The sequence below is a fragment of the Drosophila erecta genome, unplaced genomic scaffold (assembly GCF_003286155.1).
Source record: "Drosophila erecta strain 14021-0224.00,06,07 unplaced genomic scaffold, DereRS2 tig00000021-arrow-pilon, whole genome shotgun sequence".
In the NCBI taxonomy this organism is placed as follows: Eukaryota; Metazoa; Arthropoda; class Insecta; order Diptera; family Drosophilidae; genus Drosophila; species Drosophila erecta.
In genome coordinates this window covers 23196328-23332852 of record NW_020825198.1, presented here as the reverse complement: position 1 = coordinate 23332852, position 136525 = coordinate 23196328, and the positions used below count along the sequence as shown (strand labels likewise).

The 136525-nt window shown below is 38.6% G+C and overlaps 2 protein-coding genes and 2 long non-coding RNA genes across 7 annotated transcripts in view; 2 read left to right on the top strand and 2 right to left on the bottom strand.

Moving 5' to 3' along the window:
- Window positions 1–27928: 27928 nt before the first annotated feature.
- On the top strand, window positions 27929–104846 carry LOC6544493 (acetylcholine receptor subunit alpha-like). Of its 4 annotated transcripts, none has more exons than XM_026976448.1 (12): window positions 27929–28115; window positions 37793–38092; window positions 43191–43235; window positions 55035–55144; window positions 67594–67774; window positions 93049–93164; window positions 97070–97238; window positions 97308–97444; window positions 97504–97647; window positions 98621–98740; window positions 101369–101615; window positions 104276–104846. In XM_026976448.1, exons 2-12 carry the CDS (start codon window positions 37853–37855, stop codon window positions 104471–104473), a joined length of 1707 nt encoding a protein of 568 aa, XP_026832249.1. In that variant the 5' UTR covers window positions 27929–28115; window positions 37793–37852; the 3' UTR covers window positions 104474–104846. The 4 variants fall into 4 exon arrangements, with proteins under 4 accessions (XP_026832249.1, XP_001973798.3, XP_015012918.1 ...); XM_001973762.3 differs by having other exon boundaries at window positions 27930–28736; XM_015157432.2 differs by lacking the exons at window positions 27929–28115; window positions 37793–38092; window positions 43191–43235; window positions 67594–67774 and having other exon boundaries at window positions 55068–55144.
- Window positions 79524–82456, bottom strand: LOC113563869. Its single transcript, XM_026976450.1, has 2 exons — window positions 82200–82456; window positions 79524–80012 (listed from the first exon to the last, which is right to left on the bottom strand). Exons 1-2 carry the CDS (start codon window positions 82284–82286, stop codon window positions 79761–79763), a joined length of 339 nt encoding a protein of 112 aa, XP_026832251.1. The 5' UTR covers window positions 82287–82456; the 3' UTR covers window positions 79524–79760.
- A 5914-nt stretch (window positions 104847–110760) lies between the features above and the next one.
- On the top strand, window positions 110761–111189 carry LOC113563870. The gene is made up of 3 exons (XR_003407644.1): window positions 110761–110945; window positions 110998–111033; window positions 111100–111189. It is a non-coding gene; the product is annotated as an uncharacterized LOC113563870 (long non-coding RNA).
- Window positions 111190–135053: 23864 nt separating this feature from the next.
- LOC113563916 overlaps window positions 135054–136525 on the bottom strand; it is a 6034-nt gene continuing 4562 nt past the window's right edge. Inside the window, exons 2-3 of the long non-coding RNA XR_003407692.1 lie at window positions 135157–135288; window positions 135054–135092 (exon numbers count right to left, since the gene is read on the bottom strand). This is a non-coding gene — a long non-coding RNA (uncharacterized LOC113563916). The remainder of the gene's footprint in view (window positions 135093–135156; window positions 135289–136525) is intronic.

Here is a 136525-nt window from a genome sequence, read left to right as displayed (position 1 = left end):
GTGAAGGAAAACAGTTCGATACAAGACCGACAAGACAAGAACGGGTCTATTAACGCTAAGATAAGATACGCAGGGAGTTATTAGCAGATTATATAAGCCGTTGACCACGGGAATTACTTTAAGCATAGATTAACAAATATTTATGAATTCGAAAGAATGCTTGATTTGGCAGTGTAAAATAATTAAAAGAAGTTCTTAAAACTGCTGAGCATTTCATAATTGCGAGCTAATTGTTAATCATTACTAGACGGCAATGGTACACCTGCCATTTATTCTTCGAAAATTAACGTTTGGCCACTTGTCTAAATCATAGAATCGCCTATTCCGGTACGTAAGCGGATGACTTTTAATCTGATTTAATTTGATTTGCTAATCGGAATGGTATAATAAATTTAATGTTATATAGTCGATCGTGTTTTCACGGTGGCAGTCGCTAGGAGCACAACATCTTTACAGAGATCCTGTGCAAGAACAGCAGCAAAGGTTTGTTTCCCAGCCATTTTAAAATTTAAACAATGTTCTATTTGTAAGATTTTCAGCTATGATAATCTTTCTTATACGCTATTTTCAAGAAAAAGGTCATCGATTTAAGAGATTTAGAATGCATATATTTATTTTATAAGCGAAATTTGGCTTTGATGCATGGATTTCGAAAACGATTGAATAGCAGAACGCTAAGGCAAACGTGTAAGCGCGTAAGTACAAGAAGGAGAGAGAGCGAGAGAACGCGAGAGAGGAGAGTTTATATGTTCCCCAAGTTTTTCTGCATATGCACGTCGATTACGATCGACAAAAATATAACAGAAATAAAAAAATAATAAAAGATTAGTAATAAAAGGTTTGGTTTTAAGTATTGTGATGTAAAGTGAATAGCAAAATAATATAATTTCTTCAGTTTGGCTCTTTAATTTTCTCTTAAACTGGTTATACCTTTTAGCCAATAATATGATCGCAAAAGAAATGTAATTTGTATGTTACAATTCTTAGGGAGTTATATCTAACATTATAAAAGTACTCTAAAATTCTTGTGTCTTGTAATTGGGGATGCAGTTGGAATGTTAGCTCGGGGGACAACCGATATGTCCTTGTACCTTCAATCCGAAAATGTACTGTTAATCCAAGAAAATAATAGATGGCAACTTTCCAACAATTTATAAAACTAAGCTGCTAGAATTAGCTGTCGGTAACACATTAAAAAAAAAAACAAGAGAAAAAGAAGAGTATCGACCTCCAGATACCCGTGATTCTAGCTACTAGAATCTGCACATTTAAGCGTTTTTAGTTCTTGAGAGCACAGTGCTCATATGGCTATGCAGATATCGTAATCAAGAATATATTTTTATAGGCTGGGAAAAGCTTCCTTCTACCTATTACATACATTTTGTCTAAACATGTGTTTAGACATGATAAGTAGACAAACTATAAATATGTTCTATTTAAGGGCTGCAATAAACATGTCACGGGACAGCATAAGTGGCAACTACCGATAAGTACGATTGCAGTGGTCTATTGCCGAAGTGTCAAGAGATATGAACACGCGGGAGGTGATTAGCGCGGTCATAGGCCACAAACATAGATTTAAGATAAATCTCAGCTGCATTGACCAACGCAGACTGCAGCGTCTGCAGCGAATGAATAAAAGGCGATGCCCTCGCAGTAGCGAGTCAGTTAGATTCAAACACCCGAATTGAACTCATTAAGTGTACGCATTAGTTTATAGTGTGAACATTTTGGTCCTTCGAGAAATTCTGTTGTTTGACCCCACCAGTGGTAAGAAACACAGAAGAAAAAATAAAACAGCGCTTCAAAGTAAAAAGAGCAAGATTATTCGAGTGATTCTGTTGTTTCCCCCACCAGTGGTAAGAAACACAGAATAAAAGACCACGCCATAAAGTACTAGGACTATAAGGTGAAACATTGTGTTCTTGCTTTTCCTTGGCTGATCAATCAGCTGTGAGTCGAGGCACAGCTAGGTCAACTGGCCGACAAATCAAAAAATCCTCCAACGGATCACGCCAAAGAATACAAGCAGAAAGCACAAAAAAGTCACAGTGATTGTTTTCCCAAGATGTTGTCGGAAAGATCTGTGATCCAACGTGATGTACACAATGAAACTGCTTGAAAGCAAGTATGACAGAACTGCCTTTGATCAAGATGAGGCAAACATTCTGCAATCTGATGTTGCCGCACTAGAGATGGTACTTCAGAGGAAGTTGGAACAGTTCAAAAGTTCCAACTACGACGTGCCAGAACTCCCAAAAGTGGACCTTCCAACGTTCAATGGAAATGCGAAGGAATGGCCAACATTTTACGAGCTGTTCTCTGAACTAATAGACAGCATGAAGGATCTCAGCAACACAAGGAAGCTGGGATATTTAAGAGTCTGCTTAAAAGAAGAAGCTCAAATGGTGGTTAGCCATTTGATAACGGGAACAGCAGCTAGCTATGCAGCAGCGTGGGAGCTTCACTTCAACAAATTAATTGAACTGGAGTGCTTGCTGCCCCATGATGAAAAAAATTTAGGGAAGTTTTTGGATACTGCGACCGAGAGCATATTCATCATAAAGCAAAAAGAAAAAAATAGGAAGCTCTGCTGACGTAATTTTAGCAGAAATTCTGCTGCGGAAATTTTCGCCAGAAGCCTTGCAGCTGTATGAACAGCATGTAAAAAAGGCAAGAGCTATACAGTCCTTACAAGATGTACTGGAGTTTATTGAGCAACAATACAACTCAGTAAATGCCATTACCAAAAATACCGCTCAGCTTGCTACAAGAAAAGTGCAAGTTAGATCGTGTGCCTTTTGCTCTAAGGATGGCCACGATATGATAAAGTGTCTCAAATTCAGAGCACAATCAATCGAAAAAAGAAAAGAATTCGTTCAAAAGAACAGCATGTGCTTTAGATGTTTTGGAAAGCATAATTCTATCGACTGCAGAAAGGAAATTACATGCAATCGATGCTCCAAAAGACACAACAGCCTTCTTCATGAAGACACAAAACGCAGTATCAACAGCAATAGCTTTAACCAAGGCCAAGACACACTATTGGCTACAGCTGTTGTTTTAGTGAAAAACCAAGCTGGAGGTTACAACGAGTTGAGGGCGCTTATTGATGGTGGATCCCAGAAGACGCTGATTTCAGAGGAAGCAGAACAAATATTAAGGATTCCCAGAGTAAGGAGTACTATAGAGGTCGAGGGTATCTCCCAGACTACTCAATTATCAAAAAATAGTGTCCACCTGACGATCAAACCAAAAATTCCAAGGAGCTTCAAAACATCAACGGAAGCATTGGTTTTACCAACATGCCATAGAGCCCTTCCCAGCAAAAAATTTGATATTGATATCAACAAAGACTGGAAGGGTTACAGGCTAGCAGATCCACGATTCAACGAGCCAAGCAGAAATGACAGTGATAGGTGTGGATCTATTTCCCCTGATTATGATGGAGAAAATAAAAACCGTGAATGGAATCTTGGGACAAAAAACCAAATTTGGATGGATTGTTTTCGGAAATATAACTCGAGCAGCAAAGCAAAAAATTATAAGTGCCACTACAACAATTAATCTAAAGGACCTGGAACGCCTTTGGGAATTGGAAGATGAAGCCGATGAGACAATTACAGACAATGCAGAATGTGAAAGAAAATTCCAAGAAACAACTGTCATTAACGAAGAAGGCAGATTTGTGGTTTCAATTCCATTCCACAAAGAGGCAAAGCGGGGGGACTCTCGCAAACAGGCAATGGCAAGGCTTATGCAAGTGGAAAAGAAGTTTCAAAGAAACCCAAAGAACTTGGCTGCATACAACGAATTCATGAAAGAATACCTTAAGATGGGACATATGGAATCTGTAAAGACAACGGGTCAAGGTAAATACTATTTACCCCATCAAGCAATCATCAGGCCTGGAAGCGTAACTCTGAAGCTACGAATAGTTTTTAACGCATCCGCAAAGACGACAAATGGACTAAGCCTAAATGACGTTATTATAGCTGGTCCTAAGATTCAAAAGGATATATTCGATATTCTAATTAAATGGCGCAAGTGGCAATATGGTTATGGTAGCTGACATGGAACAAATTTATCGCCAAATTAAGGTTGCTGAGAAAGACCAAGAATACCAATATATCCGATGGAGAGATGATCCAAAATTGCCGATCAGTGAGTTTAAGTTAACAACCGTAACTTATGGCACATTGGCAGCACCTTTCTTAGCAGTCCGATGTCTACGAGAGTGCGCAGATCGCTTTTGCCAAGAGGATATTGTCTTAGCAGAAACAATTAGAGACGACTTTTATATGGATGACCTCATAACTGGTGGATACACAGTCAACGAGTGCTATGAGCTTCAAAGGAAATTGAGACAAGTGATGGAAAAGGCCGGCATGCATCTGCGAAAATGGGTTGCAAATGACAAACGTATTTTAGCCGACATTCAGGACGACGGTGCTACGGAGAAAATCTGCATTGAGGAGAATGAAATGATCAAAACCTTAGGACTTCAAGAAGAAGGATACATTTACGTTTTCGGCAGAAAACCCAATGCTAACACGCATAACAAAGCGGTTAGTGTTATCATAGTTGTCCAGAATTTTCGACCCACTAGGATGGTTGGCACCTGTAACGATTCAAGGCAAATGTTTCATTCAGGAACTGAGGAAGTTACCGATGACTTGGGACGTTGAATTGGAATCCAACTTATCTAACTGGTGAATGGAATATGCTCGTGGATGCTCCAAAGGTATTATGGAGCTACATGGATTCTGCGATGCATCAGAGAAAGCATATGCAGCGGCTGTGTATACAAAAGTAGGCGGCAGAGTTACTTTGCTAGCAGCAAAAAGCAAAGTAAATCCTATAAAAAACAGGAAAACAATTCCAAAGTTGGAATTATGTGCTGCGCATTTATTAACAAAGTTATTAGCGAAGGTGCAGGCTATATGGAGCAACAAGATCACAACGCATGCATGGAGTGATTCGCAAATTACTATTGCTTGGATACAGAACAAGCGCAGCAAAGATAAGTTCGTCAGAACTAGAGTGGAAGAAATCATTAAACTAATTCCCAATGTCAAATGGAATTACGTTAAGTCGGAAGAAAATCCAGCAGACGTGGCTTCATTAGGGATATCACCGCAAGCTCTTAAAATCTGTTAAATTTGGTGGAGAGGGCCGAATTGGCTAGCTACAGGTGCACAACACTGGCCCACTCAAAAGGAATCGGAAATCCGAATATCTGCAAAATCATCTTTTATCTTTTATCACATCTTACGGTGGAGAAATTAAAGCTAGCGAAGATTGCCGTGGTAAAGATACAACAACAGCTGGATTTTGGACAGGAAGTCAGACTACCCAAAAACAAAAGACCATTAGACCCAAAGAGTAAGTTACAGGCGCTAAATCCGTTTTTGGATAGTGATGGCGTACTTCGAGTTGGTGGACGACTACAAAACGCAATGATACCGTATAATGTAAAACATCCAATTATACTGGATAAGTCACATTTGACTTGGTTAATTGCAAAGGATGCTCATAAAGAAACTCTGCATGGCGGAATTAATATTATGAGAACTTATATTCAGAGGGAGTTCTGGGAGTTCTACAAAATTCCTTAAAGAAATATTTAAGGGAATGTATTGTATGCATACGATACAAGCAAGAGATGTCCAGTCAACTGATGGGAAATTTACCAGTTTATCGAGTAACGGCTGCTTACTCGTTTCAAAATACTGGAATCGACTACACCGGACCGTTCCAGATTCGCTGCTCAAAGGGAAGAGGTCAAAAAACGTATAAAGGATACATTTGTGTATTTGTTTGTATGGCAACAAAAGCGATACATCTGGAAGCTGCTAGCGACCTTTCGTCAGACAAATTCCTGGAAATTCCTTCGACGGTTCTTTGCAAGACGAGGCAAGAGTGAGAACCTATACTCAGATAATGGAACAAACTTCGTGGGAGCTTCAAGAGTATTGGACAAAGAATTTGTAGCTGCCATTAAAAACAATAATGAGTTAGCACCTACACTAGAAAAAGAAGGCATCAAGTGGCACTTTATTCCCCAGGGAAGCCCCCACATGGGAGGTTTATGGGAAGCCGGTGTAAAATCAGTGAAGCATCACCTTAAACGAGTTATTGGTGAAAACAGCTTTATATATGAAGAATTTGCATCGCTGCTATGTCAAATCGAATCAGTGCTAAACTCGCGCCCATTAGTCACTGTAACGAGCGAAAACGATGGTGAGGACATATTAACGCCGGGCCATTTTCTGGTGGGAAGACCTCTAATTGGAGCTCCTGAACATTTTGACGAAAGTAAGACTTTCAGCTCTTTGGATAGATGGAAGCTTATTCAACGCATCAGAGGTAATTTTTGGAAGAAATGGAAAGAGGAGTATCTTGTGTCATTGCAACAGCGAACCAAATGGCGCCAAGTAAAGCCAAATCTGAAGGAGGGACAGCTGGTTCTTATAAAACATGAGAACACTCACCCTGCAAGATGGCCAATGGGAAGAATCATTAATACGACTAAAGGACAAGATGATAAAGTCCGGGTAGTCCCGGTTAAAATAAGCGATGGGGAAGTAAAAAGATCGCTAAACAAGATCTGTCAACTTCCTGTTAGCGAAGCAAAACCAGCTGGAGCTGCAACGCCATCTATAACGGAGTCAATGCAGCTACGCAAGGACAAGAAGCTTAGGCAGCGAGTTCAAAATGGCAAAAGGAATGGCACTGGAAGCATAGCTACTGTGCTATGCTGTTTATTGATGTTGCAAGCTACAACTGCGACAGAAAATTCGGAAGAAGTTTCCAAAGAACTTGGGAAAATTTACGACATCGACGCAAAAGCTGCAGTTATGGTGAACAAAATTGGTAAAATTGAAGTCGCTACATCCAGTTGGCAATTATTGTTTTATTATGACATGCAAGCCTATTTTGATGTCATAAAACAATCAGAGGACTTCCTGGAAAAATCCCGCTTGGTTTGCGAAAAAATGGGAGACTTCAAGGACTACTACGTATTTCGGCACGACAATACGGACAAAAATTGACAACATCAAAGAAAAAGACAAAATACTACGGCACCGTACCAACCGAAAGAAAAGGTTTATACTGTTCTTTGGTATCGGAAATGCAAATAGAATACAGGAAAATATGCAAACGATTATAAAAAACGAAAAACATCTAATGAAATATGTTGACAATCAGACCTCGGTCATCAATGCCACAGAAGAATTAGTAAGAGCAACTACGATAGAAGCAAACCGGAATTTGGAAAAACTGACCCAACAAGTCAATATTATTGCAGAAACATCTACGGAGTCAATTAAATTCCTTATGTTATCAAATCAAGTGCGAAACTGGATTGAAGAGGCAGAAAGCCTACAAGCAACAGCGATCTCAATGATAACGGACATTAGTGAAGGAAGAATTCATCCTACACTAATTGCGCCTCACAAAATGCTGGAGGATCTCGAAAAAGTTAAGCCAAAATTAGGACGAAAACAAATGCTACCGGGAGGAAATTCAGTTATACAATTACCACTGATCTATAAACTGATGAAGGCACAAGCTATGTTGAAGGAAGCAAAATTGAAGCAAAATTGCCGATATACAACAATCAGGAAAAGGATCTCTTTGAAGTAATCCCAATACCACTGTGGACAAACGGAACAAAGCTTATTCCGAAATTGAATTCTAAATATTTTGCGTACAGACATAAACGCATATCACCTAATGTCTAAAATGGAAATTAACCAATTAACAAGAGGATTTGACAACATGGCTTTGCGAAAGTAATTGGGCATGGAAAAACGCGCATGATCACTCTTGCGAAATATCTCCATTGAAACCAAGCAAGGCACACTCATGCGAAATGATGGAATTCCAAGGCGATTCGTTCATCAAAGAGATAAGTGGATCCAACCGTTGGCTATTTAGACTGTTTCGGAATACAACAGCTAATATATTATAAGATGCAACGAACAGCATCAAGTTATAAGACTGCCAAATCAAGGCATTATACAACTACTTGCAGGATGCACAGCAATATTAGGGGATACAACAATAATTACTCCTCAAAAAGTAATTTCGACAGCGTCTGAAATGTCTATCTTCCCCAGTTTACGAATTATAGATGACAAGGAGACATGGAACGTGGTCCCGCTGAAGCACTTGATTGTCAACAACACTAATGAACTGCAAAATCTTCAAATGCGCATCAAGACTCTGAAAAATAACAAAGTACACATTGATGACTTGATTTTCCACACAGCAAGCGGACACTCGGCCCTAGCGTTGACAACCATTATCATAATTATAATGGTCATTTATATCCGGAGGCAACACATAAATGAGAGACAACTACTGGCCGTACATTATTTACATTACATTATATTTATTACATAATTGTTGACAAATCTGAAGTACCCTATTGCTCTACGAGTAACGGCTACAAATAGCACCAAAATGTATCGGCAAACAAAAAAGAAGAACTACAGCCGTCAAAGTCAACAAGGAAAAAGATCGCTACATCAAGTGGTTCGGAACAAAGCAAGTCGCCTTGCTACAACACGAATGGTTGTACAACTTAAATGCCCAGCACCTGCTCACTCTAGGCTGGTAATTGTGACCGCTTTTCTAAGCCCAACAGCCCATCTCCTTGCTATCAATTACGCGTGGCAGCGGTAGTACCTGGGGAAGCAAGCATCAACCAAGCGGCAGAGACCACGGACAATTCACTCAAAGTGTAACACGAGATAAATAAAGATCAGCGAAACAAGGAACTGCAAAGTTTTGTTAGTGGTAATCGGGCAATCACGTTTAATATAAATTTGGTGGCACGAACTCACAAAATCTTTTGAGCAGACCAACAAAATCCGTTCGTTATAAGTTTACAACCATGTCCAGAAGTGGATACAAAACGGACTGCGTGGCCTGAGCATCCAGCAGAATGGAGAATAAAAACAAGATAGAATGCTATAGTCGAGTTCCCCGACTATGAGATACCCGTTACTCAGCTAGTGGAAGTGCAAATGAGAAATCTCAAAATTTTCTGGAATATCGGTAGTTATTGGAAAAAAAAAACAAAATTAAAAAAAAACTTAAAAATTTTTGAAAAGTGTGGGCGTGAGAGTTTTGGGCAGTTTGTGGGCGTTGTGGGCGTTTGTGGGCGTTGTGGGCGCTTACAATTTTGGCTTAGCGTTCTGCTGTTCACTCTGCAATAAAGACTCTCTTATCATTCGCTTCCGTAACCTATGCATATGCACATCGATTTTAATTCTCGCTGAACAAACTTAAATAAGCTACAATCATTTACAAATCACATATGAAATCTTCGTTAAAAATATTTGGTGATCTTGACATTATTTATGCTTAAACTATACTTGATCAGTCTCTGATCAGCATTCGTTGCGAGCAGGATCGTTTACTATTCCGATATGAAGGCGAGGGCAAGATTCCCAGGTGAAGCAGGGGGACTGGAGAAGTTGCACTGTCTCAGTTGATGACCAGTCTTGCGGCAATTTATGCAAAGAGCGAGCCTTTTTGCTTTTTTAAATCGATTTGTCAGATTTTTAAAGCTTTGGCAATAATATATACAAAAGAGTACCCAGAAGCATTGCAGAAGACACAGGTCGAAGAGCTGAGACTTCTGTCAGGAAAGGCGGACCTACGCAAATCAGATGTACGATTACTTCGCACCATGGTTCAGAGCTTTCCATGGCGAAATCCATAGTCTCTCGAGTCCTGTATCGCTGATCCATAATTAATGCCATGAATTCCCACGTTGGAATTGAATTCTTGAAGACTAGCTCCTTCAAATGCTCCTCCCATTTCGCCTGACTCGCCGGATCGGAAGAAGTACTTGAACAAGCAATTTTTTACGTTGATCCCATTCCACTTAGAGCGCGGATATGAGCGTTAAAATTATCGTACAGTACAAGAAGCAATGAAATCCTGTACTACCGTTAGCCCCAGAATCGTAGTAATGTGTGCCAAACGATCCTCAGTTCGGGTGGAGATTTCACAGCGCGCCTCGCAAATGCTTCACCACTCAACCTTTGCTGACGGCATTTCTACGTGTGATTGTGGCTATCAGCAGTGTCCATTTTGGCATAGGGCTGACCGCTATTGCAATCCCGAGATTCGCAGAAGGCTATGCTAATTTTTTTTGAATTCTTTTCTATGATTACAACTATCATAGATAGTCAGCCTGACCTTGCAATCAAAAAAGCAAACACCTTGCAACACCATCTACGATCATTTCTGGAGAAACTGCGTTGATACCCATTCCTTTGTTGGACATATCAGGTGACCGGATGATCGGATGATCGTATTATCTTCGTTATGGATTGGGTATAACGGAGCAAATCGCTGGATGCTATCGTCCATGTACTTTCTCAGAAGCTGGATCCGGCGAGTCAGTCTAAATGGGGGAACTTAAATCGCTAAACTAGAATCGCTTGGATGACTGGCAGCGGATCGCTATCTGCAGCAGATTTTTTGGTCCCGATGAAATGAAGATTATTTAACCTTAGTGCAGCAGCGATCTAAGTGGCGTATTCCCAAGTCTGGTCTAGTTGTGGAGGACTTGGTCCTTGTTAAGAAAGAAAACTTGTATTAAGAACACTAACGGGATTGCTGTTAAAAGCCACGGGCTGAGTATGTTGGGTCTCGCAGTCGTCAGCAGTTCTTAAATTCATTTATGGTAAACATGTCAACTTTAGAGACACAATTATGCTCTGAGGCACCTCAGCTGTGCAATAGTATCGTTCCTTTTCTACATATATGTATGTAAATTATATTTAGTCTATGTAATCCCGCGAAGTCCCAGTATCTTGTCACCGGACGTTACGCTGGATGTAATTCCTAGAAGGCACGGGTAGAGTGTCTTCGTGTGTTAGATGTTGTGATGGCGGCAGCGTCTGTTGCCGTCCAGTGGGTTTTACAGATGAACTGCAGTTAATTAGGTATGACGATTACGTTGGGGAGATTACTGCTCCCAATCACTGGCCTTGTGGCTCAGCAATTATATCAAAATAATATCAAAGTCAATTACGGCTTGTGCCGGAGCAATGTTTATTATCTGAGCGTAGGCTTCAAAATCTTTTTCAAAACTAAAACTAAAGTACAATATTCTTCTCCTAGAACCGTTGAAATGTATCACGCCACAAACTCATGGTCGGCAAGCCGACTCAGCATTTTTGTGCAGCGCGGCGCGGCACTCCAAATAGGAAGTGTTCGCTTACCGCTGCTGGCGGTAAACTTCTTTTATGAAGTTTAGGTTGGCGTTGCTCATACGATGTAGGAAGGGTATGCTTGGTACGGGATCATGACCAACGATGTTCAGTAGCGGCGATCTCACGATACCGGGCTGTTTGTTTAAAGTCCTTCGCAGGTTTATAAACTCGGTGCCGTTGATGGTTGCAGATCGCTCGAACGTCACCAGATGTGTGCCCGTGGTGGACACCTCTGCTCCATCATCAGTTCTGATGCGGGCCATTGCTTCATTGATAATTACAATGCCATCATCCACAGTTGTTATGGTGTTCAGGTGACTGGGTTGAGTATGGCAATGAGCAGTGTTTCCCGCGTGGAGTGAGCGCGCACAAGTTTCCTTTAGAGAGCGCTCACAGAAGGTGTTGTGCGTTGTTTCAATACAGCCGGTGACCGCAAATGTGTCATCTTCGCATTCTGCCAGTGTGTCTTCTTCGAGGCGTAGTATTACTTGTTGGTGGGATACAGGGTAGATGGCAACCTTCTTACACCTGAATTTAACTCTTGGGTAGGCTATTAGTATATGTATGATATTATCGGACTGTAGGATTTTAATTTTAGAGGCTTCTAACAGACTGACTATTGGGATATCTTGTTCGAAGAAAGAATTTAGATCGGCATGATCGAGAATTGTTGGGTTTGCAATATTAGATCTGGCTAGAGTAATTGTGAGAATTAGATTTTGAATTTCAGAGCTTAATATCCTATTTTTTGCTAACAACGCTTCAAATAAGTGTGGTGTGTCAACCAAATCTCTCTTTTGAGCTTTAATGATTTTATTTATAGTGTCAGTTAGTTTGTTTATTTGTTTCTGTGTCTTTGAGTTTATTGCTATTTGCCTGTAGTTTGATTCTACAAGTTGGGCCACTGTAATCTTAATTTTTAGTAAATCATCGGCATCAGGTGTGCCTGCAACTACCTTAAGGGCTGATCCCAGGAAATCTAAGCTTCTTGCAAACCTATGGTGCACTTTAAGTACGGACAACAGTGTTTTTAAGTGATCAGTGTCGACGTCTAACAATTTGCGCATATGCGACTGGGGAAAGGAATCAGACAATTTTTCCGTCTCGTCAATCATGGCCATGTACTCTGAAAGGTTGCTCGAGTGTCTGAAACAGTCTCTTTGTTCGAACACCCATACCTCCCCGTCTATAATCGGTATGTACTTGGCGTGCGAAAAGTCGGTAATCCTCGCATTGACCGTTGTTAAGATGGTGAGTAACAAGATGATGAGCCTGAAATTTATATATGATAGGACTGTTTATTTTGCTTAACTACTTCTAATTGGAAGGGAGCCTACCTAAGGTTGTCCTTATGGACCACCCTCCCCTTAATGAGAACAGATGTTCCCAGATCTGCCTTCAATTTTTTGCTCTGAGCACAGCGGAGTCAGCTTGTTGCCTAACCTTTTGTTGTTTTTTTGGTACACTTCCTCACCAACTTCGAAGGTACGGTTCTGCCTAGAGGTATTGAATCTTTTCATGTTCTCTTGTTGGGCTTTAATCAACCTACCTCTGATGTCTACGCGATGTTCGTTGGACCCTGCATGGACAATTTCAATGGGTTTCTCGCGGGTAACAGAATGTAAGGTCTTGTTATACTCTACTGTTGCCCTAAGTATGAGTTCCATTGTGTCACTAATTTTTTTGTCCAACTTTAAGCATCTGGCGATTTCTGCCAAGGTGCTATGGAAACGTTCAACCTGACCATTTGAAGAACTGTGAAGCGGAGGTGCGTTCACAATGTCAATGCCATAGTTGTTCCTGAGCATAAACGTGATAGTCTCAGAATTAAAAGCGGCTTCATTGTCGCAATAAATCGTTCTGATGTTTGGAAAAATGTTTATTAGTTGTAGTAGAGGGCCTGTAATGTCAACTATCGTTCTTGATAGTATTGGTTGCACTATTGCAAATTTTGAAAATTTGTCAACGCAAGTTAAAAATTGTTTTTTATCGGTCGAAAATATGTCGATATGTAACATTTCGCCGGTGTAGCTAGGGACCGGTGTTTCCCCTAGCTCTTGTCTTTTAGGATGCCTGTCGTATTTGGCTTTGGTGCAAACTCTGCAGTTTGCAGCCACTTCCTTGGATAGGCTGCCCATTTTTGGGAAGTAGTAATCGCGAAGGATTTGTTTTACATTTTCTTGTGCTGCCCTGTGCGCACGGTTGTGTTCAGCTGTTATTATCTCTAGCTGTTCGTTTCTGTCAGTTATGTCCTGGACAAAGTTTTTGCAGTAGCGGAATTGGGTATCCGGGAAAAGCAAAATTAGGTCGTGCTGAAAACTAGCTAATGTTGGAAGGTCGCAGTGTATAGCGTTCACGACCCCTGGGTTTACTATCTCTTTGAGTATTTTGATGTTGCTGTTTTTATCAGTGAATGTTATTAAATGTCGCATTTTGTTCCGGAATAGCACTAAGTTCCGTTTTTGTGGGAAGTGTGCTTCTTCCAGAACAATTTTGTTTCTGAAGCAATTTAGAGGCTTGTCAGTGGCCTCGACCGTGTAGGTCAGTGATAATTCACTGTGGACGGTTGCAGCGTCCGATTGGGGTTCATCGTGCAGAGCGTTGAGGCTTTGCCTCGAAAGGGCATCATCAATTTTCTTTGCCTGGCTTGTAGAAGACTTTGGCATTGTGTTGATCAACATATGCTTTCCATCTTTTTATTTTTGCGTTCGTGTCTTTGTCGGCAACCGCAAACGTTAGCGGTTGATGGTCCGTGAAAATGTTAATTTCTCTTGAACCGTACAAAAAGTTTTGCAATTTGCCTAGAGCCCATACAATAGCCAAAAGCTCTCTTTCGTTGGTGGCGTAGTTGAGCTCTGCCTGCTTTAGTGTGCGTGAAATCATTGTGATCGGTCTACCGTTTTGGGATAGAACTGCGCCAATGCCGCTAGCAGATGCATCTGTGGTCAGATCGAATGGTTTTTTGAAGTCTGGGTACATGAGCACGACATCTTCTGATGCCAAAATGTTACGCACACGTTCAAATGCATCGCGTTGAGTTTCATTAAACTCAACGGAAATTTTTTTTGACATGTGTTTGCTTACTGAGCCGTTTTCCCCTTTTAGTATGTCTGTTATTGGTCGCGCTATGGCGGCGAAGTCCTTAATAAAAACCCTATAATAGCTTGCTAAGCCTAGAAATGATCTGACACTGTAGACATTTTTTGGTTCGGGGTATTCTTGAATAGCTCTGACTTTTTGAGGGTCGGATTTTGCTCCGTCCTTGCTAACTATGAAACCTAAGTATTCTACGCTCTCTTTAAAAAACGTAGTTTTTTCTTGGCTAACCCTCATGTTGGCATCGATCAGGCATTTCAACACAGTATCAATGTGCTGAACATGATCTTTCTCATTTTCTGAAAAAATTATGACGTCATCAACGTAGACGTAACATATTTTCCCAATCTGTTCTCGTAACACATCATCAAGTGCTCTTTGGAAAATGCTGCTTGCATTCTTCAGGCCGAACGGTAGGCGACAGAATTCATATTTACCGCCGTTCACCGAAAATGACGTCTTCTCGCGGTCGTGTTCCGCAAGGTAAATTTGATGGTACCCTGATTTTAAATCAAGGGTAGCGAAAAATTTAGCTTTCCCAAGGTTCGCTAGAATCATGGGGATGCTGGGCATTGTGTACCGGTCGGGAATGGTTTGTTCGTTCAGTTTCCTGAAATCGATGACCAATCTCTTATTTGGGTTACCAAATTCGTCCGTACCTTTTTTATCAACAACCCAAGTCGGGCTGTTGTAAGGTGACCTCGAAGGCCTGATAATGCCGTCCTTTAGCAAATGTTTGACTTCGTTGTTTACAAAGTCTGTGACACCCATAAGGTGTGGGTAGGCTCTAGAGTACACCGGCTCGTTGTCTACTGTGCGAATTGTGGCAGTGACAGCGGTGTTGAAAGGAAGGGCCTCATTAGCTGTAGAAAAAGCTTTTTTCCTCTTTAGGATCATGTTCCTGAACTCCTTTTTGATGGAGTTGGGAACGACAATGTCATTGACATCAGTGAAATTAACATCAGAACAGTTGTGATACTGTATCTTTTCCGATATGCCCTGATATTCTAGACAGTTCTCAGCTAGGTTTAACTTTACTCCGGCTTGTGTTAACAAGTCGAAGCCAATGATGGCGTCAAAAGAGCTTAGGGTGTCTAGTAAAAAAAATGGTGAAGTGTGCCGAAAAATGTTCATTAGGCACTTTTGTTTAATCTCAGTAGAGCCATGTATTGAGCTTGGCGACTGGCATTATGATTTTTAGCTCCTTTACGGGCTTGACGTAATTTTTTGCCGCGCCTGTATCGATAAGCATTTTTAATGTTCTCTCAGCCAACCGTCGTTCAATGAACGGTAACCGGGAGCGTCCTCTAAAAAATGTATCGAGTTTTCACTTGGGGTGTATTCATTATCGCTTTCGATTTCTTCTACTGCAGCCTTTGCTGCCTTTTCATAATCTGCCTTGAGCTCTTTGGAATCTGCTTGGACTACATGGTTTAGACGCTGACGTCTAGGTCCTGTCCAGCGTTCTGACGAATTTCTTCGTTTTGGGGCATTCGAATCATTTGCTTGGTTTTTGTTGTATTCAGTGGGATGTCTAAACTTTGAAGACGTGTCTACTTCCATTGGTTGCGGGGCCTGCGCCTGGTTCTCTTTGTGACCTTGTTCTTGGGTGTTGCCCTATTTGGCGTTTAACAAAGTGGGGGTTCCTTTCTTGGTTGTGGTCCTCTTTATTAAATTTTCCTGCTTTGCCGTAGGTACGGCCCTTGCTATTTTCAGCTATTTGGGCCCGCTCTTCTATAGCTTTAGCATAAGAGCTTGCAAATATGCTCCTCTCAATGCTTGCTTCCGCCTCTCTGGCTAGGGCCAGAGCAGATGGCAAGTCTTTAGGCTGTGCTGGGAAAACTACTGCCCTGAGTGACTTTTTTAGCCCCGAGATGAAAGCGTGTAGGGCATCGGCTCTAACCTCAGCGTTGAGCAAGTCTGCGCCCTCCTGCTCATGCGACATTACAATTTTGTTGGTCACTAAGGTGAGTTTCTTTTCAACCTCATCATAGTACTGCATGAGCGACATGTCGCCTTGTCTGACCATGTCTAAGCTCTGTCTTAGTAAGCGTAAGGAAGTCTTGTCCGAGTATGTGCAATCTAACCTTGCCAATATGGCGTCAAAGTTCAGCACAGTGTTATGGGACACGAGCAGTGCTCCAGCTGCGCCTCGAATTTTGTTTCGTATTATGGCAACAGCCTGGTAGTGGGCACTGCTGCCGTTATGTGGTTTGAATAGTTCATAAGCATAGATGGCTGCTTGCCTCCATGCTACGTATTCATCCTGTGTACCCGTGAATTCCGGTACAGATTTGATTATGTCCAGTGGAATGTCGCACTGGACACCGGCTATGACAGTTATTTTCTCATACGTTATAATTTGCGGTGCTTCCACCCGTAGGCTCTGTACCTGGGAAGCTAGTGAGTTTATTTGTGCCTGCAATGCTGATTGCTGTTGGGTCAATGCCTGTTTGACGGCATCCTTAATAAGCCGTTGAACCAAAGTAGGGTCCATGGTGTTATCTATCGGGTCAACTTCTAACGACTGGTCTGTTCTGGGGTTGTATAATTCTGCTTCCCAACTGTCCTCGCTGTCGTACTCTTGTTTTATTACCCTCCAGCTCATTGGCTATTGATTGACACTACACGAATATTTGTTTGCCGATAAAAAACAATCGGCAGCCTTGTGGGCTATAAGGTTGCTCTTGTGCAAGATATAAGGTGTATTTAAGCAAATGATATTAGGTTTTCCTATTTGTGTTAGACCGCACCTATTAAAAGGTAAGGTGTCTTACGGTCAGCACTAAAATTCTTTCTAATTGAAAGTATGCAATATAATATTTTTAAATTTTTTGATAAAAGTATGCAGCAGAAAAATTTTTTGGTGCAAAAAGTATGCAATATAATATTTTTAAATGTTTGGCAAAAGTATGCAGCAAAGATTTTTTGGTGTAAAAAGTATGCACTTGAAAATTAATTTTACGTTAATTAAATGCTGTGTGGCAAATTATGTCTGTCACAAAATACTTCTGAATTATGCCGAAAATTCGATTTTCGAACTTACATGTTATAACAGTGAGTTCTATTGTCGTTGGGCGCCAATTATATTTAGTCTATGTAATCCCGCGAAGTCCCAGTATCTTGTCACCGGACGTTACGCTGGATGTAATTCCTAGAAGGCACGGGTAGAGTGTCTTCGTGTGTTAGATGTTGTGATGGCGGCAGCGTCTGTTGCCGTCCAGTGGGTTTTACAGATGAACTGCAGTTAATTAGGTATGACGATTACGTTGGGGAGATTACTGCTCCCAATCACTGGCCTTGTGGCTCAGCAATTATATCAAAATAATATCAAAGTCAATTACGGCTTGTGCCGGAGCAATGTTTATTATCTGAGCGTAGGCTTCAAGATCTTTTTCAAAACTAAAACTAAAGTACAATATTCTTCTCCTAGAACCGTTGAAATGTATCACGCCACAAACTCATGGTCGGCAAGCCGACTCAGCATTTTTGTGCAGCGCGGCGCGGCACTCCAAATAGGAAGTGTTCGCTTACCGCTGCTGGCCGTTCTTTGCGTAGAGCATTGAACTCAAACTGGCGCATCAGCATTTTCGCGCAAGCTACTTAGTTGCTAGGGCAGAATTGTATTTTACTTAACTTAGCTGTTAACTTGTACATAGAAGCTGAGCGATCAGCAAAGCTCTTTTCTCCCGCTCTCTCTCTCTCTCTCTCTCTCTCCTCTCTCTCTCTCTTTTGCTCTTACGCGTTTTGGCTTAGCGTTCTGCTGCTCGCCTGAGCATCAATTTTAGCTAATAAAAATAATATTAGCTCGACACACCTCCGCACAAAAGCCGTTTTGGAAGGGGAAGGCGTACAGATAAAATTCCTCTTGTTTATATGTAAATAAGGTAATAATAAAAAACAATTCAAATCAAACAATAAATACTTTATTTCGACTTTAAATGTTCATTGATTTATTTTGTAATACAATTTTTTGCAGCTCTATCATACACACCCTGCCACCAGAATATCCTAGGTCTCATTCTAACAGACGGACCCGTTGTCGAGGACGACGGAGGATCGACGACGCGCAGTAGACGGCGAGGACCGTAGGAGTCCATATCGAGTGGTCTGGTAATAAAGCTTAACTTAACCCTAAAACCCTGCCTTCTTCTTCTTGATCGAGCAATCACACAAATCAAAAATTTGATGGGATGAACAATCAAACACTCTGAGCTAGCCGTTGCAACTCGTAGGGAGTCGAACGTGAAGGAAAACAGTTCGTTACAAGACCTGAACGGGTCTATAAACGCTAAGATAAGATACGCAGGGAGTTATTAGCAGATTATATAAGCCGTTGACCACGGGAATTACTTTAAGCATAGATTAACAAATATTTATGAATTCGAAAGAATGCTTGATTTGGCAGTCTAAAATAATTAAAAGGAGTTCTTAAAACTGCTGAGCATTTCATAATTGCGAGCTAATTGTTAATCATTACTAGACGGCAATGGTACACCTGCCATTTATTCTTCGAAAATTAACGTTTGGCCACTTGTCTAAATCATAGAATCGCCTATTCCGGTACGTAAGCGGATGACTTTTAATCTGATTTAATTTGATTTGCTAATCGGAATGGTATAATAAATTTAATGTAATATAGTCGATCATGTTTTCACGGTGGCAGTCGCTAGGAGCACAACATCTTTACAGAGATCCTGTGCAAGAACAGCAGCAAAGGTTTGTTTCCCAGCCATTTTAAAATTTAAACAATGTTCTATTTGTAAGATATGCACTTGGTATTTATTAAGTAGGAGTTACCAAATTTTCAGCTATGATAATCTTTCTTTATTTTATTTATTATCTCTATTTTCAAGAAAAAGGTCATCGATTTAAGAGATTTAGAACGCATATATTTATTTTATAAGCGAAATTTGGCTTTGATGCATGGATTTCGAAAACGATTGAATAGCAGAACGCTAAGGCAAACGTGTAAGCGCGTAAGTACAAGAAGGAGAGAGAGCGAGAGAACGCGAGAGAGGAGAGTTTAGATGTTCCCCAAGTTTTTCTGCATATGCACGTCGATTACGATCGACAAAAATATAACAGAAATAAAAAAATAATAAAAGATTAGTAATAAAAGGTTTGGTTTTAAGTATTGTGATGTAAAGTGAATAGCCAAATAATATAATTTTTTCAGTTTGGCTCTTAAATTTTCTCTTAAACTGGTTACACCTTTTAGCCAATAATATGATCACAAAAGAAATGTAATTTGTATGTTACAGTTCTTAGGGAGTTATATCTAACATTACAAAAGTACTCTAAAATTCTTGTGTCTTGTAATTGGGGATGCAGTTGGAATGTTAGCTCGGGTGACAACCGATATGTCCTTGTACCTTCAATCCGAAAATGTACTGTTAATCCAAGAAAATAATAGATGGCAACTTTCCAACAATTCATAAAACTAAGCTGCTAGAATTAGCTGTGGTTAACACATTAAAAAAAAACAAGAGAAAAAGATGAGTATCGACCTCCAGATACCCGTGATTCTAGCTACTAGAATCTGCACATTTAAGCGTTTTTAGTTCTTGAGAGCACAGTGCTCCATATGGCAATGCAGATATCGTAATCAAGAATATATTTTTATAGGCTGGGAAAAGCTTCCTTCTACCTATTACATACATTTTAACGAATCCAGCATACCCCTTTAGTCTACGAGTATCGGATATAATAACACTAAGAATACTAGATGCCTTCTGTAGAAACGGAGAGACAGTCCGACAGACAGTTCTTCTGAAACAGTTCCTTTTATTACATAATTGTTGACACATCTGAAGTACCCTATTGCTCTACGAGTAACGGCTACAAATAGCACCAAAATGTATCGGCAAACAAAAAAGAAGAACTACAGCCGTCAAAGTCAACAAGGAAAAAGATCGCTACATCAAGTGATTCGGAACAAAGCAAGTCGCCTTGCTACAACACGAATGGTTGTACAACTTAAATGCCCAGCACCTGCTCACTCTAGGCTGGTAATTGTGACCGCTTTTCTAAGCCCAACAGCCCATCTCCTCGCTATCAATTACGCGTGGCAGCGGTAGTACCTGGGGAAGCAAGCATCAACCAAGCGGCAGAGACCACGGACAATTCACTCAAAGTGTAACACGAGATAAATAAAGATCAGCGAAACAAGGAACTGCAAAGTTTTGTTAGTGGTAATCGGGCAATCACGTTTAATATAAATTTGGTGGCACGAACTCACAAAATCTTTTGAGCAGACCAACAAAATCCGTTCGTTATAAGTTTACAACCATGTCCAGAAGTGGATTCAAAACGGACTGCGTGGCCTGAGCATCCAGCAGAATGGAGAATAAAAATTTTCTAGAATATCGGTAGGTATTGGAAAAAAATAATAAAATTAAAAAAAAAACTTAAAACTTTTTGAAAAGTGTGGGCGTGAGAGTTTTGGGCAGTTTGTGGGCGTTAGAGTAGGAGTGGCTAAAAAATTTGTTTGGCAAATCTATAGAAATTTACAAGATATATTAAAAAATGAAAAAATATCACATTTTACAAAAGTGTGGGCGTGACAGCTTTTGGCGGTTTGTTGGCGTTGGAGTGGGCGTGGCAAAAAGTTTTTTTTGGCTAGTTTATAGACATTTACAAAATATATAAAAAAGTGAAAAATTATCACATTTTTCAAAAGTGTGGGCGTGACAGTTCTGGGCGGTTTTGTGGACGTGGCTACATTTGGAAACAAACTATGTTTCTGAAAGCTGCATGCTTAAACTTAACATTCTAGCTTTTGTAGTTCCTGAGATCGAGGCGTTCATACGGACAGACGGACGGACGGACGGACAGACGGACATGGCCAGATCGACTCGGCTATTTCAGGATCAAGAATATATATACTTTATATGGTCGTTACATACTTTTGAACGAATCTAGTATACCCTTTTACTCTACGAATAACGGGTATAACAAGGTAGAATGTTATAATCGAATTCCCCGTTTATCAGATACCTGTTACTTAGTTAGTGGAAGTGCAAAAGAAAAACTTCAACATTTTCTGGAATATAGGTAGAAATTATGGAAAAAATAATAAAATGAAAATATATTAAAAATTTTTTAGAAGTGCGGGTGTAAGAGTTTTATACGTTTTGTCGACGTTAGAGTAAGTGTGTCAAAAAGTTGTTTGGCTAATCTATAGAAGTTCTTGTAAATTTAAAATTTTAATATTAAAAATTAAAAAAATGTCACATTTTACAAATGTGTGGGCGTGACAGTTTTGGGCGGCTTGTGGGCGTTGGAGTGCGCTTGGCAAAAAGTTTTTGGAAAACTTATAGAAATTTACAATATACATGTAATATATGCAAAAATGAGAAGGTATTTTTTAAAAGTGTGGTAATTTTTGGCAAATCCAGGACGACGAGAGAGATAGAAACAAGGCCATCCAGCAAGCCCGTCCAGGTCCGTGTGCATTAGCTATGGCACTTTAGCTGTGCAATAATATCGTTCGTCATCTATGTAAATATGTAGAGAAACTGCGGGAGCATATAAGCTCGCCTTTCTCGCTCAATCTCTCTCACTTACACTCGCGCTTACACTTTTGGCTTAACGTTCTGCTGTTCACTCTGCAATAAAGTCTCTCTTATCATTCGCTTCCGTAACCTATGCATATGCACATCGATTTTAACTCTCGCTGAACAAACTTAAATAAGCAACAATCATTTACAAATCACATATGAAATCTTCGTTAAAAATATTTGGTGATCTTGACATTATTTATGCTTAAATATACCTGATCAGTCTCTGATCGTTGCGAGCAGGAGCGTTTACTATTCCGATATGACTCTTCATTCGTGTTCTGATTGAAATGTCGAAGTTACTGCCACCCAAACTCGAGCCTTCAAAGCGTTGTTCGTCGCATTGTCGTCGCACTTTTCATACGAAAAGGCTCTAAAATTACTCATTAACAAGCGAAATCTACTCTGACAGGGTGATAGCTGTGTAGTGAGTAATGATTCCCACACCAAGATTAATTAGATGATTGATTAAATACAACAAAAAGTCTTTATTTAAAGTTGATTTCTAAAATTGAAATCCCCTCCCTGAGCCGTCTATAGCATGAACCATGAACCATGAGAAAACTTTAAAGAAAAGTTAAAGAAAAAGTTAACCCAATTGCAACAACAAGCCACTGTGCCAGCCCATGTTCGATCATGAGATCCATGAGGTGGTTCATAAGCGGCATAACAATAATAAAAGGTATATTATTGGGTGTGGCTAATCTGATGATTTACCTAGCAAGCGGTGTTTGCATGTTGGTCTAAATGTGTGTTCCTACCAGTGTTTAAATTTGTCGCTAATTAGCTGCAAATTTAGCTGAAAATTACTCCATTAAAAATACATGGATACTTTAAAGTTTATCAAAGTTTATATCGAGCAGCATTATCCAGATGTCTTCAATGGGTTAGAGTGATTCAATTCATCCATAGAAGAACTTCTGATTTGATGGTTGTTCACCTCTACTCCCATCAAGGCGGCACCAAAAAACCCCAAGTAACCGGCGTCACTAGCTTTGACGTTACCTTCGGCCTTCTTTTGAATCAAAGGTCTCTTCTTTTCGCATTACCGCTCCATTTCCAACAAGAATTTCAACGATCACCAAATCAAGTTACTTGAGTTAATTTATACCAGTTCTTAACCCTTCAATTGCGCTCGCCGAATTTACTAGTACCTGCTTTGATGTACATCAGCAGTATTATGAACATCTTATATGCGCAGGTCCGCCTTTCTGTCCACAAATTTTTACCCTTTGACTAATTTATTAATATATTATGTAAGTCTTTTAAAACCGTGACCACGGAAAATCAACCCTAAGAATGGTCATTAGTTGAAACGTGTCCTGATATAATATTATAAATTTAACAGCTCGCCTCATACTCGCTTAGTCATGCCGTAGGTTTTAGGAGTTCGGATTGCACTCAATGCCCATTAGACATTAGAGATAAAACTCCTTGAGAATTATTATTTTATTATGCCAGACAAATGAAGGCATATGTTTATATACCTGGCTCGGCCTGAAGATATTTTTAGTGCATTTTATGTAGAGTTTCTACACGGCGTTTAACACGGTGTTTAAGCTGGATACTGTTTCGTATTGCACGAAGCCTGGTCCCCACCTATGTAACTGTTAGGTGAATGCATTGCATCAGTTATATAGTTGACGAGGTGTCATTTTGTTCATTTGTTCATCAGTAAGTAAAATGCAGCAGACTTCCGCAGCATTGTTCAGGAAAGAAGTGGTGCTCAAATCTGCCAGTGTTGAAAGGCGTTTATGAAGATGACAATGAATCTTTATTGAAGTTGGACGACGGAGGCGGTTTGTAAACGTATTAGACACCCTGGGTTGACTGTCAATGCTGCATTCAATGCGAAGCTCTTCTATGTGGATTGACATTAAGTCATTATAGGCCAAAGAAATAGTGCAGCCATCTAGTTAATTATCCTCTCTGGATGGATTTCATCGAGCTGGAGAACTCTTCGTTGGATTTCATTGGCCGTCAGCCAATAATCTTAGCAAAGGTTCATTCACTTACTATGGCCATTATCACTCATGAACATGAATGCCCTCGGACTAGAAAAAAATGACACTAACCAAGTTAGTCATTTGAAGTCACAGGCCTAGACTTCTGTAGACCATTTCGTACAAGCATGAGGAGTGTCTTACCACTCCTGTAAATAGCTACTTTTGCGTTTTTATTTGATTTGCAATAATCTTATTTTAAAAGAAATACTTTTGATTTCAATGCAAACGGTCGTGTTTTTTTGCGCTCCGAATTTATGTCAAAACCGGCGTTAGTTTTTAATAAATTCTTCAATAATTTTTTTTTTTGTATTTATAACTATTAAAACTCCAAAACACCAATAAAGAATGAGCAGCCGAAAATGACTTGTTGTTGGCTGCCTAATATGAACGCCCCGCAGCTTCCGGTCAGTTGAATCAACAGGACTCCACTTCAGAATAACAATCTTCATTGCCAAAAGTCCCCTTGGTGATTCCACTAAAGAAACAAATTTTCTCATCTGATGTATTGTAAAAACAAAAGCCGATAACATAAAAGTGGAAAAATTGTACTGTCCCTATAGAGCTATTCCCAAACATTTGCTATGGTGTTTTTCGACCGGATAGTAAAAAAATTCGATCAAAAATAAGAAAAAAGGGAACATGGGAATTAAAGTTCCCTTACGTGGCCAGACCTATGCCCCATCTTCCTCCTTTTCGAATTCCTTAAAAAACTAACATCCAGCCTCACTATATCTTAACAAAATGCAAGAGGATTACACAGCAAGCTAATTAAATTGTATCCTGATAGCCTTTCCCATTCATCCCATATCATTTACAGACACTTAAAGTTTAAAGAGACTTGGAAAGAGATACTAAACTATAAAGTTTTCCCAGGTATGTACACAATACACAATCGTCCTTCAATCGTCGTCAGAGGAGATAAAAGGGAGATAGAGTATAGAGATAGAGTAAAACTGTCATTCTCTCATTGCTCCGCTTATATTACGTGCTTTTACATTCCGCCGTCTTCTGAATTCCAAGAATATTTGAATCATTTGTCGTCTATCAAAACCGTATCAAATAAGCTGTCCGATACGGACCAACTGGAAGTTCTAAGTGATTTTAATATACCTTGCACAAATGGAAAATGTAATATCCGTCTCCTTATAGCACAACATGACGGTTTACTTAACATATCGTTGTCGCAAGTTAATCATATTCGTAATTCTATTGGTCGATTACTGGACCTATGCTTTGTAACACATCCTAAAAGTGTGTTTCCAACTTTTGAGGTGACAATTGACACTGTATTAATGGAAAAATTAAAAGGTTAACTTAACTTCACAAGGCATAGTCCCCAGAAGCATTGCAGAAGGCACAACTAGGGAACTACGCAAATCAGACATTCTATTACTTTCCACCTGATTGCCTGGCGCATAGCTTGGCATGGCGAAATCCATAGTCTCCAGAGTCCTGTATCGCTGCTCCATAATTATTCCATGAATTCCCACGTTGGAATTGAATTCTTGAAGACTAGCTCCTCCAAATGCTCCCTCCATTTGGTCTGACTCGCCGGATCCAGCTGTGAAGAAGTACTTAGACGATGATGCATCCAGAGATTTGTTCTGTTGAGCCCATTCTATTTAGAATGAGTATGGGTGTTAAATGAATTCGTTAGCTCACGAAGCATTGAAACAGAACCACTCTACACTACCCCTAGCCGCAGAATTTCATTAATCAGTGCCTGAAAAACCAAACGACTATTAGCAATATTTTATCCATTTTTGTAATAAATAAATTTAACAAACTTTATCCAGATTTCTTTCTTATTTATTGTATCTTCTCCTAACTAAGAGACTAACAAGAATTTATCAAATGTTATGCTATATTAATTTACAATCTATAAATAATTGTATTTCTATTAATTTTCCAGGAATTTAATCTGGAAGTGACTCGGCAGTAATTAGACTTCGAGCAATCCTTTTAGGGATACCAAAACCAATGAAGTCTGGAAGCTATACTTGGCATCCGAAATTTATAGTGACCGCATTGTTTCCAATGCAGTGTCCCTCATACATGATCGTGGATGTTGTAGCTTTTCTATGCTTGTGACGTCAGGATGACTATCTATGATTGTAGTAAACATAGCCCCAGAACAAAGGACATAAGAATTACAAGAATGTATAAATGGCAGCCGTTTTATTATTTGTGTTTTCAATTTATATCGGTATGCAAACATTTTTTTTTGCAACGCCCAAAACGGCCACAAACCGCTTAAAGCTACCACGCCCACACTTGTGAAGAATGTGTTATCATTTTTTTTGTTATTTTTTTTTTTTTAATTTTGTAAAAATCATGTTGCACTCCGGCTAGCTGAATAAGGGGTATTGAACACGCGCTTGTATACGCAGGCTTTCGAATGGTATTCTTTTCTAATAATGTTCTTAACAAGCATCAGCGTCTTTTCCTAATATAGAGGAAAACTCTTATTCCCCTTCGGGATCCGCAATGCGGGCCGGGTGTATTTTAGTTGTTCTTTTTAGCATTTTTTGTGGTTTCACCATCAAATTCTGTTCAATTGCTTGGTTTCAAAGCCACCAGTTCCGTTATTACTCTTGCTTCTGGAGTCCTCATCGAGGTGCCACCGTTTGTGCCGCTATCGTGTCCACGTCCCCGCTGTAATTTTTGTCGTCGCTGTCTCCACCAAAAAAATCTCCATCCAGCATTGAGAGTTTTACCTAAGGAATTCACTTATATTGCCCATATCATCTCTTCATCAAACATTTTGAGGAATTCCAAATTCCTCACAATTTGCGGTCCCGACTTTTCTTCCTCGTCAATTCTTGCTGACACCCTTTTTACATCCGTCTATTTGGACCTCAAACCAGCGATGCCAGAACTCTACATTGGTATCTGTGGCGGCCGACTTTAGCACCGCCAACCACTGCATTAATATTGTTTATATTCAATAACAACTTCTGATTATGTGGACAATAAGAATAGGTATTTTTGTTTTAATATGTTGTCTTTTATTTTTCAATGATGCAATGCATATTCCTACTGACTAACTTCATTACGAATCTTAAAACAAAAGATATCCGATACGCACTGCTGCCCTGGAGCAAGTGTTATTAATAGCCTTAAGGAGACCAATGAATTAGCAAATGACGGGACCAATCGGACTCAAATTGGCTTAAATACCCAGAATCTTTATCAGAACCAATTACGGAGCCCACCCGGGCAGATTCTCATGTTTGGCCGTCAAATCATTTTTATCCGAAATACTGGAGGACACGCTCGGGTAAGAACACGCTTTATTCTCGACCATTGACAGGCGGCTTCACAAACTGATGCACAAGTGCCAAGCCGTTTTCTGCGAGGAGCAAGCAGAGGAATGGCAGCAAAGGATTACAGTAACTATGGAAAAGGTTTTCGTATTGCAGCCCAGACTGCGGATAGTTTTATAACTCTATGGCTGTGGAGATATCAACCACGCCTCCAACAACGAGCTTAATGACACGGCCCTTCTAACAATTCGAAGAAGTGGACCTCAAATAAGCCAAGCTACACTGCAAGATGAAGAAGAGGTTCTAGTCTATTGCGTGGGCGTGTTCAAAATGTTTTTGTAATATCGATGGAAATTTGCAAGGCATATAATAAAACGAGAAAAATGAACTTATTTTTCGAAAGTACAAAAATATATTTAAACTAAGAAATATGTTCAAAATGGCGTAATAGTTTTTTTGCAGCTTTCATAATCGAAGAAATTTGAAAAGAATTAGGCAACTATTACTTATAACAGAATTAGTCTTAGAATCAAATGTGTATTAATGTGCATTCATTTTATGTACATGCATTCATTCAAATAATAATATAAATAAATTATATTATATAAACACATTTTTTAAATAACTGAACTGGAATGTAAAGAAATTTTCAATTTGATTGTTTCTTGTTAGCGGTTAAACTAGTTGATGTTTATTTTAACTAAAATAAAAGCTGAATTTGGCATTTAATAACCCTGTAACAGTTCTTATTTACAACATTTCCTTCGCGCATGCGCTAAGATTTAATGACAATTCCCAATTTATATATGTATATAATGTTACTCTGAATGCAGAAATTCAGAACTTCTGAAGTTTTTATAAGTAAAATAAAAGTTCATCCTTAGTTATTTTTTGCCTAATTCTAAAGTAATTCATCTCTTTTTTCATATAAGTTGCCTAAAAGTAAGTGAATAGAGGTCAATTGACAACTGAGTGAAACGCACCCAGATGAGTGTCATAGATACATTTCTTAAATACGCACACCATTTTCATTACTTATTCTAATATTTGTAATGGCTTTGGCAATGCCCTTCTAGGAGTTAAATTTAACGAAACACAAATAAATCAATGTTATGTACTATACACAAAATACCATTGTGTTTACAAAATATTTGGTGGAGGAAAATAAAGTTCCAGAGAGTAGAGAGAAAAAATATTCCATGCCGTGGATGCTTAGGGCTGGAACGGAATGGGGAGGATTCCAAGTTGTTCCTTTATCTAGTTTCAACCGACAATTCATTGGTTTGATAACCACTTCGCGACTTCCATTGCAAAATTTTTCGTTTTAATCATGTAACAATTACACGTTTCTGTGAATAAATAATTAAATTATATCTTCTTTATCCTGTGTATTGTGCAATGCGACCTGTACATCTAAAAATGTAATGCTTACGTGATAAATAAGTGACATGAAAAACATTTGCAAACATTATTGCAATACCATTTTAGCATAGTCCGCTACCTAACTTATTGTGCTATTGAAATACACACAGTGAATTCTCCACATACTATTGGACGCTAAAGGTCTGTATAAATGCAAAGAACAAACATATATTAAAAGGTGTTGACTTATTTTTTATGTAAAAGTGTTCGGTATCCTTGAATAGCGATCCCAAATTAATATACACAAGAATATAAATGGCCCAGATGAATTATTTAATGTAAATCTACTGCCCATTTATTAGCTTTTAAAACCATAAACCGACTGTAAGATTGTTCGGCATACCGACAGCTATTGAAAAATAATATAATGATGGTTTTTTGCGTCTGGAGGGAGTAGTGTAGGCGTGGCCAAAACGTCGCAATATGCTTTTGCAGCTAAATATCGGGGATCAGACATGACTAGATGAGTCGATTGAGTTTCTTATTGTTATTATTAATAGGGTATTGTAATTATTGTTATTATTATTCTAGGGTACACTAGAATCGTTGAAAAGTACTATATGTAACAGAAGAAGGAACCGTTTCCGACCATATAAAGTATATACATATATTCTTGGTCAGAATGAATAGCAGAGTCCATCCGGCATGTACGTCTGCCCGTCCGTGTGAACATCGAAATCTCAATAGTTCAGACTAAGCATGTTTACTCGTGTTGCCGCACGCACTCTAATGCCCGCAAACCACACAAAAGTACCATGCCGTCACTTTTTGAAAATTATTCGCACTTCCACTAACGGGTATCTGACAGTCGGGGAACTCGGCTATGGCTTTCTCTCTTGTTTATTCTTTGCCAATTTAAAAATATATCCAATATATCCATTTATTAGCCTATCATTAAACAAATTCAATGTTTAAATCGGAGGGAAGATATACCCGTTACTCGTAGCTTAAAAGTATACTAGATTCGTTGAACAGCCAGAAGGAAACGTTTCGGACCATATAAAGTATATATATTCTTGATCAGGATCAGCCGAGTCGAACTGCCCATGTCCGTCTGTCCGTATCAACCCCTTGATCTCAGGAACTACAAAAGTTAGAATGAGATTAAGCATGCAGCTTCCAGAGACATAGACATTTGTTTCCAAATGTTGCCACGCCCACACTTTTAAAAATTTTTTTTGATATTTTTTAATTTTTTTATATTGTATTTATATTTTATATTATAATATATTATATGCTTGGAATAGACTGTTGATGCTGGTCTCCAAACGGGTCAAATGGTCGCTAGTGACAAACAATATATTCAATGATCATCCTCATTAATGGTGTCATGACAGAAATTAATTTATTGTTTAGTATCGGGCATGCGCACATTATTTGGTTTCATTTATTTATATGATATATTATAAAATGAAGGTTATAAGTTCGTCCAAATCCCTCAATACCGTAAAATAGGGCGGGCTGCAGAATTGTTTTGGTCACTTGCATTTGTATCCGAGCTGCAATTGAGAAATTAAAAGCTTCAGAAGAAAATTCAAGAAGCCCATACTTTCTTCTTCTGCTTTAGAGATGTGTTGAATTATTATCTAATGAATTATTACCAAATTCTTCATACATGATTGCGCTATTGCCAAGTTTTAAGTTTTGAAGCTAAGTGTTACTGGGTTTTTTGTATATAACGATACACTTGCCTTTTTCAGGGTTTAGGGTTTTAATGAATTATCAATTACCCAGTTAATATTTATAGAATAATTGCTATTAAGTTAATACAATGAGGTATTCTTACACACACTAATATAATCATTAAACTGAAATAGAGGTTTTAAGTATGGAACTACACAAGCATGGCACACATCACACAGGTGCAGAACATTTGGTAAGCTACTAACATAAATAGAAAAAAAAATGTGCCTAAAACAGGTTCTTGGGGGATAAAACCCGATGGTTTTTACTATGCATTGAATTGCTATCCAGATAGGATTTAATTTGAGCTGTCAGAATGTTTTTAGAATTGTTTTTCACTGAAAACGAAGAAATCACTGAACTCAGTTTGATATTTCGGAAAAAGATTGAAAGGTTAAGTACTAATCGCCGTGTTCATGATGTGTGTTGTATTGGGGAGAGTCATTTAATATATTTAGGGCTGATACCTTCCAGACCTTCAGCGTTTGACAAACTAAGGCGAACTAAGGTCTCCCTGCTCGTGTAAGGTTACGAGCTTTAAAATCTATAAATAGTATGAGCATAAATAATAAATATGAAAGTCTGTATGTGTGCTTTAGGAAGATTTACAAGTTGAAATCATTTTTGATCTATGAAGGAAGAACACTACGGGTTTAAAGAAAAAGAAAAACCCGTGCGTCCAAAGACCTTTTATGATTGAGTAAGCCATGTAAAAACTAAATTAACTCGACTTCTTCAAATGACATTTTTTTTTAATTTTTTCACAATTTAGAACACCTAATTATTGTTTTTTTCTTGTGTACAAATTAACAATAGAGTTGGAGTGCTATTTTCCACACCCAGAAGTGCGGACTTCTTAAAAATATAACAATTTAGCTCATTCAACATAATTTTAATTTCATATAAAATATTAACAAGACAAACCTCTATGCTCGATTTTCTTGACTTTTAGATACCTAATACTCAAATAATAGGTTGGAAAATATCTCCCTTCCGCTTTTTTGCTCTTTATTCAATGCCTTATAAAAAGTGTTACAGTGATCGGATTTAGTTCAAATATGCGCCGTTTTGTTCGATAATCTGTTTCCATCTAGACGGCAACTTCATAATACCTCCCTCGTAGAAGCCCCCCTCCTTTTTTGCGAAGAACTCGGGCAGCCACTTTTCACAAGCCTCTTTTGAGTTCAACTTTACACCACCAAGGGCATTCGCCATGGATAGGAACAGGTGGTAATCACTTGGCGCTTTGTCCGGGCTATATGGTGGATGTGATAAAACCTCCCATCCGAGCTCCCGTAGCTTCTGACGAGTCATCAACGAAGTGTGTGGTCTGGCGTTGTCCTGGTGGAACACTACACCCTTCCTGTTGGCCAATTCTGGACGCTTCTGGTCGATCGCCTGCTTCAAGCGGTCCAGTTGTTCGCAGTAGATGGTAGAATTAAGCGTCTGGCCATATGGGAGCAGCTCATAGTGGATGATTCCCTTCCAATCCCACCAAACACACAGCAAAACCTTCCTGGCCGTCAATCCCGGCTTGGCCACTGTTTGGGACGATTCACCGGCCTTCGACCACGACCGTTTTCGATTGATATTGTCGTATGTGATCCATTTTTCGTCGCCAGTCACCATCCGCTTCAAGAATGGGTCGAGTTCGTTCCGTTTCAGTAGCATATCGCAGGCGTTGATTCGGTCCAGAAGGTTTTTTTGCGTCAAATCATGCGTCACCCAAACATCAAGCTTTTTTTTGTATCCAGCCTTCTGCAGATGGTTTAAAATGGTTTGGTGACTAACTCCCATCTCCTGGGCGATGTCACGAGATGCCACATGCCGGTCTAATTCGATGTATTCCATGATTTGATCGGTATTTGTCGTCACAGGTCTTCCGCCGGCTGGCTTATCCATGGTGTCGGTTTCACCGGCTCTGAATCGTCGAAACCATTCCTCCGCGGTTCGAAGTGATAGAGTACCATCCCCCAAAACACCATTAATCTCACGGAACGTTTCTCTGGCGGATTTGCCTTTAACGAAGGAAAACTTTAAAATAGCGCGAATTTCGGCGTTTGTGAACTCCATGTTTACACGTCTATAACTGTTGAACGCAATATACAAACTAATCATGCATAGCGTCATTTTGTAGGTTATGTCAAGACCTTTCAAATTATGTATAGTATTGCCAGATACGAGCTCTGTAGCGCTTTGTACATAGCCGCGAAATTCAAAAGACAAAAAGGCGGAAGGGAGATATTTGCCAAACTAATAGTTGAAGTGCAAACGAGAAATTTCAAGAATTTTATAGATAGAAATTGACAAAACACTAGAAATAATGAAAAAAAACTACAAAAATTGCAGTTTTGTGAGGTTTGTGGCCGTTATAGTGAACGTGGCCAAAATGTTTTTGGTGTATCCATAGAAACTCGTCAGACAAATAATAAAATTGTTGGCATAACTATAAAAATTAACAAGATAAAGAAGAGAGAATGATATAGTCTAGTTCCTCGACTATCAGAGACCCGTTATATAACTAGTAGGAGTGCAAACTAGAAATTTCTGAAATATCGGTGAAAATTGGGGAAAAAAATAATAAAATGAAAAAATATTTTAAAAAAATTTTAAAAGCGTGTTCGTGACAGTTTTTGGCGGTTTATGGGCGTAGCAAATTTTTGTACAATATGTAAATTTTAAAAAGATTTTTTAAAAGTGTGGGCGTAGCAGTTTTGCGCTGCGTGTATGACTTTGGAATCTGCGTGCCCAATCTCAACTTTCTGGCTTTTGTAGTTCCTGAGACCTCGACGTTCATACGGTCGGACAGACGGACATGACCAGAACGACTCGGCTATTCACCTGGATCAAGCATAATATATATAGTATACTTTATATAGTCGGAAACGATTCCTTCTACCTGTTACATACTTTTCAACAAATCTGGTATGCCCTTCTACTCTACGAGTAAAACAAGAGAGAACACTATAGTCGAGTTACCGGACTATCAGATACCCGTTACTAAGCTAGTAGAGAAATTTCAACATTTTCTGGAATATCTTTAGAAATTAATGTTTTAAAAAGTGTGGGCGTGACAGTTTTGGGAGTTAGAGTGGGCGTGGCAACACTTTTTAGGCAAATCGATATAAGGACGAATAAAAATATGGAAAAATATCAATCAAAATTTGAAAAGTGTGGGCATGGCCGTTAAAAGCTACGGTAGGACAAGGTTCCTAAGCTTATATCTCCGCCTGAAAGACGGTACACCAGTAAATAATTAATTTATAAGTTCAATTAATCCCCGATTTGTCTTAGAAGTTCGGTCAACTTTTTTTTTCTTAATTTGTTTTTTTATCTGATTTACCCAGTCTCCGTTTTTCAATTTGGGAGTAGTCCTCCTTTCGAAAATCATGTCACCAGTCACAAGGATTAAGTTGCCTCACGAGCCAATAGCGAAATACTCGTTTTGGATGGATCATACCTGGAAGACCGCAAAAATGGAAGGAATGACTTGGTTTGGAGACAGAGCCTCTCAGCCGATTCTGCGAATCCGAAACGTTTTCGAATTGCTCTAGAGCAACAAAAAAAAAGATCCCTGGCGAAAAATATTAAAACAGGAGGTGCTGCTTATTTTTTGTTATGGCGAAATCGAAACCATCACCCACTAAGCTAATTTTATCTATCTTTCCGGAGATAAAAAATAAGCACTAAGCTAATCGGCTCGTCGATATCCAGGATTGGAATTAAGGAACACATTGGCCTCATATGGTCGCTTGACATTACGTTACAATAGCGCTGATCTTCCACAATATATCAATCGTTTTTCAGGACCTTTGTTACTACATGCGGTTCTTTATACGCAGCATCCAATTTATGTTACTCTCACATAGCCGTTGGTACGAAGCTAATGACGTTTAAATCGTTTACTTCGCATTTAATAAAGTTTTATTCATTCTTTCTACTTGCCCGTTAGTTCTGGTTGTCCTAACTGCTGTTTTGATATGCTGAATACCATGCTCCTTTTTAAAATTCTCTAATTACTTTGACGTAAATGCTGTTCCGCGATCTTGGATTATACGACTCAGCTGTTCTTTGGGAACAGGCCTATGTGATCCATATTTATTGTACGGAATGGTAACGTGTCGTATACATGCCTGAAGAGTCTGGCTTGCCTCCTTTTACTTTGTATATACAGTACTCTGGGAACGAAGATATGTACGAATATGTACGATATTATCCGTGCCGTAATGTCCTATGTCATCGTGGCTTGCTTTTGTTTTCCTACAGCTTGATTGCTTGAGGTACAACTAATTTGTTGCCGTTTTGCGTAGAAGTCTGCTTGATTCAATAACGTAGTCTGCTTCTACTTGCTTCCAATGTGAATTCTTCTCCTTAGTTCTGAATACTTCAAATATCTGCGCCAGTATTGGGTCTTGTCTTTGCATCGCATACACCCAATCTTCATAAGTTGTAAAATCGCTAATACATTGTCTGCTACTGTGAGAGATATTTCTCCGCGGGGCAGAGTTGGTTGTCTGATAATGTCATCCACGTATGGTATATCCGCTCCTGGTCGATGTTTACAAGTGAAATCAAAATCTTGTAGCTTGAGGCACCATCTTGCTATTGGTGGTTGTAACTCTGTTGCAATCTGTTACCACCAGAAAATAACGTAGTAAGTATCCCAGTAAGTATATACGGAATCTATCCAGTATTGGTTATATTTCTAACGCATAGCTTGCGTATCTGCTCTCTGCGTCGCTGCATAGCCGGCTATAACAAAATACAATATAATAAAATTCCGTCTTCCTCTCGTTGGAACATAATTCCTGCTATTCCCAGTTTACTCGCATCAGTGTGTACTTCATGATATTTCGTTGGGGCGTACAGGGTCAACACCAGTTTCGATGCTAAGGCTTCTTTTAGTCGTTGAAACGCCTGTTCCTGATCTTCTCCCCATACGAACTTCACATCCTTTTTCAATTATTTGCTCACTGGATAAGCAATCATACTGTACTTCTTGACAAATTTTCTGAAGATTCCTGTAATTCCCAGGAATCTGCGTACTTCTGTTTCATTACATGGCCTTTGATATTTGTTGATGCACTCAGTCTTCTCGTTGCGTGGTTGAATCCCGTTGGCCTTGATAACGTGACCCAAAAAGGTCACCTTCTTTTCCACCAACTCTACAGCATCCAGAAATTCCATTTATATAATTGTCCATCTTAGATGCAATTATGACTTCGTCCACCTAATTGATAATACTCCGTTGGTGTTTCATTTATCTTATGATCTCCGTTATGACTTCTTGGAAACCATAGGTGCGTTCACAAAGGGCAAGACATTAAATACATACAGCCCATCTTGTGTCATAAATGCCGTTAAGTGCAGGCTTTTCTCGTTCATCAGTAACCAGAGGTCATATCCAGCGTCTTGAAGTATATGTTTCCGGAGAGCTTTGCCAATTACTCCTCTACGATTGGCATCGGATAGCGCTTTTTTATGGTAACTGCGTTTAGAGCCCGATAGTCCACGCATAGCCACCGTTCTCCGTTCTTTAGCACCAAATTTGCTGATGCTGCATGTGTTGACTTGATTCTTTCAATTATCCCGTAACTCGTCAATTATCGTGTTCATCATCTGTTCGTGTTCGGATCGTGTTCAAGATGGCATTCGTAGAGGATAGCATTTTAACAGATTGTTCACCTGTTCCTGGTGGTCGGGGTCAATGTCAGTATTAACATTAAACCCGGCCCACTCCACTGCCGTCAGCGTTGATCCTGATTCCTCGCCAACCAGCATTTCCTGATAGTGGCAGATGATATCTCTGCCCTCCAGGATATATTATGATAGGACTTCGTTTGGTACCACATGAATATGTGTGAACAGTCTAAATGTGCCACAGACAATCTCTGATAAGATGCACTCCTTCGATTCGACCATAAATCGTCCAAAGCTTTGCAGACGTTTGATCCTTGGTTGCCGTATTGCTCCATCTGGCACTGTTGCTTCTTTAATGCGTGTGTTATCGCTGCCCGTGTCGATAAACGCTTCAAACTTTTGACCGCAATCAGAACTGTTTTCATTATTGGCGGATACTCCTTATGTTTTGACTCATGCACTGGAGCAACCGTTGATGATGTTTTCATCTTGCAATCGTTTTCATTATCCCCAATCCTAGAACATTTGGAACACCGTTCTTTCCGCTGTGGCTCTGGTCATTTTGCCGCAAAGTGCCCAAAATGATTTCAGTTATAACATTAAATTGCTTTCATCTTTATATAATATAAGCATCATTGTTTTGCTTTTCATTAATCTTTGCGGCGTTGTATTGTTGTTGATGCATACCTTGTGCATATCTCAGATTTTCCAAGGACTTTAGCAACTGTGGACAAGGGCGTATGTTTATTGCTAACAATGCTTTCGTGAGTTCTTATGAATTAAGCCCGTTGATATTATATATGATTTTATCGATGGCTCATCAATACTTGCACGCCGTCCGATAGATAAAATCGCCTAAAAGTATTCGATTAGTGACTCGTTATTGCGTCGCTTGCGTCGCATCAATTCTCTGTACACATCGGCGGTATTCACTACACTTGGAAAATCGAGTGGGAATGCCGATTTGAATTGATCTCATGATCGATGTACCTGCTGTGAATCCAGCCATGTTTTCGCAACTCCCCGCATCTTATGTTGCACTGCAAACAGCGTCACTTGTCCACGTATATATTGTTTGTAGTTGCTCTACCTTTGACCTTGACCTTGAGCTTCTAGCTGTGGCGATAAACGCACACTTTCCATTTGCGACTCGTTTGGTGTGTGTGTGTGTCTCGATCCATCCAGCGTCTCGCCTGTTGCCCGTACGTTGACGAGTCCACAGTCCCTTGCCCTTGACCTTGTTGGTGCGTGCACGCCGTTTGGACCATCGTTCCCAAGGTTGCCACCATCTCCTTTATATCGTTGATTTGAGCTTGCATTCTTATGTTTGCGTTTTGTTCCAATATTTTGTAGTCGTCAGTATTAATTTCATCATTTCCTAGTTTCGTTATCAATTCGTTGATCTTTGCCGTTTTGTTTCCCTAATCTTTAGGTCTTTTAACTTTAGACGCATTTTTCTGAGAACTTTTGCTTGTGCACGTCTGCACTCGTTGGCGTTTCTCTCGTCGTTCTCTTCTTCTTTGCGATCAACCGTTAAAATTTCTCGCCGTTTGTGAATCTGCTTCAGTTTCTCTTCTTTTTATTTTCCTCTCCGACGTGTTGCTATTTCGATTATACAACATAAAGTTTTAAAAATTTTAGTGGCAAATTTTTAAAACTTTGTTGTATAATTTTATTTTGTTTCTGTCAATTTCTATCGATATAGCCAACAAACACCACAAAATTAAAATAACAATTAATGTAACCGACAACAGGTTGCGCTAGTGAGCAAAAATAAATAAATAAAATAAATTAATGTTTTCTGATTAAGACTTCGTTTCTCTGCAATAAAACTGATTATTAGATTAATTAATTTGGCTCATTTCTGTTTTCAGGACTCCATAAATAAATAATACGTCATTCAACAAAATTTTAAAGTTGAAGACGACAGCGCAATGAAGTTTTTATTCGAAATATTAAGACTATTTATTAGAAAGTCGTCTTCGGGCGGAACTCTCAGAGCTTGGATACTTTCAGCTCTCATGGTACATGGAGCAGTAGCTGGAAACCCCGACGCAAAACGGTTATATGATGACCTTTTAAGCAACTATAATAAATTAGTTAGACCTGTTGTTAATACGACAGATGTTCTAAAAGTGTGCATTAAATTAAAACTTTCACAGCTTATAGATGTGGTAAGTAAATAATAGTGTTTTATAACACTACCATATAGCACTAACCATATAAGAACAGTTTTAAATAGAGTCGGACTCCTGAATTAAAATTTAGTGAGTTTCCCAATGCATTAAAATTTTTTTTTATAAACTGCCTCTAACTATAATAAACCTTATTATTTATAATATTGGAGCCGATACGACGGGTACATATAATTATTTACTTTAATTAATTAAAATTATGAGAACGAGAATGATATGAACGAGAAATAAAAACATTTTCTGGAATATCGATAGAAACTGGGAAAAAAATTTGTATAAAAAATTAATAAAAACAATTTTAAATATGTATTTTAAAACAATTTTAAAAGTGTAGGCGTGGCTGTTTTGACAGGCTTGTGAGCGTGGCAAACAGATGGAAATTTACAAGATACATATATAAAAAAAATGACAAGATATCCTAACATTTTTTAAAAGTGTGGGCAGCTTTGGGCGGATTGTGGGCGGATCGATAGAACTTTAAAAGTCTAATAAAAAAATAAAAAAATTTGTGGGCGGTTTGTGTGCGTTAGAATGCAACTAGCTTCTATAGTTCCTGAGATCTCGTACGGAAGGACAGAAGGACAGTTCGACTCATCTATTGATCCTGATCAAGAATATATATACTTTATATGGTCGGAAACGCTTCCTTCTGCCTGTTACATACTTTTTAAGGAATCTAGTATATCCTTTTACTCTACCAGTAACGGATATAAAAAGGATATATGCGAAAATCGGAAGATGTCAGAAGGACAAAGCTATTTGAGGCGTCTTTACAGTGGGTGCTCGACTCAAATAAACCCAAATAAAACCATCTTCGAGATGATTTCAAATGATAAAAAAATATTTCACATTGCAGATCAGAACACGACAAAATTAAATGGTATCGGCGAAGTGAATATTGAAGTAAGAGGAAAGCAGAAAAACAACGAAATAACTTTTGTCCTTTTGTACAAAATTAAGGCCAAAAAAATTACAAAATTACAGTGGCCTTACTTACAATAGTGGGATGATAGGCAACGTCAACACCCACAGTTACCTTGGAGTCTACCTGGATCGAAAACTCATTTGGAGGGCCTATATCCAAACAGTAAAGACAAAGTACCTCTAAAAGCTACAATAGTTGGACCTGCTCCTGCGGTCAAGAAAACTTCAGTTCCCCACAGCTTATGGGGAACTGGGCTCCTAACTGTTCAAACCCGTCTGGCTCGGCGTGCGTCCGGTCTTCCTTGGTACGTCTCCAATCACGCTATCCTATGGGATCTCCGGAGAACTCTGATTGGTGATCAGATCAACCTTCACAGCAGCCGATACGCAGACAAGCTGGCAACTCACCCACACTCATTGGCGAGTGGTCTCGCCAGTCCTCTTTCCCTCCGACGTAATCTAGTTAAGGCTTCTTTTACCATACTCTAATATTCCATCTTCTTCGTTCGGTAATGTTCAGAAGAAATAGATTTATAATATATAAAAAAATAATTGACAGAGGAGGATACGAAGCTAATTTTCGCAAACATGAAACATAAAATACTCAAAAAGGTATGGAAACTTGTTGTCGGGTTTTGCAGCTGCCAACAAAATCTTAAATTCATTAATCGTAAAAATTCCAGCTTTGGAGACACAATTAAACTCTATGGCACCTCAGCTGTGTAGCTATAAATTTTGCAGAGAGAATGCGGGAGCATTCTTTTTCTCGCCTCTTTTTCGCTCACTGTCTCTTGTACAGGCCCTTTTGGCTTAGCTTTCTATTGTTTGCTCTGTAATTAAGCCGCTAATTTCCTTCGCTTCAATTTATGAATCAATTTAAATTATCGTTTTATTAAACTTAAATAAACTACATTCTTTCGACAATCTCTAAATGTAAATCGTCGTCTTATTATTAAAACAAGAAACAATGCTCTAGTCGAGCTCCCCGACTATCAGATACCCGTTACTCAGCTGGTGGAAGTGCGATCGAGAAATTTCAGCATTTTCTGGAATATTGGTATAAATTAGGAAAAAAAGAATAAAATGAAAAGAACTTAACATTTTTAAAAAGTGTCGGTGAGGCAGCTTTGGGCGGTTTGGAGGTGTCGGAGTGGGCGTGGCAAATCTATAGAAATTTACAAGAAATCTTAAAAATTAAAAAAATTTCACAACCTTTTTTTAAAAGTGTGGGCGTAAAAGTTTTGTGCGGTTTGTGGCCATTAGAGTGGGCGTGGCAAAAAGGTTTTTGGCAAATCGATAGATTTACAAAACTAACAAAAAAAGGAAAAATTATCAAAATATTTTTCAAAGTGTGGGCGTGGCAGATACTCGTTGTAGTGGAATTGCGAACAAAAAATGTGTGGAATATTGGTAGAAAATGGGGAGTCGAGTTCATCCACTATCACATACGCATGCGTTACAGTGGCAGTTGTTTGCCAAACATTTGTTTGCCAAATTGATAGAAATTATTAAGACAAACAAAAAAGGGAAAATAATTAAAATATGTCTCAAAATGTGGGCGTGGCAGTTTTGAGCGGTTCGTGGCCGTTAGAGAGGGATTGGCAACAAATTTACGCTTGCGTCTTGCGTCTATATCTCTGCTTAGTCTCAACATTCTACCTTTTATAGTTCCTGGGATCGAGGCGATTATATGGACAGACGGACGAACATGGCCAGATCGACTCGGCCTTTGATCGTGATCAATAATATATAAACTTTGTATGGTCGGAAACGTTTCCTTCTGGCCGGGTATAAAAATAGGTAATTTAAAGGCTTATTATCTTAACTCTTGTACTACGTATATAAATGCGGCAAAACTTCAAGTTTGTAAGATTAGTGAGAAGCCGAATGAAATAGATCTGTGGCTTAACTTCTCTCAAAACTGTGGTATGTCTATACAGGAAAAAAGATGCTGCTCAGGGACAATGGGACGGACACATCTCACACCGATAGAGGATTTCTTGGAGGCCATTCCCCTGTAGCTAGACTCAGTACAGCACTCTTCAAATGGACGTTGTTACCTACAACGTTGCCTACCTGAACGGTGACCTTGAATAAAAAGTATTCATGGACTCCCAGACGATTTCAGCAAGTTCACGGAAAAAGTAAGGTCCAGTACCCCAATTGGATCAAGGCAGCAAGCACCCTCTGCCAAATTAATTAGAGCTGCAAGTACTCGAAGGAAATCTTTGAAAAATATTAAGAATACGGTTTGTTAAAAAAAGGCTTTATATGGACTCCTCCAATGAGGATTACGTTGGTACTGCTAGCTCAAAGAAAATTTAAAGGAAATAGATCTTCATCCGACCAATCAATACCGGTGACGAAGAGGAAAACTTTAGCTTGTTACGATCTACGTTGATGATTTGTTATAAGCATCAAATAATCCACAATATCTATGAGAATCAAAGAAGAGTTCCAAAACATCTCAAATTAAGGACTTTAGACCAGCGAAGACGAGCCTGAGCATCTCATTCATTCAAAATGTCCAAACACATTGTGTTTTCATGACTCAAAATAAGTACGTCGGCGCAATTCTAAGGAAATATACACCTGCAAGCAGGCAGGTACACCGATCGAGTATAAGGTATTATAAATGCGACCACCTAAACCAAACGAACGCGGTCTTTAATGTTTCTTGTAGACTCAACACGACCAGACATTGCATATGCCGTGAATTTCTTGAATCAGTTAAATTCCAATTACACCGTTCGGCACTGGTAGATGCAGACTGAGGCTTAAATTGATTGAATTTTCGCCCATGCACTGGATGAGCCTTTATAAAAAACAGCGGACAGTTACTTTGGTGGTGTATTTAATAATGCCAGATGCAGTTAAGGTGGCGTGTTTCTTACAGCTCTATTCATACTACCTCTGAACTGTAACATAGGTGTCTTCTGATTTTAAAGTGAGCGGTCGTTTTGGTTTTTTCGACCTAATGATCTCCTTTTCGCGCTAATGGCCTAAAGAAATTAAAGGAATCTCCAAAGCAAGAAACCCGTTGGTGGTAGGCTAAGACGTAATCTTGTAAATTTCTATAAGTTTGCCAAAAAACTTATTGCCATGCCCACCCAAACGCCCACAAACTGCTCAAAACTGTCATGGCTACACTTTTGAAAAATTATATATTTTTTAATTTTTTTTATATATCTTGAAAATTTCTATAAATTTCCCAAAAAAAAACTTTTTGCCACGCCCACAAGCCGCCCAAAACTGTCACGCCCACAATTTTGAAAAATATGTTATTTTTTCACTTTTTTATGTAAATATCTTGTAAATTTCTATAGATTTGTCAAAATACTTTTTGCCACGCCCAGTCTTACGGCCACAAATCGCACACAACTGTCACGCCTACTTTTAAAAAATTTTTAAGTTTTTTTTCATTTTATTATTTTTTTCCCAATTTCTGCCGATATTCCAGAAAATTTTGAAATTTTTCGTTAGCACTTCCACTAGCTGACTATAGCATTCTTAGCATTAAAACTAATTTTTTGTTAAAACCTCGAAAGTAACTTCTACCACATTTGTACATGGTGGAAGAACTAAAAAATTTTGAAATTAGTGGATTCGTATACTCGTACAGTAAAAGGGTATTACCAGATTTGTTGAAAAGTATGTAACAGGCAGAAGTAAACGTTTCCGAACCCATAAAGTGTATATATTCTTGATCACGATCGATAGCCGAGTCGATCTGGCCATGTGCGTCTGTCCGTATGAACGCCTCGATCTCAGGAACTACAAAAGCTAGAATGTTTAGATTAAGCATGCAGCTTCCAGAGACATCGACGCAGTATAAGTATGTTTCCAAAATGCTGCCACGCCAAACCGCACAAAGCTCTCATGCCCACACTTTTAAGAAATTTTAAAGTTTTTTTTATTTTATTATTTTTTTCCCAATTTATATATATTCCAGAAAATTTTGAAATGTTTCGTTTGCAACTCCACTAGCTCATTAACGGGTGTCTAATAGTCGGGGAACTCGACTATAACATTCTATCTTGTTAACGAGTAACCTTACCTCGAAGACGCTTTAGAAATCTCGATTATTATACATATTAAGTTAGAAGTATATCATTTCTTTACATTAATGCTTACCCGTTTACATTTTTTATAGAACCTAAAAAATCAAATTATGACCACAAATCTTTGGGTTGAGCAGGTAAGTAATTACATTTTTGTAAAATGTTTCACAACAATGTTTTTACAATTTATATTCTCATATTTTCGTGTTTAAAAATATAGTCAAAATAAGTCGTCTTTGTGATATCTATGTGAATACTGAACTAACCAACCATGAATTAATTATTTCAAACATATATACAGCATTTCATCTTATTGCGTAATTCGAAATCATTAGGAATTCTACTCTTACACCCCGCTTTGATAACAAATAAAGCAAGTGCAAACCAGTTGTTATGACAAGCTCACCTGTGGTTAAGTATCCTACTAAAAGGACAGTATCACAAAAGAAATTTTGATGATGAACTCGAATAAGCTGATAGCTAAAAGTTAAAGTGAATCAACAAACAAAGAAATCTAATTGCTTGATATTTTTTTCTTTGAAAACAAAAAAAAAACATTAAGGAACTGTGAATATATTTTTTAAAGTTTAAATGTTACAAAGGTTTTAAAAAATGTACTAAATCTTGTTCAGTTTAAATATTTTCCCTCTAAGCGCGGAAGAAGATAATAAAGATAAAGGTAATATTTATTTGCCCACCTGTTAAAACAAGAGATTTTTCTTGAGAATAAATAAGAACTCGGATGGCCTAGTTTAATAGTATAACTTGTTTAATGTTAATTTATGGTTATTTGTCCTCACTTCGAACTTCTTGTGGCGCTGCAACTTCAATACAATCATTTTTTATCTCTTCTATCCTATCTACTTCTATCTCTCCCACTCCCTTCGTTCGTAAGAGTTGGCAGCATCATTATAACAGGTGCTATCTTTAAATTTTAACAAAACTATACTTACTGCGTTTTGACCCAACATACCGGCCCCCTTGAAAGTGTGCGTATATTGGATACCCGCACGATGTTGTCCGATCCTGCGATGGTGCTGACTATGCGATCAAGAAACTACCATTGTGGCGGACGATTATCCTCGTGAACGATGACTATGTCGTTGACAAATTTAAAAATACAGGTTAAGGAAGGCTTGGTCTTCCTCGTGAATGTTCGTGAAGGCTTGTTCTTCCTCGTGAATGCTCGTGAAAGCTTCACCTTCCTCGTGATAGATGACCATGTCGTTGACAGCTAGATTTGATGCAGTCTTCGTCCAGGTTGTGCGCACTTTTGACCTCGTTTATATACTCGTGGCTCCAGCTACTCCAGGTGAAATGCTTTATGACGTTTCTATTCTTCCATCGATCCAACTTATCCATATTGTCGTCTATTGGTAGAAGTTCTGGTAGTGCTCGAAGTGGGAACGACCCCAAGTGCTCGAAGTGAGAACGACCCCCCGAAGTGCTAGGTGTGGGAACGACCGGGTGATCATAGCGAAGTTAACAGGAAAAGGCTGATTTTCTTTTCTCCTGCTGCATAGTTTCCATGTCAATGTCAATGTTGTCTCGGCTATCCTTTGGCCAATGTTGCTGATCTACTCAGGTCCCTCGAACCATATCGATTGTTCCAACTTGGCGATGGTGCGATGGTAGGGATATATCTCCCGTGAATTCAAGCAATTCGATTGCAGACAAAAGTTGATAAGGTGGCCGAGTTTTGGCGATTCCAATGTAGAACAAATTAAGAATCGCACATAACTACGAGTTTGGCTCCCAGTCTGCGAAGATTCTAATTCTAATGATTTAGCTATACCTTTGCCCATCTGGTCCGAGTGTGCTAGCGTAGTGTGCTGAGTGTGCTGATGGAGGCATCACAGAAGCCGTGTATCAGAAAAGTGCGTATCGCCGGGTGGAGACAATATCGCACCATAATTAAGAGGTTGGCTCCCTGTCTGCGAAGATTCTTATGATTGTTTGATAGTGTGATAAAAATGTGTTTTACAAAGTTCTAATTTTGGCGGAGGCAGCTTCTTGGTGGGAGCAACTCTGATCCGAGTGTGCTAGCGTGGATGCAGCATCCACACGCTCTGATGGAGGCATCACAGAAGCCGTGTATCTGAAAAGTGCGTATCGCCGGTTGGAGACAATATCGTGGTATTGCTACAGACTCCAACGACGTATGAGACGCAAGCAGGAGCATCCAAACTGTATGAAGATGACCTTTTGGTACTGACTCGTCCCAGTGTAGTTTCAGTAGCCACAGCTCCTGTAGAACGAATTTGTAATGATGCTGGGAGTAACTCATCCCAACGGAGAGAACTGAGAAAACATGAATGTCTCCCGTACTTGTTCCCATTTTAGGTCACGCGTGCTAGTCACCATTTGGTCGTCCAACTGCAAATGTTTGATTTTAGCGTCATCGACAAGCTTACAGTGATTTGAATGCCATTTTGCGAGTTCCAATTGGCCATCCTGTAGAATCGTTGTAACTTCCCTTTTGATTTGATGTACCTCCTCTACCGTAACCGCTCCACCCAGGAAGTCATCCAAGATGTTTAGCAAGATGCGTCGAAAACCGCTCTAAGCTTCGTTGATGTTTTGTTCGGCTTGAGCATGCAGTGGTTTGGTAATAATCATAGGTTGGTCTTCTCCTATCGATGTCGACTGAGGCTCCGTGAGCGTTAGGTTCATCTTTAAAAGGTAATCGTACTTCCAATTTGATTTGCGTCGTACCGATTTTAAATAGAACTCCTCACAGATTCTCTGCTCCGAGGTAAGTGTATTTCGGGAATCTCTATATGATCGATTCGAAATAGCCATTCCATTTTTCCTCAATTTCTTTTAGTACGATAGATGAGTACTGGGATGTGCTCGACATCGACCAGACACTATCCATCCAAGTAGCGTTTCCTAATTTAACTTGGCCGACTACAAATCGATGCGGCGAGACTTGTTGAAGGTTTCGTCGGAAAGAATGTAGTGCTGCGGAAGATTCCACGAGGAAATGTCAATTTCCGATTCTGGGTGATAGGCGAAGGTGATGTCACGCCAAAATCAAGAAGTACATATCTCGAATTCATTGTGTCTCAACTTAATATTGGTGGTTGCAGGGTATTTAATTTATGTTTGTGTCTCACCAATGCTACGAATTTGTAGGTTGAGCTTCCTTCGTGGCAGTCGAATACCTTGGGCGAACTCCTCGGATATGAAATTCACTTGAGAACATGAATCCAACAGTGCTCTTTCTATTTTGTAGCTTCCAGATACATCCTTGACCTTCGTCAGAATGACACAATCGGAACGAGGTTCCGTGTGAGTTTGTTTGACTGCGTTTAAAACTTGTACAGACTCCGCTTGAAGTTGTGACAAGAGAGTTGGGACCGATCCAGATGAAGGTCGATGAAGCAGCGAGTGATGCGCTAACGCACAGGACGGCATCTCTGCGTCGACAAGATGACCCTCGCTAAGACAATTAATATATATAGCCCGCTAGATTAATTAGCTCTGGGCATCTAAAAATCCAACGAACGCAACGAGTTCGTAACTGCTGGCCAGCCATTTGACTAGCCGGCAGTTAGCAATGCGGAAAACGACGATATGTTGTCCAAGAGAATGAGAGTTGGGTTGTCAAATAATTATATTTGACAAAAGCGCTGCCTTAAGCGATCCAGAGCTTTCGTTTCTAACCGTTTCTAAGGCGGGTCTTCAAGTTTAACAACTTGTTGAACTTCTCGATCATAGACATTGATGGCTGATAGCCAGCGACTTTATAAAACGACGTGATGAAGTTCTGGTAGTCGAAGTACTTGCCGTCAAATGTCGACGACGATAAGCGCAGAAGCTTGATTGCAGAGGTGTGGCCAAAATTAAGCGTGGATTCATTAATGCCTGTGCTGCTTATACACGTATGTACAGTGGATAAATAACTCCTCTATTTTGAAAAGAGCATTGCGCTGCATCCATCTGGTCTATGGTTTCCTGAGTAGATAAAACAACTTTAAAATATGATTCCAAAATAAACAAACGGCAGGATTGTTCCAAAGGAGATAAATTTAAACCAGGTTCCACCGAATAGCTCATACGCGCAAGGCTTTTTCGAGCACTCGTTCGGTCAGCATTAAGTTTCTCCAGCAAAGACATATTGCAGATGCTTTATTTATTTTTGAATTGGCAATGCCTTGCTTCACAAGGTGTGTAAGTGTTATTAATTAATGCAGTAATGCATTAATTTAATGCAGTGGAAAGTTTTTGCACGGCAAGCTAGGGTGCTACCAAGTTACGGCAAAACGAGGTTATGTAAATTATTGTTAGATGTGTTTCGTATATTTTTATTTGTATACAATTATAATAGAATTTGTGCGGATTTGTATGTTTGTGCGTGGCGATGACCGACGCTTTTGATCTCCAAATATCGACTACCTATTACAGAATAGATCTCTTATCTTTACCCTACGTTCCTCAGCAAAGCTTAGCTCTTCTCTCAAAAGCTCCGATGCGCTTGCATTAAGCTAAGGGCATAAGCAATATGTAAATGACTCCAGTTAACTCCTCCTCTACTAGGATGAAGGCTGTCCTCAGTCTTTTCCAATTATACGGTTGATAATGAACGGGAATCCTGGCGATCCGTGCTTTGTTTGACGTTGGCCTTGGTGGTCTTGTAGTGTCGTTACAATGCGCACATTGGATAGAGTAGTTGGTGTCGGAGAGCTCAATGTATTTTGGTGATTGAGTTGTCGATTTGTTCTCTCAGGTTGCCGCAATCGGATATGTCGTTTATGCCAATAGGATTTAAGAGCTTTCTTTAACGCTTTGTTTAAATTATTATAGAATACAAAAGATATGCACTGCAAGTACGTTGATAGTTAACTATAGTGGTAATATAAAATAGTGTACAACGCTCGTTGATTAAATTTGTTTTTTATTATGATATAGGAATGGGGTGAAGAAAGCCATTAATAACACTAATGGGTTTTTGTTTTTTATTCTGAGTTATTCTTCTGTAAGCTGTGCTTTTTTTTGTAATGTCTATTGCTGTTTTGCTGCTTAATTTTTGAGTCGAAAGGTTCCTGTTACGTGGATTTAAAGTTTTTGAAATCATAAGAGACGGTCGTTCAAGATTTACTTTTAGGCTGTACCTAAGGAGTTCACGATTTTTTATATTGTACTGAAAGTTTGTGGTATTTGTCTAACTTTAACAAATGTTTAGGTGAGTAAACTCTTGGCAAATTGACACTACTAAAGAATAAATGACGGACTTAGACAAAGAAAATAATAATCCTAACGTAAATTATCTTTATGTACTACCCTCCCCTTTATTAAGACACTTGTCCCAATGTCTGCTTCAATTTTTTCTTCTTTGTAGCGTGGGGTAAGTTTATTTCCGATCCGTTTGTTTTGCTTTACAAAGAAAGTTACCCCGACCTGAAAAGTTCTGTCACATCTTGATTTATTAATTCTTCTTAATTGTATTCCCTGTGCTCTGTCAATTTTCTCTGAGATTTCCTCTGCAAATCCTGAGGGCATTGCATGAATAATGTCGATCGGCTTTTTATTAGTGACTAAATGTACTGTTCTGTTGTATTCCACGGTTGCTTGACGTATGAGATTTAACGTATCAACTATGCCTTTTTCTAGTTTTAGGCATCGTGCTATTTCTAACAGTGTGCTGTGGGAACCTTTCCACCTGTCCGTTTGAGGTACTATGATGGGGTGGTGAATTTTGACCTGATTTACTCAGAGTTTATACATGGTTCATTGTCACAAAATATTGTTTTTGAGTTTGGATAGAGGTTCATTAATTGCATTATTGCAGGTTCTATGTTGACTATCATTCTGGAACCTATGGGTTGTACGACTGCAAATTTTGAGAATTTATCTATACAGGTCAGGAAATAACTCCCGTCCGTAGAGAAAATATCAATATGCAATGTCTCGCCGATTTGTGAAGGGATAGGTGTTCTCCCTAGGATTTGTTTTTGCGGATGACGTACGTATTTGGCTTTTTGACAAACCAAGCAGTTACCTATTATACTGACTGCCAGCTGTGACGTTTTTGGGAAAAAATAATCTTGTAGAATATGTTTAACAATTTCCTGCGCTGCCCTGTGCGCTCTGCTGTGTTCAATGGCTACTATTTCTTTTTGTTCCTCTTTGTTATAAACGTCGATCACCAACTTTTTTGTATGTGAGTCTGTTCTGGATGAATGCCAGTATGGGCAATTCGCAGTATATTGCATTCACCATATCCTGTTTCACTACGTCGCGAATTCTGCCTACTAACGATTCCCTATTTACGAATTGTATCACGTGCCTTGACTTGTTACCAAATATAATAAAGGTGCGAGTATTATCCTCTGTGCCTTCTTCTATTATTATTTGATTTCTAAAGCAGTTGACCGGTTTGTCGACTGTTTCAATTGCGTATGAAAGCGATATTTCGCTATGTATCGTTGCCATATCTGACTGGAGGTGTCTTTCTAAAGCGTGGATGGCCTGTCTGGATAGTGCATCTGCGACATGGTTCTCCTTCCCTGGCTTATACAAAATTTTTGGTTTGTGCTCATCTATAAATGCCTTCCACCTTTTAATTTTAGCAATTGTGTTTTTATCTGACACGGCAAACGTTAATGGTTGGTGGTCTGTGTAAATATTCAGATTTTTAGCGCCATACACATAGTCCTTTAATGTTTTTAAAGCCCATACAATGGCTAGAAGCTCTCGTTCATTTGTTGCGAAACCAAGCTCTCTACCTGTTAAGGATCTAGATATCATCGTAATAGGCTTGCAGTTTTGTGATAAAACCGCGCCCAGGACAAGAGCTGAAGCGTCCGTAGTCAAATCAAAAGGCTTTGTGTAGTCTGGGTAGGGTAGCATTACATTTTCGGACACTAAGATATTCTTAAGTTTCTCAAAATGCAGAGCGTTGCTTATCATCTAAAATAATGGGTATCTTTTTAGAACGAGTGGCGGAGACTTTTCCGTTTTCTGCTTTGAGAATGTCATTCAAAGGTCGAGCTATTGAAGCAAAGTCCTTTATAAAGCAGCGGTAATAGCTTGCTAACCCTAAAAAGGATCTAACGTTGAACAAATTAGTGGGTTCTTCATAGTTAAGGATTGCCTCTACTTTTTTAGGATTTGTTGTGATGCCGTCTTTGGATACAATGAATCCCAAATATTCGACACTTTCCTTAAAGAAGTTCGATTTCTCCTTGGACACCCTCATGTTAGCTTCAAGTAGTCTATCTAGTACCCAACAAATATGATTCAGATGGTCCTCAAGTCGCTCAGAAAAAATAATAACGTCATCAACGTAAACAAAAAAAGACTTTCCTATTTGAGGCCTGAGTACGTCATCTATGGCACGTTGAAACATACTGGGTGCGTTTTTGAGGCCAAAGGGAAGTCTACAAAACTCGTATTTTCCATGTGCAACTGAGAAAGCGGTTTTCTCCCTATCATTTTCTGCAAGTAAGATTTGATGAAAGCCTGACTTTAGATCTAATGTTGTAAAAAATCTGGCTTTTCTCAAATTTGATAGGATGAATACAACATTTGGCACCGGGTATTTGTCGTCCACTGTCATTGAGTTTAGCTTCCGAAAGTCTATAACCATCCTCTTTTTGTTATTTCCCTTTTCATCTGTACCCTTTTTGTCGACAACCCAAACCGGATTGTTGTAGGGTGAGCGCGAAGGTCGAATAATTCCGTCTTTTAACAACGCCTTCGTTTCTTTATTTACAAAGTCTGCTACGCCCATGGGATATGGATGAAGTCTTGAGTATACTGGTTGGTCGTCTTCCGTACGTATGGTTGCAATAATATTGGTATTAAATGGCAGCGTCTCTTCTGGGTCTGCAAAGACACCCAATCGGTGTTTTAGCATTATGTGGAATTTTTCGGCTATCTGGTTTGGTACTACGATGTCTTTTATATCAGAGAAATTAACACTATTACATTTTACAAACTTAATTGTTTCGACTGAGTTTCCGATTTTTAATATTATATTTTTCAAGTCCAAAGTTGCATTTAGCAGTGTTAGCGTGTCAAATCCTAATATGGCGTCAAAGCTTGAGAGGTACGGTAGAATGAAGAAGGGAATAGTCTTGTTGAAAAGTTCAACAATGCATCTATGTTTTACCGTGTTGCAACTATGAAGAGACTTAACTGTAAATTCTTTTTGTACCGGCGTTATGTACTTAAGTTCTGTGAGTTGAAGAGCCGGGGTCGATTAAGATTTGACATGGTTTGACTCAACCTCCTGTGCTAGAGCAAGGGCTGTTGGTAAGTCCTTGGCTCCTTTGGCAAACAGGATATCGCTCAATGACTTCTTTGTGCCTGTTATAAATACACGTAACGCGTCAGCCCTATACTTTTCATTGAGTGACATCGCCAAGGGTTTATCGCACGACATTATAGTCTTATTTGTAAGCAGAGTCAATTTTTTCTCGACCTCATCATAAAATTCGGTGAGTGTCATATCACCCTGTCTCAACGTAGACAACTCTTGTTCGATTAGGTAGATGGGCCTTTTGTCAGCGTATGTAAAGTCAAGGCGATTGATTAGTGCCTTAAAATTCAACGGTGTGCTGAACGAAGCTAGCACGTTGTTTGCAGAGTTTTTAATTTTATTTCGGATAATACCAAGGGCTTGATAATATTTTGAACTACCCTCGTATGTTTCATAACCCTTAAAAGCGACATGAGCCGCTTTTCTCCACGACACATATTATGTATCACTTTCGCCCTCAAAGTCTGGCAGCGACTTTATTAAGTCTAGAGATTCATTACACACTACACCTGGTATGATTTCAGCATCTGTGTAAGTTTCAACTTTTGGGGTGTTCACTGTAAATTTTGCTATGCGCTCATTAATCGCTTGTAACTCTTTGTCAAATAATTCTTTTTGACTTGCAAGCGCGCCAGCAACGGCACTTTCTACTATTGCTTTCAGTTGATTCGCTGATAACTCCATTTCACTTGTTTTCTTTTCTGTTTTCGCGTTTCTTTTGCTTGCGGTATCTAATTGGCTAGTCTCTTTTAATATTCTATTCCAACTTGATATTAAGTCGTCTATCTCTTTATCACTGACACTCATCAATGTGTTATTTATAACCTTCAATAACCTTCACGTGTGTATGAACATTTTTATTTTATTTTTTAATAATTAAACAAGGGGCGTTGTACTTACAACTTGAGTGATGATTTAAAATAGTGCTTTTTATATTTTAATCGCTGTTTGAGTAGGTCTCCTTTTGATATCGTGCGTTTGAGATTTAGTTGTCTCCCTTTGACATCGTAGGTTTTAGATTTAGTTGTCTTCTTTGATATCGTGGGTTTTAGATTTAGTTGGGCGCCAATTATTGTTAGATGTGTTTCGTATATTTTTATTTGTATACAATTATAATATAATTTATGCGATCTGCACTTAATGAGGCGAATTTGTATGTTTGTGCGTGGCGATGACCGACGCTTTTGATCTCCAAATATCGACTACCTATTACAGAATAGATCTCTTATCTTTACCCTACGTTCCTCAGCAAAGCTTAGCTCTTGAGACGCTTGAATAAAGCCGGTAGATGCGAAGGTCTGCCACAAGCTGTGTGTAAATGCGCGACCGGCATTCGGCAAACGCGATGCGCGAAATGTGGCACGGAAAAGGTCTTAAATCAAAAAATTAGCTAAAAAAAAGAGACAATTTCATATTGGGAACTCCCCGACTAGCAGATACCCATTAATCAGCTAGGAAGTGCGAACGAGAAATTTCAACGTTATCTGGAATGTCGGTAGAAATTGGGGAAAAAATATATTGGAAAATCAAGTTAAGCATTTTTTAAGTGTAGGCGTGACAATTTTGAGCGGTTTGTGGGCATTAGAGTTGGCGTGGCAATCAGATTTAATGACAATTCAATAGAAATTTACAAGACTAATAATAAATGAGAAAATATCAAAAAAAAAATTTTAAGTGTAGGCGTGGCAGTTTTTTGCGGATTGTGGGCGTTAGATTGCTAGTGGCAATAAGATTTAAACTTGCGGTCCGTCTATGTCCCTTCTGCATGCCTAATCTCAACGGTCTAGCTTTTATAGTTCCTAGGATCTCGACGTTGCCAGATGGCCAGATCGACTCGTCTATTGATCCTGATCAAGAATACCTGTTACGTACTTTTTAACGAATCTAATATACCAATTTACTCTACGAGTAACGGAACATACGTGATGTCTTATTCTGATATAGCTTTTGGCTTTGATCAACATTTTTAAGGTTTGAAACATTAACTTAAAATAAGGGAAAGGTACCATTAACAAATAAATTTCATAAAAATCTTTTACAGAAGGTTTAGTTCGGTTGGGGATACTCCCAATATCACTCCTACATTACAGTTTAAATGAAATATATTAGTTTGGCAAATATCTCCCTTCCGCCTTTTTGTCTGTTGAATTTCGCGGCTATGTACAAAGCGCTACAGAGCTCATATCTGACAATACTATACATAATTTGAAAGGTCTTGACATAACCTACAAAACGACGCTATGCATGATTAGTTTGGATATTGCGTTCAACAGTTATAGACGTGTAAACATGGAGTTCACTAACGCCGAAATTCGCGCTATTTTAAAGTTTTCCTTGGTTAAAGGCAAATCCGCTAGAGAAACGTTCCGTGAGATTAATGGTGTTTTGGGGGATGGTACTCTATCACTTCGAACCGCGGAGGAATGGTTTCGACGATTCAGAGCCGGTGAAAACGACACCATGGATAAGCCAGCCGGCGGAAGACCTGTGACGACAAATACCGATCAAATCATGGAATACATCGAGTTAGACCGGCATGTGGCATCTCGTGACATCGCCCAGGAGATGGGAGTTAGTCACAAACCATTTTAAACCATCTGCAGAAGGCGGGATACAAAAAAAAGCTTGATGTTTGGGTGCCGCATGATTTGACGCAAAAAAACCTTCTGGACCGAATCAACGCCTGCGATATGCTGCTGAAACGGAACGAACTCGACCCATTCTTGAAGCGGATGGTGACTGGCGACGAAGAAAAGATCACATACGACAATATCAAGCGAAAACGGTCGTGGTCGAAGGCCGGTGAATCGTCCCAAACAGTGGCCAAGCCGGGATTGACGGCCAGGGAGGTTTTGCTGTGTGTTTGGTGGGACTGGAAGGGAATCATCCCCTATGAGCTGCTCCCATATGGCCAGACGCCTAATTCTACCATCTACTGCGAACAACTGGACCGCATGAAGCAGGCGATCGACCAGAAGCGTCCAGAATTGGCCAACAGGAAGGGTGTAGTGTTCCACGAAGACAACGCCAGACCACACACTTCGTTGATGACTCGTCAGAACCCGGACATAGCGCCAAATGATTACCACCTGTTCCTGTCCATGGCGAATGCCCTTGGTGGTGTAAAGTTTAACTCAAAAGAGGCTTGTGAAAAGTGGCTGTCCGAGTTCTTCGCAAATAAGGAGGGGGGCTTCTACGAGGGAGGTATTATGAAGTTGCCGTCTAGATGGAAACAGATTATCGAACAAAACGGCGCATATTTGAACTAAATCCGATCACTGTAACACTTTTTATAAAGCATTGAATAAAGAGCAAAAAAGCGGAAGGGAGATATTTGCCAACCTATTATTATAGTAATTTTTGTTATTTTATATAATGATTACGATATCTCGTTGAAAACAAAATGAAAAAGATTGATTATCAAACAAAAAAAAAATAGCCTCTAGGCTGCTATCTTTGTTATGGTGACCACACTTGCAAAATCAGAAATATATATACCTAATAGGGTCGTGTATACGCTTTCTTCTATCTGTTATACCATCTAACAAGTCTCGTATACCCTTTCAAATTTTTTTATTTTTATCAAAAATAATTTTAAATTATTCACTTCCTTATTTAGTTGAGACCGAGAATTAATAGACATGCATTCTAATTTTCTTTTTGACAGTCATGGTATGATTACAAACTTCGATGGGAACCAAAAGAATATGGTGGAGTTCATATGCTGCATGTTCCTTCAGACCATATATGGAGACCGGATATTGTTCTTTATAATAAGTAAGTAAACAGAAGCCCTTTTTTAAATTAGTATGTCTTTAATAAGTCTTATTACGTCTTAAGTTGATCAGGCTCTATACCCCATATAAGATTCATAATATTTAATAGTTTATTTCTAATATTGAACTGAATACTTCTAGATTTTAAGATTGTTTTTACTGACCGTTATTCTATAATTTTTAGAGAATATATTTGAACAGAAAAAGAATTATACATCTATTGTTAAATGATTAAAATATATTTAAAAAGTATTGTATTTCTTAGATTAAAGAATATAACACAAATAGCGAATAACCGCCACGATCTTGTAAGGTAAAAAACTTTTCAAGACAAATTTACAAATTTATGGCTAAACACTTCCACAATCTAGTAAAAGTCAAATAGTCCTTTCACTATGGTCCGCCAGACGCAGGACACAAATTCAATTACGATCTTTATATGTTATTAAATGCAATTCAAATACATTTTAGAATAAATTATTTGGCATGATTAGGGAGATTTTTCTATATTTAATATATTTATTTAGGCTAAGTTTCATTTCACCTCTTTAATTTGTAAAAAAAATTATTAATAAAAATTTTTTTTAGGTTACCCCCATAATTTTTAGAAAATAATTTTCTGAATTGAACAATTGTTTGCTTTGTCTTATGCCAAGTATATTTTTTGACGGATAATTATTTTAAAGCTACCTACACAGAGAAATTATTTGCTTTTTGGCAACAGTCGAATTAGAAATTGTAATAAGTATACTTGATACGCTAAAAGTATAAGTGTACAAAATTTTATATTCTTCATCAGGATCACTAGCCGAAACGATCTGACCATGCCCGTCTACCCGTGTGAACACTGTGGTCTTGGGGACCACAATAGCTAGAAAATTAGGATTAAAATTCAGCTTGAAGATAGTATAAACGTAGACGATTTGCACGTTGGTTTCAGAAGTTTTTCATGACCTCTCTCACTCTAACAAAAAGCCCAATACTGCCACGCCGTCTCTTTTAAAAAATGTTTTGAAGTTTTTATACCCGTTAACTGTAGAGTATCACGGTTTTCTATGTAAAAGTATGTAACAAGCAGAAAGAAGCGTCTCCGACCATATAAAGTATATATTCTTGATCATGATCAATAGCCGAGTCGATCTGGTCATGTATGAACGTCGAGATCTCAGGTACTAGAAAGGCTAGAAAGCTGAGATTAGGCATGCAGATTCCAGAGACATAAACATAAAAAGCGCAAGCTTGTTTCCAAATGTTGCCACGCTCACAAATCGCCCAAAACTGTCACGCCCACACTTTTAATAATGTGATATTTTTCCATTTTTATATATATTTTGTAAATTTCTATAGTTTCTATTTGCTACGCCCACTCTAACGCCCACAAACCGCCTATACAGTGACGCCCACTTTTAAAAAATTGTTTATTTATATATAGCATTCTCTTTTATTTTTCTAGCTCTATGAAATGAAATAAAATTCATGCATGAGATCAAGAGACAAAAAAATTATTTTCTAACATCGGAGTATTGTAATATCTAAAATTAAGGACGATTTTCTATTTAAAAAAAAAAAAGTGCTGAAAATTTAAGGCAACGCACCCTAAAATCAAGGGCACGCACCAGTAAGACAACGCGCCATGAAAACTTTTTCTTTCCCAATTTAAGTTCGATTTTATAAAAATTACGGGCGACTCTTTCATTGGCACTTAAAATCAAGTCCATAATTTGATCCTCTTCTTTTCTAAATCGACGGCTAAATTGCCTTAAAACTAAGGACATTGGACAAATACAAATCGCGAATTTTTCTTAGTGCATTAATCGTTGTGACGACAAGTAAATTACAACCGACATGGAGGATCTCTTGAAAGAAATGGGATCAGGAGTCAGGATTATTAGCCGAGTCGATCTGGTCTGTCCGTCCGTCCGTCTGTCCGTATGAACGCCTCGATCTCAGGAACTACAAAAGCTAGAAGATTAGATTAAGCATGCATGAGAAAAAACGTTTTGCCACGCCCACTCCTACGCCCACAAACCGCCCAATACTGTCACGCCAACACTTTTAAAAAATGTTGTGATATTTTTTCACTTTTTTAATATCTTGTAAATGTCTATAGGTTTGCCAGAAAACTTTGCCACACCCACTCTAACGCCCACAAACCGCATAAAACTCTCACGCCTACACTTTTAAAAAATTTTTAAGTTTTTTTCATTTTAATATTTTTTTCTCGTTTGCTGAGTAACGGGTATCTGACTATACATTTTATCTTGTCTTAATTTCTTTTCACCTTCGAAAAGAGACGGGGCATGTCAACAAAAAAATATAAAACAATATTTATTAAAAACTAGCATAAAATGTAATATATTGCGATGTGTGAAGGAAGAAAGAAAGTTAATAAATTCAGAGAACTAGTTTTTTAAGAGATGAAAAAGATTTTAAAGATTTAATCGATGCCCCGGATAGCAAAAGTACTAAACATCTAAAATACAAGTAAGCCGACTATTTATGTTGAATACTTTAAAGACAATGAATACCATCCGTGGCGAAGCATAGGAAACGAATAAATGCTGATTAAACATAAATTTAATAATATTACAGCTGCCCATGCAAGTCATGAAGCAGCGATTACAAATTTTGTGAATGTCAACTTTTACTAATGATCCTAATGATCCAAATGACATTTAACAGCAAACTCAACCATTTTATAAAAAATAATATATATATTATGTGTTTCCCTGGGTTGTCCCATGCCGCAGTCCGATGGGAAGGGGTGATGACGTAGTGCCGAAGTGGTCGGCTCCGCGGAGATCTTCCATCCTGGTGGTGCGCAAACGTTTTGGGTTCTGAATAAGTTTAGTGTATGTTGGGAGAACTTTCTCCGTTACTGTCTGCCTTTAAGGCTAGACAACCAATATAAAAAGTACAGCCTTCGCTGGAGTAGGTTCCTCAAGCAAGTTCTCTTAATTATAATTGAAATCAAACTGAAACTTATTCTACTTTACTCACGCTAATCGCGGACGGCAAGCCGACCGCTCGTCTGGCAAAAACAGCATTTCTCCCCATACTGGGAAAATCAATGGAAACCAGGCACGGCCCCTAAAGGCGTTTATGCTGAATCTGCATATAAAAATACTAGGGGAACAACCCCAGACAGGAACTCTACTTAGGTTTACTCATTAGTAGTTAACATAGTGTTAAGTTATGTACCGAGATACCCTTTATCCTATTTATCAATAACGTCAGTCCAAATCAATACGGCATACAACACACAACCACTTAGACATAAATCTTGTTGATGCTTTCTATCGACGGTATACTAGTTAAACATTCCACAATTTTAAACTTTTAAGCAAAGGGTCCAGCCTGTGAGCCCATTCGTCAGCATAAAAGTTTTGTCCATCACAAATTAATTAAAGAGAAGGTGCAGCCTGCAAACACAATCATCAGAACACAATTGTGGCCAATCAAACTCTTCTAATCAAACTGCTCATGTCGCTGTCACTCTAAAAGCCTTGCTTATAAGAATAATGCAAATTTGTAAAATCAGTTTTACATTGGAGTTCTAACCATAACCCTTTTACTATATCCTGAAGAAAAAACGTTATTATTGCACCCGGTAGGGTACAAGTAATACCTTTGCGAGAAACTACCTAAGAAAGATGAACAAATCACCAAAAAAATTTAAAAACTGTTGTTAACTAACTACGTTACAAAAATCACATATGAGGATTTCTATTGGCTAATATCCAAGACGTATCCATTAATCATTTCTTTCAGTAATTACTTATTTCTTATTTGACTCTCTTTAGTTAACGAATTAGTCTACAATTACCTTACAACATCAGAAGCAGAATCAAATATACCACTCTGGTAGGAACTGAGACTAAATATAAAAACAGCAAGTAGAATGTAGTAAGCTAAGTTTAGGCAATAATCCATTAAATTTCGGAAAACTACTAGTCAAAACATTTTCCCGTCCTAATAGACAATGCAGTAATAACAACAGAAATCATAGAACGTATCAAAACAAGCAAGGACAGGTTAGCCCGAGCCTCAGAGTACTAGTATTTACCAAATACGTGCCCGATCTAAGATCATATCAGCAACATAATCCGAGCTAATGGATACAATCGAAAACACCCCAGTATTTATATAAGTATTAGTATTACAAATATATTTTTATCTAAACAAACTTTTTTATAAAATCTTTTTTAAATCAACATGACATTCTTATGGGAAGAAAAATTCTAAAAGATGCTTTAGTCCAAATTGATTTTATAAAAAACTATAAAATTATTATACCAGTAACTCGTAGAGTAATGTCCGTCTGTGCGTTTGAACGCCTTGATCTCAGGAACTAAGAAAAGCAAGAATATTAAGATTAAGCAGAGACATAAACAAAATTGCAACTTTATTTCCAAATTTTCCTACGCCCACTCTAGCCCCCACAAACACAGCAGCAATTAAAATTAAAAGTAATAATAACTTATGCCCTCTGTCTTATTGACATAGGCTCAAGCATAGATTTAATAAACTAATCATTTTATAATAACCAATCAAAATGAAATATATTTAAAAATTCAAGCAATTGGAGAATAATCTTAACATTGAATAAATACATACATATGTCTGATATGTCTGTTGCCAGAAGTTCTAGGATGGATTGTTATTATTATTTATTGGTTTTTTTTTTTTATGGATTAATTCTTGAAGTCTAGTGTATGTTAGTTGAGGGTGAAGGCGGGATCATTATTAGGCTCTCTCTTGCTCTTTTCGAATTCGTCCCGCCTTCACCAACCTTCGTTAAGCTCTAAGTATGATTATATGGAAGTATAAGTCAAGAAATTTTAAATCGTCAAGCGTACACGCATTCCTTTCGTCGCCGCCGAAAAATTTCATTATTTTGCCACCAAAGTTTTTTTTAATAAACTAATTATGAATTGCAATATCTTTATGTTTATATTGGTATAAGTATTACAAAAATATTTTTATCTTAACAAACATTTTTAATAAAATCTTTTTTGAACTAACATGACATTCTTATAGGAAGAAAAAATCTAAAAGAAGTTTTAGTCTAAATAGATTTTATAAAAAAACTATAAAATTATTCATTATTAAATTATTATAAAGTCCCTCTAGGAAATATAACTGAAAAATGTAATCAAATCTTTTTGAACAAAGAAATAATTTATGTTTTGCAAACTACAGTAGAATAGGGTAATGCGACTTTCAAGGGGCCGACGATTTTACGTCTCCGTACGAGTTTCCGTCGCAATAACCAAATTCTACTGTATATAAGCCGACAATAATATTAGAGGCCATTATTTAAATAACGAAGACAAATTTGAACCATGTAGCTATGGAAATACCCATATCTATAACAAATTAAAGAAATTATAAAACAAGGTATTCTCAAAAAATTAAAATTTCCATATAGTACCGTCCGAGGTTGAGTAAACACACATTCGCTCCGCTTTCTTGCGCGAGTAAGCGGACTACCTCCGCCTGTCACTCGACTGGCTCACGAAGCTCGAGGAAGTAGCGTCACGAAGACGGTGACATCAGATCTGTACAAGTATGCACATACGACTCGACTCATCCCAGTCTAACTTGTTGAACCAAAGTTTCTCCACTAGGATTTTTCCTCTGATTACGACAGGACCTAACAAGGGGCTTAAGCAGATTTGATGTCACCTATAATATTTTCCGTTGTGTCGCTCTTAAAGCCATGTGAGTTGTTAGGCAACCACTATATTCTTACCGAATATTTTGTGGACTTTGAATCCTGAATAAATATGGATTTGACTATGCTCTCAGTTGCCGTGATTTTGAAAACTACTTTGTCAGTGGGCAGTTCCGTTTGCTGCGGTTTGTTGTGAGTTGAAATTAAAATCCGCTTTATTTACCATTACTAAGCGACACATTTTCTTAACATCGGTTGTCTTAACTACAAATGGAAGCGGAATAGAATGGAGCGAAAAATCATCTTGAATAGTTTATCCATCCATATGTCATTTAGGAGATATAATATTTCGTTTTATAAGAGAGTTGAAACACGAAGGATAACTGGTTAGACGTGGTAGGCCTAGGAGCAGATTGATGGGCATGACATTATGTGGAGTTAAAGAAATGATATTATCTATAGAAGAGACATGGAACCTTCCCCCCTTTCGGGACGTAACGGGACGTAACGTACTACCATTATTAGCGACATCACAACTGTTTGCACTTTCATCTTGAATTGGACACGCCAATACCAAGAAAGTCTCTATTCGGATGGAAGCAGTAAGCCTCGTTTATAAAATTAGTTTAGGGAAACGTAGTCTAAAAGTGTTCGGTCGAATACATACATCCGCTGTTTGTTCGGATACTAACAATTTACGTAGCTATATAGATAGCCCTGTCCGAAGTGGTGAAAACACTAAACTATTATCAGAAAGCGTGTACCTATGCATTAAAACGTGATGCGTGCGTCCACAAGCCCGACATTTTGTACTCTTTCATTTATATACAACGCCCTTAAATAGGGCGTGTATGTAGGGCCCATGATACATAAGAGAGCAGATTTGACAAATTCGCATCTTTGACAAAAGACCATCTTTGTAGATCTTCACTAGAAGATGGGGGTTGAAGAGCACTAATACGAGCTTCGATATGTTGCTTACTTAATTTAATTTAGTATAATTTATCTTGCTTAGGCTTCGATGAGTCCACTGTGGATAAATGCTGACATCGACGAATTAAAATTTCTTCAAAATTAGACTAGCGGCAAAGTTCTATATTCGAGCTGTTTCTTCCATTTTTGACTGGCTCTGTTCACGACGAAATAATTTTGCATTGCATTGCACAAGCAGCCGTAAATCAATGACACAATCTATTCTAATTATTGCTATATTTTTTGAATAGCTAACAAAGTATAAATAAAAATAAGGCTTTCGTTATCAAACCCCTTTTTAAGGCTAGACATAGCTTTTAAAAAATTCCTCTCTGTAATTTGATAAGTTAAGCCAAAGTGAAGCCGAAGAGACTAGAAATTAAAGTGGGATTTGAACTAGGCGGCAAACTCTTTCTTCGCAGCAAACTCGAAGTGGTTTAAGCTATATGGAAACTCATATTCAGATCGCCATTTAAAATGCCAAGTGCTCGATACTTGGTAGACCGCCGATGCTTGTGCAAGAAGTAGAGTAGTAGAGTAATTGTGAATGGTTCCCAGAGAAATGAACAAGTAAGGAGAACAAGTACTTAAAAAAGGGCTTGGTAAGCCGGAATAAATACACTTTATGTTTGAACGTATCCTAATAAAATATTGTATGCTATATTAATAAATTCCTACATTAGAATACTCAATTCGAAAACTCGAATGTTTTCGTCTTTATGAACGAGAAATTCGAAAAGAGTGATAAAATTTTTAAATATGATAAGGCCAATGTCTGAAGAAGAACACGATGATGATTTTTGTAATCGCTTTCTGAGATGAAGGCCGAGAAAAGTAACATTAGCCCTGGTCACTCTCAAAAGATCTTCCAATTCTTCTCTAAATTCATCGACATCATCAAGTCTGTTCTTGGGTTTCCAAATCTGTTCTTACATTTCCAATGTCTTTTAATTCCTCCTCCTGAATCAAAATCAAAGCCAGACGATCTTGTACAAAAATATTGCAATTTATATATATGTCGGAAAGGTCTGGCAACGCAGAATGACTGGCTATACTAGCTAATCTAAAGACGACGAGGAGAAACTAACGCCGTTAGCCTTTAAAAGACGAGAGAGAACGATTTCGGGAGGAGTACTGAAAAGACGTGCAAGAAAGAGAGGGTTTCACGACAAAGAAGTAGAAGATGTGCCGACAAACGACGCTCTCGATAAAAAGCCTTAAACAATACAGAAATCCAAATCATTGGGGACCAATAAAACAGTAATGTATACACATCAATAAAACGTAGAATAATATAACATACATATTTATATATTATAAAATAAAATTTTAAAACGAAGTGACGATAAGTTTATAATAAATTTTAAATAAGTTAAATCATTTTTTCTTAAATCAAAACAAAAAAATTAAAATTTCTTGAAAAAATTATAAAAATTAAAAATTTTGAACAACGAAAATAATATTTCCATAGAAAGTCCAGGTACACAGTATCAAATATTAGTGGTTGCAAGCGACGTCAAAATCCAGTATATCCCTCCGAATACAGGGTATCGCGTCACGCGTCACAATAACAACGCTGCTGATAACAAGCTAAAACGAAAAAGAATTCGCCGCTGAGACGAGACTGCTGTATATAATATATATTATGTAGGAGCTTATGTAGAGGTATAAAGCGGCTTGGATTAACTTCTTAACAGTTGAAATGTGTTATATTTTTTTTGCGGGATTTTGATACAAGGTGGAAGAAAGTAATTGTAACAATTTGGAATTAAACAAAATGGTTAATTTTTTTTTGGCTCGAGACAATAAAACAATACAATTTACTCGTATAGTAAAAGGGTATACTTGATTCGCTGAAAAGTATGTAACAGGCAGAAGGAAGCGTTTCCGACCATATAAATAATATATATTTTTAATCAGGATTAAAAGCCGAGTCGATCTGGCTAAGTTAGTCTGTCTGTTAGGCATGCAGATTCCAAAGTTTGTTGAATGATGTTGCCATACCCACTCTAACGCCCACAAACCTTTCGATAATTTTTCAAAAATGTTACTCCAAAACTTTTGACAAAATTTTATATATTTTTTTTATTTTGTTTAGCATATGGTCGGGGAACTCGATTATAGCATTCTCTTTGGTTTTGTTCTTGTGTGTTACTGGAAATTTAGAATTAAAAAAAAAAAAAGACCGAAAACTGTAGGTAGCTTAATAATTTATTTATATAATATATAATTTATTGCGAAATTCATGACGTTAAACAACAAAATTGCGCAAATATTACTTGGTAAACATCTATAATCGCCGATAGAGGATAGCTCACAATTTTTGGTAAGCCACCATATTTAGGCCAACTGGAAGAACTAATCTGTAATTCTGTAATTCTGTAAGAACGTGTAGGTACAAATATAATTGAATTGAGTATTGATAGTATTGATCCCAGAGGTCTAGAATATGTCTAAAAAGGTTTAATCCCTCTACTGTATCGTTGTTTCATCGGCTTGACCTAGCCGACTCTTCGTTCACTCTTTGTTAAACGGTTCCTTGGAATTGAGACTTTTAATACTCGCCCAAAGCCAGGAGAAAGAACGCCTCAATAAGGCATTACAAAGTTTAAATCCATCGAATTGAAAGAACTCATCGCATCCATTGTCTTGAGGTACCTTGTTAACATAAACACTCACCTTTCCAAGTTGGTTACTTATTATATGCGTTACTCGTAAAGCAAGATTACGTTGAATTCGTTGAATCGTATGTAACAGGCAGAAGGAAACGTTTCCGATCATATAAAGCTTGAGAAAATAAAGGAGTATTTTAATACCATTTACTCGTAGAGTAAAAGGGTATACTACATTCGTCGAAAAGTATGTAACAGGAAGAAGGAAGCGTTTCCGACCATATAAAGTATATATATTATTAATCAGGATCAATAGCTTAGTCTATCTGGCCATGTCCGTTCGTCCTTCCGTCTGTCCGTATGAACGTCTCGATCGCAGGAACTACAAAAATGTTGAGATTAAGCATACAGCTTATTATATGGGGCGATGGGGCAATGCGATGGTTTTTGGCTCTGCGGTCCACAAAAAGGGGTGGGGGAGGTGGCCTCAAGTTCTTTGGAGCTGTTTTGTGGACTCGTTAACATCGTCATTGCCGTCAGTTGCACCTGCACCTGCACCTGTCTGACGTTGCAGTTTCATCCTGTTTCGTCGTGATTCGTCCTGTGCTGAGGACGCGTCAAAGTGCAAATGAGCTCAGCGATGTCTGCTCTGGCTCCCCTTTCCGCCAATCCTCTGCTGAATATGCCAACAGGACGAAGGAGCTGAGACTCTGGGCAAACACAATAAATGCATTCATGCAATATGCATCAGAGACATAGATGCAGCGCATTTTTGTTTCCAAATGTTGTTACGCCCACTCTAACCTTCACAAACCGCACAAAACTGTCACGGCCACACCTTTAAAAAATAAATGGATATTTTTTTCAATTTTGTATATATTTTGTAAATGTCTATAGATTTGCCAAAAGCTTTTTGTCACGCCCACTCCAACGCCCACAAACCGTCCAAAATTGTGTTCTTTTGTGTTCTTTCTTGTTTTTAAAATAATTGTTTAAGACGTATTTTGTTTATAATTTGTGCTTTTAAGGTAAGTAATACGAATGTTCGAACATTAGATTCAAAGGTTACGTCCAACGCTTGCTGGATTTTAAAGCTAATTGAAATAGTCTAAAACAAATCAGAAAGTTACTTGTGTGGAGTACCGCTGAAGGGTTTTGCACTGTTGAGTCGGCACTGGCAAAATCGGTTTACGGAGCACCTCTGAATAGAATAACTTGAATTTAGAACAAGAAAGAATGCTAAAGTCGAGTTCCCCGACTATCAGATACCCGTTACTGAGGTAGTGGAAGTGCTAACTAGAAATTTCAACACTTTCTGGAATATAGGTAGAAGTTGAGGAAAAAAAAAATAAAATTAAAAAAAACTTAAAATTTTTTTAAAAGTGTGAGCGTAACAGTTTTACGCGGTTTCTGGACGTTAGAGTGGCCTTTATAGTGGGCGTGGCATAAAAACTATACAAAATTTACAAAATATTTTTTCAAAAATGAAAAAATTTCACCGTTTTGGGCGGTTTGTGGCACACATTTAATAATTTACAATATATATAAAAAAATTAAAAAATGTCGACCTTTTTCAAAAGAGTGTGCGTGACAGTTTTATGCGGTTTGTGGGCGTGGCAACATTTTGGAAGCTGCATGCTTAATCTGAACATTTTAGTTTTTGTCGTTCCTGAGATCGAGGTGTTCATACAGACAGACGGACGGAGAGACAGACATGGCCAGATCGACCAGATATACTTTATATGGTCGGAAACGAATCAACGATTCAACGAATCTACTATACCCTCTACGAGTACTCTACGAGTAACGGGCAAAAAAACAAGGTTAGCCAAAGAATTGGGAAAATATTTGAAATCGTTGATTAAGGACATCCCTCACACACGCATAACAACAGCTTTACTTTTTTAGGGCTCAGAGGTCTGCATAAAACCATTCAGCATCGCCCTAGTAAACTAACTAAAGATGATATGGTCAATATAAGATAAATTTTCGCCAACGCTATGGCTATGAGCTAGTAGTTCCTCTTGTGCTAGTCAAAAAGAAACGGCATGTGCGTGGATTACACAAAGTTACACATTACCACTTATTGCTGGATAAATAGTTATAAAGGGAGCGATCAAAAAAAATTTGGAGCAAAAGAGAATTAAAGAACTTGACTTATTAGTGCATACATCTTTCATTGACATCCAGGGTACATTGTGGTGTTATTTGCTAGCAATTTAATTTCGTATTGATATAATATTGATTGATTTACAGAAAGGGAGAGCAACTGGCCCATGCTTGTTTTTGGATCGCAATCTACTACCTGCTGAAAATAATACAAAACAAGACAGGACGATACTATCAGATGCTCAGCTACTGGGAGTGCTAGGAAGATACATATATAAAAACTCGTATATCTTTATAAAATATATATTACAATGAAGGCCGTTTAGGGTGGGGTTTTGATGGTACTGGGTTTCGCGAGGTTTGCACTTCATAAGAAATCTATCTCCTTTTAATAGCTAAATGTGCCAGCCCAGCCAAACCACAGTGGGAACTAGCTAACGCAGTTCTAGAAGTACGTATGCTACAATCTCGATTGTACGGACGAACAGATATGATCGGCTCGGCTAATAATCCTGATCAATATACTTTAGCGTCGAAAACACAACCTTATACTTGTTACATATTTACATAATATATATTTATATATCAGACCCAGTATAATCTTTTACTCTACGAGTAACGTAATATGGCGTTAAAACAATATTTTACAAAGTATTTTTAAAAAGACCTTAAATAATTTGATGTATATTAACGTTCAGTTTGACGAAATGATTGCATTATTACTCTGGCAAAGAGATGTCTACTTCTACATTCTACCTCGGTATGCCCACCTTTAAGTTTAAGCTATAAATTTTGATCTATTACTGATTTGACAATCTGAATTGATCATTTAATGTCCGAAGGCAAGCATCGCTTTAAATAAAATTCGGGATTTTAATAAAACTATAGATAAAATGTAGTGAACTTTGTTTATTATGTGTATTATTGTTGTATTATTTGTACGTATTACTTCTATCCAATTCATTAATTCAAATACTTAAACATATATTTTTAAGAAATTTCCAATTTTTAACAATATTACATCTTTCCAAGCTTTAAAAGTAATGATAATTTGTACCGATACTGAAAAATATCATGTAGTGCTGATGGTAACTTCGAAGTGACTCTTGCAACAAAAGCCACAATTTACTCAGAAGGATTAGTTGAATGGAAACCACCAGCAATATACAAATCATCCTGTGAAATAGATGTAGAATATTTCCCATTTGATGAACAGACCTGTGTTCTAAAATTTGGCAGTTGGACTTATGATGGGTTTAAGGTAGGTCATTTAAAATCTTTTCTAATTTTTGTATAAATCTAACACACAAATTGCTTTCGAAAGTTTCAAATGTTATTTCTATTTTTTCGGTATGTTTAATCATTTTAACAACGAGTGACAAAAGATCTTATTACTTTTAAATTATCTTATATTTTTTTTTTATTATGTGTATAAAAACAAATAATTACTCGTACATTTTCAATAAAGCCCCATAGTAATTGATTTAAATTTGTTTATAAATATAATATACAAGACAATGCATATAACAGAAAAGTACATTTTTATTGACATGATATGGATTTCATTCAGCACAGTCAAAATAGAACCCAGCGAAGTAAAATTTATTTATTAATAAAAATGCTATGGGTAAATTGTAGGACATGCATGTTTATACATATATCCTCTACCTATTACTTTTCTTCATGAAACCGCTTTTGTGAGATTCTACGTACACCTTATATTGCTGCATACTTTAGAAAATAAACCAGGTTTGATAAATAACACAGGAGATACAATATAAATATAGTTAATACAACAGCATTCCTACTTTTCTAATGATAATGGTATTGATTATGATAATGACAAAACGTACTTTACTTGTTTAGCATAATATCATAGTCAAAGTGAGGTTTTCAGAGAAATTGGACCTTATGAGAATTCCTAAAATATTGAGGTTCCCAAACTACAAGTATAATTCAAGGGTCCGTAAAATACCAAAGTAAAATTAGCCCCTAAACATACAAAGGCATTTAAAAATTTTTTTAATTCAGATATATATATCAGTTTTTATTAAAAAAAAAAGGAAAAATAATTTTTACTAATACTTGTGCAAAGTAATTACTTTTACACCCGTTACTTGTGTTAATTTAGCCATGTACATATGTTCGTAAGTCTGTGTGTCCGTCTTATCTTTTTAACGTTAAATATTGGTAACTATTGGAGCTTAAAAGCTGGGATTCTAACGACGTCACTTCAAACTGTCACGCTCACACTCTTGAAAAATATTTAGTGAGATTTTAAAAAATTCTTTGCAATAAGAATTTTTAGAATGGCTATAAAGCTTTTATTTTGTTTTATTCGTATTTACGTATAAAATGCTAAGCAAAAGAAAAAGCTTTAGTCGAGTGCCGGACTAGCAAACACCCATCACTACCCCATGGAGAGTGCGAGAGAGACAGAGATGTGCAAGCAGAAAAAACTATTGCTGCAGCGATTAGAAATCGAATGATTTTAGCATTTAGAGAGAAGACGGCTCTTTTAATTTAAGTGTGAACTATTGCTGGCACGTTTGTTATATATGTTATATAACTCTAGCGTTATTGGCACCTTTTAATTGATTATGCATTTATATGAAGCTCCTGAGGGCTGCATTACAACAAAAGGGTATTTGATAGTCGAGCTACCTAACTATTGTTCATTGTTGTTTCTTTCATCGAGTTGGCTGTTTTCTAGATGATTAATGGCAGGATCCGTTAGAGTGTACATCTTTTCGTTTTTAGACGAAGGATTTGATTTATTCTTTGTAAGAACATGGCGTGCCCGCTTGGGAATTCAACCCTCAGGTTTATGTATCAGTTTTGAGAAATATTCATAAGCGTTTGTCATTTGTTGCACAGAATCCTAAAAGGAAACAAGATAGAATGCTATAGTCGAGTTTCCCGACTATCAGATACCCGTTACTCAGCTAGTGAAAGTGCAAACGAGAAATTTCAACATTTTCTGGATTATCGGTAGAAATTGCCGAAAAAATAATTTAAAGAGTATAAATCTTAAAAATATTGTAAACGTGTGAACATGAGGGTTATGTGCTGTTTGTGGGCGTTAGCGTGGGCGTGGAAACATTTGAAAACAAAACTTGCGCTGCATCTATGTCACTGGAAGCTGCATGCGTAATCTCAACATTCTTGCTTTTGTAGTTCCTGAAATCGAGAGGTTCATACGGACAGACGGACGGACGGACGGATAGACGGACATAACCAGTTCGACTCGGCTTTTGATCCTGATCAAGAATATATTCCTTTTATGGTCGGAAACGTTTCCTTCAGCCTGTTACATACTTTTCAACAAATCGACAACACAAACAAAAAGGGTATACTACCTTTTACTCCACGAGTAACAGGTATAATTAATGGAAATTGCTTAAAAGAGCGCTCCTCAGAATCAGTAAGCAATAAGCACCCCTTATCTAAAAATGGAATTTACCTTAAAAAGGAAGGTAAGAGTTACCGTTGCTTCCATTCTCTCATTTCTAATCAAATTTATTGTTTAACAATTATTACCTGAAATATCTCGTTGATACTTGCAACCCGTAATCTTATGCAGTTTCACGAGCTGAAGAGGTTTCTATACAGTCTGTCAGATGGTTTATTTATGATAGTACAAATATGAGTAATTGTAGCTAGTGATTTCAGGCCCTTTGTATTCCTTATGTGTTGAAGAATATATAATATAGGCAACTATAAGATATTGTGGTCCAATCCGGCCGGTTCCTTGGCTATCAGATACCCGTTACTCAGCTAGTGGAAGTTCGTTTGGAAGGTCATCCTTTTGTTTTTGCCATATGTATAGAAAATAAACAATATGGCAACATAAAAAACAAATTTGAGCTGCGTCTGTCTCTGTAATCTGAAAAAAAGCTTTATGGCGTATCTATAGAAATTTAAAAATAAAATGTCACATTTTTCAAAAGTGTTGACGTGACAGTTTTGGGGGGTGTGGACAGTTCGCATGCTTAGTCTCAACATTCTATCTTTTATAGTTCCTAATAACACGACGTTAATTTGGACGGACATGGATAGATTGATTTGGCTATTGATCATGATCAAGAATACAGGAAGAGTATAGTATAGTATATATAAAAGTTTTAGAGGCTGGTTATAAGTGTCAAATAAATTTACAAAACCTTGTAAAGCAGTTCATGTTGACTTCTTAATACGAAACAGCCCACTAGTATAACGGCGACATGTAATCCTGTCCATCATGATACTAAAAGTCGTTATGTGTTTTTATAAGTATTTTAATCACAGCGAGCTCTTTAAAGTAATATTATTTGTCGACCATTATTTGCTTACAGGCTCGAGCACGAAAACATTCATTGTAGACTTCTTCCAAGAAATCGCAAGGCTCAATTTGAGGATTTATATTTTAGTTTAAATAATCATCGTTGCAAATACTTCTGATTTATTTAATAATTGTTTTATCGTATTATGCTTCCTTTGTATAGGATTTTTAGATTTTCGTACAGTTAGAAAGTTGTACATATAACTTTAACCTTATGGTGAATTAAGGTGGAAAACCTATAAACACGTTTAACCAAATGTTGTATTTATTGCACAAATCTTAATATAATAATTTCAGAATAAGTGGCTAAGCTAAAAAACGAAACTCCGATGGTATGATTACTAAGCTAAGCCCTGCCGGTTGAGTGCTAATTGTATATAGATTCGATGAATAGTATGTCACAGGTAAAAGGAAGCATTTCCGACACTAAAGTGCTAAATTTCTTTATCAGGGTAAAAGGGTATATAGATTCGTTGAAAAGTATGTAACAGGCAAAGGAAACTTTTCCGACACTACATCATATACATATACCATATTCGCCTGTTTCTGGACAACCGAGAAGTGCATCCAAATTTGTTTGACGAAACTGATAGCGTCCGAAGAAACGCACATAAATTTACACGTTCTCTCCGGATAGCAAAAATGAAACCCCTATTGGTCAAAGCGTCTTTTTCGCCACAACCAAAAACCCTACTTATTATAATAAACTCTAATTCCAAGCAAAGAAGACATAGACGAGCTTAAACAAAGAGCCTTAAGAAACCAAACTTTATATTACAAATGAGGATGAACTGCCGACGTAACCAAAACTGATTGTACAATGCAAAAATAATAGCTTTTATGTAGCTACAAGGAAAATAATCGTACGTTCCTAATAGTAAAATCTTGGAATTGATGGCCAGATTTCCCTTTTTGAAAAAAGTTATAACTCATTTCAAGCAAAATCCCATCTTCTTTACGTAGCCAAATATCAATCACATAACACATTCAATATAAAGACCTAAACGCCACATGCTGTTTTTTAACAAATCCAACATCTTCCAACACAGCCAAATTTTCAATATCATCCAGTACCCTTGGAAAAGTAAACCCAGAAACGCAAACGTAGAAGTGTTAAGTATTCTACAACAATACCCTGTATAAAATATATTATGCTATCGCTCTACGCTATCTAGGTATGGTAATAAAAACAAATGGTTATCCAACGAATCCTGCTCACCTACCTAATTAAACCTCATGAGAAATCAAAATCCCATGATTCAACTACTTACAAAGCAGCCTTATAAATAATGTCTTTATGAATTTGTCTTTAAAATTGACAAAGAATTTCTTCTAGCACACAGTTTCTACATCGGCTAGAAATTGATAATAGGATACCTATAGAAAATCTTCCTGCAATCAACCATACTTTGTACATTGACGACTGTTAATTGTATGGCTCTCCAACACGGCACTCTTGCTAAACCATCTCATTGGGTATCTCGTCCATTTTGCTTGTAGACTAAGAAACAGCAAGCTTTGTATATAAAGCTTTTTTGTATAAAAACACTATGATTTAAGGATAAAAATTTTCTATTGTTATATTTTTTGACGGTGCATAACGAAGTGCAATGCCTTATGATCAAAAACAACGAAACTACAACTTCTTATATAAATACATATATTTTTCAATTAATATTCGAAATATTTCTAAGGCATCTATATGAAATCGTCGACAAGTTTCAATAAAATTTTAACCAAAATTGTAGATTGTTTATTTTTATTCGATATAGTACTCCGTTCAGACCCGTTCCGACGTAAGTGCTACATGGAATAAAAAGATAAAAGATTTGGATAAGTTTCATGCAGATAGCTTTAAGACGTAGAAACGGACGGACGAGCACATATGTATATATGGCTATAAGGAATCGCCTGTTGATACTGATTTAGAATTTATATACGTTATATGTTAGATCTATATGTCAGCAAAAAAGCCACTTTACTCTATATTACTTGAATATCAGAAAGCGTTACTAAGCTAAGGAGACGGATTGATTGAAAGTTTGGGCGTGACAGTTCTATACGGTTTGTGGTGTTAGAGAGGACGTGTCATTCATTTGGAACAAGCTTGCAGAAAAAAAGCATCTAGAACCTATATGCTTATATAATTAATATAATTTAATATAAGCTTTTTTGCTCGTGTAGTTCCGAAGCTCTTGACTTATGGTCGGAAACGCTTACATTTAATTTCTGTTAAATACTTTTGAACGAATCTAATAAACCTTACTCTCTAAAAGTAGGCTAAAAAGGCTACCTAAAAGGGCTAAAAGGGCTACCTTGACGAACGGAATAAACAGATGAAGTCACCGATTAGTTGCAGTTTTTATTATAATCATCAATGGCTTAAAAAATTAAATTCTTTCCAATTTAATTATAAGTTTGTTCTCCTTAAAATGAAATGAGTATTAAATTTTAACGTACATGAATGAGCGATGTACGGATGCGAATTTGAGGTAACTTGCAAAGTAGTACTATTTAAGATCCGTTCAAATCGGAGCAGAGACTACGAAAAGGGTACACTAAAGCGATCGAGTTGGAGATCGCTGTCCCTAGAAAGTAGATGCTTAAAATGTACCACAGTTTTGGGAATAACTTAGTGTATCCCCTTCACCGAGGATAACAATAAACTTTTAACAACCCTTAGAAATAAATTTCTGGCATAATGCTTTTATTAAAATGACAATAATTTTTTGAATTTACCTATCCGACAAAATTTGTTTCACAGTGTTTATCAATCCAGAGGACAGGTTATGAACCCTTTGTAAGTGAGAGATACTTAACATTTTCATATGATGTGCAATGTAAGTACGCACTCATACCTGTTTATAGTTACTTGAAATTTAAAACAATTAAAAAAATATTTAAATAGTTAAATATTTTTCAAATTAGATTATATGTATGTAATAAGCTTTTAAATAAGTTATTATTAAAACAATATCATTGTTATGTACTTATAAATACTCTAATATACTGTATAAATATTCTTTAAATACTGTGCGCAGCAATTTATTGGCTTGTCTAATATGGTAATAGGAGTTGTGTTAAAATGTATATTTTTCAGTGCTGATGGTCATTATGAAGTGACACTCATGACAAAAGCAATAGTCTATAATAATGGATTGGTCATATGGCAACCTCCTGCCGTCTATAAATCCTCTTGTTCAATCGATGTTGAATATTTTCCGTATGACGTACAAACCTGCATCTTAAAATTAGGAAGTTGGACCTATGATGGTTTTAAGGTGCTACTCAAACTGTATTTCACTTTAAGACGTTTGAACCTGTTTTTGTTTTACAATTTTTAGTCGTTTTAGGAAATGGATCGCATGATACGTGCTAAAAGTAATAAGAATGATGTTATTTATTGATTTTGTTAAAAAGTAAAAATAATTAATTCCTGCCTGATCACCCATGCATTGTTCCGAAAAATTCCGATGATTATAATCTTTTGAAAAGAAATAACATTTTCTGTTATTGAATTAAAATGTTCCATTTTAGATAATGCATGATTCTTTATTATTAAAATAACAATAGTATCTTACATTTAAGAGCATGGAATCGGCACTCTCATAAAGCACGAGTGAACACTTACTAAAATATTGTTACTACTTACTATAATGCTGTTAAAACGACAGCTATGGAAAATTGCATCAGCACCCTTTTAAGTATTGTAATCTGAATGCTGGACAGAAGTCGAACATACTTGCATGCAGACAATTTAAAATACAACTTTTTTGTGTTTTTATTTTCTTAATTCCAAAGATTATTTGCACAGTCGCATTAAAACTAATGTTATTTTGAAGTTATGAATACAAAAAAAAAAAAAAAATCATTTGGAATTGCATGGCTATTAAAACGGAAACTAACTTACTTAAAATGTATACTACAATTTTATAAGGCTGTAATTGAACGTCTTTTTTTTTTTTTTTTTTCAGAAAAAGGTTTAAGCATGCAATTTTTATTCCTGTTATTTACGTTTAAAAAATATATACAATAAATAAAAAAGTTACAAAAACAAAATTCCTGAGAAAATATGTCTTGCCTGTATTTTTAAAATGTACGAATAGATTATTTTTTTGCTTACCGACCTACTAAAAACTTTACAAATCAGAAACACAATAATATGTATGCTGCTTATTACGGCGGTAACATTTTTTGTAAAGTAACGGTTATTAGATAATTAAAGGAGTCGTCAACTTTAGTGTTCCTTTTTATGGTGTATAATGAAAGTGTCAAAACTTTATAAGCCAAATATTTCTAACGCTTTTGTAAACATTTTTATATAATAGTTCCCATGTCGGAGAAATACTGGATGGTAGCTTACATGCGTAAGCGCATAATACGACCACAAATGCTAAATCCTTTAATATTTGTTTTCCAAAAAAAAAAACCAATTGATATACATTTTAAATATGGAAGTCATAACGATAATTCGTAATTTAAAAAATATAATTTTAATTATAATCTTTATATTTTCAAGAACACCGACTATTTTAATTAAGGGCTCAAACTGAACTCTTTAATGTATTCTGGATTGATTGATGTTCAAGCATCGGTCTAGAGCTTTTCGAATATGGACTTTGGATTTTAGAGTTTAAAGAGCGCTTTGGAGTTACTGACTTTGATTGTCTTGGCATTTCTCTTGGATTCGACTGCATTCGCTGTTAGATTCTTACGATATTGTTTATTGAAATCTAAAACATCTGATTTCGAGTTTGCGGGTCCGAACATTAAGCGTGGGGACGAGACAATTGTGTGAGGGCCTTTGCAAGAAATTTTCAGCTTAGGTAATAGATCTTTAGTCTACAGGTGGCTGACGTGTCTAGAGTTTTCTGTTACATCCTGTGTACGACTTACTGTTTATTCCATCAACCCTGTCTTAAGGATTCATATGACATATGACATATCCCATATAATTTGGAATACAGTGTAGTGCTTTACGTGAGAGTTTATTATCTCTTTTATTTGTAAATGGTCTATTGGTCTAGTCTTATAACATTATGTGTGATATAAATCGTTTGCATAAGATCTGCTAGATTGTTTGAAATTAGGAATTCATCAATTTTAACTGTACAATTTTAAATCCTTGAATAATAACTGTTTCTGGTAGATTCCAGGTAATCAGTATACTCGGTTCTATATAATTGATTTGAAAATTTGTATGGGTTCTAGTGTACTTACACTGAGTCAGCTCCTGTTTGATTAATGCAACTATAAACTTGTTAAATATTACTTTCTCTGTATCCTTATGGTATACTTGATTATTAAAAATATAAAACTTATCAAATATTTGTTGACCATGCAACCATGATTATTTGGGGAAGGAACTACTTGAAATATCGGAGATTTTTGGACTTCGCTTGGAATATGTGAATTAATTAAAATTTCTTTCGTATCTGTTTTAAGCCAAGTTGAAGTTTTTATATTTAACATTTTCTCCGAGTTTACGTGTTTTAATGATTGCGGGTTAAAGATCCCCCGCCTAGTTAATTGCATACCAAATTCGATAGCCCCTATATATTCTGTGAACTGTTGTAAATTAAATATCAAAATCGCGATCTGTTGGATGTTTTTTTTCTCTACTCTTACTCTTGATTACGTCCATAACCATATTTGAGTCATGGGTTTTAACGGAATATTCTGAAAGGTATTAATTTTTTCTTCTAGCTCATCCCTATCGTCTTGATCTAGGGTGCCAAATAAATACTTATATGCCTACGTTTAAAAGACCTCTTTTACTTCGTTTAATCAGCCATTAATTTAATCAAGCCATTAATTTCCCATTTTAGCTTCTCAACCAAATATTTAATTTGGAGCACATTGGGAAAATCGTTTACTTCTTCTAATAGATATTCAAACATTAGCATTGTCCTTGTTATATTTGTACTTCAATAATTATATTCATAGCTTATCGGAATTTCCATTGTTCATGCTTGGCACATACAAATACACATAAGTAATATGGGAAGTATGTGACATCGCATAGCTTTCTTCAGGTGGTCTGGAACTATCGTATTTACTAGTATTAATTTTCTTGTTTTTCAAATTTTGACTCCGTAATGTTTTCTTGAATGGTTTTGCTTTTTACAAGTGGGGTTTGTCTATATTTCGTTTCAATTGCAAAATCATGTCTCTTCTTCTCATTGGGTTTGTGGATTTTGTCAATATTATTTTGTTGGCCATTAATGTCTGGGTTTACTGCATACAAAAGGATATCTGCCGGAGATCTTTTAGTAGTGTTGTGCTTAGATTTGTGATTATAGACATTAAGGATTGTTTCATCTTGTACAGCTTGTACATCTATCTTTTATATTTTTTGTTCATTACCAATGATTCTTGATTTCTCGTTTAGGGTCTTATGGAACCTCTCTATATCGGACACCCCGTTTTTACTTGTAGTGACGGATATGTTCACGCCCTCAGATCTTAACCTATTCTGCAGAGCTATGTACATGAATGCAGAATCTTTATCCGCTTTCATCGCCTGTGGTTTTCCCGTGTCATTAAATATTTTCGTTATAGCCCTCTTTGCCTCTAACCAATCTCTAACAATCTATTTTCGGTACATCTTATGCAATCTGGAAAATCAGAATATCTTCGTCATTAGGGCACAAGTTCTTAGTGCACAAGTATTCCTTAATGAATTCAGCTTTAATTTCTTTGTAAATTATTTTGATATTCAACTTCTGAAAATAATGAAATTGGTTGTATCGCTGTTTCCCAAGTTGTGTATAGAACAAATTAAGTGGTCTTTCAGTTATAGATATGTAATTTAGATTATCTTCGTTCGACTATAGAATGTTGCGTTCGCCCTATCTGCAACTTCACCAAGCATGACTTCTTCAATTTTTGTGCTGAAGGGCACCCGCTACATGATTTTCTTTAATTTAGTAATCAAATTCGTTCAATTTTATATTCTTTAATATTATTACGCCCTACCAAAGGGTTGTGATCACTCAGTATTTCAACGTAATAAATACAATTGGTATCAATTACTGAACCTTTCTTTAGTTTAAGGGTCATAGGCTTTACTACCAAAATGATTTCATTTGCCTTAGGTAATTCGTAATTGCATTAGTTGTATTTGAATTGGGTTTGATTCCATTTTTGGTTACAATGTGTCCCAGGAATTCAGTTTCCTTCTTCATGAACTCACATTTGTATGTTTGTAATTTTAAATTAGCATACCTGAGTTTCCCAAAGACTTTCCTTAGAGACAAAATGTGTTCCTCCAATGAAGTAGAGTGAATTATAATGTCATCCAAGTATACTAAGCAATCTTTGTAAATTTAATCTTTCAAAAGATTGTTCATACATTTCTGAAATGTTGCAGGGGCATTTTTCAGACCAAAGGGCATGAGTGTATATTCGTAGTGTCCATGTTTGGTTGAAAAAGATGTTATCGCAATGGAATTTTTATACATTTGGATTTGGTGAAAACCCTTAGCTAGATCAATCGTTGTAAAGTAATGGCATCGTCCGAGTTTATCCATTATTTCATCCATTCTAGGAATGGGAAATTTATCGTTGACAGTCGTTCACAATCCCATTGAGATTCCTGTAATCCCTTACAAATCTAAACGTTTGCTTCGCAGAGGCGTCTGTCTTCTTGGGGACCAGTCAAATGGGAGAACACTGGGGTACTTCGATTTGCGAATTATACCTTGATGTCATTAATTTGCTTGTTAACCTCCTAATCAACGTTTTGGGGGTATTTATAAGGTTTACGGTAAACTGGATTCTTCATCTTTAAACATTCATCCGTATAACTTTGGTTTAAGGCACTTTGAAGGTGCCGTCTTAACCTTTTGCTGTTTCGGTTCGTATTGCTCCACTGGCGCAGATTCGTACTTTTGTTTTGGGTCAAGGCATTTCGTAGATGCGGTCTTGTCCTTCTTTTCTGCATATCTGAACTTGTAGGTTCTCGAACCAAAAGTTACAGTTTTCTTCTCATAATCAATCTTGGCTTTCGTTTCTTCGAGATATTTTCGACCTATCTGGAAATCATAAGTATCGGAAAATTTATGGACAGAGCGTTTTTGTACAGTCGGACATGTGGGCTTCATCATAATACTTTTTTTTTTAATTTTATTGGCCCTTTTATAGTGTATACTGTCGAATCTTCTTCTTTCTCCAAGCCTGAAAAAGTTCCTTGTATGATGTTGATAGAGGAACCTGTGCCGATCATTCTTATAATAATTATTATGATAGCTTTCTACAACATGGGGACTGATTCGTCTAACTACATTTCTTGTGTGTCTGAGGCAGTCTGATGAAAATTTACGTTCATGCCATTTGCCCACTCTGACTTTCTCGCTGTCTCTTTACCGGTCCATTACCATTCACATTATTTAAGGTTGAAATTGAGGGGATTGTTTTGTTGTTGAAAATTGAGATTGTTTTGTCTACCTTGAGTTAAATCCCTTCTAAAGGTGTAGTAATTTCCCCCCTGATTAACAAGTATAGAACGAGTCGAGTACGAATTTTGCTTAGTCGTAACTTGATTCGGACTTTGGGCTTGCATTATTTGTTACAGGGTAATAATACCACAATTATGATATCTGTTATTAGTAGCTTTGATTATTGCTTTAATTCATATTACCCTTGTTTTTTCGCTTTCGCCCTTCCGATTTATTAAAATACAGGTTTTCGGGATTAGCATCATAGAGACATAACTCCATTAGCTTGTTTTAAAAATAGTATCAATGTCCTTACGCACTAGTGCCATGCATATTCTATCTGGCACTTTTCGATCTATTGTGATTTTTATCGTTCTTCTTAACATTTCTGTACAGTTTGACTTCTCAATAGGATCACTTTCTAATTCAAATTTTTCTATAAGCTTACTAATGCTACCAGGGTATGTTAACTCCTCCAGTTGTCTCACTCACGAATGGTCTGTGGTCCTTGAATGAATGGTCCTTACTGCCAGTGTGGTTTTTATATCCATCCATATTGTTGCTCTCGCTTGGATTGCGACTTCCATTACTGAATCCAAGATCAGACGTCTCACTGCTCCGTATATTACGTGTGCCTGCCGGGCATCTTGGGTGGGGTATAGATTGAGCAGTTGCTCGACCTCGTTGACAAATCCGGACAGCTTGCCAGGTGCGCCGTCGTGGTATTGCAATTCTTTAATCTGAATTAATTAAATATAAAAATCATTAATATATACGCGAAAACAAAAAATTAAAAAAAAAAACCATTTAATAAAACTTGCTTTTTAACATTTCTTAATATTTTCCTTAATCTCTATTACCACCTTTTGATTCGCTTGGCGATATATCCATTTTTTTATTACTATCTTTTTGTGTTTTTGACTTAGGATGCTTTGAGAAAATAAACCTGCAATAAACCTGCAGTCCTTGAATTATCCTGTGTTCCATAAACAAATTATATTGGTCATTTGTCTCTAAAGCAGGGATACCGAGAAATACGGAGTCCTCAAAGTTCGAAAAGTACTGTTTTCTGGTTACCATTTTTTAACGCAAATAGCAGGAGAACGGATTCTCGGCCGCCATTATTCATTATGCATTATCCAAATTCATGAAAATTGTCGTGACCATATTCGTAATTTGCACCCAAATTGTTTAGGTTCTATCACTGTAATTTAATAAACCGAACCTAAGCATCCTTCTGAAGCATTGGACCTACATAGTCGCTAGTGTTAACAAATGGAGGTTTTATCGCCAAATGGACTTTGTGTTAGTACTATAAATCGGCTTACGTAGCCGAAATTGTGTACCAGTTTGATTAAGAATCGATTGATCTAAGTAGATGGATTGGAGATGCATATGTCATTGTATCCAAACACTTTGATTTTACTTCTCTTTAAATGCATTTCTCTGACTGAATCATGAGTCATTTAACTTTACAGAGTATTGATCTTTTATCTGTCCATAACTGGAATAAGATGACGTCACACATGACGTCAAGCTTTCCTAAAAATGGTCTCAGGGATTTCCGATGTTCTATTTTATATTATCTACGAGCCAGACCGAAAAAAAATGAAATTTTGTGTCGTAATTCAGATGTGTAGTAACTTTACTTCACATTAGCGTCCAGAATAATAAAATAATTGAATATATAATTAAAGTGAGCTTATTGACGTTGATAGTTAAAATCACTACTCGCATTGGACATTAAATAAGTTCTGCAGTTTATTTTAAGAAATCAGCTATCAAGTAGTTTACAGAATTGAAAAAAAATAGTTTATTGAATTGATAAACGCAACTAAATTCAGCTGTAATTTAAGTAAGATGGTGGAGATCTTCAGAAGATGTTTACTATCATAACATTGAAGTTATCTTATACAAAACAATATCCGTTGTTATAATTACACATGCTCAATTAGACCTTTCCATAAAATCTATGTTATGTCATTGCTGCCGAGTCCCTGCAGTAAGACCGGGCGACATTTTAATCTTCAATAGCAATAAAGTGATCTTTAAGGCAAAGAGGCGTTTGAGGCCTCCAGCTGCGGCTCTTACGCACTTCTTTTTTTATTTGATCTTATTCACGAAGCCCGAGCTGAGCTTGCACGATCCCTTATACGGGGACCTGGCTGCCTGGGGGGACCTGGCTACTGATTTATTTCACATTTCAGCCTCCTTTGTTGTTAAGACAAAGGAAAAGAAATGGTGTCCTTCTGCTGTTTCTTCACATAGACTCTTCGAGTCCCTTTGCTACCAGCCTGATTGTCTCCCCTCATTTGACCCAGTCGTTCGGAATCTCGACATGACATCTGGATTCTTGTTTCGCTCTGCTCCTCAAGTAGCTTGCCGGACGCGCATCGGGTCCTTTCCGCAAGCTACCAGCGACAAGGTCCTTTACAAATCTTCGCACTTTCGTTCGGCCGTCCTAGCCTTTGCGACCCAGATCACCTCGCCCTCGTTGGATGATACCATCAAAGCAACGGTCATCCTGCCGTCCTAGTCCTCTCTCCCATTACCAGTTACACGTCGGGTAGCCCCACCTTCGTGACATCCTATCGGACCTCCGCAGGTCCCACAGGGGATAGACCCGACTAGACACTACAATGCCAGAGAAGATAGGCATCCCTCTCGGAACTGCTTTTTGCTGAGGATTCGTGCTGCCATGCCGATTCTTTTCTTCTCCGTACTTTATTTCTACGTACTTCTGTCTCTTTATTCTTTATTTATTTGTTTTTGTTGTTACACTGGCTTTCTACACCTACCTAGACTTGTGTTCAGTTTTAAGACAAATGAAAAGAAATGGTGTCCTTCTGTTGTTTTTGCCCACTCCGAGTTGCACTGGCAAGCTCAAAGAGGTTGCGTCCGCCACAGAACACCACACAAGGACTCACCAATCTTTTTCGTTCCACGACAGGCCCTTGTTGCGTCCTCCTGCACCACCCCCATCTCAACAGCCTTATCCTTGTGCACTTCCTCATTGTTCGGCGTCTCAACTTTGTGATCTTCCTCCTTAGGGTCACTTATCGCACTGCACTTATTGCACTGTTCTTGCACTTCTGATCCTGTATGACTGGTCTCACTGACGGGGTCCTTCTAACTACGACTTTTGACGGACTCTATGACTTGTTGGCCTCGTGTACGCCTTCGAACTGCCGTATGTCCTCTACACGATGTCTGACCTGCGCCGTACACCTGCGCCGCGGTGATCCCGAAATTTTCCTTATTGCTCACGTCCGTGCTTCCACTTTGTGCTGGTGCAAGGTCCCCATATACGACCCATAGTACGACCTCTTCGCCCTTGATCTACGAGTCGTAGATTCAGCAGGCACCCTTACTTCACGTTCTGTCCGCTTGGCAGGGGTCCAGGATCCACTATTTCCCATTTTACCTAGATTCCCTTGACTTCTCAAGCAATTCAGCTTCCATCGCTGTTGATAGAGTGGAAGGGAGTTTTAAGAAAAATAACGAATTCCATGGCGATTTCAAAGAATAGGTTCAGCCGTTGAGAAAACAATTAAGAAGCTGTAAACAATGAATGCCAATTCCAACATTTCGAAGAAAGCAAACTGAAAACCAAAACTGAAGATCACTTTACATTGGAATATACAAAAAGCATATTACATTTACTTTATGTGACCTACTCAACATTTACAAAGGCGACCAACAAGTTAAACCCTACTTACCTTGAATCACAAACGACACCGGAACTTTTCTTTACGAAAGCAGCCAGATCATCATTAGGACCTTCAAGTGCCAACTACGTTATATCCTATGGCAGCGCCCTAATATCAGGAAAAACAAATACAGCCAACAACTGAAATCATTCAGCAGTCAACAGGACAGCCATAGAGCAATATTGAAACTAATAAGGTGAACTTTGTGTCATTTATGACAGCCAGATACAGATTCTTACATTGCAGCAGGCCTTCTTTAAGACTATCTCTGTGCAATGCAAACGGTTATTAACGGCATAAGCCTGAAGTAATCCGATTATTGAACGAAAATCACATTGAAGTCAAGATGTTAGCAGAACACCGGCAAATATAAATTTATATAAATATAAATAAATACGGGGTTACAGCACCGAACAGTTAGATGGTAAAGTCTACGGCAGAACCGGTAGTCTTATTAAAAACCGCATCAAACACCAAATTCACCAAAGGCTAGCAAGAAATTATATGTAATCCACATCTATAATACTAATATCAAATAACGGCTACCTTAACATTGCATCTGCTTACTTCCCACTCCGAAGATCAATTCATGGTCTTCTACAATTCGTTTAGAGTTACAACACCAAACAAACACACTGGGGACCCTGCCCTGTGACCCCTAATGGAATGCAACTATGTATATAACGCAATCACCAAAGCATGGTGGTATCTCGGTTTTTAACATTTTTTACAGCTTAGGAATTTAGTTGATATTTCTGTGACAAAAAATATCTCGCGGACTTATTGTCAGACCATTCACCTGTGCTAATAAATCTTCTTCAAAATCCGGATATAATCGGGCTTAAGTACAAAAAGTATTTTAGTTTCCAAAATAAACAAACCCCTCAGCTCAACATGAAGTACCCGTCGCAGCAACCAAAATCTCTACATTAAAAGGGAGATATGCAGACAAACCACGTACAGACAAACGTACAGCATTTTTAAAAATGTTTGTGCATGATAGTTTTGACGTTTATTGAGCATTAAGAATGTGGACAAATATAAAAAAATAAAATATTCGCAAAATAATTGTAAACCAGTTTGATTCAGAAAACGGTATTGTTCCAATTTCGGACTATTTTGGGAAATAAAAGATAACCACACAGGTACAACTCTTACTTCTCTATAAAAATGTTTCGATGTTGCAGAAATAAAAATTAAATGGGTTACATGTGTTAAGTTATAGAACCAAGAAGCTTAATAATAGCATATCCAAATCATCAATTGAATTTTTGCCACTTAGAGCTAGAGAGCTTGGCAAAATTCATAGATACACATATTCGAAAACAGTATATTTGATAAATTATATTTTTTTCCTCCCTTTCTTTTCGGTAATAAATATTGTATTGTACTATAGCCTGCATGATTTTTAACGTTAAGAACAGTAAGAACAATAGTGCTAGAGACACCTGCTTACAGTTTTGTTTGTTTCAATGCATGCTGGTGCTTATAATACACTATTAAATCATACACTGCACAGACATTTTTGACCACAAACACTACATCTATATATTATCAAATTTTTAGTAACCGATATTTTTAATATTAATGCTGAGTAGTAAACTAAAAACAGTCAAAGGGTATACCAGATCTTGACTCGGATCAGTATCCAGTTTGTACCTCGACCACCCAATAAACAGCAAATTGTTAAGAAACGCCTTTTTAGGTATATGTTAAATACTTTTAAGATAGTATAGTTATTTCAATTTGAAAGGCGTAGCAAATAATACTAACATTATCCTTAATATCCTTAGCACACACATTAAAAGTATCAAGGTAAGAAAGCATTAAAATTGTTTAAATATACAATTAATGCTTGATTTATAATTTGTAAAACGTACTAAATCGCTAGCGGCAGCAAAAAAATCTTGGGACCTAGGCAAGATTTCATTACGGGGGCTTGTAAGGCACAGAGAAAATAGTATTTAGTGGTGCGACTACTGAATTTTCCAAATGTAAATTGTCTAGCATTGTCTCAGCATTGTCTAGTACTCGAGTATTGACGGAACCAAGAATGTCATCACATATGGTGTGAATGTTAATAAAAATTCACAATTTCAAACGTTTTTGCGTGGTTGCGATTTCACTCTATAAGACCTTTTTCTGTACATTTCGTGCAGTCAACAAAACTTTTTACACAAAAGGCGATTTCGCGGCAGAAAATTACGCTTAAAATTCCAAGTGTACATCGAAGCAGCTATAACTCTTTGACTGCTCCAACACATAAATTTCACCATTCTACAACTTCATTTGTACTACGAATTATCACAGGAATAATGAAAATTATATCAGGAATGATTTAAAAAAGTATTTATAGTGTATATTACTGTTGATACATTTTTTTAACTAGCAACATGCCACATACAATTTTGTGCGCGAAAGAACTATGCCCTTAGCAGATCAGTAGAGGAAAATAGTGATGGCGGCTAAAATCGCAGATAGCTTCTAAGCATATGATTGATGTGATCGTAAAAATTCATATTATCAAAAGCCCAGCAGAAATTTTTTTAAAAGTACAAGAAGGTTCCCCTACATTTCTACAAAGATTTTGTGTGTTCGTCCCACCAAATTTATATTAAACGTTATCATCCCCGGTTACCAGTAACAACACTTCGACGTTTCTCGTTTCGAAGATCTCGTGTTACACTTTGAGTAATTTGTCCGTTGCGGTATCCTCCTCTGCTTGGGTGATGCTTACCTCCCCAGGTACTACTTCTGCCATGCGTCATTGGTGGCGAACAGATGGGCTTGTGGATTCAGAGAAGCGGCACCGTTCCTAGGCTAGGGTGAATAGGTACTGGGCTCTCAAGACAACCGCCGTGCTAGCCGCAACCTCCTGCCCTTTTCTCAGTCCTGGCACGTCCCGCCCTCAATCTCTCCTCCTCCAAACCGTCTTTCTCAAAACTCCCCAAACTTCTCGCACTGCCGTTACTACGTGCTAATTTATTGCGTAACTGGCAACATGCAGACCTTTCTTCTGCAGTAGACATCTGCATTTGTGCGGAGGCTTAACTCCTCCCAGGAAATTTCTTCCTTTGCGAGTGTCGTCGCTTCAAAACCGACTTTGCTTATATCTTCAACATTCCAGCAAGACGTTCAAATTTAAACAGAATACTAAAACATACACGAGCAAGCGCAGCTCTACAAGCGGGACTCTGTACAGCAGCCTCGAAAGCAGCCTCATTTAAATAAGCATTAATATAATTCAATGAAACATCAATGGTATTTTAAATAATAATAATGAATTGTCCTTACTTCCTAAAAACATCATTAGATCTTTTTTCAAAATACGTAAACTATATAAGGTATCGCGACATTTTTCATACACCTTTCATATTCAACCCTCGTCGTAAATTCTTAAAAGGATCTAGTATTAGCACATCCACTCACTTTTCTACACCTCACCTTCACACCCGTATATATCTCACTAGGGTCGCCACAGCTTGTACACAAAAGCAACTGGTCTATGTCTACACAACTAGCCATAAAGGTCAACACCGATGAGTTCTTAATATACCAAACTGACTTAGCCAATTGCTAAATGAAAAATGGCTGCCTCAACCGGTCACGTTAAAATCATAAAACAAAGAGATTCAAACTACTTTAATTTGGATATGGAAACAGTAATCCAAATGGATCTACCGACCCAAGATCGTGCATAATTATTCGATTCATCTGGAGATGGACCCAAGTCGCGGAATAAGCGAGAAATCAACACCAATCCTTAAATCTTAACCAGTCAAATGACACCTAGCTCACATGTTTCTTAAGCATAAAAGAACATCTAGGGGTCACGAAATTAATATACACAGACATAAACAAAGTATCCCACACAACTAGAATCGTTGTGGTGGATTCCAATAACTTAATCATCTCTGGAGGAGATTACAACATTACAACACCATATTCAAACTCCCATTACTTAAAAAAGAAAAAAATCTCTTAAAATTACTAATTACTAATGAAAACATGAAAAGTACAATAATAACTATAACACTAAATCAGCATAATTATGGAAAACAAAGTCAAGCCCCCAATTTAAGCTCTTCAGACATCATGCCACTAACAATGTTACAATGGAATTTAAACGGTTATTCTAACAACTACGATTAACTCTTTATCCTTATCTCTTTATCCACCTGAAAACTAAATTAATTTCCCTTCTGGAAACCCATATAAATCATACTCAAAAGATCCCTTAAAAAGTTAAGTCTTAGCAGTAGGCAGTGTCGCCATCAAGTACACAAATCTTGCAACTTAAGAAAATCCCCACTGGAAACATTTTCGAAACGATTCCCCTTTATGTCTAATCAAGGAAAAAGTTCAAAATAATCGGAGGATACTTTCCACCAAGCCAACAAGGAGACCTCGAAATAATGCTTCCACCAACAAAGTCATAGGTGTTTTTAATAGCTGGAATACGGTGATCTCCCAACATACTCCGAACAATGGCGAGCCCATTTACCCACATCGACTTATCATTCTGTTTACCTAAACTGTGTTGCAAAAATTAGCGACAAATACCACTTCCCCATTACTATACAGATGTAAACCTCACAAAACTAAAAAATTACACAATTTTAGAACTAGATTGATAACATAATTAGCAAAATACGAAAATTTCCATTGAAGTTTCAGTTACTGCAAACACCGATAAAAAAGCAAATTATTCTGTGGAGTGCCCACAGCCATCTGAGAAGTGTTACAACGTTCCCTAGTGGAACAGGAAATTAAAATTATTAAAAAAGTGTAAAATTTAAGCTTGGTAAAAACTTAACAGAACTATTAACAATGAAAAGCTAATCAACATTAATCGAATAATCGTACAGTACAGTAGGGAAATCAGAAAAGGCTTACATAGTCCAACAACGATCCATTGTATTAAAGATTCCCACCCAAATTCATTTATTACAAATCAGAAGAAAAAGGCAAACCCCTTTTCAAAACATTGGTTATATCCCTACCTAATAGTCATCAATTGGGCTTAAGAAAAAGGGGTGGGGGAGTCATTGGTTAGTGCCCTTTGACAGAATCGGTCATAGGAGACGTGCGCTTCCGGGTTTTTTACAACTGTGGTTGTCGGAAGAGTATTGGTAAGACCTAACGGACGACACATCTGGCGGGCCCACACTATAAAATCATAGGTCTCACTCGAACCGGCGCGGGTTGCGTTGTCAAGGACGCAGGACAACAAATGAAAGACAATATGTAACGAGAATACGAATCACACCTACTCAACACTCAAAATCAACACAACGGCATTCCAAAATATGACCGCTATCAGTAGATTATTTCCTGATAGCATTCAATGACTCAGTGGATATAATCTGGATGTAATCACTTACTCATATGAAGAAATTCCCAATGCAAAATAGTAACAAACCTATGCGAAATAAAAAAAAGAAATAAAGTTATAGGGGCTATCCATTAATTCTAAATAAATTTGGAACTCGCATATATGAAGCCTAAAATTGTAATTGTCGAAATCATTAAAATGTAATAAAATATAAAAAAAAATTATAAAATATATATGAAGCCTAAAATTGTAATTGTCCAAATCATTAAAATGTAATAAAAATATCTGTCAAACTATAAGTAGCACCCTATAACTTCTCCAGCACTCTTGTTCGAATTGTGAAATGTCTTTACTTAGCTAAAATAGAATATGCGTTCCCATAAATGGCAAGGCACCAAAGTCGACTTTGAGGCCAATCCAAAGAATGTAACTCGGCACTACGATCCGCAGTAGGAGCACTTCTTAACACAATTTATACGTGGTGTCAAATATTTTACCATTGAGAAAATGAATTCAATACACGAAAGCCAAACATTAAGGCACAACACACACTTAATTAAAAAGACACTTAAAACCCGAAATCATAGATACGGAACTGACTAAATATAGAATTAAGATCTCCAAGAGAAAGTTTCATAAACAGATTTCAGAAAGTTATACACAATTTGAGCATTAACACCTTTCTATACACAGATGGCTCACAGAAAATAATAGGGTAATAGCTGAGTGGTCCGTGCTAAGAATGGGAGTTCTTTCAGAGTACTCCTCGTTTCACGCAGACGAAGCGACATCCCTCTTAATGCAATTGAAATATTACTAAAATTTTGTATAAATGTATATAAGCTTCAAAAAAATTAGATAATACGAATCACCGGACATAATCTCGCCAATGAGACAGCAGAACATAGATCCCTTATTATTCACATTACCAAATACATACCAAGCAGACATAAATAATTTCTCCAACCAACATCGTACCCATGGCAATTCTGCAATAGCACGGATACATTGAACATATTTTAAACGAAACTGCCTTTAATAGCCTTTGAACTACAAATACCAATTTCAACAACCTGCTCATAAAAGCTTTTCTACCCTTTGTCAAAAAACATTGTGCCCTTTGTATTAAGTTATAATAATTATAGTAATATTAAAAAAAAAGCTTAGTTTTACAAATTAAGCACAGTGTACAATAATTAAATTTATTGTATATTAAGTGTAGAAACATTATATATAAAAACAAGGCTTGAGTCAAAGGCTCCAGCCAGTGCACGGTAAATTAAACATTGCATGTTAGGCCTTTTTTTTATAAAATACATGTTTATCCAAACTTTGTAACTTGTATAGTTTTCAGATATCTTTTTTTTTACGGACAGACAGGCAGCAAACAAACATAGACTCGGCTTGTAAAAAAAGTGGTAAAATGGGAGTCCACGTAGATTTCAAACAATTAACCGATAAGAAAAGTACGCAAACTTATTAAAAAACAAGATAGAATGCTATAGTCGAGTTCCTCGACTACAGATACCCGTTACTCAGCTACTGGAAGTGCTAACGAGAAATTTCAAAATTTTCTGGAATATCGGTAGAAATTGGGGAAAAACAAAATTAAAATTAACTTAAAAATTGGTGTGTGGGCGTGAGAGTTTTGTGCGATATGCGGGCGTTAGAGTGAGAGAGTAGAAATTTATAAAATATATAAACAAAAATCGCAACATTTTTCAAAAGTGTGGGCGTGACAGTTTTGGGCGGTTTGTGAGTGTGGCAACCTTTGGAAACAAATTTGCGCTGCGTTTAAGTCTCTGGAAGCTGCATGCTTAATCTCAGCATTCTAGCTTTTGAAGTTCCTGAGATCGAGGCGGACAGACGGACGGACAGAAGGATATAGCCAGATAGACTCGGCTATTGATCCTGATCAAGAATATATATACTTAATATGGTCGGAAACGAATCCTTCTGCCTGCTACATACTTTTTAACGAATCTAGTATACTTTTTTTTTAGTATTACCTTTCGCCAACGGGTATAATGAAACATAAGTGTGTTTGTGGGCGGAAGCTGCATGCTTTATCTAAGCTTTCAATCTTTTATAGTTCCCGAGATCGGGTCGTTCATACGGACAGACGGAAAGTTTGGTATTTTTCATAGAGTCGGAAAAGTTCAACTTTTCAACGAATCTATAATACGTTTTACTATACAACAAATGAGCATAAAAAACATATTGAAAGAGTCTTCTTTCATATACCAGCACAAACTAAAATAGAAAGACTGATAATTATTGGATTGATTCGAAATAATGTACGTATGAAAAGGGTAATTAATAAGAAACATGGAACAAATAGCTTTGAATTCGAATAAGATCGACGTCATACGCCAGAAGATCGATGTAGGGTAACACAGGAATGATCCGCGTGGGAGCGTGGGCGAAACGGTTTCAACGTAACTTGAATATAACAAATACCCCTGGAGTCGACGTAAAACAAGCTAGAAGCTATTATCGAGTTCCCCGACTATCAGATACCCGTTACTCAGCTAGTGAAAACGCTAACGAGAAATTTCAAAATTTTCTGGAATATCGGTAGAATTTGGAAAAAAATAATAAAATGAAAGGTAACTTAAAAATTTTTAAAAGTGTGGGCGTGAGAGTATTGATTGGTTTGTGTGCTTTAGATTGGGCGTGGCAAAAAGTTTTTTGGCAAATCTATAGAAATTTACAAAAAATATTCAAAAATGAAAAAGTATCACATTTTTCAAAAGTGTGACCGTGACAGTTTTGTGCGGTTTGTGGATGTGGCAACATTTGGATTTACGTCTTTTTAATTTTCATGCTCAATTTTAACATTCTAGATTTGATAATTCCCGAGATTACAGCGTTTATACATATGCACTATGGGAAATTTGACACTTTTTCTGGCCAACTTCAGAGCGGAGAGAGATATTTAGTTTGTGTTTTTTGTACAGGGTTGAGTTAGCCAACATATTTTAGTACAACAAAAATTATGGGCCCGTCACGGCCCCTTAATTTTTTTTTAGCTTATAACTCCACAACAAAAAAAGATATTTAGCTTATTTTTTGCATTGATTTACGCTAGACCATATCTATGCAAATCCCAAAAACTGTGTGCGTGGCACCGCCCCTTTTAGATATTTAATAAACTAATTTTCGTATAGCCATTCCTTTATTTTGTATGCTTTTTCTAGTCCAAGCTAAAAAAAAATTATTTAGTGATAGTGTTTGAATATTATATTATTTTATAATATATATAATATAAAAACAATAATAATAATAAAAACAATAGAACAATTCAGCAAATCGCCATGTTTAACTCTCTTTTAGCATGAGATTACTCTGAATTTGGATTAGTAGGGTTTAATTTAATAAAATATTTCCCAAAATCGTAACAAGTGTAATTTTTAATTACAATAATCTAAACAAGAATTAAAGAATTTAAACAATTTTGAAAGTTAAGTCATTATAGGTCTTTACCAAAAATATGCTTTTGGAAGGCAACATACATTTTTACTTAATTAACTATTATAACACGAGTATTTTTTTGATCTTGACAGTCATAAGCACCTCATAAAAGCCACACTGAATAAAATGTCTATTACAAAATTAAAATTAACGCTTTGGTTTTAAAGATATTGCAACTTATCTAACGGGGGAAAGCTTATTGTTGCATATAATAATTTTGTACGCGCATCAGCTGTTAAAGACAGAGCCATCTATTTTAACTTCTGGTATGCAACAATAAAAATTGAATTATTATGAATGCGTATATTAATATTCAGTCGTTCAGAAAATAGGTTTTGGCGAAAAAAAATGTGGTCAAATTTCACATTGTAAAGAAAAAAGGATATAACGCGATCGATGTGCTAGAAATATTTTTGCCACTCCCACTCATCGTCAATAAACCGCAAAAAGCGGTCAAACGCACATATTTGACAAACTGTTTTTTTTACTATTTTTCTAGCCAGTTTCTATCGGTTTGCCAACAAAATGTTGAATTTCCTTACTAGCAGTCCCACTTGTTAAGTAACGGGTATCTGATAGTCGAGAAATTCGACTATAGCGTCTTCTCTCGTTTTTGTTTAATATTTCCTCAATTGAGAGTTAGAGCATCACATCAAACGCAAATAAGTTATATTATTATATAGATCAACTAAGCTTATTATAGTTTTAGGTCTTGTTATGTAGCACTTCGTTGCAGCATTTTTTAAATATAAGCAACACTGGTAACAAATGCCTAGCTTTTTGATATTACCAAATTCGCAAGCTCCTCCGTTTTCAAAAGTTTTGTTTCGGTTTCGCTTTAATAAAGTTATAAATAACAAAGTTACAAAATTTATGTTTCTTTTTCGCTTTAATTACGCCACGTGTCTATTACGTTAACTACGTACAATTTAAGCAATTGAATATAATAAGCTAATTTAGTATATCATTTTAGATATTATATTTTTATTTTAATAAAATCAAAACATTTTAACAAAAACAGATTATAATTTTATAAGCAATACAAATTCTTAAAATATTCCTGAATAAGTATTTACTGCATGTGGTATAAATTATCGTATGTGGCAAGCTTCTATTTTTTAGATATTTTTTTATTGAAAATATACACTAATAAATATTAAATTGTTTTTTTTATTATAACTGAGCATAGAAATACATTTGTAACATAAATGCATATACACACATTTACAACATTATTAATACTATAATTTATTGCAGGTTGATCTAAGGCACATGGATGAACAACAGGGCAGCAACGTTGTTGCAGTGGGTGTGGACTTATCTGAATTTTATATGTCTGTGGAATGGGACATTCTCGAAGTTCCAGCTGTAAGGTAAATAACTTTAATAACTTAAATGTTGCCCGTTAATCGTACATTTATAAGGAGAATAGCATACCTCAAAGCATTTCGAAACCAATACTTTTACTTGTTTTATATTTTACTTGTACATTTGTGGTCCGGAATAGTATTCAGCTGTCTGTTTGTTCGAAGAGACTCATAATTTAGAGCTATAGATTAATATTGGATTTGGTATTTAATCTAAACAGCCAAAAATTACTATACTACTTCTACAGCCATAGAAAAAACAATTCTCAACGATCTCGATTTTAGTATTTTAGATCTCAAAATCTAGTCAAGATCATCGTATCATGCTCAGCATACTCAGGTCGGGATCAAACCATTTTCAGGCTGCAAATTAGTATTGATAATTATACTCAGTATACTGTATATACATATATACATACTTGTATACTCATACTAACCGATCTTGGTATCCAGAAGAATCAATCTTGAGAAGAACCCATCTCGATTTCGAGACGAACCGAATACCAATCAAAAATACAAATTATTTAAATGCATCTTATTTTATATAAATGTTACATTATTTTTGTATCTTACAATTTTTTACATTAGATAATTAATCAAAAATTTAACTAATACTCTAGTACTAAATACTCTGCAAAGAAAAAACCGCATTTAATTAAATTTAATAAATTGTTGGTACATACCGTTGCTTATGCTTCTGGTGAGTCTTCTTTAAGTTAAGGTTAAGTTCATCTTGAAACCTTCGGCACCTAAAAGAATTTATTTCATTCAATTTTTATTGTTGTCAATAATCTTACATACACTTGCCAGAAAAAGTATGCGTACACACTCAATGCATAACTTTTATGTCAAAAAAGTATATTTACAAATACAAAAAGGACATAAATGATATCGACTTCATTTTTTTTTTATGTTTTAAACAGATTTATTATTAATAATATCACAAGGCTTTCGTAGCTTTAAGAACTTATTTTATAGAAATTAAAAAGCTACAAGTTCATGGGATATGGCACAAGAAAAAGTATGCTTACAAACTGAAAATGGTACTTGTAAAAGCTTATTATGCAGCACAAAGAGTGTTTGATAACTTCAATTCCACCGGATCTATTAAGTCAACACCACGTTCTGGAAGGCCCCAAAAACTGACCGATCGCGAGTAACGGGATGTTTTGAAGACTGTGATGCTGAAACCTGGAATAAGAGTTTTGAAATTGGCCAAAACATTAGACAGAAGTTTAACAAAGAATTACATGAGGATATCATTCGTAAAATTTTAAAAAAGAAACACCTACATGCCCGAATTGCACGGAAGAAACCATTAGAATCGCTAGTGAACAGAAGGAAGCGCTTAGTCTTTGCAACAAAATTTATCCAGGAGCCTCCAGCTTTCTGGAATAAAATTATTTTATATTCCGAAGATGCAGAACTTGCTCTCGTCACAAAAAAAATGTTTATTCCGTGTACCTATGTATGTACATACTTATGTGTATCGCGAATATTAAATTAAAATAACATAAAATGCGTACACTTAGTTGATTACTCGTAGCAAATAATATTGTTAGTATACATAGTTGTAAGTGTAATGCACATTTATTTATATACAGTGGCTCACAGCTTATTTCAACCAGCGTCTATCTGAAACTTCAACGGTCTGTAAAGCTGAACTAAGAATTTGATCAAAAAAATTTAAACGCAACATATTTCTTGTATGTTTCATGATATTAGTTACTAACTTATTTTCTTTTTTATTATTTCGGTAGTATTTTTAAGAAATAATAATAAAAATTTAACTTAAAACAAAGCAACAGCTTATTTCAAACCAGCTGCTTTAAAACTTTGCAATGAATGTTCCGTTACTTCTCAAAGTAGCGGTTTTTTTTCCGTCTATTTTCATGCCCTTATATTTGCTGTGCAGTCAAGTTTGATTTTATACAGTTCTCTGCAAAAGATCGTTCCAAAAAATCATTTGGTAGTATGGGTCCACGTACAACAATAGAACAGCGAGAGTTTGTATTAAAACTTTTAAAAATTGACATTCGCGGAGGAAAATTGCAGAAATGGTTTCGCTGAGTGATTCTATAGTCCAAAGCATCATTTATCGTTTCTTACGAGAAAAGGAAGGAATGCTCCCAACAACATTTTTAATCAAACGGACGAGCGCCATATCGTCCGGAAAATACGGGAAAATCCCATGTTATCGGCTCCGAAAATTGCCAACGAAATAGAAGCCGAGTTAGGAAACGATTCGGCGTGTGCTCCGTGAGCATAATTTAAATGATAGAATTGCACGGAAGAAACCATTTATAAGTGCTAAAAACATGAAGGCACGTTTAAACTTTGCTAAAAAGCATTTAAACAAGGATTCAGCTTTTTAGAACACAGTTGTATTCGCTGATGAGTCCAAGTTCAATATTTTTGGCTCAGATGGAGCATCATATGTGTGGCGAAAGTCAAATATAGAGCTCCAAGCCAAAAATTTAAAAGCCACAGTAAAGTACGGCGGTGGCAGCGTCATGGCTTGGGCCTATATGTCGGCAGCTGGACTTGGGAAGCTCGAATTTATTGAGACAACGATGGATACAATTCGATATATTTTGATATATATCCATATTTTTAAGTCAAATTTATTGGATAGTGCGGAAAAACTGGGCATACGGCACAATTTTCGCTTTTATCAACACAATGACCCAAGACATATGTAATTCAGGCATTGTGCAAACCTGGCTAGTGTGGAATTGTCCCAATTTAATGCACAGTCGCCAGACATGAATGTTATAGAGAATTTGCGGGCAATTTTAGATACAAGCTTCCGGAAACGCCAAATTTCCAATAAATCTGACCTAAGAGTAGCTTTGGTAGAGGAATGGTCTAAAATCACCCCAGAACTCACCCAAAAATTAGTAGATTCCATGCCGAAAAGGCTTAAAATGGTTATTAACAACAAGGAAGGTTACACAAAATACTAAACAAAATTGTATAGTCTTAAGCATAAGATCATATACTAATGTTACAAACTGGTTGAAATAAGCTATACAGTGGCTGTGAGCCATTACTTCTCGTTTTCGCAACTGTTTATAAATAATATATGAATAGCATTCAGAAAACTGGTTAATTCTGGGCTGAAGTTTTAAATTATATGGATGATTGATTACCAACTCTGACAACTAAATTTCTAAACCGCCCAAAACCATCACTCCCACAATTTTGAAAAATGTGATATTTTTTCGAATATATCTTGTAAAATTCTATATTTGCCACGCCCACTTTAACTCCCACAATGCGACAAAAACTGTCACGCTCACGATTTTTAAAAATGTTTTTATATTTTTTTCATTTTTGAAGATATCTCGTTAATTCCTATAGATTTGCCAAAAAACTTTTTGCCACGGTCACACTTTAAAAAAAAAAATTTTATTTTTTTCTTTTCTGATTTTATCTTGTTTTAGTTTCTAAATTCTAAATACTAAATTCTTGTTTTAGTATCGAAATTTTTCATCATGCATATGCATAGGTTTTGAAAGCGAACAACAAAACGTGCAAGCGCGTGAGAGCAAGAGAGCGAAAGAGGCAAGCGTAGATGCTCCCGCATCTTTTCTGCATAGATAACGAACGAAATTATTGCACATCTGGGGTTCCATAGAGCCTAATTTAATCTTCCAAGTACAATTAAGAAATTTAGGAACTTCTAACGGCCGCGACTTTATTGGTTATAAAGTAATATTATTCATTATACAACAGTTTTTTGATATAACAAGATTTCGATTTTAATTTGATCACAAACGGACAACAATATCATTTAGCTGTCGTTATAAAATTTGTACAATTTAATGAAAATAATAGAAAAGTAATCACAACTAAAAATAAGATTTAAGCACAAAAATTGTACTAATGACCAAATAAACATCTTGCAGGAATGAAAAGTTTTATACTTGTTGCGACGAACCATACTTGGACATCACATTTAATATAACAATGAGAAGGAAGACCCTTTTTTATACTGTTAATATAATAATTCCGTGTATGGGAATATCCTTTTTAACTGTATTGACATTTTACCTTCCATCGGATAGTGGAGAGAAGGTAATTAACAATCTATTCATATATTCCTTTTAAAATTAAAATATATATATTTTTTTTTTTTTGTTTCAGGTCACACTGTCTATTTCCATTCTTATTAGTCTCCACGTGTTCTTTCTATTGGTGGTTGAAATTATACCGCCGACGTCATTGGTTGTTCCGTTGCTGGGAAAATACCTTATATTTGCCATGATACTTGTGTCTATCAGGTAATGTTGAATTATATTGTAAATAAAAATTCAGGTAATATTTTTTAAATTCTTTAAAGTATCTGCGTGACGGTTGTTGTTTTGAACGTTCATTTTCGTTCACCTCAAACTCATAAAATGGCACCCTGGGTTAAGCGCGTCTTTATTGACTTTTTGCCAGCGTTTTTATTCATTAAAAGGCCGACGTACAACTTCGAAACAAGGTGAGAAATTATATTAAACAAATTTACAAAGATCACAAGTTATGTATAAAAAAAAAATATGAAATCTAAAATGTTGAGATTAAGCATTCAGCTTCCAGAGTCATAGACGTAGCGCAAGTTTATTTTTAAATGTTGCCACGACCACTCTAACTCCCACAAACCGCACAAAACTGTTACGCCCACACTTTTGAAAAATGTGAAATTATTTCATTTTTGAATTATTTTGTAAATTTATATAGATTTGCCAAAAAACTTATTGCTACGCCCACTCTAACGCCCACAAACCTCACATAACTCTCACGACCACACTTGAAAACAGTTTTCGAAGGTTTTTTCCATTTTCCAATTTTTACCGATATTCCAGATTTATTATTTAATTTACGTTTAATCAGCATTTATTCGTTTCCTCTGCTTCGCCACGGATGGACTTCATTGTCTTTAAAGTATGCTTGTATTTTATATTTTTAGTAGTTATGGTATCCGGGAAATCGATTAAATCTCTAAAATCTATTAATCTCTTGCCAAACTCTTTAATACTCGTTCTCTGAATTTATTAATTTTTATCTTTCCTCACAGCTTGCAATATATTATATTTTATACTAGTTTTTAATAAATATTATTATAAAAATGTGTGTATATTTATATTGTTGGTATGCCCCGTCTTTTTTGGAGAAGACAACAAAACAAATGGGAAAAGAAAAAAAAAAAAAAAAAAAAAAAACCTTTTCTTAAGCTGTTTAATATCGAAGATTCGATATCAAGTTGACATACGCTTACTATTCGAAACCCCTTTTTTTTGTCATCATTCAAACAGAGTACCGGATACATTCGAATATAATAACTTTAAAATGTTTGCTTCACCGGCTAGAATACGTAAAATTTTCAAAATCTAAATTTTCGCATTTTCTCCTGAACTTCTACTATTTACAAATAATGTTAAATTTCACAATAATTTAAATTCTTTTTTTTTCAGTAAATTACTTTTAAAGGACACACATGCTTGCTTTTATCCTTATTATTCTGCGACAAATATTGATCGACTCGTGTCTTCAGGATACAATAATGGTCTACCAAAGGAAGAATTATCGCAAAGGAAAGTATTACTTATTTGATTTTTAGTTACAGTACTGCTAGTACTATCAGTATAGTAGTATCATTACTTGTGGCATATAAAACGACTTGGTGGAGGATATTTAACTTGCGTTTACCCGTACTAATTTCCTCGCTATTGCCGAGTTCCACGACAGTAAGATACCCCCTTTCAGATCTTCATAACCCTATATTACATCTCTCTATAAATATGTGTTCTAAATGAGAAAAGTAACAGCACTGGATTGCGAAGAAATTATCGCAAATATGTTCCACATCTTGTGTTGGGTGGTTATGACTGGATGTCAAGCCCTTTTTACGTTCCGGGGATACGATACAAGACATGCCTAGCTTGGTGGATCGTAGCACTTATCACAACTTGGGTGCAACTTCGAATTCGAGAAGCATTTACCTTTAACTTACGGTGTATGATTTCAAAGGACCATATATATCCCATTTTCCCGAGATAATACCGAAAATGTTTGTGGTCAAGAAACTTTTTTTTTTATCTTCTTACTAGCTCCATAATGAGTGCTACTGCTCACTACAATATTCTTTTTATTCTTTTGCAGCATCGATCTATAATACCTTAAGCTGTTGCTGATCGCAGTATTTCTTAAACAAATATGAAGTGAAGAGAGCACCACGATCTGATACGATTTCGAATGGACTTCCAGAATTTACCGCCTCTCTTTCTAAGGAACTTATTATTGACTAAATGCACTTAACATATCTTCCAGCTATTTTGTGGTATAACTTTGGAATTCGATTTCTCCACAAAGTTCTTATCTTATCCGATAACTTACCTTGCCTATGAGCTCTAAATGTTCTTAGTTTCTTCAGACTGTCCTGATCCATTAATAGTCCTGTTCCAACTGGACTTTATCGAGCGGTATTAATTTTAATTACGTAGAACCCATCTATATGCCTAATTTATGTACGGGATGAATATTCTTCTTCGTAATAATAGTCTTCTGAAAAAATAGCCTACCCAGAAACTAGCACGGAAATTTTTTTCTACGTCTGGGCAAACGCGTTACAATATGTGACGACTTTGAAAGTTTCCAGGACAATTACACAGCAACTGTCAACGCTGCACTTTTGTGCTGAGTACAATTAGTCGTATTTTTCCTAACACGGTTTATTTTTTCGACTCATACACATGAAGGAATGTAACTGCTGGCTATCGGCAGAAGCCTTTTGACACTGGTTGGCAAGAATTTCTGCACGACAACCTCTACAGCTATTTTCATATCTTCTTCAAAGTATTTGATTGAAACTACATATATTGATGACCATTTTGGAAATTTGTACTAAACAAACAGTTAAAATTCCTGTTTGTTAGGTACAACGTTTTGAAAATGTCAATTTACATTTACTAGCTGTCCATTTCTACCGTTGGATACCGTTTATACCGTTATACATATATCACTCAAAATATTCTTGTTTAACCAGCGATAGTCGCAACACAAACGTTGTTTTCCATTCGTCTTTGATACAATTGGCTTGATAACCTTTTGGCCACGTGATTTGAATGGTATTCACGAACCTGATCGTCTACTACCTTCTGCTCAGTAAATATCGTAAGATATACGCAGAGTGTGCATGTCGACCACTTCTTCCCGGCTTGTACACATATTTCTTACGTTTTCCAACGCTACGATGTGAGTGTGCCAATGCGAAAACTCTTTGTCAGGCTAGGTAACTCCCTGACTGATATTGTGCACAGAGGATGCATCAGATCCGAATTTTTTCTGATCACTTCGATATATTCATAATCATAATCAGCAAGCAGTCTTCGCTAAACCACTTTATTCCTTCCATCTCTGCTTTATTCTGTTAATTTTCAAGTCCTATAATGTTGTATACTTATACATTAAGGAAATGGTACATTGTGCTGCTTACATTGTGATAAAACAATGCAAAACTTGGCTATACGTAAGATTTCGATTTTGTAAACGTTAAATTATAAAAATCCTCCAGGTCCGTCTTCTCTTACGCTGTCTCTTGGTGCAGACAATTGCTTTTCGCCAAATTGTTTAAATTTCCAACTCTAAAAATTCTTCTGTCATTTGTACTGCTTTCCCACCAAAACAGCTTTTTGTCCAGTCACTACGATACCAGTCACCGATACCACTTCAGATTGACAAGCTCGCTCCTGTCCAGAATTTCTATCGAGACAAGTTGCGTTACCTAAACTGCTTCGGACAATTCTTCTCTTTGATCACTGACACCTTCCCAGATCATTTTAAGCTTACTACCAAAGCTTATCCCAAAGGTTTATCTACTTTTCAACAAACAAATTAGTTAAGTGACTGTAATTGATAAATATCAATCTCTGCGCAACCGGCATACCAATGCCGATTAGTTAACTTTTTTCGGGTGACTTTTTTAAAGTTAAATACTTCAATTGTATCTGTTAAAATCAAATTTCTATATTTTTCAACAATTTTCTTGTTTTTCCACTTGTTTATTGTGAAAAATGGTTTAGTTTTAATTCCTTCAAAGAGCCACCAAATATTCTAGTCAAATATTGTTTTTTCTTTCCCAAAAATTAATATCTTTATTAATTAAATAAATTTGACTTACAGTTCGTATTCGGTAAATTGTTATCAAAATATTTTTATTTTAGCATTACGGCGAATGGACCATTTGGAGGAAGCTGTCAGGTACATGGCCCAGTGCCGCCACTCACGCATTGTAGTTCAGACGAAATAGCCGCCGTCCCCGATATGGATATAGGTTCTTTAGGGATGAAAAGTCCCATTTTAAACAATCCAGCATTTTCCCATTCCAAATGCCTTCCAAAAATTCACAAAAGCTGTTTTTGTGTGCGCTTTATAGCAGAGCATACAAAAATGCAAGAGGACTCAACTAAAGTAAGTTAAATATTATTATTTGTTAAACTGCTTACCGGTAATAAAAAGTATAAAAATAAGTAAGACTAGCAAATCACTTTAAAATGCTAAAGTCGAGCTCCCGACTATCAAATAGCCGTTACTCAGCTAGTCCCAAAAAAAATTTGGCATTTTTCGTTCGCTTACCACTAGCTGAGTAACGGGTATTTCATAGTCTAGAAACCCGACTATAGCCTTCTCTCTTGTTTTTTCTTTTTAACTTTTCCGATTACCATAAAAGCTAAATCTAAAAAAAAATCTAAAAATCAAAAAATCTAAATTCATACGGACGGACAGCCGGACATGGCCAGATAGAATCGGCTAGTGATCCTGATAAATACATACATGTTACTTACTTTTCAACAAACTAAAATACTCTACGAATATCGGGTATACTTAAGGTGCCAGTGTGTATAAAACTCCTTAGAAATGACCAGACCACTATACTTCGAAAAACTAAAATGTAGCCTCTTACGTTGCAAGCTAACTACTTTTGATAGCTTTTCCTTCCCATCCCATTTTATTGTCTTCAAAGACCTGGTTGAAAGATGAATGCTCCCTACTATAGGATCTTCGACGTGTTAATTTCCCTCCACAAAAAGGCAACAGATTTGGTTATAAGAAATTTTCGGAATCTCTAAATTTTCAAAACGATCACTTTTCACTTTCCGCATTTTTGTAGGTCAACTTTATCACCATGTCAAAACGTTTTTACAAAACGGTTTTTGAAGCTTACTTGACTTGTTAGGAAAAACTTTAAAAATAACTTTCAAACGGATGTTTTCTACTTCTAATGTTCTACATTGTCTTCAGTAAGACGGGTTTTTGTATAGCTGAATTAGTTATTATTTAATGTTGTGGAGGATACATTCACTTAAGGTATACTGTTAATAGTTGTGAGGTGAACATTCACTTGATGAAGGTGCCATTTATGAGTTGTGTTTCTTTATTCAGCCCGTGATAAGATACAGTGGGTGTCTTCTTCTCATGCGTCTTACTGTTTGACCATTGTCTTGGAGATGGACTGCCTGGGGGTTTGCGTGGTTTTCCAGCTTGCTCGCGTATTTCGCGCTCAATCTTCGCTCAATCGCGCTAGTTCGTTCGATTCCTGAGTATGGATCACCTTCTTCGTATCCCCAAAATAATGCTCATTCGAATCTGGAATCGAATATGGAATCGGTACAATGAAACGCTTAAACTTTTTTTACTGTAGTTCCCTCCCTTATTGCAATAGCTAAAAATATGCGCAGATTTATATTGTGAAAAGAGCACGCGATTGACCTTCGATTGTGTTTGATTACTGGGAAATCTACCAATTCCACCCATTTTTGTTTCAAGAGGTCTATTTTGTTGAAGTCGAGATAAATCCACATTGAAGAAGATTAAGGGATTTGGCAGCTGACTGCTATGGAGTCTCCTCTTCGGCAAGCCGGCCAAGCTAAAAATTCAACAATTTACTTGCGCTTGCAGATATGCTTCATCGAAATTAATGGTTCTGTAGTGTAATGAACTGTTCGTTGGCGCTGGTAGCAAAGTGAGTTTGTGCGTTCGTCCAACAGTAGTCGCACTCACTATCAAACCTAAATTCTTCTTTTGGGAACGCTTTTGTCGGAGGACACCAAACAAGCCAGCAGGGTGCTGGCTCTTCTCCTAATCTAAATAAAGACTTAGTCTGAATGGTACACTCATTAACTGCGGACTGTTTGGTACTGGCACTGGTCTCGGCTATCCATTCATTTCCGGTTAATTCACGGTTCTTCCTCTTTATGCTCCTGCAAGTCCGCAATGTACCGTAAGAATTCGCTTTTGGCCAGCAAGAGTCCTATTATAGCGCGACACCGATATCTTACGACCTCTATGCTTTTCTGGGTTACAATGTACATTATTACCCGGCTTACTCGACTCTTCAGCTATTGCTAACCGCTACACTCCTGCACCTAGGTTTGTGTCCTCACAAAAAAATTTTTTTTTTAATTATTTACATATACTTGCCAAATAACATATTATACCTTTTCTTTATAAAAGTAGATTTTAAACTGACACGCGAAACACGAATCGAAAAAGGGAACGATGTAATTGTTTTGTAATACCCTATTTAAGAGTTTTTCAGTTTACATTTACACTTCCAGAAGTCTAGATATTAACAAAATAAATGTTTACGGTCATGAAAAAGCACAGTTGAACGACAGTGGGCGACCGCAAACGCAAACCTTATTTGCGTGGTCACCACAGTTTTATCAGTACGGCTTATGTCAGAGGCTTCTTTGTAATCTTTTTAATTGGAGGCCTTGTTATTGGGAGCACTTGGTTACGTGGCCTTGGGTTGCCCTTTGTATATACTACTGGAAGACAGTTTGCTTCTTTTTCTCTATTACATACCTTATGGAAGGAATCCTTAATATCTTCAAATCAACCAAGATTGATCCAAATATGAAAATCGTAAGATGCGTGTCTGAATAGGACTCCAAAGCATTAAATAAAAACCTAATTTTAACTATAACTATTAAGTTTCTTTTTTTTATATAAATTATATCAAGAAATCATGATATACGTAGATGTCTCCAGTTTTAAATTATTTGTAAGACCTTAAATATGCCATAAAATTTTTAACTGTTTCCATTTTCTATTTTCATTTAAAAAAGGTTAAAGAGGATTGGAAATACGTTGCCATGGTGTTGGATAGACTTTTTTTGTGGATATTTACGTTGGCAGTTGTAGTTGGGACCGCCGGAATAATTTTACAGGCTCCTACGTTATATGACGACCGCATCCCAATTATTGAGCAAAAGGACCTGGACTTCTCGGGAACATCAGCCGGACGCTGTAGACCTCCGCAATAACATTATCATATTGGAGGAATTTAATTTAAAGCGAAGGTGTATCATATTAGTATTATATTATTATTTTAAAATACTATTTTCAGCAAGAAACCATGTTAACACACATACATATATGTTTTGAAGGCTTTAAGTAACAAGTTTAGTATTCTATATTTTCGACCACATTTAGATATTCCAATCTGTGCTATTGGGTGGTTCACTAAATACTTCGGTTTTTTTGTAAATGTAAATGAACACGTTATACACATTTATTCCTATTAGCCAGCACTTGGGATTTTATTCAAGGAATTATTTGAATCGGCATCAAGAAATTTAAGAATCAAATTTTAACATTTTAATATTAAAACAGAAATGCTGTTTTTGATGTTGCATATACGAAAGAGCGCACAATAAAACTATTCCAAAAAAGTGTTCAGCTTTTCAAATATACATACATACAACCGAAAAGCGGTTTAGTGAAAAGTTAGCTGCGAAAAAGTGCGTTACTCGAGTATACTAGATTCGTTGTAACAGCGTTGTACAGGTAGAAGAAAACTGTTTCTACCCCATAAAGTATATTAATTCTCAATCAGAACCCCTAGGCGAGACGGTCTGGCCATGTCCGTCCGTCACTCTGTTTAATGTCGAGATGTCGCAGCCCTAGTTTGTTTTAGATTCTTGCCACGCCCACTCTAACATTTCGAAACAAACTGTCTAGCTTTATCTACGTATCTTTTAGAACGAAGTCCACTGAGCGATATACAGTCGGATGTCGACTACCCCATGCAAATTACAAAAAGACTGGCCATGTCCGTATGTAGTCAGTCCGTCTAACCTTATGATCGTCGAGATCTAGGGAAGTATAAAAACTAGAAGGTTGAGATCAAGCATGCATATTCTAGTAACTCTTACACAGAACAGAAACAGCCACGCCCACATTTTGAACATTTTACATTTTTTTTCATTTTAGTACTTGTGTTGTTAATTTGTATCGATTTGTCAAAAACGTTTTTGCCACGCATGCACTAACGCCCAAACAGCGCCCAAAACTGCCACGCCCACACTTTTGAAAAAGGTTTTTTTTTTTTTTTTTCATTTTATTATTTTTCTTTTGATAATCGATATGCTCAAAAGTTTTGAAATTTTTTGAGTAACGGGTATATGAAAGCATTGGTGCTCGACTATACCGTTCTCCCTTGCATACATTATAATTTTTATCATGGCAATTATTAACGATATGCCCCGCAAATTACAATTACAAGAAAAGTAATCCCTCGGGTTGCGCTTGTAAGCAATTTCGAAAAATGTCTTATTTTTTTCTTGTGACCGCACTTTAGCGGTTCCGGATTTGATCTATTTGCTGGATTGCTCTTCTGGATTGCTACAAAAAAGCAAACGCTTCTCACGTATAAACGTCCGAAAGAAACCTCCTAGAATACACAATTGTTGTCATAGGAGAAAACAGCAACCATTAAATAAATGGATGGGCAAGGTTAAAGAGCCGCCGAGCCATGGTAGTATACATATACATTTTGACATTTTAGTTTTAATTTGATCTAATTTAAAATAATTTGAACATAAAACCCACGGAAAAAGCGAAATAAAGGTATTTTGCTATATCTAAATGGCGTTGAGTAATACAGTCAAAATAACCCTTAAGCAAACAGAATAGAAATGAATCGCAAATTTTAAAAATAGAATGTTTTACATTTTAAAATGTTTAAGGAAATTATAAAAAGTTCACTTACCTCCCATTTTACCCAAAAGAATTATTGAACGCACTAAATATAGTATAATTATACAGAAGATTTTAGTTCACCACTGATCCTAATTCAAATTAAAATTGTTATGAAAATGTTAAATTTTAAACTATATTGTCTATGCCTTAAGATGTATTTCATTCTGTTTTAAAAATATGTATAATTTAATTATAAATTAATTTGTAAAATAGGTATAAATTAATTAACTTAATACATTATGTTTTTAATTTAATTTACTATAATTTATAATTTAAAAAAATACTTTTTACTGCTTTTTATAACAAAATCTTGCTCACACATTCAAGAAAGATTTGTATCCGCATAAATCAACACTGTTTGTTCTGGTGGTACTTAAAAATAATGAAGTATGTATCAAAAATTAGCGCGAAAAAATGTGAAATAGAAAGTTAACATTTTAGCATATAGGAATACAACTATTAAAATGAATTTAAATGTATGAATTTGTTACAAAATAAAGTTGATTTATAACAGCAAAAGCATTTTTAATATTTTTTTTGTTAGGTAATGTGTATATGCATTTTCTGTCAGTAGGGTAAGTGAATAAAATATTTTAAAATATTAAATAATAATAGTATTCCATAAATTTGTTGTATTTAAAAGAACTAAATCATCTTCCGCGTTCAAGAACTTAATGTCTTCAATCTAGTAATAATGGCTCAAGACAACCAACCTCAAGACGTAACAACCTTGCAATCTGTTCTACAGTTCATCTGACGATGCCGAGCATCCACATTTGTGGAAAATGTTGAGAAAATTGTCTTCTCTGACGAGTACGACGGCTCCAGCTTAAAGATTTTCTAATTGCTCTATCCATGTCGCCCTTGTTGCAAGCCAGTTATGTTATCTCGTAGCCAATTCCGCTGTCCTGTGCCGCTGAAGTCAATGCAGCGAGAGTTGTGCCTACGAGAAAACGGGCCGGTATGACGCTCTTGCCATCGTTAGGGTTACTGCCATCAGCGACCAGTGGGCGTGAGTTGAGCACCGCTTGGACAAGCACTATCTTTGATCAAAATGAGTTTACAGCAGATCTGACTAAAGATTTCCGAAGTGGGGTGACCGTGGAATATAAATACAAATACTGGGCAGGGAGCTCCTACGCAGTTACAAGTCTTCTTGCTCAAACCTAGGTTAGTGTTGATCTCGTGCAGCATTCTTGCTGAACCCACAAAATGTGTTGCGTTGTCGAAGTATAGTTTGTCGAGTGGCCCACCGCGCTCAATAAATCTCCTAATTCATCAAGGATATGAATTAGAAGTAAAGTCATTTGAAAGTTTTAAGTGTATGGCCTTTGCAGAAAAGTATATGAAGAAGTGAGTTTTCCTAATGTTTCCATGCTAAAAAGGGGTTAAGCTTTTGGTGTAAATTTTGCAGGCAAATTTTCTACTTGGATCACTTTGACGGTTGAGGCTGTTCACAGAATCCACTGTTGGACGTTTGTAAAGCAAAAGAGAAGTGCGACGATTGTTATAACATTCAAATGTGATAAAGAGTTTGTGAGGAGTTAAAATTCCGCACAAATGCAGATGACAACTGCGGAAGGAGGGCCTGCCTGTTGTTAGTTACGCAAAAGCTCAGCGCGTAGTAACGGCAGTGTGAGGAGAGTTTGGAGAAGCAGAGTCTGGCGATCGATTAGAGAACGAAAGTTGGGAGGAACAGAGTTAGGAGAAAGAGAATGTGGAGAGCGAGAGTGAGACGGCACGAATTAGAGTAGGAGAACAGAAGAAGTAACGGAGCCGTGAAAGTCAACAAGGAGCAAGAATGCTACGTCGAGACGTTCGGTATGAAGCAAGTCGCCGAATTGAGACACATGTAGCTGAGATCCAGTAAAAGAAAGCACGGCTAGGTTGAGACGCCTTGCTATACCACGAATCGAGACCAGACACTGGCGTTGGCCCGGTGAGTTCAAAATTTCTTTAACAGGCGGGATCAATCCTAGCAAGCACCGTCACCGTGTGCGTGACGGGATTGTAGTGAGGACCCGGTCGACAGTTTAGGAGTTTGCGTAACGTAATCCGGGTGGTTGCCCGGATCGTTCGTAAGATCCGAGTCGTGGTACCGGCGTGACCGGTCAAAGCAGACGTTGGGTTAACTTGTTGTTTCGCCCAGCGGTTATTGAAAAGACGCAGCCGTTAGCTACCTTGAGTCCGTGTACGTCAGCAATTCCAACGAGCAATTCGACGAGCAAGCCAATCTGGAGCAGTATTGGTGATTCGACGTGTATGGATAGAGAAGTTGAAGAAGGAGTTTGTCAATCTAGAGTGGTATTGGTGACGCGGTTTTGCTGAACAGGAGAAGAGCGAGTTCGTCATTTTGGGAGCAGTGTTGGTGAGACAGCGAGATCAAATATCTATTTTTGAATTGACAAGACACAGTTCTAACATTGGAGAGTAATGGAAAATTTAACGATTTGGCAGGAAGCGATTGACAGCGCAAAATAAAACGTAACAAGATAATTGTTTAAGCGGATTAATATTACGAATTTGTGCTATTGTGTTAACAGAAGTTAAATCTTACGTAGTGTTGAGTTTATCATTATTTATTTGTGGAGTTAAACTGTTCTGTGGGCCGAGAGTCATATTTAATATAAACTGATATATCTGATATTATAATCTTATTCTTTAGAACTAGATTTAAGTTTAAAAATGAATAGGCTATAGATTTTGCACTGCTAGTTGAACATTTATTCGAAAAATTAACAGAAATAGGACTAAGCAGATATGGAAGAAACATGAATTACAAAACAGACTGCTTTGATAATAATAGTGGAGATGATGATCTTTTTCATCCGAAAAATTTAATAATATGCAGGCTGATCAAAATGGTGAAATTTCGTACAGATACAAGGCAAGACAACGCCAACAAAAGTCTTTACGTCCTCAGGTCTAGTGTTAAAGTACATTGTATTCGGAAAAGTAATTTTCAGGATACTGGATCAGATCTTTGTTAGCTACGAAGCAGCATTTATTTGAAGCTTGGTAAAGGAAACCTCATGGTAGGCGAAAAATGTTTGAATCGGAGAAAGTCAAATCGTAACTTTCGGAAGCATAACAATTCCAGTTAAAATAGAAGGCATAGATCTCAAAGTAGAAGACATGAAATTTGATGCGATCTCTTATATTACTCTTATATTACTGGTATACATGAAAATCACGAAAGATAGTTTATCTTTGTATGGTGGAGGGACGGAGCAGAATGATTTCTGGACCGTATCCACAATTTATTTGCCTCTGATTACAAGGGTATGTAATATATAGGTACAAGAATTTACATGTATGAAGTTAACATTGTGGAGGTGAGTTTTGGAGTTGGACAATAATGTTAGTAAATAGGTGAGTATGCTAGGTTAGTATTTGTCTTCTGTGTGTACATTGGCATGAACTGGTAACATTATATTGCTTGTTTGTTTACATTGCTGGTGTTACATAGACTTTACAAAGAATTAAAAATTGTGTTTTTTGTTCATTGTTTCAGACACCCCCGCCTGAAGGACGGAAGCGCCGAGTTGCTGGTGGCTTCGTGGGTCATCGCCGGGAGAAATAAGTGCTTCCCTCGCCTCGGTCAATCCCTGGGTGCTGTTTGAAGCTCCGCGTCTTGTGGCCATTTCGCCTGGAGTGGCTTCTTGGAGCCGTCGGCCCAGGCTCCGATGTCGTGGGCCGCCGCAGCAGTAAATGGGAGCCCGTGCTACAGGAGGACCCGATTTCCTGCTGCCACGAATTTCCTGTGGATCGTGTCCCCACAGTGAGACCCTGAGCGCTGTCTGGGCCGCTGCATTACGTGGCCGCCGCGCCGGGAGCGGTAGCTTGGAGCCGCCAGACCAGGAATTACTTGACGTGGGCCGCGGCATCGGCAGGATGTGAAGTGCATGCAAACAAATTGAGTGAGTATTATTTATTATTATTTGCGGGTATTTTGATTGTCGTTTTAAATTTCTTTCTTTTTAGCAAGTGGTGGCTGTGCATAGGAATTGAAATTAGTCGTCACACCGCCCAAGGCCATGGAAAGGATGAGCTTGGAATTAGATAAGTGTCTGTTATGTATCTAATTTGTTTGTTGACTGATTTGAGTTCTTTTTTCTAGTTTTTCACTCATTATCCTGTGGCAGGGAACTCGACCTGGATGAGTTCCTTGCAGCATGCTGTCGCCAGGATGCCGCGATCTAATCGAGCAGGGCCCGGCGAGCAGAGTCGTGCAGTGGGAGCTCAGATTCCTGTGTGAGTAGAAAAAGTAAGTTGTTTACCGCCGGCAAGAGGGTTGGTTTAGGGCCTTTTAGAGTGTCTTGCGGCAAGTTTTCAGGAAGGCCACCTTAAGTTTGCGGGTGTTTTGATTTAGATTTTAATTTTATGTTTTCTTTTCGTTTTAGGTCCACAGGAAAAAAAGATAAATATACTGTTTTAGCCTTGATGGTTGGAAGTGCATGCAAACAAATTGGGTGAGTATTATTTAAAATTATTTGCGGGTGTCTTGATTATCGTTTTAAGTTCCTTTCTTTTTAGCAAGTTATTTAATATATGATTTAATTGTGCCAAGTTTGTTTTGTTGCTTGATGTATAAGTTTTTATTTTTCAGGCTTCATCTTATGTTAGGGAACTGGTCCTGGAATCCCATTCAGTCCGCTGTCGTCAGGGAGCCGCGATCTTAGCATGCAGAAACGGACGAGGAGAGTCTTGCCGGAAAGATGCAGGAAAGTGCAATTTGGGTGGCTGATATATTTGGTGAGTATTCTGGTCAACTTTACAGGTCACAGAGCTCATTTTATTTTTGCAGGCCAAAAGTTAAACATGCCAATGGTGCGCTGGGCAGGTAGAGGATTTTGAGTTTGCGGGTGTTTTGCATTTTATTTTAATTTTTATTTTCTTTACTTTTCAGGTCTACTGGAAAGGGAATGACTGCAATGTTGGAGATTGGCTGTTGACTCCATAGTCTCATAGGCAGCGGAGAGGGAAAAGATAAGTGTATTATATTGTGTGACAATTATATTCTTTACTGAATTGAGCTTTTTTGTTTGTTTTGGTTTTCAGGTTTAATTCTATGGCAAGGAAATCTACCTGGGGAGATGAATTCCTGCCTGCTGCAGCCGAGATGCCCAATCTTGGAAAAACATGGCCGGACTGGGGAGCCTTGTCGTTGTGGTGCCGTGTGTTGTTTAATGCAGGCGGGAATGTGGCATTTAGAAGGATATGGTCGGAGCATCTTTCAGCAGCCGCGATCGTCTGGATAGTTTACTTTATTTTACCTCCTTTGTATTATAGATCTAAATTGTTTGAGAATTTTTTATTAAATAATTGTTAATTTCAAATGCATTTGTTGGCTTATTTAGGATGAGTTAGTAGAGAATTGTATTCATTGTGTTTTAGGAGATATCTTTCTGCTGCCGCATGGCAAACAACCACGGGCAGGGGTGTAAGTTTGTGGCCAGAGATGTTATGCATTTTGGGCGCTTTTTTTGGCGTTCCGTAGACATGTGTAAGTAATATAAGTGTCCGACCCAGAGTTGTCCCGCGCCGCAGTCCAATGGGAGAGGGGTGGTGACTTCTGTCTCGGCTGTGACCGGCTTCTCGGTCGGGGAAGAGGAGCGGAGATATTCTCTGCTAGAGGTGCGCAGGCGATCCGCTGCGCAGCTCAGTTCTGGAAGGTAAATATATGATGGGAGAACTTTCTCCGTTATTGCCTGCCCTTAAGGCTAGACAACCAATATATAAGAAATACGGCGAAGGCCGGAGTATGCTTCTGAGCGTGCGCTCTTTATTGTGAATGAAATCAAACTGAACTTAAGGCTAACAAAATATGGGACTCATAGCGGCCACTCCAACGGGTAGTGTTTGCCGGCTATGCACGGGCTTCCGGCCAGACGCTGTGTCAGCAGTTTGGCCGGAGCGAGTCTTCGGACGATCGGTCGTAGCCGTCGCCCGGTTAACCTTAGTTAACTACTCCCCCCTCGGAAATAAGGCCGCCCTCGGCCGTCTGTTGTTCAGCGATAACCTGCCTAATTTGGCCTGCGGATTTTCTTGCCTCGGTGAAACGCCTAAAAATGAGCCCGATGCAGATGAGTGCGCAGCATATTGCTCCTGCAATAGTTACTACGAGACGTGTTCGGTGGTTGTCAATCTCTTCTCTGAACTCCTTGATGAACTCCAAGTTTCGTTCACTCAGACGGTGAAGATACGGGAGGCTGAGGACATCTTGGGTAGCGGTGATGTTCAATAAGGGAAGACTTGCTGTCCCTGGAGCTCTCTTCTAGGTGTTATTGTGGTTGATGAAGAGTGTGTCATTTATAGTGGCCTGTTTGTCAAAGGTTATGAGGTGTGTGCCATGAGTCCAGATTTCTGTGCCGTTGTCCACTCGCACTTTGGCAGACCTTTCGTTGATGATAATGATGCCTTCATCTACGTAGGTTATCGGATGCAGGTCACTTTCTTGTACTCGGCAGTGTGCTACCCCACCGGCGTGCAGTTCTTTGGCGCACGAACTCTCTGAAGCTAGGCGGCAGAATGTGGCTCTCGGTGATTCGGAGCAGTTTTTGATGGCGTAAACTTCTCCGCTGCATTCGGCTATGACATTGTCTATGATCTGCAACATCGTTCCACCATGGGCAACTGGGAAAATAGTGATCTTCTTGCAGGCTAATTTAATTTTGGGGAATTTAATGATAAAGTGTAGAACGTTACGGGACTGTAAAATCTTTACAGACGAGACGGACAAAAGATCTCCTATAGGTGTGTCGGTGGGTTCCTCAAGCCAAACTGTTTTTAAGTCTTCGTGATCTAAAATGTTCGGACTAACAATGTTAATCCTGGCTAGGGTTATTGCAAGCATTAAATTTTGTAATTCCGCCATCAACATGCGGTTTCTAGCAAGCAGTGTTTCATATAGGTGTCCAGTGTCTATTTGTGAGGTTTTGGCTGATCTCAAAATTGAATTGACGGTAGAGGTAAGTTGATTAATTTGATTTTGGGTTTTGGTGTTAATTTGGATCTGTCTATTGCTAGACTCGACTAATTTCATTTCGGAAAACCTGATTTTTTCTAAGTCGCTGGCATCCGGTGTCCCTGCTACAACCTTTAGCATAGATCCTAAGAAATCCAAGCTCCTAGCTACTCTGTGATGAACGCCCAACGACTCTAACAAGTCCTGGAGGTGGGCGGTATCCACGCTCAGAAGCTTCTTCATATGGGATAGCGGAAACATGTCTATCATGTTGGTTGTCTCCTCTATTACGCGCCCATAGGACAGGAGTATGCAAAATGTTGGTCCGATCCTGTGGAATTAAACTATAGCTATTTTTATGCTTATAGAGGGTTTTCCCACCACCGATAAAATGAACTTATAGTAAAAAAAACAAAGTGCGCCAAGCGGCTTGAAGGTGAATATAAAAAATAAAGTGCGCCGGATGGCTTGAAGGTGTGATAAAAAATATAATATAAAAAATGAATATAAAAAATGAATAATAAAAAAACCATAAAGGACATTGTAGGTTATATCATTTAAGATTGTCCTTGTGGACCACCCTCCCCTTAATGAGGACCGTGGTCCCCAGGTCCGCTTCTACGGCTCTCTCCTCGCACAAGGGTGTGAGTTTATTTCCCAGCCTTCTATTGGATTTAACCAATACCTTCTCGCCGACTTCGAATACTCTGTGTTGTCGGTAGGCGTTTTCCCTGGTCCTGAGCGTGTTTTGTGCCTTAATGATTCTGTTCCGGACTTCCGTCTGTGGGTCATCTGGGTGCTCCTGCACGATGTCAACTGGTCGTTTGTCAACGACAGAGTGAATTGACTTATTATATTTGGCGGTTGCCAACAAAATAATTTCCACAGTATCGGTTATGCCCTTGTCGATTTTTAGGCAACGAGCAAGCTCCAAAAGGGTGCTATGAAAGCGCTCCACTTGCCCATTTGACACGCTATGGAGTGGCGGTGCATTGGCAATGCTAACGCCAAAGTGATTGTCAAGCATGGTCGAGATAGTATGCGAATTTAATGAAGGTTCATTATCGCAGTAAACTACTCTAGCCCTAGTGAAAAAATTCATAACTGTAGTATGGCCGGTTTAAGGTCTTCGATTGTCCTAGAGTGGACATGTTGCACAATTGCGAACTTCGAAAACTTGTCAATGCAAGTGAGAAAATACTTTTTATCCGTAGAAAAAATGTCGATGTGCAGTAGTTCTCCCACATGAGAGGGGATCGGAGTCTCGCCTAGCTCATGCTTTTTTGGGTGCCTATCGTATTTGGCTTTCGCGCACGTTTTGCAGTTGGCTACGATTTCGGTAGCCAACTTGGTCATCTTCGGAAAGCAGTACTCGGAGAGTACCTGCTTAACGTTTTCTTGGGCCGACCTGTGGGCCCTATTGTGTTCTACGGTAAGAATTTCCCGTCTCTCAGGGACTGCAAAAATATCCGTTACACGGTTTTTGCAGTGCCAAAATTTGGTGGCTGGAAATCTCCGAACCAACTCGTCCTGTATTAGTGCCAGCGTGTGCAGGTCACAATGAATGGCGTTAACGCCCTTCGGAACGATTACATCTGCGAGTTCATCAATCAATGACTCTTTGCAGGGGAAGTTAATCGCATGCCGCCTCTTGTTTCCAAAGAGGACGAAGCTGGGCTTTAACGGAAAGCGTGCCCCCTCCAGAGTTATCTGGTTCTGAAAGCAGTTTAGGGGCTTATCCGTCGTTTTGACAGTGTGCGTCAAGGAGAGCTCGCTGTGAATAGTGGCCACGCACGATTGAGCTTCTTGCTCCTCCATGACGTTAATTTGTTGCCGTGACAATGCATCGGCGACCAAGTTTACTTTGCCGGGTTTGTAGAAAATACGCGCTCCTGATTCATCAATGCGCGCTTTCCACCTTTTAATCTTTGCATTCGGATTGGATTCCGATACTGCAAAAGTTAACGGCTGGTGGTCGCTAAAGATGTTGATGTCTTTAACCGCATACAGGTAATGCCGTAGCTTGGCTAAAGCCCAGACTATGGCTAAGAGTTCCCTCTCGTTGGTGGCGTAGTTAACCACCCTGTCTTTCAATGTCCTTGAGATCATTGTTATTGGGCGTCCCTCTTGGGACAATACTGCGCCAATGCCATGGGCCGAGGCATCTGTCGTTAGATCAAATGCCTTTTTGTAGTCGGGGTACCTTAGCATCACGTCGTCGGATGCCATGATGTTTCGTAGTTTCTGGAACGCTTGTTGCTGCGTCTCCGAGAACTGAACCGGAATGTTTCGTGACCTGTGTCTACTAACTGTTCCGTTTTCCCCTTTTAGGATGTCTGATACAGGCCTTGCTATTGCCGCGAAGTCCTTAATAAAACATCTGTAGTAGCTGGCTAGGCCTAGAAATGACCGTACCTCAAAAACACTTTTGGGTTCCGGAAATTCTTTTATAGCCCTAACCTTTTCTGGGTCTGTTGTAGCACCGTTACAAGTGACTATAAACCCAAGGAAGCTCACACTTTTCTTAAAAAAGTTGGACTTTTCTACTGATACCCTCATGTTCGCATCGTGCAGGCTCTTTAGAACCCAATCTACGTGCTTGATGTGAGAGTTCTCGTCTTCGGAGTAGATAATTACGTCGTCAACGTAAACATAGCAGAACTTGCCGATTTGCTCCCGTAGGATGTCGTCGATTGTCCTCTGAAAAATGCTGCCTGCATTTTTGAGGCCAAACGGTAGTCTGCGAAATTCGTATTTTCCCCCATTCACAGAGAAAGAGGTTTTTTCCCTGTCGCGTTCTGCAAGAATGATTTGGTGATAGCCAGACTTGAGGTCCAGCGTGGAGAAATACTTCGCATTGCCTAGGTTGCTCAATATCATGTTAATATTTGGCATGGGGTATTTATCGGGCACTGTTCTTTCGTTTAGCTTGCGGAAGTCGATAACTAGTCTCATTTTCCGGTTGCCATGGTCATCGGTCCCTTTTTTATCCACAACCCATATCGGGTTGTTGTAAGGGGATGCCGACTTCTGAATTATCCCGTTTTTAAGCAGATCTTCAATCTCTTTGTTGACGAAGTCCGCCGCCCCCATTGGGTACGGGTATAATTTTGCGTATATGGGCTCCTCACTAACTGTTCGGATGGTAGCTACCACCGATGTGTTATAGGGCAAAGCCTCGTTAGGGTTTGCAAAAGCCTTCTTCCTAGTCTTCAGCATTTCTAAGAACGCGTTTCTGACTAAGGGTGGCGCATCTGAGCAGTCCACTTCGGTAAAATTGACGTCGGGGCATGGGTGGAATTCAATTTTCTCTTCTCCATTGCCCCATCTGAGGTGGCCGGAGGCCAGACAAAGCGATGCCCCTGCCTGTTTAAGTAGGTCGAGGCCAACGATCGCGTCGAAGGAAGACAAATCAGGTAAAATGAAGAACGTGGCCTTCAAATCAAAAAGCGACACGAAGCATTTTTTCGTGATCGTGGTAACGCCATGGAGTGAATGAATGGTGAATGGGGAATCGACGGGGCGAACGCCTTTTAAGCCTTTGTGAGGCCGGATAAAATTTTTTGACGCACCCGTGTCGATGAGGAACTTCATCTCTTTCCCTGCTACTCTTCGTCTGATGACGGGCAGCAGGGATTTTCCCCTAAAAAATTAATCACTTCTAAATCATATTCAGAAATGGTGTCGTCGTCGACTTTGTCCGCCGCGCTGGAGGCTGTGGTTGCGTACGTGCCCTCGGCCTGATCTGCGCTCTGAGCGATGTGATTAACCCTCTGTCTCTTGTGAGCGCGTGAACGACCGGAGTGGGCGGGCTTCTCGTTTTGGTAGGCCTGTGCCTGAGTGGGTTGTCTCAACCTGGACATAGACGGGTCAACCTCCATGGGTTCTGGTGTGTTTTCACGACGCCTGTCGTTATGCGGAGCCGAGTGTACCTGAGCCTTAACCTGTTTAGTAAAGTGTGGGTTTTTTCCCCCGCTTACTTGGGAGTGCGCTTGGTAGGGCTTTCGTTGGCGTTCTTGCGCCATTGGGTATTGTTTCCTATCCCTATCCTCCAGGCTTTTTGCAAACGATGTTGCGAAGGTGTACCTTTCGTGGTTTTATTCCACTTCCTGAGCTAATGCCAACGCAGTTGGCATGTCCTTCGGCTTCGCCGAGAAGAGGACATCGGACAGACTGCGCTTGAGTCCCGAAATAAATATACGGAGCGCATCATCCCGAAAGTTGTCGCATAAGATTTTTACCGCCGCCGTTTCATACGACATGGTGGCTTTATTGGTAAGCAAGGTGAGCTTTTTCTCGACCTCGTCGTAGTATTGTAGTATAGTCAGGCTCCCCTGTCTGTCGTCCTGCTCGATGACGTGAATCGCGCGTTTGTCACTATATGTGAAATCGAGGCGATCTATGATCGCATCGAAATTCAATACAGTGCCGAACGAAGATAGCACCGCATCGGCAGGGCCTCTTATTTTACTTCTGATTATAACGACCGCCTGGTAGTGGCGTGAGCTATTTACATAATTTCTAAATATGTAATATGCGGCTACCGCCGCCTGTCGCCAAGAGACATATGTCTCTTGTGCTCCCGTAAATTCGGGCAAGCATTTTACGGCATCCAGAGGCTCGTTGCACTCGACGGTGCCCGTGATATCAATGGGTTGGTATACCTTGATTATAGGGGCTGCCGCTTGTGTGGATGCGATTTGCACCGTTGCAATTTGGGTAGCCAACTGTTGTATAGTTTGGCGCATTTCTTCTTCTCTGCGCATGGCTTCACCGGCCGCTTCTGCCAAGGCATGATTAACGGCGGCCTGAATCACAGCCTTAAGCTGATCTGGGTCCATGGTTCTAACTGAAGGGGGGTCAGCGGGTGCCCGTATTGGGGTGGAAGTGCGCGGGGGCCCTTCACTGTCGGAATCTGAGCTGCTAGCGTACCGTTTATTTTCCCTATATTGTGTAAACGGGGAGCTCATATGTGTTTAAGTTAAACTGCACTGGTATGCAATGCCCGCTCAGCTATTTTGCCCATGAAGGCAGCTGGCAATGCAAGAAGTACGCGGGGACGGGGCCGCCGCCTTAACAATTATGTATGTGAGCTCAGTTGCCGCCTTTCCAAGTACCAACACTGGTAAGGAGAGGGGTGCGCGGGGACTGAGCCTCCGCCACGATAAACAAAGAAGCACCGGTAAGGTGAGGGGTGCGCGGGGACTGTAGCCGCCGCCTTTGCAACGATGTATAAAGCTGTTCGACCCAAGCCGTCGCCTCGCGGAGCAGCGGCAAGGTAGCGAAGAAGCGAAGAATAAATAATTGAAATACAAATGCATGCGCGGCCGTATTGGGTTCACAGCGGTGGAGTGGGGACAATAAAAGATACAAAGTGGACTGCGAAGCTAATACCAAGAATTTCTACTCGAGCAATGTGATACACAAAACCGAATTAAATGTAAAATAAAAATTCAAATCTGGTATATTAAATTGTCTCACCAAAAATATTTGCAGTGTAAAATTTAATTAAAAATTAAAAAAATTAAAAATTGGAATTAACACCAACACCTATTAGTCGTCGCGTTCAAAATTGAGATTTTAGAAACACTCTATAGACTGGTTTGTTTTAATTTTTGTATTACTGATCTGAACTGTCGAAGACGTAAAAGAGGTTTGGCCAGCGGGCCCACTTACATGTTATGTTTGTTATGTGTGGTATGGGCGGGTGTTTCCCGCTAGTTGGGCGCCAGTAATATAAGTGTCCGACCCAGAGTTGTCCCGCGCCGCAGTCCAATGGGAGAGGGGTGGTGACTTCTGTCTCGGCTGTGACCGGCTTCTCGGTCGGGGAAGAGGAGCGGAGATATTCTCTGCTAGAGGTGCGCAGGCGATCCGCTGCGCAGCTCAGTTCTGGAAGGTAAATATATGATGGGAGAACTTTCTCCGTTATTGCCTGCCCTTAAGGCTAGACAACCAATATATAAGAAATACGGCGAAGGCCGGAGTATGCTTCTGAGCGTGCGCTCTTTATTGTGAATAAAATCAAACTGAACTTAAGGCTAACAAAATATGGGACTCATAGCGGCCACTCCAACGGGTAGTGTTTGCCGGCTATGCACGGGCTTCCGGCCAGACGCTGTGTCAGCAGTTTGGCCGGAGCGAGTCTTCGGACGATCGGTCGTAGCCGTCGCCCGGTTAACCTTAGTTAACTTGTAGGTGGTTCACGGGAGCCAGAATGAGGAGGTCGCCGCTTTCGAGCAAAATGTCTTAGTTTTCGGGTTCGAAGTCGGGAATTATGATTTTTATGATCGAGGTAGGCTGGCCGAGCATTAATTCGAGGACTCTCTCTTGTGACTCTTCCCTCTCTATATAGTGTGTTGAATTTGCGCTTTTCTTCTTTCAATTTTTTCCTCTCCTTATCGCGTCGGCTATGTTTCCTTTGATTCCGTTTCCTCGTCTTCGATGCGGAATAAAGTGGGGAGAGTTCGATTTGTAGATAGGTTCTTTAGGGGGGTCAGGCCGGTTTCGTAGGAGGGGCTGTAGATAGGTATTATATTGGTTTACATATCTAGATCTGCTTGCTGCTGTCCTTATGGGCTTGAAGGATTTTATCAGCAGATCTTTTATTAATGGGTTTTTATGGGTGGAAATGGAATTGGCGTAGCGTTGACTGGCTTGGTGGAAGACTTCTTCAAGAGATTTGATGTTGTATTTTTCGCTTATTGTCGTTTGTCTTGTGTATCTGTTTGCGTTAGTGATTCTTCTCAAGAACTTGTTTTCAAGGGTTTGTATCTTTTTAGCTTGGGTGGCTGGGACTAGGAACCCCCAGATTGCTATGGAATAATGCCAAATCGGGGAGATGATCTGTTTCCATAACAGTGTTTTAGTGGCCTTGGGTTTTTTTGTAAGTTTTTTGTATGCAGATATTATTTTCCCTTGGAGCAAGGTGAAATGCGCCCCAAGTGTCAATTTTCGGTCGAGCATTAAGCCGAGATAGCGTACCCCCGCTCCAATGTTTCCAGTTCTGGAGAAGGTTTCCTGGTTTATTCTAACGCAGAAGGTTCTCTGTCAGTAAGGTAAGATTTGAGAACATTAAAGAGTTGTCTTGGGTTTAATTTTGTCAGTTTGTATAGTAAGCCTTGGTGCCATACTTTGTCAAGTGCTTCAGTAATGTCCAGAAAGTTCGCTGAGCAGACTTCCTTTTCTTCGTAGGCTTGTAGAATGAATTGGGTTACCCTGGCTAGCTGGTGTTCAGCTCCATGGTCCTTTCTGAATCCGAATTGATGGTTAGGTAGTGCCTTGGCAAAGGATTCTATGTTGTATAGACGGTTTAATAGGATTCTTTCAAAGATTTTTGAGAGGCAAGAGATTAGGCTGATTGGGCGGTAGGAGTTTAGCAGAAATGGTGATTTCCCAGGCTTTAAAATCATTGTGGCCGGTGTAGAGAATATTGATGTATAGGAGAATGAGGTAAATTCTGGCCTTATTCGGCAGGTTGATTATAAGTTTGTCGTTTAGATTGTCGTTGCCTGGGGCTTTTTTTCTTCCAGTGAGTTTATCAGGGCGTCTAGTTCAGCCACAGTGACTGGCTTGAGTCCATTTTTCCCGCGCGTTCAGGGATTTGTATTTTTCTAGCTCTTTTTTGACGGAGTACTATTTTTCTGGTTAGGATTGAAAGGCGACTCGAGGTGGGACACAAAGGCTTCTGCTCTTTCGTCAAGTGTCCTTGTCCAGGGGCTAGTTGTCCTCAGTGTGTTGCCGTCGTCGACCTTTTTGATTGGCCAGAAGGGTTGGGGTTGCTTTATTAAGTTGTTCGTCATTTTCCGCAGCTTTTCCATTCTGTATCTATCCGATGTGTCAATTTCTTCTAACTTTTTATTAACATTTATTTCTCTTAGTTTTTTTTATCTCCTTCTCCAGTTTGTTTTGGGCCGCCTTGAACCACCTTTTGGCTTCTTCGGTACCTGCTGCTCTGAGGATCCTGTTCCTTTTTTTCTCCGAGAAGCGCAGAGGTAGCTGCGTCTAGTATAATATTGTTAGTTCTCCTTTGGGTGTTGTTTTGAGAGCGATTGGTGAGAGTGGCTTCTTTGGCTGCGGACTTGATGAATAGAAAAGCTGTGGAAAAGACTACATGCCCAAATATCTTTTCCTGACTTCCACCCCAAGAACATTCTCCTCGCAACCTACGCTGACGACACCATTATACTAAGCCGCTCAAACAACACTAAGATCGCTATCAACATCAACCAAACATACTTAAACAAATTCTACAGATGGGCAGATGTCCCATCGCAATAAATGGCAAAAAAACAGGACATGTTCTATTTTCCCTTAAAAACAATCCAGAAACCTCATACGGCACCACAACGACAAGGCTCCCCAGTCCGGCCCTGTTTTTCCAAGATTGGCCATCTCAGCTGCAGCAGGCTGGAATTCATCTCCTCAGGTAGATTTCCTTGCCATAGAATTGACCCTGAAAACCAAAACAAAAAAAGTAACAGTAAAGAATATAATTGTCACACAATATTATACACTTATCTTTTCCCTCTCCGCTGCCTATGAGACTATGGAGTCAACAGCCAATCTCCAACATTGCAGTCATTCCCTTTCCAGTAGACCTGAAAAGTAAAGAAAATAAAAATTAAAATAAAATGCAAAACACCCGCAAACTCAAAATCCTCTACCTGCCCAGCGCACCATTGGCCTGTTTAACTTTTGTCCTGCAAAAATAAAATGAGCTCTGTGACCTGTAAAGTTGAGCGAAATACTCACCAAATATAAATTATGAAATGAATGTTGTCCCGCGACGATCCAGAGTCTTCTGTCCTCGGACGGCGGTGATTAGACGATCACGTCTGTTTGGGTCTTCTTATGAAGATTACGTTGGAGGGCTTGACTTCGCCCCCTTGGGGAGATTTACTAGCCTTGTGGCGTAGCAATGTAATTGATAATAATTTCAATTGGGTTTGCGGCTGTATGCCGGAACAAGTAGTGGTTTATTATAACTCAAAACTAAGACTGAAGAGTTGACAATTATCGAGACTAAGTTTACCCTCACAGCAATGCATCGCGCCACCACGACAAGTCGGCAAGCCGACTCAGCATTCCTTGCAGCGTGAAGCAACACTCCGAATAAGAAGTGTCAGCTTTCCGCTGCCTGACGTTCTTGCGCGGAGCGCTGAACCCAATTCTGGCGTGTCAGCATTGTTTACGCGAAGCTACTTAGTTGCAAGAAATACATTAACAGTTGTTAACTACTCCCCCCTCAAGTGTATGACCGTCCTCGGTCATGTTGAATGTGTCGATGGTTCGCTGTATCTCCCTGGAAGCTCGTCTTCTCCTTAGTACCAGATAAAGGGCGAAAGAGCCAATTAAGCAAACGTTTAGGGCCACACCAGCTACGAACCAGAGTCTTGGTGAACCTTCAGATTCCATGTCATCTTTAAAGTCTTGGATGGAGCGTAGGTTCTCGTTACTCATCCGGTGTAGCAGAGGGATGCTGAGCACAGGGTCGTGGCCGATGATGTTAAGTAAAGGTGAGCGCACAATGCCTGGCTGCTTGCTTAAGGCCTTCCGTAGGTTGACGAGCTCGGAGCCGTTGATGGTTGCCGTTCGCTCAAAGGTCACCAGGTGGGTTCCCTCTATCAGTATTTCTGGGCTTCCATCGGTGCTAACGCGAGCTGATGCTTCGTTGATAATCACAACGCCGTCATCTACGGGAGTTCCTTCTTGCAAGTGGCTGGGTTGAGTGTGGCATTGAGCAGCGCTTCCTGCGTGGAGCGAGCGCGCACAAGTTTCGCGTCGAGACCGCTCGCAGAACGTGTAGTGCGTGGTATCTGTGCATCCGGTGACCGCAAAGGTGTCATGCTCGCATTCGGCCAGCGTGTCCTCGTCGAGGCGTAAGATGATGTGTTGGTGAGATACAGGGTAGACGGCGACCTTCTTGCAATTGAACTTGACTCTGGGATAGGCAATTAAAATGTGAATGCTATTTTCGGACTGGAGGACCCTGATCTTGGATGCTTCTATTAAGCTGACAATTGGGGTGTCCTGTTCTACAAGAGACTTCAAGTCGGCATGGTCAAGAATTGTGGGATTTACGATGTTTGATTTGGCCAAAGTGATAGTGAGAATTACATTTTGAATTTCTGTAAATAGCATCCTATTTCTTGCCAGTAGAGCTTCGTATAAGTGTGGAGTGTCAACCAAGTCATTCCTTTGTTGTCCTTGTGGACCACCCTCCCCTTAATAAGAACAGACGTCCCCAGGTCTGCTTGCACTTTTTGTTCCGTGCATAGTGGGGTCAGTTTATTTCCTAACCTCTTGTTGTTCTTTACAAACACGCGTTCTCCTACCTCAAACACACGGTTTTGTCGGGATGGATTGCATCTTCCGATGCTGACTTGTTGTGCCTTTACTAATCTTGCCTTGATTTCTAGGCAGCGCTCGTGGGCCCCTGAGTGAACAACCTCAATTGGTCTCTCACGAGTAACTGAGTGCACGGTTTTGCACGGTGGCCCTCAAGATTAGCTCTACTGTGTCGTTAGTTTTTTTGTCTAACTTCAGGCATCTGGCTATTTCTGCCAAGGTGCTATGGAACCGTTCAACTTGGCCATTAGACACGCTGTGAAGCGGAGGCGCATTCACGATGTCGATGCCGTAGTTGTTCTTGAGCAAAGATGTGATTGTCTCTGAGCTGAATGCGGGTTCGTTGTCGCAATAGATCGTTTTGATGTTTGGGAAAAGGTTAATGATCTGCAATAGGGGGCCTGTGATGTCCACTATTGTTCTTGATGTAACAGGTTGCACTATTGCAAACTTAGAGAATTTGTCGACGCACGTCAGGTTCAGTTGTCGGTTGAAAATATGTCGATGTGCACCATTTCGCCAGTATAACTGGGTATGGGCGTTTCCCCGAGCTCTTGCTTCTTCGGGTGTCTGTCGTACTTTGCTTGGGTGCATACCCTGCAATTAGCTACCACTTCCTTCGTCAGGCTGCCCATTTTTGGAAAATAGTAGTCTCGAAGGACTTGTTTAATATTTTCCTTCGCGGCTCTGTGCGCACGGTTGTGCTCAGCAGTGACGATTTCAAGTTGTTCGTTTTTGTCGGTTATATCTAACACGACATTCTTGCAGTGACGGAATTGAGTGGCTGGAAAGTGCGTAATGAGGTCGTGTTGGAAGCTTGCTAGTGTAGGCAAGTCGCAATGAATAGCGTTCACGACGTCAGGATTAACAACTTCTTTGAGGGTATTTAGCAGGCAACTCTTGTCAGTAAAACTGATCAAGTGGCGAGATTTGCTTCGGAACAGCACTAGGTTCCGCTTGAGCGGGAAACGTGCTACCTCCAGAATGATCTGGTTTCTGAAGCAATTTAAAGGTTTGTCTGTGGTCGATGTAGGTCAGGGAGAGCTCGCTGTGTATAGTTGCAGCGTCTGACTGGGGCTCATTTTGTAAGGCATTAAGATTTTGCCTGGAAAGGGCATCTGCCACAAAATTTTCCTTGCCAGGCTTATAGAAAACCTTGGCGTTGTGTTGGTCTATATAGGATTTCCACCTCTTAATCTTAGCGTTCGTGTTCCTGTCGGTAACAGCGAACGTGAGAGGCTGGTGGTCGGTGAAAATATTGATTTCCCTGGAGCCGTACAGAAAATTCTGTAGTTTACCTAGGGCCCATACAATGGCTAGCAATTCCCTCTCATTTGTGGCATAATTTTGCTCAGCCCGTTTCAGGGTACGGGAAATCATGGTGATTGGCCTACCCTATTGTGATAGGACTGCACCAATGCCATTTGCTGACGCATCTGTGGTGAGGTCAAAGGGCTTTTGGAAGTCGGGGTACTTGAGTATGACATCCTCTGATGCCAGAATGTTACGAAGTCTTTGAAATGCGCTGCGTTGAGTTTCATTAAACTCAACACCAATCTTCTTAGACATATGCCTACTCACAGAACCGTTTTCCCCTTTCAGGATGTCCGTTATCGGACGAGCTATGGCTGCAAAGTCTTTGATGAAGACTCTGTAGTAGCTGGCTAGACCAAGGAAAGATCTAACACTGTAGACGCTTTTGGGTTCGGGGTATTCCTGAATGGCCTTTACCTTCTCTGGATCGGACTTAGTTCCATCCTTGCTGACTATGAAGCCGAGGTACTCGACACTTTCTTTGAAGAATCTAGTCTTTTCCTTGCTCACCCTCATATTCGCCTCGATTAGACATTTCAGCACAGTATCGATGTGGCGGACGTGGTCGGACTCGTTCTCTGAGAAAATTATGACGTCATCTACATAGACGTAACATATTTTCCCGATTTGCTCTCTCAGCACATCGTCTAGGGCTCTTTGAAAGATGCTGCTTGCATTTTTCAAGCCGAACGGCAGACGGCAAAATTCGTATTTGCCGCCACTTACCGAGAAGGACGTCTTCTCACGGTCATGTTCCGCAAGGTAAATCTGGTGATAGGTCAAGGGTAGTGAAGAATTTTGCCTTGCCAAGATTCGCTAGAATCATGGGAATACTAGGCATCGGGTAACGGTCAAGAATGGTTCGCTCGTTAAGCTTCCTAAAATCTATGACCAACCTCTTGTTCGGGTTCCCGAAGGCGTCAGTCCCCTTTTTGTCCACAACCCAGGTCGGGCTGTTATAGGGTGACCTTGATGGCCTGATAATGCCGTCTTTCAGCAATTGCTTGACCTCGTTGTTTACGAATATAAAATTTGGGTAGGATCTTGAGTACACCGGTTCATTGTCCACTGTCCGAATAGTGGCAGTGACAGCGGTGTTAAATGGAAGAGCTTCATTTGACGTGGAGAACGCTTTCTTCCTCCTTATTATTGTGTCCTTGAACTCCTTTTTAACGGAGGCAGGTGCAACAATATCGTTGACATCAGTGAAGTTTACATTGTGGCAGCTGACATAGTGAAGCTTTTCAGGGATGCCCTGGTATTCTAGGGTGTCCTCTGCTAGGTTCAACTTTACCCCGGCCCGTGTTAACAGGTCCAGGCCTATAATAGCGTCGAACGCATTGAGAGAATCCAGAAGGAAAAATGGGGAGGTGTGCTTGAAGACTTTCATTAAGCACTTGTGTTTGATTTCAGTGGAGCCGTGTATTGAGCTCACCGAAAAAGGGCTGGCGACCGGCATTACATCTTTTAGCTCCTTTACGGGCCTAATGTAATTCTTTGCCGCGCCGGTATCGATTAACATCTTTAAGGTTCTCCCAGCCAACCGTCGTTCAATGAACGGCAACCGGGAGCGTCCCCTAAAAAATTCAATGAGTCGTCACTGGGAGCGTACTCATTCTCACTGTCGATCTCCTCGGCTGCAGCCTTTACTGCCTTCTCATAATCCTCTTTGGGGTCTTTTGGTTTAGGAGCCTCTTGGACAACGTTATTAAGACGTTGTCGTCTCGGACCTGTCAAGCGTTCTGAGGAATTTCTTCTCTTGGAAGCATTCGATTCATTGGGGTGGCTCTTGTTATGCTCAGTGCGCTGTCTAAACCTGGAGGACGAGTCGACCTCCATTGGCTGAGGAGCTTGCCCCTGATTGTCACTACTTGTTTGTCCGTTAACGTTATTTTTTTGACGTTTGAAGAAATGCGGGTTCCTGTCCTGTCCCTGCTTTTCCCTGTTATCTTTATTGGGTTTCCCCTGGAAACGGCTCTTGCCGCTTACCGCTGTATGCGCTCGCTCCTCTACGGCCTTGGCGTAGGAGTTTGCGAACATGCTTTTCTCTATGCTTGCTTCTGCTTCTCTAGCCAAAGCCAGTGCAGATGGCAAGTCTTTTGGTTGGGCCGGGAAGACCACCGCTCTAAGGGACTTTTTGAGCCCTGAAATAAAAGCATGTAGGGCGTCGGCTCTGACTTCAGCGTTAAGCAGGTCAGCACCTTCTTGTTCATGCGTCATTACGATCTTGTTGGTGACAAGCGTTAGCTTTTTCTCAACTTCGTCGTAGTATTGCATTAAAGGTAGGTAACCCTGCCTTATCCGAGTACGTGCAGTCTAATCTGGCCAAAATGGCATCGAAATTTAGCACCGTATTGTGGGATACGAGTAAGGCTCCAGCTGAGCCACGGATTTTGTTCCTTAATATGGCAACAGCTTGGTAATGGGCACTGCTGCCATTGTAGGGCTTGAAAAGGTCGTAGGCGTATATGGCCGATTGTCTCCAGGCCACATACTCGTCTTGAGTGCCGGAGAACTCTGGTACGGACTTTATTATGTCTAAAGGTATGTCGCACCTAACATCGGGATTAACAGAAACCTTTTCATACGTTATGATTTGCGGTGCTTCCACCTGCAAACTCTGTACCCGAGCTAAATAAAATGGGAAGAAAAAGTATGCAAAAAATATTTGTCTTGTTAAAAGTATGCAATAATATTTTAATATTAGGTATGCAACAGATTTTATTAAAAGGGGTATGCAACGAAAATTTTATTCTGCCGATACACAAATTCTTTCTTTAATAAGATTTCTTGAGTCGTGTCGAAGAAGTCAATTGCAAAACTTACATGATTTCTAACTTAACTACCCTGTTAAATCAGATTGTTGAGTTCAAGATGCAGTTGGGCGCCAATTATGAAATGAATGTTGTCCCGCGACGATCCAGAGTCTTCTGTCCTCGGACGGCGGTGATTAGACGATCACGTCTGTTTGGGTCTTCTTATGAAGATTACGTTGGAGGGCTTGACTTCGCCCCCTTGGTGAGATTTACTAGCCTTGTGGCGTAGCAATGTAATTGATAATAATTTCAATTGGGTTTGCGGCTGTATGCCGGAGCAAGTAGTGGTTTATTATAACTCAAAACTAAGACTGAAGAGTTGACAATTATCGAGACTAAGTTTACCCTCACAGCAATGCATCGCGCCACCACGACAAGTCGGCAAGCCGACTCAGCATTCCTTGCAGCGTGAAGCAACACTCCGAATCAGAAGTGTCAGCTTTCCGCTGCCTGACGTTCTTGCGCGGAGCGCTGAACCCAATTCTGGCGTGTCAGCATTGTTTACGCGAAGCTACTTAGTTGCAAGAAATACATTAACAGTTGTTAACTTATATCAGCCACCCAAATTGCACTTTCCTGCATCTTTCCGACAAGACTCTCCTCGTCCGTTTCTGCATGCTAAGATCGCGGCTCCCTGACGACAGCGGACTGAATGGGATTCCAGGACCAATTCCGTAACATACGATGAAGCCTGAAAAATAAAAACTTATACATCAAGCAACAAAACAAACTTGGCACAATTAAATCATATATTAAATAAGAACTCAAATCAGTCAACAAACAAATTAGATACATAACAGCCACTTATCTAATTCCAAGCTCATCCTTTCCATGGCCTTGGGCGGTGTGACGACTACATTCAATTCCTATGCACAGCCACCACTTGCTAAAAAGAAAGAAATTTAAAACGACAATCAAATAATTATAAATAATACTCACTCAATTTGTTTGCATGCACTTCATATCCTGTCGATGCCGCGGCCCACGTCAAGTAATTCCAGGTCTGTCGGCTCCAAGCTACCGCTCCCGGCGCGGCGGCCACGTAATGCAGCGGCCCAGACAGCGCTCAGGGTCCCACTGTGGGGACACGATCCACAGGCAATTCGTGGCAGCAGGAAATCGGGTTCTCCTGTAGCACGGGCTCCCATTTACTGCTGCGGCGGCCCACGACATCGGAGCCTGGGCCGACGGCTCCAAGAAGCCACTCCAGGCGAAATGGCCACAAGACGCGGAGCTTCAAACAGCACCCAGGGATTGACGGAGGCGAGGGAAGCAATTATTTCTCCCGGCGATGACCCACGAAGCCACCAGCAACTCGGCGCTTCCGTCCTTCAGGCGGGGGTGTCTGAAACAATGAACAAAAAACACAATTTTTAATTCTTTGTAAATTCTATGTAACTCCAGCAATGTAAACAAACAAGCAATATAATGTTACCAGTTCATGCCAATGTACACACAGAAGACAAATACTAACCTAGCATACTCACCTCCACAATGTTAACTTCATACATGTAAATTCTTGTACCTATATATTACATACCCTTGTAATCAGAGGCAAATAAATTGTGGTTACGGTCCAGAAATCATTCAGCTCCGTACCTCCACCATGCAAAGTTAAAAAAAAAAAAATAACCTCCACCATACAAAGTTAAAAATTAACATGCAAAGTTAATAAAACAAAGTTAAATTAAACAAAGTTAAATAGCAAAGATAAAAAAAGAAAAAAATATATATAAATAAATATTTAAATATAAATAAAATAAATAAACAAAATTTAAAAGTGAAAAACAGACAATATTAAATCACAAAGTTAACTAAAATACAAAGTTTAAAAACAATTAAACAACTAAAATAGACACTCAATAGCAAAAAGAATTACCGTGATAATTAAGCAACATCTACACAAACCAAGAAAGCTGCAGCATAACTAAAATGAGAAGAAGTGCTATAAAACTAAAGAGAGAAGAAAACCGCTACCAGCGAAGTTTTGTAGGAGACAAGGAGGCGACTCACAACGGAGACGACACAAACTCGAGGATCCGCTACAAACTAAAAGCCAGGGTATTTATACCTACACGTATCGATTTTAAATATTAAAAATCAGTAAACACCATGCCAGACATCTTATTTTCTGATGATTCGTCCAACGACGAGATTCTCTCAATTCAATCAAGCCCAGAACGGCGCACGACCCCATTCTATCTTGATATCTCGCCCAAGTCACAAGGTTCAGATAGCTCCCAAATAAGCGTCAGTATTTCAGTCAGTAGTCTGAAGAAATTGCTTTCGCGGTCAGAAATTAAAAGCATAAAAAACCCTCCCGAGACCGCCATAAAAATTGTCCATTCCCTTTCGCAAAGGGAAAGAGAGTGAGAACACCCAAAATGCCCAAGCAAACGCCCTCTCGCTCACCAACACCAATGGGGACACCATTGGCGCCAAAGGTGGCGTCTCTATGGGGAAATTGCCTTCCCCTCCGCACACAAACTTAGGGAACTTACTCACCACAGTAACCCATACCAATGCTACTGTTCCCACTGTCACGAACGTAGCCCGAAGAGAGAACCTATCCGCAATCGCCTTACTCACTAATACAGCCGCAGCAACTAATACGGATGCAGATGGTAAAGGCGGCTTAAGGTACAACGCTTTGGGGATATTCCTCACACTGCCACACAGAGACAACAGCATGGAGATAAATCTCAGCACTTCCAGCAAGATCGGCGCTCACGATATTTCCGCTCATTCTCACACACAAGTACACACAAACAAGGCTACCAACTCAAACCTAGACAGCCGCTCTAATAATCCCGCTCTTAACTACACAGACGCACGCAATAAGAAAGCAAATGTTATTGACCATGGGGAGAAAACCTCCTCACAAATGCAATTAGACAAAAGCAGGGACAAAAATCAAGGGGAAATTCAACAACAAATTACAACTCGCAACGCTTATTTGTTGAGTTTAAATCCCAAACCGGATACTTCTAAACTTAGTCTAAAAAAGAAACCCACACAGCCTGCCGAAACTTCCGGGAAGACAAGCGTTTCCCCTCTCCAAAGAGGCTTTCCCCTACCCACTCTTCCCAGGTTAATTTTAATTTAAACCTAAACTTAAAGCCCAAAGCCAACTCCATGTCTACGGCTGGAAATCAGCCAACAGCCCGCACCCTCAACCGACCGGCGACTAAGAGGGGCCTATTTAAATCATCCCCCAGGAGCACTGATGAGCAGCCCAGGAGTTTCTCCGAAGTTGTAGCTGGAACCAACCACGGTGAAATGCCACACACCGGCTCAACACCACTGATGAAAACTCCCGGGAAAAGGACAAATGGGGATCTTGACTACTCAAATTTTAAAACGCCTAGCAAAAGGGTCTGTGGACCTCCAACTACCATGTCTGCTAGCAAAAAAATTCTCACGCTGAGACAACTCGTGCAGAAGATCGAGGTGAAGCGTAAAAATAGGACAAAGGAGCCGGTCCAGTGCTTCAATTGCCAGGGTTTCAGGCACACGAGAAACACCTGTATGAAGCCGCCAAGGTGCATGAAATGCGCTGGGCACCATTTGTCCAACCAATGCGCCAAGCCCAGATCAAGCCCTGCATCCTGTGCAAACTGCTCCGGCGAACACATAAGCGCCTACAAAGGTTGTCCCGCCTATAAGGCGGAAAAAAGAAAGCTGGCAGTCAATAACATTGACTTTAACAAAATAATGGTAATCAAGGACGCAGCAACAAACGCAAATGAACGCCACGTCTCCCAACCTCGAAAAAATTACCCACGCCTGCCCTTTACTAGACAATCCCCAGCAAACACTCGCCAGGATGCCTCAAGGCGAGAATGGCGCAACCCATTCCGCGCTAACAACAAGGACGCGATGACCCACCAGCCCAGGATCTCCACACACGACGCGGCCATCCAAAAAAGTCTAAAGAGGAGGCGAAAAAACATCGGCAAAGGAGGAAAAAAAAACAACTCAAAGCCACAACCGCTAAACAAGGCGAAAAACGCTGCCGCTAGACACTTGGCTAAATTCCAAGAGCGTCTCCAGAACGAAAGGAAAACGCAAGAAGCCCAGGACCTGCCGATCAAACGGACATTTCCCAAACAAGAAAGTTCACCTACAACCAGCCTAGCTCTCAGAGCTTACCTGAAGCCCAGAGTTATTGCAGAAGATACCCCCACCCCCATGGACGCGCAATCATTTGCACAAGCAAGCCCCGCCGACGACTCCAACACAAACTTAAAAAATCGCATAAAAAGCATAGAAATGAAAATAACATATTATGCTAGTAGTCGAAACCAAGTTAGAGCGTAACTCAAACGCCCTAAACTTCAAAGGCTTCCACACTTACCTGGCCCAGAATCCCACCTCCTCCAGGAAAGGCGGCACGACCACCATAATCAACCAAAATTTTCGCCACACATGCCTAAGCCCCATAGAAACAGAGCTCCTCCAAAGCGCACCCATTGCCCTTATCCCGCATTCGGGCAGAAATGACTGTTGTTGCCACAATCTACTTCCCGCCAGTCCACAAGTGGTCCGTTGACAAATTTCCAGAAGCTCTTCTACCATTTTGAGACGCTACTGGAAGGCACCTCCAAACTCATTCTCGGAGGTGACCAGAACAGCAAACATAGATACTGGGGCAACTATTCATCCTGCGCAAGGGGTAGGGCCCTGTCACAAGCAATCCAAGCTAGGAAAAACCTAGAGCCACACATTTCCCCTTCGACAAAAGAAAGCAACCCTCCGCGCTTGATTTTGTATTTGTAAGGGCTTACAAAGACAAATCTTAAGAACCTTCTCCACCGATGACCTTCTGACCACCTCCCGATTCAAATCATCCTTAATCTTGACGGTACAAACTTGCAATGCAATAAAGCAAACAGTGTCATTCTCCAAAAAAATACAAACCTGACCACTTTCAAGAGGGCCCTGGAGGACAAGCTGCTGCTAAATTCGGAAATTCGCACTGGCCAAGACATCGACGATTGCATTAATATTAAACAACATCAAGTCCGCAGCCAAAGAAGCCACTCCCACCAATCGCTCTCAAAACAACACCCAAAGGAGAACTAACAATATTAGACTAGACGCAGCTACCTCTGCGCTTCTCAAAAAAAAAAAGGAACAGGATCCTCAGAGCAGCACCTACCGAAGAAGCCAAAAGGTGGTTCAAGGGGGCCCGAAACAAACTGGCGAAGGAGATAAAAAAACTAAGAGAAATAAATATTAATAAAAAGTTAGAAGAAATTGACAGATCGGATAGATACAGAATGGAAAAGCTGTGGAAAATGACGAATAACTTGCCTTATCCTATTCTCAAAGACTACATGCCCCAAATATCTTTTCCTGACTTCCACCCCAAGAACATTCTCCTCGCAACCTACGCTGACGACACCATTATACTAAGCCGCTCAAACTACACTAAGATCGCTATCAACATCAACCAAACATACTTAAACAAATTCTGCAGATGGGCAAAGAAATGGGACATCGCTATAAATGGCAAAAAAACAGGCCATGTTCTATGCTATAAGGGAAAATAATACCTGCGTACAAATAACTGGAATGGCTAATAGGGAGCAACAGCCACCTACCCAAAGCCACTAAAACACTGTTATGGAAACAGGTCATCTCCCCGATTTGGCACTATTCCATAGCAATCTGGGGGTCCCTAACGCAAACAGACTAGACAAACGACAATAAGAGAAGCCAGTCAACGCTACGCCAATTCCATTTCCACCCATAAAAACCCATTAATAAAAGACCTGCTGATAAAATCCTTCAAGCCCATAAGGACAGCAGCAAGCAGATCTAGATATGTAAACCAATATAATACCCATCTTCAGCCCCGCCTACGAAACCGGCCTGACCCCCTAACGAACCTATCTACAAATCGATCCACAGCTACACTGTAAAGGAGGAACAGGAAATAGTCTCAAAAATGAGACTTGAGTACAGAAAAACTCTCCCCACTTTATTCCGCATCGAAGATGAGGAAACGGAATCAAAGGAAAACATAGCCGACGCGATAAGGAGAGAAAAAAATTGAAAGAAGAACAGCGCTGGAAAAAGGACCGCCAGATAGATGGGGCGATGGCCTAATAAACAAATTCAACAAACTATATAGAGAGGGAAGAGTCACAAGAGAGAGAGTCCTCGAATTAATGCTCGGCCAGCCTACCTCGACTTCGAACCCGAATACTAACACATTTTGCTCGAAAGCGGCGACCTCCTCATTCTGGCTCCCGTGGACCACCTACACATGTCTACGGAACGCCAAAAAAAACGCCCAAAATGCATAACATCTCTGGACACAAACTTACACCCCTGCCCGTGGTTGTTTGCCATGCGGCAGCAGAAAGATATCTCCTAAGACACAATGAATACAATTCTCTACTAACTCATCCTAAATAAGCCAACAAATGCATTGGAAATTAACAATTATTTAATAAAAAATTCTCAAACAATTTAAATCTATAATACAAAGTAGGGGAATACAGTAAATAAAGTAAACTATCCAGACGATCGCGGCTGCTGAAAGATGCTCCGACCATATCCTTCTAAATGCCACATTCCCGCCTGCATTAAACAACTTTTAACTTTTAACTTTTTAACTTTTAACTTTAACTTTTGTCCTGCAAAAATAAAATGAGCTCTGTGACCTGTAAAGTTGACCGAAATACTCACCATATATATCAGCCACCCAAATTGCACTTTCCTGCATCTTTCCGGCAAGACTATCCTCGTCCGTTTCTGCATGCTAAGATCGCGGCTCCCTGACGACAGCGGACTGAATGGGATTCCAGGACCAATTCCATAACATACGATGAAGCCTGAAAAATAAAAATTAATACATCAAGCAACAAAACAAACATGGCACAATTAAATCATATATTAAATAACTTGCTAAAAAGAAAGGAACTTAAAACGATAATCAAGACACCCGCAAATAATTGTAAATAATACTCACCCAATTTGTTTGCATGCACTTCCAACCATCAAGGCTAAAACAGTATATTTATCTTTCTTTACTGTGGACCTGAAAAGAAAAGAAAACATAAAATTAAAATCTAAATAAAAACTTGCCGCAAGACACTCTGAAGGGCCCTAAACCAACCCTGCAGCTGTGTCTTGCCAGCGGCAAACAACATGAACTACAGCCACGCAACTGCAGAAATTTTTTCTACTCACACAGGAATCTGAGCTTCCACTGCACGACTCTGCTCGCCGGGCCCTGCTCGATTAGATCGCGGCATCCTGGCGACAGCATGCTGCAAGGGACTCATCCAGGTCGAGTTCCCTGCCACAGGATAATGACTGAAAAACTAGAAAAAAGAACTCAAATCAGTCAACAAACAAATTAGATACATAACAGCCACTTATCTAATTCCAAGCTCATCCTTTCCATGGCCTTGGGCGGTGTGACGACTACATTCAATTCCTATGCTAAAACGAAAGAAATTTAAAACGACAATCAAAATACCCGCAAATAATAATAAATAATATTCACTCAATTTGTTTGCATGCACTTCATATCCTGTCGATGCGGCGGCCCACGTCAACTAATTCCTGGTCTGGCGGCTCCAAGCTCCCGGCGCGGCGGCCACATAATGCAGCGGCCCAGACAGCGCTCAGGGACTCACTGTGGGGAGACGTAAATTCTATGTAACTCTAGCAATGTAAACAAATAAGCAATATAATGTTACCAGTTCATGCCAATTTACACACAGAAGACCTAGCATACTCCCCTATTTACTAACATTATTGTCCAACTCCAAAACTCACCTCCACAATTTTAATATCATATATGTAAATTCTTGTACCTATACATGTACATACCCTTGTAATCAGAGGCAAACAAATTGTGGATACGGTCCAGAAATCATTCTGCTCCGTACCTCCACCAAGCAAAGTTAAAAAAAAAAAAAATAACCTCCACCATACAAAGTTAAAAATTAACATGCAAAGTTAATAAAACAAAGTTAAATTAAAAAAGTTAAATAGCAAAGTTAAATACATAAATAAATATAAATAAATAATTAAATATAAATAAATATAAATAAATAATTAAATATAAATAAAATTTAAAAGCGAAAAACAGACAAAGTTAAATCACAAAGTTAACTAAAATACAAAGTTTAAAAACAATTAAACAACTAAAATAGACACTCAATAGCAAAAAGAATTAAACCGTGATAATTCGGCAACATCTACACAAACCAAGAAAGCTGCATCATAACTAAGAGGAGAGGAAGTGCTATAAAACTAAAGAGAGAAGAAAACCGCTACCAGCGAAGTTTTATAGGAGACAAGGAGGCGACTCAAAACGGAGACGACACAAACTCGAGGATCCGCTACAAACTAAAAGCCAGGGTATTTATACCTACACGTAGCGATTTTAAATATTAAAAATCAGTAAACACCATGCCAGACATCTTATTTTCTGAGGATTCGTCCAACGACGAGATTCTCTCAATTCAATCAAGCCCAGAACGGCGCACGACCCCATTCTATCTTGATATCTCGCCCAAGTCACAAGGTTCAGATAGCTCCCAAATAAGCGTCAGTATTTCAGTCAGTAGTCTGAAGAAATTGCTTTCGCGGTCAGAAATTAAAAGCATAAAAAACCCTCCCGAGACCGCCATAAAAATTGTCCATTCCCTTTCGCAAAGGGAAAGAGAGTGAGAACACCCAAAATGCCCAAGCAAACGCCCTCTCGCTCACCAACACCAATGGGGACACCATTGGCGCCAAAGGTGGCGTCTCTATGGGGAAATTGCCTTCCCCTCCGCACACAAACTTAGGGAACTTACTCACCACAGTAACCCATACCAATGCTACTGTTCCCACTGTCACGAACGTAGCCCGAAGAGAGAACC

What these genes read in the sequence shown, in the direction of transcription:
- LOC6544493 (XM_026976448.1), top strand. Translation starts at nt 37,853, where the DNA reads ATGAAGTTTTTATTCGAAATATTAAGACTATTTATTAGAAAGTCGTCT. An exon ending in TTTCACAGCTTATAGATGTG is followed by an intron (nt 38,093 to 43,190) that starts GTAAGTAAATAA and finishes CATTTTTTATAG; the next exon opens with AACCTAAAAAATCAAATTAT. An exon ending in CAAATCTTTGGGTTGAGCAG is followed by an intron (nt 43,236 to 55,034) that starts GTAAGTAATTAC and finishes TCTTTTTGACAG; the next exon opens with TCATGGTATGATTACAAACT.
- LOC113563869 (XM_026976450.1), bottom strand. Translation starts at nt 82,286, where the DNA reads ATGAGGAAGTGCACAAGGATAAGGCTGTTGAGATGGGGGTGGTGCAGG. An exon ending in TCGTGGAACGAAAAAGATTG is followed by an intron (nt 80,013 to 82,199) that starts GTGAGTCCTTGT and finishes TAATTAATTCAG; the next exon opens with ATTAAAGAATTGCAATACCA.